This window comes from Sprattus sprattus, assembly GCF_963457725.1.
Source record: "Sprattus sprattus genome assembly, chromosome: 2".
Classification (NCBI taxonomy): domain Eukaryota; kingdom Metazoa; phylum Chordata; class Actinopteri; order Clupeiformes; family Clupeidae; genus Sprattus; species Sprattus sprattus.
Window position 1 is genome coordinate 37,441,509 of NC_137921.1, and position 144,179 is coordinate 37,585,687.

General features: G+C 43.1%; 5 protein-coding genes across 7 annotated transcripts in view; 3 read left to right on the plus strand and 2 right to left on the minus strand.

Annotated features, from left to right (window-relative positions):
• Positions 1-878: 878 nt before the first annotated feature.
• cldn33b (claudin 33b) lies at positions 879-1,547 on the minus strand (the record flags this gene model as incomplete). Its single annotated transcript, XM_080833097.1, has 1 exon — positions 879-1,547. The coding sequence occupies one exon, from the start codon at positions 1,545-1,547 to the stop codon at positions 879-881; it is 669 nt and encodes a 222-aa protein (XP_080689223.1).
• Positions 1,548-6,524: 4,977 nt separating this feature from the next.
• Positions 6,525-54,770, plus strand: wwc3 (WWC family member 3). 2 transcript variants are annotated; one of them, XM_080860450.1, is made up of 23 exons: positions 6,525-6,895; positions 21,944-22,053; positions 24,384-24,587; positions 26,197-26,273; positions 27,253-27,332; positions 35,075-35,204; positions 36,610-36,759; positions 37,084-37,157; positions 39,688-39,930; positions 41,302-41,391; positions 41,762-42,351; positions 42,475-42,595; positions 43,004-43,087; positions 43,266-43,352; positions 43,784-43,979; positions 44,772-44,975; positions 47,121-47,242; positions 48,137-48,284; positions 51,865-52,029; positions 53,294-53,386; positions 53,544-53,780; positions 54,243-54,370; positions 54,536-54,770. In XM_080860450.1, exons 1-23 carry the CDS (start codon positions 6,750-6,752, stop codon positions 54,600-54,602), a joined length of 3,546 nt encoding a protein of 1,181 aa, XP_080716576.1. In that variant the 5' UTR covers positions 6,525-6,749; the 3' UTR covers positions 54,603-54,770. The 2 variants fall into 2 exon arrangements, with proteins under 2 accessions (XP_080716576.1, XP_080716577.1); XM_080860451.1 differs by having other exon boundaries at positions 43,007-43,087.
• Positions 54,771-79,076: 24,306 nt separating this feature from the next.
• Positions 79,077-114,600, minus strand: chd1l (chromodomain helicase DNA binding protein 1-like). Of its 2 annotated transcripts, XM_080833154.1 has the most exons (25): positions 114,476-114,600; positions 113,734-113,846; positions 113,306-113,412; positions 112,309-112,423; positions 112,000-112,031; positions 111,804-111,885; positions 111,048-111,210; positions 110,439-110,594; positions 110,212-110,304; positions 107,259-107,355; positions 106,817-106,890; positions 106,052-106,162; positions 104,821-104,935; positions 101,598-101,751; positions 93,323-93,500; positions 92,956-93,101; positions 91,064-91,227; positions 90,126-90,340; positions 89,636-89,734; positions 88,344-88,414; positions 87,961-88,075; positions 87,549-87,657; positions 86,995-87,298; positions 86,112-86,219; positions 79,077-79,510 (listed from the first exon to the last, which is right to left on the minus strand). In XM_080833154.1, the coding sequence occupies exons 1-25, from the start codon at positions 114,564-114,566 to the stop codon at positions 79,388-79,390; spliced, it is 3,135 nt and encodes a 1,044-aa protein (XP_080689280.1). In that variant the 5' UTR covers positions 114,567-114,600; the 3' UTR covers positions 79,077-79,387. The 2 variants fall into 2 exon arrangements, 1 of the variants encoding a protein (XP_080689280.1); XR_013968540.1 differs by lacking the exons at positions 79,077-79,510; positions 86,112-86,219; positions 111,804-111,885; positions 112,000-112,031 and adding an exon at positions 89,165-89,245 and having other exon boundaries at positions 87,264-87,298; positions 87,549-88,075.
• A 7,169-nt stretch (positions 114,601-121,769) lies between these two features.
• lpxn (leupaxin) lies at positions 121,770-124,249 on the plus strand (the record flags this gene model as incomplete). The annotated part of the gene is made up of 6 exons (XM_080860038.1): positions 121,770-121,847; positions 122,266-122,532; positions 122,717-122,890; positions 123,285-123,366; positions 123,480-123,628; positions 123,977-124,249. Exons 1-6 carry the CDS (start codon positions 121,779-121,781, stop codon positions 124,247-124,249), a joined length of 1,014 nt encoding a protein of 337 aa, XP_080716164.1. The 5' UTR covers positions 121,770-121,778.
• A 17,256-nt stretch (positions 124,250-141,505) lies between these two features.
• trabd2b (TraB domain containing 2B) overlaps positions 141,506-144,179 on the plus strand; it is a gene marked incomplete at its 3' end in the record, with an annotated part of 64,937 nt that continues 62,263 nt past the window's right edge. The window contains exons 1-2 of the mRNA XM_080832216.1: positions 141,506-141,632; positions 144,004-144,179. The exon at positions 144,004-144,179 is cut by the window's right edge and continues 394 nt beyond it. Of these exons, the coding sequence (XP_080688342.1) occupies positions 141,525-141,632; positions 144,004-144,179 (284 nt within the window). The 5' untranslated portion in view covers positions 141,506-141,524. The remainder of the gene's footprint in view (positions 141,633-144,003) is intronic.

Sequence of the window (144,179 nt, forward strand, 5' to 3'; positions counted from 1 at the left end):
ATACATCCATATACAGTACCATTCAAAAGTTTGGACACACCTTCTAATTTTCCGAGAAGTTTTTTCTTTACTTTTATTATTTTCTACATGGTAGATAAAACTATCTTTGTTAAGTACATCATTCCATATGTGTACTTTCGTAGTTCAAATGTCTTCAGTATAAATCTACAATGTAGAAAATAATAAAAGTAAAGAATTTTTTTTTTTAAATTAAAGGTGCGTCCAAACCTTTGACTGGTATATACAATGATCACACAATCATGATTTTTTTCTACAGATGTCTTAGTCTGATGTTCTTCACCGGTCATACAGTACAATCCAGTCAATTATATCAGTAATCAGTCATTCTGTCTCCTTTCATCAGATTGGATATCATATGGATTGGATATACTGTAGGATGTCTAAGAAAACATAAGTTCGTCATAAAACTCACACTTCGTAAGAATAAAGATCAAAATGTGAGGCTCTACATAGAGTAAATGAACCATTCACAGGCTTGGGATGGTGAGTAAACTACTAGCTTTATACTGACACTCATAATGGTAACATATTGTACATTATTATCTAAATGTGACTATTTACTAGATGAAATGCATGCAGAGTAGAAAAAAAGGAATATTACCTGACAGAAAAAAAAAATCAGTTTTCAGTCCTGGTGTCAGGTTTATACATTAACACTGATCCAAAAACAGAGGTGCTGTCCCCAGAAATACATCAGCAATCACTCCAATTTCTTTGGTTTAAGATAACAACTGTGATTTGAACTCATGTGAACTGATAATATGTAGTATTTCGTCTTTCAGTTCAATAAAAAAACTTTGTGCTGGATCTAGGCTTAAGAATCCCCCTCCTTGGAAAGGACTGGGAGCTGGAACGGCTCAGACATACTCGGAATGCTTTCTGGCCGGGCTGTGGATAGTCCTGACCTCTTGTCTGTGGTGGTGCTGTGTGAATCGCGCCTGTCCTCTGTGTGATCTAGGAATGGACGTGATGAGCAGGACCCCGGCGATCACATGCAGGAAGCCAGCCACCCAGCCGATGAAGATGGCGTCACCGAACTCCCAGCGCGGGATCACCTCGGGCACGCGTTCATCGAAGAACTTTAACACTGTGGTGTGTGCTGCCACAGACACGGGCACCAGCCCTAGGACGCCGGACACCACACACAGCACCCCTGCAATGATCTTCAGCGCTCGCTTGGCGCACTGGCCGTCCTCGCCCGGGCAGCTCTTGATCTGGCTGAGCCCCGGCACCGCCACCAGCAGCCCCAGCATGCTGGTGCTCAGGCACAGGCACATGAGGATACGCGCCATTTGGATCTCGGGCGTCAGACCCAGGATGCTGTCGTACGGCCGGCACTCCAGGCCCCCCATGTCCTGCACAACGCATGTCTCCCACAGGCCCTGCTCGAAGCTCTCCGTGGGCAACAGCTCGGTGGACAGCGTCAGCCACTGGGGCATGAGGGTGGTGGCCAGGGAACAGAACCAGGCCAGGGAGCCCACCAGCACGCCCAGAAGCTCCAGAGCACAGACGCACGGGTTGCCCATGGTCGCAGCGTGCCCTTCGGTGGATGACTTGCAGTGTTCCTGCTCGCCTGGGTAGCACCTCAAGAGCTCTCCTCTGGGCTTTGAAGAAGGGAAAGAACTGAGAGGGAAGGAGAGAAATGAAGAGAGAGAACAAAAAGGAAAAAGAGGCTCGTCTCAGTCCCTGACCCCAGTGCTCGCCTCAGCCCCTTCACTGTCTGTCTGTCAGTCGTCTCCAAGAGAGCAGCACTTCATCTTGAGTGGCAAGGAGGAGGAGGAAGAGGAGGAGGAAGAGGAGGAGGTAAGGGACACTTTGACATTTTACTCCCTGCCCTCTTATTGCTGACTCCTGGGGGAGGTGTGGGTGGAGAGGGGGGGGGGGGGGGGGGGATTGTTTAGCCAATCAGCGCTTTACTCACTCATATCCCCTCATAGCTGAACCTCTCCTAACAGAGGCGGCCACATGGGATGCCATTAAACTGCAGACAGGATGTTATTAAAATGCAGATTGTTGTCATTACAGGAGTCAGGGATTGTGTTTGGTTTACTACTCTTCCTTGTTTGCATATTTGTCCATTCTGTTCTCTGTCTCTTGTTAAAGGGGGTACATCACCAGTGAAAGGACAGAAGACACAGAATGAAGGAATCCATGGGTGAAGGAAACTACACTGAAGTTATATGCTTGTAGCACACTTGATTCGTAAAAGACAAAAGTGAGAGTGAGTGAGAGAGAGGTGGACAGAAAGAAATAGAGGGAGGGAGAGAGAGAGAAGGAGAGAGAGAGCTTTTCCAGTGACTGAGTGTAAAATAGGCCTCCTAAGGAGAGCATGCCAAATTTGCAATGTGCATCACACCAAGGAGTCTTTGATACTTTCTTACCACAGTGAAGCACGTGCTTTATTTGATTCAGTGGTTAATTCCAGCCAGAAATGCTTTGTAAAACTTCAGACTGGCAAAAACACCAACAGGCAGTCACTGTAATAATTTAAGAATTTTGTTCTCTTGCAGCAATCTTGCCATTACAATTACCACGTGCAAGTCTAATGCGATACTACTGAGACAAAGCAAAAATAAAAGAACAAATCTGCAAGAATCTTGCCCTGTACAACATAATTGTAAGACTGAAGTCCTGCACAACAGTGCCAACTACATACAAAACAGCACACTAACAGCTTGGGTTATTTGAGGGAATGTCCATCCTACCTTTCATGTGCAGTGGCAACAGTGCGTTGGGAATGGAGGCATTTGGAAGCATGTGATTGAGGAGCGTGTGTGTGTGTGTGTGTGTGTGTGTGTGTGTGTGTGTGTATGTGTTTGTGTGTGTGTGTGTGTAAACAAAAGTATGTATTGTGTATGCGAAATGCAATGTCTGGTAGTAGGAGGCTGGGGAAGAAATTAATGACATGAAAAAATGTCATCAAACATGCAAACTCTCCCTCCCTCTCCCACTCATTCCCTTGCTCTCTCTCTCTCTCTCTCTCTCTCTCTCACACACACACACACACACACACACACACACACACACACACACACACACACCCATCGTCATCATCGTTATCACATTTGTTCTCCTCACATTTATTCATACTTTTCTCACACAAACACGTCCATTAATTCAGTCTGTGCTTCTAACATAATATTTGCATTATGTCTAGTCATAATTCTGGAACCTTATAAGTGTATTTCAACAACTTTCTTCAAAAGATCTTCACTGTTATTACTCCATGGGTGAGTGCCATTACAAGAACAGTTATTTTATTTTGTTTCTCATACAGTCCAATTCTTGCACGCAGACTTACAAGCATTGCAGTGAATTACACTAAGCATTTCTTTGCGTGTCAACAAATCTCTAACATGTATGACCACCCTTCATTGGACTTACAAGAGATTACATTGGAACAATACAACCTGGTGTTACTGAGCAAAATGTGTACAAATTGGCACCTTTGAAATGTCACTGGTAAGGTCAGGAGATTAGCAATGGGTCACAAACATCCAACTTTCCTTGACTGAAGCTGCCTGGTATTTTGCTGTTTGAAAGGAAAACCTAAACAACTATGTTTAGTCATGATAGAACAGTTAACTTCACTTACTTTGAGGTCTGCTTTTTAACCCACAGAATCTGCTTTAATGAACGGTTTAACTGCAAGAGATTTACTGCAGCTCAATGATATTATAAGCTTACAGTAAGTGCTGGCACAAGGACTCCAATGTGCTGCTTTCAGATTCAATATGAGACTGAACTTCTCTATGATTTGACAAAGCTTGCTTTAATAAACTTTTACGAGAGAGAGAGGCCTAAGAGAAATTATTTAGGGAACATCAGGATTAATTTGTTTGTTTGTTTGTTTGTTACATGAATGAAGCATGGGTCAAGCTGACCAACATTCTTCTTTACGAATACATACATTAATTAACATACATGTATTCTGCATCACCTTATTACTGATTTACTGACTGAGTTTGAATTTCTACACTAAATTCGCAAAATGCACAGCTGCTGACACAGTGGTCCATGGTCAGTATCTCTTTGGAGCCAGATGGGGGCATTAGAGTGCATATGTCTCCCAAGTTGAACAGCTGGAAAAGAAGCAAGAGGTTATTAGTTTAACAACGTAACAGAGATATACTGAATGTACATTGCTGAATGAATAAATATTATATTGCATCCCCAGTTTAGTTTGGCAGTAGAGAGGCACAAGTCTAAAAAAAATAATTTGGGGGGACCGGTTTTGACTATAGCAAAACGTGTCTTCAGTAAGGACAAAACATTCTCATGGTTTTGTCCTCACTGTGGTATGCTATTTTCCTTAGACCGAATAAAATGTTGTGATATATAATTGCTCCAGTAATATAAAACTGCTACGACCCTTAATGATTTCCGTCCGGTTGCACTCACCCCCATCTTCGCCAAGTGCTTCGAGAGACTGGTTCTTCCAACTTTGGAATCCCCTCTCCCTGCTTCATTGGACCCACACCAGCTTGCCTACCGCCGCAAAAGGTCAATTCCATTCTACCCTGACTCACCTGGACAGTCACAACTCATGCGTCAGAATGCTGTTCATTGACTTCCACTCAGCATTTAACAATGTGGTCCCCTCCACCAGCCAGCTTGGTATCAGCACATCCTTCTGCAACTGGACTCTGGACTCTCTGACATCAGGTGAGTCACCCAGTCTGTTAAATCAGACAACACCTCCCTCGCCACCACCACCACCACCACCACCACCACCCTAAACTCCATCGTGCCACAAGGATGCGCACTGAGCCCTCTTCGGTATCATCTGCTCAGTCATAACTGTTTGCCTGGTTAAGGCGCTCCAACACGGTGGTAGGGCTGATTAGAGTTGACGACAAAACAGCCTATCAGGATAAGCTTCAGCACCTGACCGCGTGGTGTGCAGACAACAACCTGTCACTTAAGGTCATCGAAGATCATCATGGACTTCAGGCAGGCTAGACCGGGCACAAAGGCTGTCAGTCAAGCTTCAAGTACCTTGGCATCAACATCTCCGATTATCTTACCTAGTCCCTGAACTCCTCCATCCCGGTCATAAACGGCCAACAGCGCCTGTGAGCATTAGGGAAGATCACCTGTCTCCCAGGATAATGTTGGACTGTTGGATGCTGTACCATTGAGAGCTTGCGCACGAACAGCATCTCATTATGATATGGCAACTGCTCTGCATCAGACCGTAAAGCAGTCACGCAGGTGGTGAAAACTGTATAACGGATCACCGGCACCCAATTAAGTATGTCACCCACCCTAACCATGGACTCTCCCCTCCCATTTGGCAGGAGCTTTCGCTGCCGCACCAGCAGGCTCAGGAAGAGCTTCTTCCCAGAGGCTGTGGCCTCAACAACACCACTCCAATAGCATCATTGCACTCATTACTGCACTGTTTACAGTACTTTAATAAACATTTTATGTGCACTATTCATATTTTGCACAGACTGAACCACAAACACTGTTCAAACAATTTTACTGTACATATCGACAACTGTACACGTTGTTTACTCTACATACTTAACCTAATGTACATGCTGTTCTTACTGTACACACAACCCATTTTGTCTATATCTGTCCACTTCTCTGTACACGTTTTAAAAATATTTAAATATATAATATTTGCATATCGGACCTCCACTGTACATAATATAAAGTAGCAGTTATGCTATAGTACTAACCTTTCCTGTACTTATCTAATACCTTCTTTTTGGACTTCTGGTTAGATGCTTAACTGCATTTCATTGGCTTTGTACAATGACAATAAAGTTAGATCTAATCGAATACAGAAGAGGCAACAACAGAAACAGCGCAAACTTAGGTAGGCCAATAAATACAGTAGGCTACATTTTATGTAGCCTACTAGTCACCGGGGGGCGCTCCTATGTCAAATTCATTTTTATCTTCTGACATTAGTCTCAAAGACTAGTCACTACACTTACACTAGTCAGCCAGCAACAGCATATCTTAATTCATTGTGAGATCTATATAATTTATTCTTATTAATAGAACCTGTAGAAGCGTATTATAAACCATCATATTAAACCTGTTTAAGAACAAATGAGTCCAGGACCATATAAATTAATTTCAAGTTTCTGAATAGCATTATTTGTGCGGCATAAAATATAATGTGCTACCAGGTTAATGAAGGCAATAATTTTACCTTTTCCTACAAATTATATTTTTTAACAAAATACCACGTAAGCGTTCGAAACTCCGCATAGCCTACTCCATGTGTATCCAGAATGGATACTTTGTTTATGTCACGCCTCTACCTGACATTTCAATCTGCTATTGTTTTTAAATCACTGTAAACTAGTTACCTTTTCTTCTGCCACTAAAACGCCAAAATCATGCGACTAACTCTATTGGACCAGCGGGCTCGTTTTAATCCTACGTTCTGTCTCGTGGGCACCCCTTATGCAAATATCCTTTGCCCGAATATGGACACCACGGAATGAAGTAGCCTATGTTCGAAGAGGCAAACATGGAGGGCCGACGCTGAGAGTCATGAGAACGCCGCAAAACTTTTTGGATAGTGGATGCAGGCAAGCCTGTGTCGTTTACTTGCTGGTGTATTTTCCAGTTATTTAGTATTTTCGTCGTTTAAACCACGGAAAGAAAATGTTTGTAATGCAGTAAAGGGCTGATCGTTGTTTTTTTGGAGAAAACGCAGGGGGTCTGGCGCTGGCAATATCCCCCTCAACCATCCCAACGCTATGCCGTGGGTGAGCAGCAACAAGCGAAGAGAAAGCTCGGAGCTGCCGCTGCCCGCGGGCTGGGAGGAAGCACGGGATTACGATGGCAGAGTGTTTTACATTGACCACAACACTCGACAAACTTCTTGGATTGACCCGAGGGACAGGTAAATGTTCGCTGTGAGCAATAAATCTCCACTACTCTATCAGGGAAACCCCTCTGATTTCGCTGTCGATTAAAGTCGTTAAGCATTAATCAATCGCATCCAGAGTAGGCTAGGACGCGAGGGCGGGGGCTTGTGATGATGAGAAAGTAGCCTGATTGCTTGCCCAAATCCACAAATACTGTGACTGATAAGGACTGTTGCTCTGTTTTGCCAAATCCTTACATTTTGTGCGAAGTGGTAAGGGTTGAGGTAAACATGGAACACTAAAGCTCCCAACGGGGGATTTTCTCAAGTTGTGTTATTCTCTGGCTGCTAATGTTTTTATATAGTTTATAAACAATACACAGAGGTTAAATATGACCTAAGGAAATTATTCAGCGGAGAAAGGCACGTTGTGGCGACTGTTCGTAAGGGAACTCGTTCACTGTTGTTAGCGAGACATGTCAGTGCAGTTGATCTTAACTGTAACTGTTGACTGGAGACGGTGGGTGTTTTTTCACGGATTGTCCGGATAGCTTCGCAAAATCTGCAACTTGTGGTGCTCCCTTTCAACCACTCCTCACTTGCCCAGCACATCTTTACTAGGCTACTGCTGGTCAGTTGGTTATTTTTCCTAATGCTCATTCCTAAAACTAGTTTCCCTTATCGCCCCTTTGAATAATCCCTTAGAGGAAGACGAAGAGTCTTGAAGTTGTAGGCTAGCAGGATCATTCATGCTATTTGAAGACCTGGTATGAAAAAGCCCTCTGAATATACAGCTATAATATGGCCGAGTAGCCTAGGCCTATTTCAAGCACAGTGTCTCCTTTTCAGTAGCCTACCAGGAGAGATTTGCATTCGACTTCACATGATGACATTTCTATAAGCAACATGCTAGCATAATAGTATTTTGACATGGCCCAACGAGGAAGAAAACATCCTATCACAAAAGGGTTAATTCTTCCACCCGTACAATCAAACCAATGAAACATGAAAACACTTCACCTCAAAAAACACTTTAAAAACATCCGCTTGAACTACTAGCTATTACAAAACCATTTGGTCTTGATCAGTGTTTTTATTAATGTAGCCTTACTACTTCTCTCTTCACTGACACAGGATAACAGATTGTATTGTGTAAGTCTGTTCCATAATGTGGTTTGTGCTTATCTTAAACACTGACCTTAAATATGTAACATTGCAATGTAAGCTTGAGAGGGATTTCCTCTGTGTGTGTGTCTGTTGTTATACTTGCTGATTGGTGTGGTCATACAGATGTTGGCCTACTGTTGGCCGCTGTCTCCTGTCATCACTATGTACAAACAGAGTTTTGACATTATATCAATGAGACTAATGTATAGAGTTCAGCTGGAGGATAATGTATAAAAGTTAGTCACCATTATCTATGAATAGTTTTACTAGCCATCCAGATTTCCTGTTTGGCTGTTCACACACAGCCAAATGGTCGAGTCTTTTTCTATGATCAACAACTGAACTATTAATTTGAGGGGTATAAAAAGCCTATGGCCTGCTTTAAAAAAGAAAAAGAAAAAAAATGTTTTATATAGCAAAATGTTAATGCAAACAGAGGCCAAATGAATGGGAGAATTGAACTGCAGCTCCCAGAGTTCCATGTGCAAATATGTGAGGAATGCTAGTTGGGCCAGTGGGAAAGCCGTAAGGATGTGCTGTGTTTTCCCCAGCCTAGAAACGAGCTAAAACCAGGCTTTCAGCAAGAGCCATTTAAACACACCGCTTCTCACCAAGCCCCGGGCCTCTGCTCAATGGGAGGGATTTGCTGCCGCTGGCAAGGTCACAGCTCTCGTTCTTTTTTTCGAGCTGTGGTCATTGACTTAAAACAATGAGCAACAATTTCAGCACCTCTGAGTGAGTGAGTGAGCGAGCCTGGCCTCAGTAGGATGACGAGTCAGGAGTAGATTGAATGCTATTGTATCCAGAGGAAGAGGATTATCAGCTAGCTCGGTTTTCATCAAGCATGTCTGTTTGGGTTGCCTTTGAGCTATAACAGGGAGTTTTTTTTTTAATTGTGCCTCTACTGACAGTGAAGTTAAAAGGCAATACATTTATTGTTTTAATAAGAAGGACCTCTTTAGATTGACAGCTTGTGAAAAGATGTGTGAATGCCAGACACTGCTCTAGGGCCTGAGACCTTTTTTCCACTCGTTTCAAATTCTACAGGTTGTACTTTTATTTATATATACACGAATGTCACAAATATCAGTTTAACAAATAAGGTTTAGGACCTTAAGTGTATTACATTTATAACCTGCAGCCCAGAGCCAAGAAAACGGATTACAGTACCCTCTCTCAGCTGGTCGTTTACACCTCAGCATATCCATGTGTGATGAGAGTTATGGAAGGGTTCATCACAGAGACAGTAGGGGGTTGATGCTGTGACTACGTGCTGTAATGTCCTACAAAAGTGAAGGATGTTTTTGAAACTAATAGCTATTACCAGTAGTGTACCTTCATTTTAATTACTGAAATACCTGCACATGCTGAAATACCAGCACAATTTGGTGGGGAAAGAAAAAGTGTAGAGCTAAATTTGAAGACCTTTTTGAGTTGTACTTTAACCCAAATCTAAGGCCAATTCAAGTCTCACTAGATTTGTTTTTAGCATTACAGGTGAGTATTTGATCAATTCCACAGCTTCTTATTGCCCTGGCTGTTTTTGGCTGCATGCCAGATTGCTGATCCAGCTGTATAGATTATGTACATGGCAGTTTCCCCTGGAAGCGTCACTTGCGACATGTCATTTGAATGTCATGAAGACACTTATCTGTGTTTGTCCCGCTGACTTGAGACACGTAGGTTACATGCATTCCACCTACAGACAATTGATTGGTAAGTAACCTCTTAATGGGGCTTCTGTAATCCTTTTAAAGACTTGTTGAATGTCAAAGCAATATCTGGGTCACTTAGGCTATTGTCCTGACTTGCTGACATTTGAGCACTAGATACAGCTGTTTGACAAGTGTTTTATCACACAAGTTCAGTCAGTCTTCGTCACCTTGACAGTCAAGCACTGTTTTAGTCATGGTGTGAAAAGAGTGAGGTTGCGGTGACATTGAATAGCCCATGAGGTGTGGGCGATGTGTGATAGATGCGCTATGTGGTATCAATGGCCACGGGTTTGCAGCGAAATAGATAAGGAAAAATCTAAGACTCATGGGTCCTAATTTCATTGATGGCCAGCGAGCAAATTCTGCTTCACGTGGACCTAAGCTGATTAAATAACTTGGCAAAATCATTTTCTATAGCTGTAGTTCACGCACTATGGACTTTGCTTGTTACTTTGCTCATTGCCCGTCCGTTTCAGTGAGAAGCCGAAAGGATGGATAGAGACCAGGGTTGGACTGTGTTGAAAAAACTGAGCTGTTTCAGACAGTAGCATTGATCATTGATCATGATTGGAATGTGATGTGTGTCAGAAGACAGGACTCTAGGCTGAACATTTAACTGTAGTTCACAGAAGTAGAAAGACACTCTGGAGGATTGTCCTTAAAATCCTCTGAGAATAAAGAATTAGCCAGGAAGAATGAGTGAAGATAATCTGTGAAAAGGGATCATCACTACTTTTATGGGCTTTGTTATTACTCAGCTTGCCACCTTGCTTTTTCTTTTCTGACCCCATAAAAGTCCTCATTAGCACAGTGTTTCGTCTCATTTTTACACTCTTTCATTTTTTCCTGTGTTGGTGATTCTTATTCACATTTTCGAGTTAGGCATAACATACACAAATGCAACAAGGGAGAAATGAAACAATAGAGAAAGAAAATGAGAAAATGTCCTTAAAGAAGGAGGTGAGGTAAGGTATGAGGCATGGGTACACTGGAAGTTGTGGTCTTTTCATGGCATAATGCCTCTTTGGTACGTTGTACTCAAGTTTGATTGCAGAGTAATTAATGAGTTGAAGTCACAGCTCCCAAACCGGAATAACAGTTTATACCCCCCCCCCCCCCCACCACTGGACAGTTGTGGTGTTGGTTGCCTTCATTGTGATGCTGCTCCTAGCCTCCTTTCTCTTTTGTTTTTGTTTGGAAGGAACGGAGTAGCTGACTGGAATCTAGATAAGAAAAACCTGATCTACTCAACGACTTTACCCCGCCCCCCTCCTCCTCCTCCTCCACCCCCCCCCCCCCCCCCACTCCAACCCCCTAACCCAGAGTCATATGATTACCAGCCTTTGTTACTTGCGGCTGATAGGACTCTTGACAAAATCTCATGTTACCGCCGCAGCCTGGAAACCTAACTTGGCATAGTGGGGATGGAAGAGAGGGAGGCAGAGCCTGCTGAGGCGACCACTGTCAGTGCAAGCTGTCTGGGAGATATTGTATCTCTGGGTGGTTTAAAAGAGAGGACTGTGGTATCTGTTGACTATTTGCAAGTGTCTGGTGTTTCAAATATGTGGTGACCACAGTTTACCCTGGTCTGACGTCGGTTTTGCAAAACAACCCTCCATGTCAAACATGTGGTCCTGCTACTCTTGGTCATTTTACTTGTTTTCCAGTTGCCTTCCTGCGAATTCTCTTCTCACTAGAAAACGGTTATAAAGTACAGCGAGAGACCGTGTTTATTAGTCCTGGTGTTGCTATACTCGTTTTAGGCGTCATGGGACAGGTCTGCTGAGCTCTTGCCTTTGGGGCCTGCTTTTAGTCAACTGCTGAGTGTGAGGACAGGCTTTCAGTATTTATTTTGTTTGTTTGTTTTTCCCCCCCCTTCCTTTTCTTTGGTTGGTGGCTGCCACAGTCCGCTAGAGAATTGTCCAGCACTATTGTTTGTTGGTGTTATCCCCTGGATGGTCAGATGTGCTCTGTGGTCGCTGGTGTGACCGCGTCAGAGGTGGCATGTGCCGTAGGCCCCACGGTCGAGGGAGGATTTTATTAGGTGGCACTGGCTATGTGACGGCTTGTAGTGAAAAGTGGGATCTGCGTGTGAATTCACTACGCAGTCACCTGGGAAACCACTGAAGCTGTCCTGTGAAAGAGGACTTCGTTCCAGCATATAACGGTCCTCTCTATAACTCTATTTTTCATTTTCACTGTCTCAGAACAAAGTCACAAATACACACTTGCAGATATATACCTCAATACATAAACACACACACATACCTACATATATATGAACATATATAAATTTGCCATTTATGGCATGTGAATTTGCTTATATCTGTGTGGAATGTCAGGTATTCCTAACAACATGTTTCTTGTAGTAAACACTTCTTTTGGTGGAACATCCATCTATATCCTTGTGAAGGGAGTTTTGTATGTAGGTGAGATCTGGAGTCTAAACTAGATGTAGAATTCTTACTATTGTAGATGACCCCCCCCCCCCCCCCCCCCTCCACATACTTTGGCAATGTAAAGGCTAACCACCGACTAAGGTATCTCTCAGGCCAGGCTAACCTCCACACCACCACCACCACCACCAATCCCCTGCAGATAACATGTTTTGTGGGATGAGGGAGGGTTTTTGTCCCTGAGGAATGAGCACAATGTCAGGCATGCCTACACTAACGCCCGGGCTGGTTGTGGTGATGCTGGTGGTGGTGGTGGTGGGGGGGCTTCTGTCCGCCAGCGGCCCCAGACAAAGCTGCCCAACAGAGGCAGTTCCCACGTGGCTCTCCCCTCCCTTGCCCTCCCCTCCTGGCCCCTGCGTTCAGCTCAGCTCAGCTCCACTCTGCTCAGCCCAGCTCCGCTCCACTAGCGCTCTGCCTCGGCCGCCACCCTCCTTTATTAGCTCTGTTATGCAGCGGCCGCTGCCGGCCTGCCACTCCGCAAAGGGAGGCCTTTATACGTGATCACAAAGCACACCAAATTAAATTATTCTGGAAAGGGGTAGCCGGGTTGCCCCAGGCCTAAAGGTTATTCACAGGCACTCAAACGTCAACCCGCTCCAGCAGCTGTTTTGCTTCTCTAGGTGTTTTTGTTATTGGAGTGGGGATTTTTTTACCTCTCTTGTTTTCAGCTGGGTTGTGAAGCTGGCAAATATGCCATTGTCACATCCACTGTTATACGTTGTGAGTGTCGTAGTAGAAGTTTTAGCACCATACACATCATTGTAAGGGGTGAGGGGGTGTTGTTGTTGTTCCTGTTTTTATAAAATTTCTATTAATCTTTTATCTACACAACACTTAACCATACTGATCTCACATCTCTGGACTTGAATACACAACATGTTTTTAAATTCCACTTTTGATATTTCTACATGTATGCTGGCTTTGTAAATCCAGGAGAAGATCTAACAGGCAATTCTGCTATTATTTCACTCCGGTCTTCCCAAGGCCTCATTGTCCAGAATGTTCTCCCCTCCCTCTTCCCCTGCCTCCCTGCATTCTCTGCTGGATCCTGACACAGGAAGCTGGACAATTCCGAAACTCCTAAAAATGCCAAACTGCCGCAGTGTCAACAAACACAGGGTTGCTCCTTGCCGCTGCGTTCTTGAGTCTTCAGGTGATGAGTTTTATTTTTTTCTCTCCTCTTTAGCCTTGTCAAATTATGGGAACGTTCCAATGTTCAAAATGAATCACTTGTAAATCAGTTTTATTAGCTTCATTTTCCATGTACAACATTCAAAACCCAACCCCGTTTTACCTCCTACTTGCTCAAATAGATTTTTTTGGTTTCTGAGACATTACTGTCCAAGTGGCATGGGTCCCGTGTTCAAAGACGGGTCAGAATTCACAATTCTTCGGTTGATTTGTTGATTTGTTGATTCATACTTGTGGCTTAACCCCGCTTATTCCTCATTGTTGGAAATCAGTTTGGCTCCAGGCGTGTAATATTTGGCTCTGAAGTGCATCGATAATCGGAGCCCCTTTGCTGACGTGAGGAAGAACACCAACTGGGGGAGAGGGGGGTGGGGGGGTGGATTTCTGTTGTCATCTCAGTGAGCATGGCTGACACTGTGATCCAGAAAGTCAGATCCACCCAGGTTGGTATGTGTTAATTAACCCCGCTGGTCTGGCCCCCCTGGCTACCTACGTCTCACTCCGGTAGGCCTGCTCACGGGTAATGCCGATCATGCCAGGAATGCTAGCCGAGCAGGATGTGCCAAACCCGCTGTGCCAACTCTGTGTGGCTGTGCAGTCTGTTTGTCATGGCATTAGTTTTTCAAGAGTCCTCACACCATGGTGTCTGAGGAAAGAGGTGATGTTGGAGGTGAAGCGTGAAGAGGAATATTTACCTCCACCCCTCCTCCACCCCATGCTTTGCTTAGGTACACTCTTGCCTAGTTGGTGTGTCTGCGCACTTGTCTGTGTGTGTGTGTGTGTGTGTGTGTGTGTGTGTGTGTGTGTGTGTGTGTGTGTGTGGACACACGCTCCAGCTCAAACTCACCAATTTCCTACCAACATACCACCAATCTCACACATCTTGTCCCTGAGACGCTTTCAGAATGATTTCTGACCAGGGCTGGGTCTTAGCGTTAGTGTGTGGAGAGGGGAGAAGCGCCTGGCCAGAGCCTGCGGCCTGCTGGTTCCCATGCAGTAGCGATGGGGGATCTAAAAGTGTCTGGAGACAGAGATGCCGCGCTCCGTTAGGGGTGGCATGCTACTTATAGTAGGCCTATTTCCATAAGATGGTGAACATAATAGAAGGAGGGGAAGGGCTCGTCGTCTCTGTCTGCCTGACATGCTCAGCTGCCGGAGCTGCTTCCCTGCCCCTTCTGAGAGGGGGCTTGCATAAATGGCATTCCTCCCAAACTTGTTTTCGCATCTCTGCTTTTAAACCCAGAATGGAATTTTTAGACGGGGGCACTTGTGCACAGGAGGCTGAACTGAGCCATGTGTATTTCTGTGTGTGTGTGTGTGTGTGTGTGTGTGTTTTTGTGTGTGTGTGTGTGTGTGTGTGTCTGTCTCCTGGGCAGAAACAACAGAGGTAACAGTATTCGTCAGACTGGCCTGGCGTGGCATGACGTTATTTGCAGCGCGTATTGCAGCTTTGCGAAGAGTTAAAAATGGTGGCCGTTCGAGCATTTTCCAATATCAGCTCATGCCCATGTATGACCCGGCCTATCTTGGTGTACGGCACATTTGTTGTTTTTAGTGTCACGCATGTGATGCTCTTAATTCCCAGAGGTCAGGCCCAAGACTTTTTCTGGCCTGGGGGCCTCAGTTGTTAACGTTTTGGGCATGACAGCAATGTTAATGCCGCACATTAATAGCCAATAGCTGCGCTTTTTGTCACCGAAGCTTCACTACTGAACACGCTGTAGACAGATGGGAGGATGTGCCCACAGCTAATTCGGCCCCGTGATTGAATGCTGGGAATCCAGACCTCGGGGAATGTGTCCGGTGTGTGGATAGAGCTTTGTGTGTGTCTGTGTCTGTGTGTGTGTGTCTGTGTGTGTGTGTCTGTGTGTGTGTGTCTGTGTGTGTGTGTCGGTGTGTGTGTGTCAGTGTATGTGTGTGTGTGCGTGTGTGTCTGTACGTGTGTGTATCGGTGCCTGTGTGTCTGTGTGTGTGTGTGTGTGTGTGTGTCTGTACGTGTGTGTGTGTGTGTGTGTGTGTGTGTGTGTGTGTATATGCATGCCCCTAGGCTGTCTCACCCCTGGTGCATCTGTAGCCATGTGAATGTTGGTCGATCTGCCCCTGTTTGCCTCAGCTGAGACAATGGCATGACATCAGTACCACACGCGCCCCCTTTTATAAAAACATCCCACAGCAGCGAGACTGCAAGTTGCCACAGCAACAGGTTGTGCGAATGAGGGCAGCGGGTTAATTAACCCAGTAAAAGCAGACCCATAATATTATACGGAGCTGATCAAACCGCATGAAGGGGCTGTGGCTGGGCAGATGGCGTGCCAATTTATTAAAGTCTCCCCAGCAAAACCACACTGCTGACAATCGCCAGGCCTTGTATGCTACTGGGTTCGCCATCCACGAAGAGCAGAGGAGGGCGAAGCGAGTCCAAAAGCATTAAAACACAGCCTCCGGGGCGACTATAATTAAGTTTAACTAGGGGAATATTATTTTTAGGGAAAGCATTCTCGACGAGGAATGCAGAGGGCTGTTGTTTTGGAGCATCTTAATTTGCAGGCGGAATGTCACTCCCGCCTTTGTTGTCGGCCGGAGGCCTGAGCGGGACGAGTAGCACGGCATGGCGCGGCGGAGGGGCCAGGCCAGGCCAGACCAGGCCAGGCAAGGGCTCCCAGTGCCACGGGCCGAGGAGGGCCCACGCTCCAGTTTCACATGGCACACATTCACAGGCAGCACCAGGGTCGCCCACCCAGGATAGAAATACCCACAGTTGGGGGGCAGGGGTTATGGGGTTAGAGAGAGCAACTGAACAAAATGCACATCTTCTAAGTAAAGTGCGTTTGGAACATCGTGCTATTCGTATTTTGTCCTGACCTCACCCTCACTGTGGTATTTTCCATATGTGCTTCGACCAAAAGAAGAATGAACAGCAGTCTTCCCTCCACTAGAATGTTTTGGAGACAATCAACACTCTTTAAAATTGGAAGAAGTGGACCTCTTGACAGTGACAGCTGATGGATTTTCAAGTGCCCAGACACTTGCTGCGTAGACATTTTTTGTTTACAGTTTCAGCGTACAGGATTTATAGGGATTCTTTGTCTCTCCAAAGAAGTCAGTAGCAAAGTATTTCTCTCTTTTTTTCCCTCAACAGAACATTTGTTTGTGTAGTCCCACAGTCCATGCCAGGGAGTTACTTCAATGCACTAGATGTTAATTCAGCGTTTTCAGTTAGCATTTTTTTCTGATAAATCTTTGAGAAATTCCCAAGACTTACAATAACCTTGGGCCAGTAACCTTTTTCCTTCTGCTGATGGCGGCATTTGGGAGTTATGCACGCTAAACACTGTGAGATTTCTCCTTCTGGCTACACTGGTTTCCTTTCTGGCAGAGAGGCGTGGTATGAGAATATTAACTCTCTCGGCGCAGCCAAAGGTCTTGGAGGGAAAAAAGCTCCCAAAGAACAGCCTCTTTGAACCATAGAGTGATTTACTGTACAAAGGTGAGACTTCAAGCTTGCACCAAATCTGGTTGGTGTACGTCTGAGGTTGTTTGTCGAAGTAAATAATGTCACACTCTTTTGGCACCTTTGGACCAGAACCTAAAAGGTAGTTCATGCAACTAGCATTACTTCTCTTGTAGGGTAATGTTTTGAGATTGCAAGGCTGATATTAAATCACTCAAATAATATCACTTTCTGGTTGGTTTATGTTTCCAGACGAGGTCTAATAATTTCCAGTTCTGATTGTGAGGCCCAGATAGCATGGTACTTACAGATGCAGTGGCAAGGGTAGATGAAATACACCATAATTGATCATATAGTGTAGCGATGTAAAATCACTGACTGGTTGTTGACATTGGTGTCTGTTTACGAATGCACTGCCTCTTGTGATCGTCGGAATAAGGGAGGAAAACCCTGAGAGCTATGAGTGCCCATACCTGATTTCCTGTGTGAGTCCGTCAGAATTCCTAACAGACTACTTTTATAGCTCACCAGCTTTGCGCACTTGGTGATGTAAGCGATTTGGTTACTATTCTCAAAGGCCAGTCGGTTCATCGTTATTATAAATCAACGGAACTTCTACTAGAATCCATGCTTATTGTCGTAATTGTCAATTAGTTCACGAATAACTATTGACCAATAAATTAGAAACATAAAATGATCCATCAACAGAATGTTGGACTGATGGACATCTATTAGCAGTGAGAAGAGCCCACGCCAGAATGTGTTTTTGTGGGGTGTTTATTCAAGCGGCCTGGCTAGCCCCATTGCCTTTCCTTCTCGCTGTTTCCTTCTCGTTACCAACTCTCCTGTGACACCACTTGGCAGGGACTGGTCCACTGTCACAAGACTGCGCAACAAACCAAACATTCAGGGCCTCTTTCCTCCTCTTTGCTCACATCTGACAGAGAGAGAGAAAGGAAGAGAGAGAGACTAGGGGTTTCTCTTCTTCTTCTCTCCCATCCCCAGGGGGACTGAAGGGCAGCTCAATGATGCTCTGTTCCTCTCGCTCTGACGTCACCAGTCTTCCCAAAGTCTCGCTTGTTTCATGCACCGCTGTTGTATAATTTTCTTTTCTTACTTGACTCTCTAAGTGGGTGTGATTCAACTCGAACTGTCTCTGAGGAGTGAAAAGTTCTCAGCAAGATAAACATGCCTGTTCTTAAAGTTCATAAACTCTACTCCCAGCTATAATTATATAATGTGTGTGTGTATATATATATAATTACATACATTGCTGAAGCTTTAGAACAGGCTTGACACAATGCATGTCCTTTAATGCCAAAACGATCCCATGTACTGTGTCGTCTCTGAGATTAACTGTGATCATTTAACCCTAAACTGACACTCCTTCAGGAAGTGTCAAGGTATGTAATGTTTATCTGAAAGATTTCATTGTTACTCTGCCTTAATATGTGATGACAGGCATCTATCCTAATGTTTTGTGTGTTTTTGTGATGAGCATTTGATCCAGTACATTCCTGTCCTATTTCTGTCTAACACACAGGTCTTCGTTCTGTTGTTTGGGTGAACTGCGCAGTTCAAATGTATCCCCATCAGGACAGTGGTGCAAATGGAAATATATAGTTGTCTTTGAGTTTCATGATGCTCTGAGTGGCCCTCATCTGCGTCAATCACACACACACACACACACACACACACACACACACACACACACACACACACACACACACACACACAGAGGTCACAAACCGGGCAGGTTCCTACACGGCGTCTGCATAGCAAGCATACCATGGCAGGATGGCCCAGCGTTGCCGTCTCTTGTGTAGAGAGAGATTGATGGTCATCTGTGAGCCGGCAGGTACTAGGGCTGTCAGCGCAATTTTTAGTGGCATGACGGCAGATTAGGCTGCAGCTCACTCACTCGCTCACTCACTCACTCGCTCACACACACACACACACACACACACACACACACACACACACTCACTCACTCACTCACTCACTCACTCACTCACTCACTCACTCACTCACTCACTCACTCACTCACTCACTCACTCACTCACTCACTCACTCACTCACTCACTTACACACACTCACACTCTCACTCACACACTGCATGGTTGAAACCGAATATAATCATTTGCCTTGACTGACAGAACTCTTTAAGGTTGAGTGATCCTCCCGTACTACGACCTCAGCAACTGTCAGCCAGAACTTGCCTCTAAGTGTAATCCCAGCGTAATGACTTTTAGCCTGACTGAAACACCTGCTGGAGAATCAAAGGCCTGGTCCATCACTTGTCAAGAGCACTCTTTCAAAAGGTGTTCCACAAAGCGTCTGCTTTTGTTGTTTTTACACAAACCCAAGCCTGTACTGCTGATGTTATATCTTATACTTGACTGTAACTGGTATGAACCCTGTGGGGCAGATGTATGTACATTAGAGAGCACAGCTTAAACAGCCAACTGACCAGTCCGCAGACACTGCGTGCCTTTTCATTTGACACTGAATGTACTAAACCTGCTGCTGATCACGTGATCGCTGCATGTCGCGGCCCTCTAAGTGTAATTTGCGACGGCCGCAACTGAACAGCATCATTCAATTATGGGTGCGATTCAATGGAATCATGGAACTGTAATCAGTCCCTTATTTCAGTCTCCTCCCATAATTTTGCCCAAAACGCCCACTTTTCCCACGCCCCGAGCATGCTTGCACATGTCAATAGAGTGCAACTTGACATTCTGCACTCCGCTATCAGACAGAATGCGGTTTTAGCCATGTGGGGTCTGTACATACCATACCATGCCATGTTCTTAGCTGCAGGTTTTGACAAAATTACACCGTAAATGGGTGCATGTTAGTACATCTTCCCCTGTGTGTGTGTGTGTGTTGGGGGGGGGGGGGGGAGGTGTATGTATGTTAAGGTTCACCAGTGGCTGATGTCATTGTCAAGGCATGTCTGCTCTTTTTCTGAGAAATGCTTGTCAGTCCTTGCTTGTTAAATCGGTCGCCTGGGTGCGAGCAGCACGCTGGCAGGCGACTCCCAAAAGTCTTGCGCTGCACCTCAGGCCGCCAGAGCCTCCTCCTCCTCCTCCTCCTCCTCCTCCTCCTCCTCTGCCGCTCACCACTACTGCTGCTCAGGTTACTGCATAGCAGCGACGCGACCAGATCGACTGGCTGCTTCTGTTCATTTATTAGACAAACAAGGACATGCGCTTCCTCCGGGGCCTCAGCAGCTTAATGTTACAACACCGTGTGGATGGGTTTGGGAAGGGAGTTTTACACGAAGAGCAAGTGACTCATAGTGTCTTTGAACAGCTGTTGCTCAAGTCATTATGTTGAAATGTGTGTGTGTGTGAGTGTCTGTCTGTCTGTGTGTGTGTCTGTCTGTCTGTCTGTCTGTCTGTCCGTCTGTCCGTCTGTCCGTCTGTCCGTCTCTCTGTCTGTCTGTCTGTCTCTGTGAGGCATTAAGATCACTGTCATTTCCCCAAAAATGTATTGATATTTCTTTTTTATAAAGATCTTGAAAACTCCACTTTGCTCCCTGGGTCTCTTGGATATATCTCTTCTTGAGGGTACACCAAGTCTAATCTGTTCCAGTTCTTCCGTCACTGTGGTGGATGGCCCTTTAAATTTGATAACCCTGGGATGCTTGAGGACGCGCTGAATCAACACCATGCTTTCGCGAGTGCTTTACATCAGTTCTCTGGCTGGCTTGTGGCTGAAGTGGTTTGCTCAAGCACACAGGCTTTGGTGGCTTTTCACCCCCACCTCCCCAAGAAGAAAAAACCACAAACACCCAAAGTACAAAGCCATCAATCAATGTTCTCCACTTGAAGAGCCACGAGGACAGAAAAAAAGAGAGAAGAGCGAAGAGGCAAAGTGAACCGGCACACCAAAAATTGATTTACGGGGAGCGAGAGAGAATGGGGTTTGTTCTGGGGTGTAGAGGACAGGCCAAACCGAGGCGAACATCTCCATGAATAGTCCTTGGTGGGTGCGCAGAAACCACACCATCTTCATTTGATGTGAAAATGGAACATCTTCTATCAAGGTTTATTGGACACTTACATGTCATTGGATCCTGTCCAAAGTTTTTTGGAAGTGAGGCTTGTGAAATTTGTCTGACATTTTTTTTGTGAATGTCTCCATTTCATAACAAATGTCGTATTTAAAGATACAGTATTTTCAGCATTTAAATGAGGTGGGTTTGTTGTTGTTGTTGTTTGTTGTTGCTGTTATATTTTTTCTAATTTGTAATTGTGTACAATACATGGAAGTGCCCTTTCAATCGAGTCACAGATGTTGACATGATGATAAATGTCAAAATGACATGGAAAAAGAAACTAGACGTTTTATAATTTCACACAATTCTCATGACTTGTGTTCAGATGTCCAAACAAGATCAACTCTTTTTCTTAGCATCAGCCATTTCCATTGTTGTCTGCAGGTTCAGATACACACATTATATCATTTTATCAGTTCATTTGAAAGCCCAGGGAAAAAGAGAAAAAAGGTTTCAAAAGGTCTTACTGCCTTGCCAGTTGACTTTCAGAAAACTAAGCAAAATTAGCACAAAGGAACTTAAAAAAAAAAAAAAAAAGTCATCTTTGTACTGGTCGCTGTCTTCCACAGTTTGCAGTAGTCTACTCTCCTCCAGCATTCCCTCCTTGGCCCGTGTATGAATGTGTTTACGGGCCCTTTTCTCGTCAGTGTCTCTACTTCCCTCATTTCCCACCCCAGAGGTTGGATCAGCAGATGCTTAGCGTCTGAACACGCGTCCATTTATTTATTTATTTTCTCAAGGAATGCTGGGCATTTTTCACATGCCACTTGTTGTTGTTATTGTTCCTGCGCTGTGGCTCGCTACTTCAGGCTAGTCGTGAACTGTTGACATAAGGTTTTGAAAATGAAGCAGTCCAAATGGATGAAAACACATGGTGTATTTGGCAAAAATAGAACGTTACACACCACAAGAATGCGTTTGACATGCCTCGTCTTATACTAGCCTTGCGCGTTTTGTAACCCAAAGTGTGTGTGTGTGTGTGTGTGTGTGTGTGTGTGTGTATGTGTGTGTGTGTATGTGTGTGTGTGTTCTGTGCAGGATAACCAAACCCCTGACCTTTGCTGACTGCGTGGGAGATGAGCTTCCCCTGGGCTGGGAGGTGGTGTTGGATCAGCAGGTGGGAGTCTACTACATCGACCACATCAACAGTAAGTCCACCCCTGTGGGAGGTCCTCCCCAGGCCGACCAGACCCATAGCTTTGTCCCGTAGGTGTAGAGCCAGAGAAGTGAGTTTTAATGTCCCCCAGCAGAATCAGCAGAAACTATGAAAACAATGTTGACTGAACCTGTTTTGATTTGAATTGTTGGACAGACAATTATAGACAAATACCTGAAATAACTTTGAATCCAGCTATTGTTTTCATAATTTCTCTTTTCTATTGTCATCGTCCTCCACTCTGTAAGCCCTTTGGTTTAGCTGAGCTGTTAAGCCTACTCGTATTGACGTCCTTTTGCCAATAAAGATGAAACAAATGATGGACGTAAACACAGCCTTATCTGTTTTGTCATGAGCAGGTTTACAAGTTATCTTATCAAGGTTTTCAACTGGATGTTTAGGAACTAGCATATGTTTGTGTGTGTGTGTGTGTGTGTGTTTGTGTGTCACTTTATTTTACACATTTCGATGCCTGCCATGTCGCACCATGTCTGACAAACCCCCCCCCCCCCCCCCCCCCAGCATGTGACGCACTGTCTGCTGTCCACTCCCGGTGCTGAGTCACCTCTGTTTCGAGTGTGGTTTTATCCTCTGATGTCACAGGGACGTGTGTGTGTGTGTGTGTGTGTGTGTGTGTGTGTGTGTGTGTCTGATGTCACAGGGACCTCCCATCCTTCACCTCTGCCTCTTGCACTCTGACTCAGTATGCAGGCAGAAGATCTGGATGCCTGAGAGGGTGGATGTCATGCATGCATGGCCCTCTTGAGTGTACCCCCTGTCATGCTGTTCTTTCAAACACTCATTGTGTGTGTGTGTGTGTGCTGCTGTCTTGCTTTTTCTGGTGGTAAGGCTTTGTGTATGGCAGTGGTTCGGTCCTGCAATGGGTGGGAAAAACATCCAGAGGAAGTGGACGGCCCCGTACCATCCTGTTCATGGGGTCACTGAGACGTGTGGAGATGATATGTATGTGAGCATGTGTGAGGCCTGGCTGCAGGGCCGGTGTCCGTCCTCTCCGCTTCTCACAGAGTCCATCCTCTCAGCTAGTCCAGGCTGCCGCAGTCGTTTGGGAATGCTGGGCGTTGCGTCGGAACTGTTTCCATGCGTAATTCGGAATTCTGCAGCTTACGACTGCAGCATTTCCATGAAGTCTTGGGAATAGTGGGAAAGATGTTGGAATAATATTGGTGTTGGAAGTTGAGGATACTTGGAGTAAAATGAGTTTTCCTTATGGTTGGTTGGTTTGGTTTGGTTAAGGAAAGAACGATTTGGTTGGCCAGTTATGACAGGCTCATTCATCAATGACTCAAGAAGAGTTATTGTCAGTTTGTTATGGTGATAGGCTCGGTTTATTTAAGAAAACAAGTTGGTTGGAGTTCTTATAATTGGGGGGCCACGATAGCCGAAAAGCCCCCCATTTACGGGCTTCACGGGGACACAGGTTCAAATCTGGCCTGCTGTCGTTCTCCCGATCCTCTCCCCACGTCTTCTCCGCCTTGCTTCCTGTCCACAACTCTTCACTGTCCGGTCCAAATAAAGGCAAAAAAGCCCAAAAATAAATCTTATAAAGTAAAGATGAGTCGTTGTCTGCATCTATACGATTAGAAGTTACCTCATAGATCTGTGGATGACAGACCATGTATCAGTCTGAGAACGGCATGTTGATTAGGTGCAACAGAGGTGGTTACGAAAGTGCAGACAGAGAATGAAGGAAATAATCAGCATTCTGCCACCATGTCTGAAATATGTTATCATGAGAGGACTTTTGGAGTCTTGGTGTTATCGGCCATTTCCGAGTCTGAGATGTCTTTGGAATTAATTAATGAATAAATGAGAACTAACAGGAGCACTGAGGAGTCTGAGTTTTTCACACCCGTCGAAAACGGTGGCCACCAGTTCCTACCTATTTCAACCACTAATTTAAGAAGCACATATTTATCAGGAGCGATCGAATACCTTTTTATCCCTGTGTAAATGTGGTTATGCTATTTGGATAGTCTTGTTTCTGGATAGCCTGGATCTGTAAAGAATGAAATAGTTGTCTACTATGCAAATGTACTCTGCCTGTCAAATATCAATTACTCGTAACTTGACCCTAACTTTAATTCTCTACCAACACAAACCCCAAACCTAACTAGCACCAAACCTAACTAGCAATTTTTACTATTATTATTTACTATAAGTCGAGTCTGTAGAAAAATGGTCTCACGACTGTAATGGAACTGTGGGCTACTGTGTCCCCATCATTGCTCTGCTGGTCATGTCTGAGGGATGGTATGGGAACGAGTGGCATTGAGATCTACCATTTTCCCCACGCCCGCACAGAGACCACCCAGATCGAGAACCCGCGGGCACAATGTCGTCAGGAGCAGGAGCGCATGCTGAAGGAGTACCTGGTGGTGGCACAGGAGGCGCTCATCGCCAAGAAGGAGATGTACCTGGTCAAGCAGCAGCGGCTGGAGCTGGCCCAGCAGGAGATGCTGCTCTTCCACCAGCTCTCACAGGAGGACACACACTCCGTCACCAGCTGTGAGACACACACACACACACACATATATTTATTTTTCTAAATATATATATATATATAGTTTATATATATATATATGTACATATCTAAACATCTATATATCTATATCTCTTTATCTCTATCACACACACAGTTACATACACACACTCACATATAGATTCACCTACACACACAGAAAGTGTTTAAACCCTCCTGTCGACACTTAGACAATTAACACATGCCAGTGCTTTTTGATCTCACTCACATGCTTACTGATTTGTACTCGTGCTTGATGTTCACACACCTCCTAACAATCTTGCAAGCCATCAGATACCCTGCCCTCACACTCAGATTCACAATGCAGAAATGTAGGAGCTTATTTAGATACACACAGGCACACACAAACATTATCTATACAAATGATTCATTTATTTACATAAGCACATACTGTGCTGATGGCAATCTGAATCTGTTATTATATATCAGAAAGACTGTTTTGATGCACAGAGAGAAAATACTGCTGTTGTGTCTCTTGTAAGGGGAAATCCTGTTGGCATGCCCTCATATACAAACAACCATGTAAATATAAACAGGCATATACACATGCACACCCACACACACACACATACACACACTCGGGATAAACACACGCAACATCCGCTGACTTGCTAAGAACTTTTAATCACAGGCTTCTGGCGCATGCTCTATAAATATAGTATGGCACAGTTTCACAAGAAAAGCCCAGCACCATCTTAACCTCTCTGGGAGGCAGAGTCAAGGGCTTTCTAGTCCAAGCAAGAGGCCAAAGTCATCCATCTGTGTGTCATTCACAGGGAAAGCCTTCCCTATTTATTCACCATCAACTTCACCCATCTGTTTCCACATCACTTTCCTTTTTTTCTGAGTAATACTCTCTCTCTCTCCCTTTACCCCTGCCTTTTTCCTCTCTGTCTCTGTCTCTCTCATTTTCTCTCTTTTTTTCTCTCCCGCTCTCTCTCTGTACCCCTCTTTTTTCATTTTCTCTTTTCTCTCTCTCTCTCCCCCATCTCTCTCATTCTCTCTCTTTTGTCTCTCTCTCTCTGTCCCCCTCTTTCTCATTCTCTCTCTTTTTGTTCTCTCTCATTCTCTCTCTCCCTCTCTCTCTCACACTCCCTCTGGGCCTTTGTTCACCTTCTTCCTGCTTCGATGTACCGCTGTTCTCCTCTTACACCCTCCCCTCCTTTTCCCGTTTTACCTTCCCTTTCCTGCCTCCTTCCTCCTTTTTTTCTCTCTCCATTCACCTCTTCCTGCTTCACTCCCAGCCTCTATACCTCTTCTTTTTTCCCCGAAAGGAACCCCACCCTAACTTGCCCCCACCCCAGAACATCCAGACAGATCCAGTCCCTCTCACACATAGATAGAGATAGAGAAAAAGAGAGAGAGAGAGAGAGAGAGAGAGAGAGAAGAACGAAGCGAAGTATCGCACACAAAAGGCCCTCTATCAAAGGATACACGATCTCTCACCTCAACTTGTGTTGTGGTTCTGTCTGTCAGAGTGGCGGAGTTTTGTTTCAGCATTTTACTGACCCTCTTCCTCCCCCTCTTCTCTCTTTCTCTAATTTTTCTCTCTCTCTCCCTCTCCCTCATATACAGCACACTCTGGCTCTTCTTCAAATGCTAAATACGACCCTGACCAAATAAAAGTGGAAATTGCCTGTAGGCGGGAGCGGGTAAGTCATTATCGCCGGAGAACAATACCTCGTATGTCAGGTCTTCTGACGACTTTGCCCCCCTCCCCCCCCCCCACCTCTCACCACCTCCACCACCCCAGCCTAATGCCCCATCCTCCCTCCACCCCAACCTAATGCCCCATCTTCCCTCCATCTCAGCCACCTCCATGGGCCCCTCTCCCATGAGTAAGTGGAGAGGGGTCCAGCCCATGGCCCCCACGCCACACACCACCCCCTACCTCCACCACCCCCACCCCCTCCTCAGGGCAGCCTCCAGTACTGTGTGATCAGGAGAGTGAGTCAGCAAGCCGCAGGGATTCTTACTGTGTTTTACAAGGTGGTGTTTGAGGGCGAGTGGCCCCCAGTCAGATCATTACACAGAAATATGAAAATAACTCCTCACACATACACATGCAGGCACTTAAACGCACACACACCTCAGGGAACATTTTAAAGTGTCTGTCAGTGTTGGGGTTTTTTCTCAGTGTCTCTGTCAGAGTACCAGCAGATTTAGGTCATTGTAGTGCTGTCAGGGTGTCACTGGGCTTCCTGAAGGAAAGGTTGGTGCAGAGAGTGGTCAGGGCTAGGGTGGGTGCCACTGGTGGAATAGGCCTTAACCACATTCCTTTTCAGTGTTTTTGCAACTGTGTAAGGGTCAGGCTTCCGTGTGTGTGTGTGTGTGTGTGTGTGTGTGTGTGTGTATGCGAGCGAGTAGCGCCTCTCTGGGCTGATTCAGCGTTTCTAGGCCATCGGTGCTGAGGGAAACCCATTGTCTGAAGCATAGTGACCCATGGCTCGGCCTTGTGTCCACAGCCCACCTAGTTCCACCAGGAAGTGTGTGTGTGTGTGTGTGTGTGTGTGTGTGTGTGTTAGAATGTGTGTGTGTTAGAATGTGTGTGTGCCCATACACATACTGTATGTGTCAACATGTGTGTATGTGTAAACCAGAACACTGACCCCTGGCTCTTTGCGTTCACAGCTCTCCAGACTTAAACTGGAGCTGGCCCAGGTGAAGCAGGAGCTTCAGTACAAGGAAATGGGAGTGGAGACCCTGCAAGAGTGAGTCCCTCAGAAACACCCTTCCTCCTTCCCTACACACACATCCACACATGCATACACCCTTCCATACATAAACACACACACACACACACACACACACTTCCACCGGCTCTGGCCTCGCAAGAACCTACTACACTGCGTAAACCTTCCTACTACTATACCTACTCCTCTGCATGTACTCTCATGTTCTTCTGAATTGTGTGTTCTAGAACTTTCCTTCTGTTTGTGTCTATCTGTAACCAAGGGCTTCTATCCTCTATGCCTGAACCTACGGTAACAGCCTGCCCATTTCACTGTCTTTTGGCAGATTCTGTCCATTAAGTGTGCTGTTGACATAGTGTGGGTGGGTGCTATATGTTAATTATAGATCCATGTCAGAAACTTGCAAAAGAAGTTAAATAGACATTAGCGTGGTTTTCCGTGTAGCCTTTCAGAAGATTATGAGGAGATAATGAATATGTCACAGCAGCGTGCACACTGAATGGGTCAATGTTTATGTTGGGGCCACTACCACTTCTGTTGTAATTCAAGGCTCCAATGCTTGACCACGCACATCCTAAAACAGTTCTGCCTGGCTTGGGCAAATTCAGGCTGTCGTCTGAGAATGACTTTTAAACTTTTTTCCATATATATACCGCTCCCCAAAATGAGAGGAAAAAAAAATCACAATATGATTTATACCAGCCTTGTGGTGAATGTCTGTCTCTGTTTCAATTTGGAGTAATTTAATTACGTAATTTAGGTATTATACAGTTCAGTGGAGCTTCAAAACCAAACACTGACCACGTACCCTCCTTGTGTCTGAAAGCTACGGCAGCAGTAAGACGTTGTTTGTGTCGGTCTCACAGGCGGCCTTAAAATAGCCCGTGCGGCCACCCCGCTGAAACTGTGCGCACTCTCAGGCCTTTGTGAGGCACGCCAAGTTTTTAGGTTTTTTTTGTTGTTTTTGTTTTTTTTGTTGTGTGCTGTGCTCTTGTCTGTGGTGTTTTGGTGTGTGTGTGTTTTAGCGAGTGCGTGAGTGAGTGTTTATGTGAGGGAGAGAGAGAGAGAGAGAGAGAATATGTATGAATATGTTTGCGTGGGAGAAAAGAATAATAGGGGGGAGAGAGAATAAGCGCGAGAGAATTTGAGAGGCTTTCATGAATCTGTGTGTACTTTCTGGAAAAGGAGACTCCACCTCAGGAAGAGGATGCACCAGTGGAGTGCAGGGAGCCAAGGCTCAGTTCGGACAGGAAAAGCTCCATGAGGATAGAGAGGGAGGGAGGGAGGGAGAGAGAGAGAGAGAGAGAGAGAGACAGAGATGGGAGAGAGGGAGAAAGAGGGAGAGCAACCAGTGAGAGAAGGGAATGGTGTGTGTGAGAGAGAGAGAAAAGTGCTTGAAAGCAGTTTGAAAAACACAGAGATATCTGGCAGCAAATTCCTGCGCATTTCCTGCATCCCGGCAAGAGGTGGCTTATCTCTTAGATAGAACACAACTCGAGTGGCTCCCAGAATAGCACCCAGAATCCACCGCTCCCTGAGAACACGGAGCCTGTTGCCGCATGGGATGGGCTTGCTCCTTCTTTTTTTTTTTTTTTTTTTTTTTTTTTTACTTCACTTTTCCTTACTTTCTTGCCCTCTTTTCTGTGTCTTTTGAACATACAACAAACACACTTTACCCATAAGGCCTTCTGGTACCTTAGGCCACAGGGCCGCTCTAGTTCAAAATCGGTGCCTTTGGCAGCGGCAGGTCGAGGGCAAATTAGCCATGGAACCACATCTCAAGTAGCCAAACAAATAAACAAGCGCTGATATGGAAATCCCCCCTCTGTGTGCTGCTGATGTCACAATGAGGGGAGGACTGTCTTTGGAGGGGACATCAGTGAAACAAGATGGTGGTTTGGTCAGCTTGGGCCTGGTGAGGTTCAGTGGAGAAACAGACACAGGAAAAGTGATCCAGAAAATGCTGAGATGGAACGAGAGAAAGGTGATTAAATGCAGAGAGAAGCCACAAGAGCAGGGATTAAAATTAACGTCGTCCCATCGTCCCGGGGCCGTATTCAATTGTCATTGGGACGATCAACATTTTAATTTGGGACGACGTCGGGACGACGAGAATTTCAGCCCGCTTTTTATTGCACTTGCAACTCATTTAAACGGAAAAGAAACGCAATTTCAATGTCCTTGAATGAAGACATTAGACACTGACAATAAATCTGACTTGACTTGAAATGGACTCGCGCCTCACGTTTGTGTTCTATTAGTGACAACAGTGGCGGTCCGTGCATTTCACGACTAGGCCTTCAGTGATGTCCTACACGATGTTAAACTGAGTGAATCCACCTCTTAATACCATCATTATGACGCCATGGCTCTCAAACCATATATTTATACAGAAAGGCAGTATAAAAGTGAGCATTGCATCACCTTAACATAGTCGAGTACAACAGACTTAATTAATATTTCCGGAGCATTTAAAATCAATACACCCGTATTAACAATACATTAAGAGTAGTAAACTCTCAGTTATATGATCGCTTGGATATTACTGTCACAACTTAAAAATAAAAGGCGATTTTCAGGGATTAGTCTACAAAGTTTTATTCAGTCCACCGAAAGTAGCCTATGTGAGCTTTAACAAGTTTGTCCACTAAACATCGCATTGTCCCACCTGCAAAGCAGTTTCATTAAACGTCCTATCCTCACGATTATGGAGGACCAAACCTCCTCCTAAATTCTAGCCCTTTGAGTTTAAGGGGACCACCAACTAACTGACACCTGTTAATGTAATGAAATTGCAAAGTTCACAAGACCTTCTTCCTAAGTTAGAGTGTAATGGTCATGAGACCTTAATCAGTTCTCCAGTTACAAAAAAAAAAAAAAAACCCTACCCTCCATCCCCAATCCTCAAAGACAAAAAAATAAATAATAATTCATAATTATTACTTTACCCTTAGTCTTCTAATCGGCATGTTTAACTTTTGTTTTCCACCCTCCACCCCCACCCCACAAAAAAAAAGCATAAAAACCTTACAAAAAGGTCAGTTCCGCCTGGCCACGTGTTTACGTCACACGTGGGGTGGGCGTGGTTACGTCACACATGACGTCATGACGCAATCTAGCGACTTCTGGCGACTTTTCAGTGAACCAATAGCGACTTCTTGTGATTTTTTTTTGCCAACACTGGCCAGGCTGGCCGATCTCGTTGAAAACTAAAATGTATATCCAATCATACCTAGCAACCGCTTCTAAGAAAAGAAGGTCCGACAACTTTGATGTCTGGGTAGCATGGCGAAAGTGTGCCTACGGGACTTGTAGATCTGATACAAGGTACCCTGAGAGATTAGAGGGACACATCGTTTTTGTTCACATTTCTAAAGCCCAAAACATAGGAGGAAAGTTGCCAGCTGTGGATTAAACAGTGTGTGAGACCCCACTCCCAACTCAATACATCGCAAAATACACATATGTCTGCTCCAAATCAAATTAAGCTGCTTGCCGTTAGCTAGCTTTCTATCTAGCAAACTGCGCTTTCGCTAGTTTTGATGACTAACTATCTAGTTGAGAGAACATCGCATTACAACGCATTGAAAATGATTAGCCAATGGTGTGTCAAATACCGCCTACCTATTTTTGATTGACACATCTCATTAACATATTGAGAAGAAGAAATAGGAATAGGAGTAGGAATAGGAATAGGAATAGGAATAGGAATAGGAATAGGAATAGGAATAGAAAAAGAAATAGGAAAAGGAATAGGAATAGGAATTGCATGGATGTGGCCATTTATTTATTTATTCATTCATTCATTTGCAAATATGGCAGGTTTGGTCCTCCATACACGATATCCAGTTTTTCTTGAAAGTTCCGTCTTGAAAATGGCGTTGTAATTGTATCAAAAACTGGAATTATCAAGTTGGTGTAAACTAGTTTATTTGAGTTGGTTAATGTAATTATATTTAGTCTTACCAATTGAAACAACTAGCATAATAAGCATTGCAACCGATGTACGTCGTTTTACATTAGCCAACTAAACTGAGCACTGAAGCACTGCACCGGTCTGCCTCAGTATCCAATCAAAGGACGTTTACGTGTCACGTTCAATTCTGAAGGCCTCGATTTCTATTCTCGGGGAAGATTCTTGGAGCCTGGCAACACATGATAGCTGAAATATGATTGGATGAAAGCTCTAACATAAATAAACAACGCTGAAAGCTATGAAATCAAGAGAATGGACTATGGGGAATAATTTAATACATATTTATGAAAAGGAAATATTAAAATTAAATTAAATTAAAATGGAAGTTCCTTCCTGAGTGGAAAAAGACATATTCTTGTATTAAATGGGATGCAGGAATAGGAATGTCATCTCAGTTTTAAGAAATGACCCAAACCAATTGAGAGAGTTTTAATAAACAGTTTTGGATTTTAAATCTATTGCCAGCAGCAGTTTTTATTCTTGTATAATCTTAATGGAATTCATTGTTTGAATTAATTTGCACCGAATTTAGTTTTTTTTTTCTCATAAAATTCGGGACGGTTCCGGGACGTTTCGGGGCGGTTGAAAATGATTTTCGGGACAGTTCCGGGACGGTGGTGAAAAAAGTTAATTTTAATCCCTGCACAAGAGGAAAGACAGAAGGAGATAGAAGCCTTTCCTTGTGTTGTCTTGTTGTCCCTCAGTGCTGTGTGCAGGGGCGGCCTTTCCTACAGGCGGGTTAGGCGGCCGCTTAGAGCGCCATCTAGAGAGGGAGCGCCAAATAATGCGCCCGAAAAAAATATATATATATATTTAGCGCCAGGAGTGGAGCTCGCCTAGAGCGCCAAATGTGCTAGGGCCGCCCCTGGCTGTGTGAACAGAGGCTTCGGCTCTTATCGTCCATTTCTGTGTGGTTTTGTTTTGAGACACACCGGCCTATAGAGAAGCGCAGGACCAAAGCATGTAGATATTACTTGTAGTATAATAGAAATATAATACTTATTTCCCCTTCTGCCACTTTCTGAAGCTTAATGATTCCTCCATACAAATTCGACTCAAATAGCTTTTCCCCTATGATTGTGGCCCCTGCTAAAGTTCTATAGCTGCTAGTAAGTGGACCTTCACAGCTAAAGCTGCTAGTTAGTTGGTTATCACTGCTAAAGCTGCTAGTTAGGGGACTATCACTGCTAGTTAGTGGACTATCACTGCTATAGCTGCTAGTTAGTGGAATATCACTGCTATAGCTGCTAGTTAGTGTACTATCACAGCTATAGCTGCTAATAAGAGGACTATCACTGCTAAAGCTGCTAGTTAGTGGACTATCACTGCTATAACTGCTAGTTAGTGGAATATCACTGCTAAAGCTGCTAGTTAGTTGACTATCACTGCTAAAGCTGCTAGTTAGTTGACTATCACTGCTAAAGCTGCTAGTGAATGCAGCACAGCAGTCCAGCACAGCCCTTCAGTACAGTAGGTAGCTGAATAGAGTTGTGTGTTACTGTTTGAGTGTGGTGAGTGCAGGGAGTGGTAGTGGTGGTGTTTGGGGGGGGGGGGGGGGGGGGGGGGGAGGTTGTGTGGTGGGGTGTTGGCCGCTGGGGAGGCTTGCAGGGCTGGGGTTGGGAATAGGAGGTGGGTGGGGGGCGTTTGGAGGGTGGAGGGGGACAAAGGCGGGTTTGTGTGGGGAGGAAGAGGCAGGCGGCACGAGCCAACAGTACCTGCTGTTGAAGGAGCGGAGCGGGGCCGAGAGGAAGCGCGGCGCAGCCAGAGCTGCGGGCCCAGTGCCAGCGCCCGGTGATGTAAAAGGCAGGCAGCTGCCGACACATCACTCTCCCTCACGCCGCTCCCGCTCTCTGTGTCAGGCAGGCAGCCGTGCGTCAGCCAACGTCTCGCTTTCTCTCTTTGTCACCTTTGTGCTGTTCTCCCTGGCGTACTTACATAGGAATAGGCTTAAATACTTATGGTCTTACTCTGTCATGTTTACAGTCAGCCGATTTCCTGGTCCATTACTGCATCTCCTTTCGTTAACAGTACATATTTAAGCGATCAGTTATCAGCTCAAGTAGTTAAACACGGTAGAACGGCAATATCTGCCGACCAACATGTTTTTAAAAGGAAAAAAATTATAATAAATTGCCATTTTGAAAAGATACATACATCCTCTTTCAGGTATGAGGAAATGTTATATGAAGACTTAAGATGTCATTTCACATCTGCCCAGCTGTTAAAAAATTCTTGTTTCTCACTCCCTCCCTTTCGCTCTCTCTCTCTTTGCCATATTGGAATGGCATTCTGTCCCTTTTTCTCTCTGTCTGTCTCTTGTCTTTGTGACCTGCATTGCAAGCATAACACAGTAGATTTATGTCTTGAGTCGTGGTGCTTTGAAAAGGCAGACATTCCCCGACAGGCGGCTTTAAGTGTGGCGGGCTCCAGTTTCCCTCGCCTAATTATGATGCCTTGGAGACTGGGAGCTGGTAGAAGTTAAAACAATATTATTCTAGCATGGCTAAACAGTTAACAGGTCAGACAGACATGCCTATGAGTGGCCATTAAGGTTTCAATAAATCCCCCTTACCTCTTCCCACCCCACCTCCTGGTCCGCCCCACCCCCAGCAACCATCATTAGATACCGCTTTGTCTCCTGTGTTTGAACTGCTCTTCTGATACAGTTTAACGGTTTATACAATATTATACTATTTGAAACGGACAACGCGCATCCGGTTCCTTCCAACGAAACCTAGTTATCCAGCGTCACGTTTTTCTTCTTTTTTTTTTCTTCTGCTAAACAGTTCAAACAGGCTCTGGGTTATTGTCAGGCTAATTCATTTCCTCAGTGCAGAGACATGAGTGTGGTTAACAGCCTCTCCCTCTGAGAAGCTAATGAGGACTTCAGGCGTGATATTAAAATAACCCTCGCGTCTAGGAACACCCCGATTCATTTAAGGAGCAAGTGATGTCATGCCCAATTTAATTCTTTATAATTAGGTGTGTGAAGGAAGGCAGCAAGGGATGCACACTTATGTAAACTATATTTAGGTAGGTGTTTGTGTGTGCGCTTGTGTGTGTGTATGTGTGCATATGTATGTGTGCACGTGTGTGTGTGTGTGCGTGTGTGTGTGCGTGTGTGTGTGCGTGTGTGTGTGTGTGTGTGTGTGTCTTTGTGTGTGTGTGAATGTGTGGAACCATGGTGAGCTGCTACTGCTGATACCAGTAGGTAGTTAAGTGCACACTGTGTTGCTGACTCTGCTTACCCAGTCAGCACAGCGCTCTGTGGAACAGAAACACGGCAGTAAAGCTGGAAGAGGATGGAGGCTGTTTCTGTGACGATGGGACGTTACACTCTCAGCAAGAAATGTTCTAAAGCGTATTGTCATTATAGAGCCATGAAATTCTTTGGCTAACAGAAAAACTGTTCGGTTCCAAATAGCATTGTAAGGATTCAAAATAGATCAGTCAAAGCACTTTTCATTCTGCCTCAGATTTCCTATGACAAGTTGAAAAACATTCAAAGTTCCCCGGTTGCATCCGTCATCTGTCATGTAAGATTGTAGATGCTAGTTAAAGCCTCATTCAAATGTCTCACAGACTGTCCCTCTTAATTGTGTGTCCCTATGTGTCTCCTGAGTCTTCAGCCCAGCTCTGCTTCACAATGACCCTCTGTGTGTTCACTATTCAGTCCATGTCTGTCTTTTTTAATCTAAGTGTTCTAGTCCTACAAAAGACCAGTGCTTGCAGTACGCCGTAGCTACATCTTACGTTTGTGTCTTTTGCTGTTGGGTGTTGACAGGATTGACAGGAAGATGTCCAACACTCAGACAAACTACAAGCTGGACGAGGCCCAGGCCATCTTCACCGAGCTGCGCAGCATCAAGAAGGCCATCACATCAGGCGAGAAGGAGAGGCAGGACCTCATCCAGGTGAGTCCAGACAGACCGTGTCGCTAGTGTCTCACCTTGCAATTATAGCGGTTACATTCCTGCACTTATTTTTTTATATATATATATGTCTTATGTAAAGCAGTATTTATTGTTACACCAGGTTCTATTGCTCGTAGCTTGACTGTCCTCTCCCTTGTATGTCCCTTTGGACAAAAGTGTCTGATAAATGACTAAATGTAAATTTAATGTCTTACCTCCTCACCACAAAGGGATGCGTTTTAGGGAGCCTGATGAGCAACAACCATCATTAAACCATCTACTGTCTAAGGTTTTTAACATTCTTAGGAACCGTGGTTGCTGCATAATGCGCAGTGGCTTTTTGGAGGTGTGTCCCTTGATTCGTTTTCCCACCGCTAAAATCTGTTGATGTTCAAAGCTAAACAGTGGTACTTATCACCCACCGTACGTGCCGAAGCAGGCAGTTGTTGGAGCACATGTCGACCCAAAACCTCGCTAGTCAACCTGAGCTGATTTAAAAAAAAAAAACATGACATTAAAGAAACAGTGAATGAATCTGTTTGTATATATGATATGATCAAATGCGTACAAGTTATGGCCAGTCATCACAATTGTTCAAATTCGGAGTGGAATGCTGATAACCAGGCCCCATTTTTTCACATGTCTAACAAAACCTCAAGTCTGAGCTGATAAAGAAACTTGACACTAAAGATATGTGTATATATATGATGGTTTTTCAAATGCATTTAGCTTTTAGTTGCATGTACAGTGCATGTCATCACATTTGTTCAAATGGTCAAATTGGGAGTGGAATGCTAATAAAATATGTTTAACCAAGCCCCATCTTTTCTTTCTGCCTTCAAGTGATTGATTGGTGTTCTCACATTCTGTGCAACTTCAGTATTCTGAGAATGTTTGAAATCATTTGAGGTTTTTTTTATTTTTGCATACTTTTACATATCTTTTGAATACTTTATGCATACTCTCTTGGTCTATGGTTTGCGGTTTTGGATGATGTCTGTGGCTTTTTTTTTTTATAATTGTTGTTTGCTTGGTTACCTAAGTGCCCCAAAGAAGTAAATCATTGGAAAACAAAAAAACTTTTCCAAGCCTCTACTGAAGTGCTTGCCTTGTTTGCAAACTTTTCACTGCCATATTTCTTTTCTCTTTGGACAGCTGTTTTTAGTGTTTTGTAGCGCCACCCAGTGGTTGTCATGCACAGAAACAGATAATCATTAATTCACACTTAAGAGACCAGAAATTGGTGCCAGGGGAGGCCAGGAGAACTCTTCTGTTGTCAGAGCTTTGTGCGTGTCTGCGTCTGCGTCTGCGTCTGCGTCTGCGTCTGTGTTTATGTGTTTATGTGTTTATGTATAGTTTGTGTATGTTAATCATTCACTCCTGGCTTTCTGTCCTTCCTCTCCAGAGCCTGGCGAAGCTCACCGCCAACTATCACAGCACCTTGTCCACAGGCGACTCGATAAATGAGGTGGCCAACAGCAGCACTACCCTGGGTGACTCGTGCCTTTTGCAGCAGTACTGTGAGACTGGCTGTCAGACTGAGATCACAGGAGAGGTACTCATGCATATGCATTGTTTTACTTGTGTTTGTTACTACTAGAATCATACCAAATGCTACAACATGTATGTGAAATTGTTGTTTCAATTGGGTATGGGTTATGTATATCTAATGTAACATACTGCACTAGCTTCACTTTGCACTTAAGTTTTGCCACTTAAAGTGGTATGTAAGGAAGTTTATGTAACCTCTGCAAAAAATGATTTCCTGCCAGGAATATTCTCTAAATTATTCTGTATTATAAAGGCAGATATTATTTAAGAAAAAAAAGAGTTTACCATGACTAAAGGACGAGTGTCATATTATTTCATATTATTTCAGTTTGGCTCCCAGGATTTCTCTCCAGTGGTGGACAAAGAGAGACTTAACTGGCAGTATGAAGAATCTAAGAAACGGTAAGTGTGAAATGTACTCTTATGCCTTCCACATATGCAGCCATTGAAATGTACATGCATGCCACTTGTCAAGTAGTCTAAATTGTCATTATTATGTGTCAGTAAGGACCTCAGTCTTCTGATGCAGGGTTCAAGCGCACATACCCAGATCTGTGCGGTATGAAAACTATCATAACAAAGTCCTGATCTTATGGAATGGAATGGAAATGAGCCCTAGTGACTGTTTACGGCAGAGATAGTGACACACACACTCTGAATTTTATCTCTGCATTTTACCCATCCAGGGTAGTGATACACACAGTGATACACACAGTGAAGCACACTAACCCGGAGCAGTGAGCTGCTTTTGAGCGCCCGGGGAGCAGTGATTGGAGCTAGGTGCCTTGCTCAAGGGAGAGCAGTGCTCTACCACTTCCCCTGCCCACATTTTTCCTACTGGTCGGGGATCGAACCAGCCACTAGGGGTGGGAATCTCTTGGCACCTCACGATTCGATTCGAAATCGATTCAGAGGTCAACGATTCTACTTTAAATCGATTATCGATTTTAAATCGATTTTGTAATAAAAAAAAAACTTTTTTGTTGAAATGCAAGCTGCATCGACTATTGCATTGCTCATAGAAAGTCAAAATTGTGACCATTAAAAGCTTTTTCTCTAATAAAGCAAATAGAGAAGGGAATTCAGCTGTTGATTTTCTTTAATTATCAAACACAAAGTAGGAAGTGATTTTAGACTCTGAGTTGCAAACTCAAATGATTCAATAGTTGAAATGCATCGATAATCGTTTTATCGGTTTCGAATTGATAATCGATAATCAATCGATAATTGCATATCAACATAAAATGGATGTGTAAAAAAAAACGATTATCAATTCTAAACCGATAAAACGATTATAAATCCATTTCGACTTTTAAAACATTCGAGTTTGCTACTCAGAGTCTTTGCTACACTTCCTACTTTGTGTTTGATAATTAAAGAAAATCAGATGAATAACCTTCTCTATTTTTTATTAGAGAATTTTTTTTTCCTTGTCACAATTTTGACTTTCTATGAACAATCCAATAATCGATGCAGCTTGCATTTCAACATAAAATGGATGTGTTTTTAAATTGCAAAATCGATTATGAACTTTTCTGAATCGAGAGATAATCGTTTTAGAGAGAATCGAGAAAAATCGAATAATCGATTTTTACCCCCACCCCTGCCGGCCACCCTCCGGTTGCCAGCCCGAAACCCTAACCAGTAGGCCACAGCTGCCCATTAAATCATGGCAGATGTGATACTGTGGCGGCTTACCAACATGCGGCCGAGAATGTTAATGATTATTACCGATATTGGTAACATGACGTTGTAAAATCAGTGGACTAATGATGATTCTGGTGATGCTTATTGTTACATTTATCCATTCCAATTCAAGTGAGTTTTTATGTTACCAAGGAAAGGTACATTTGAACAATGCGTTATTAATTGTTCATGTATAAACAGATCAGCCATGACCTTCTTACAGTCCCACTTCCTTTGGTTTCATGCATACTGACTGTAAGAGTAGGGTATCTCTGCAGCTGTAGCAGCGGTAGCGGTGGCTTCATGATTACCCAGGCTTCTAGCAGCCCTTTTTTTTTATGAGACACTTGTTGCCACAGTGACGCGCGGCCACAGCGCCAGCCATGACATCAGAGAAGAGCTGAGCGAGTGAGTGAGTAAGCGAGTAGAAGGAGGGAGGGAGACCTGTGGAAACTTGCATGCTCCCTTGCTGAGTCACACAACGTCTCAACTGCAAAACACATAAACACAGTTATTTCACTTTAACCATAACTCTCTTGACTCCCCTCTCCTCCTGTTCCTCCTCCACCACCACCTCCTCCTCCACCTCCTTTGTCTCCTCCCTCAAAGCGTTACAACCTCAGCTCCACAAACACACCTTTGCACCCCTGTTTTCAGTGGGACACATTTCATTTGAAGGAAAGTGTAAACAAACGGCCGCTGCTAATTTCACGTTTGAGAGGGGTAACCATTTCCATTCCATGCAGTCCGTGTGCTTGTGCTGGTTAGTCAGATGTAAACAGATCTCAGAGCAGTCAGTGTGCTTGTGCTGGTTAGTCAGATGTAAACAGATCTCAGAGCAGTCAATGTGCTTGTGCTGGTTAGTCAGATGTAAACAGATCTCAGAGCAGTCAGTGTGCTTGTGCTGGTAAGTCAGATGTAAACAGATCTCAGATTATTCTCCAGATGCACCTGAGGTCTATGGTGTCCTTAGGTTAGGCACAGAGGATGGTTCATTGGTTCTGCATTTCACTTCCAGTCTTTTCCTTTTTCCCATCTCACTCACTCACTCACTCTCGTTCTCTCTCTCTCTCTCTCTCCCTCTCTCACGTACACTCTCTCTTTCCTTCTCTCCATCTCACTCACCCACTCTCGTTCTCTGTCTCTGTCTCTGTCTCTCTCTCTCTCTCTCTCTCTCTCTCTCTCTCTCTCTCCCTCACGTACCCTCTCTCTTTCCTTCTCTCCACGGCTGTCCTTCCATCTCCAGAGTGTCCAGCATCCAGCACCAGCTGGCCCAGTTGGACAGCGAGAGCTGGTGTGGCCGGGCCGAGGTGGATCGGGACAGCCTGCAGCTGCTGCGCGAGAAGGAGGCCCTGCTGCAGGAGATCACGCTGCTCAGCCAGCAGCAGCGCCCCCCGGAGGCCTTCCTGCAGCTGGAGGAGGAGCGCCGGCGCCTCGATGAGGAGGTGCAGAGGGCCCGCAGCCTGCAGAGCCAGGGAGCCAACCAGAGGTCAGAACACCCCCCCCCCCCCAACCCCCTTCTCTTCCCCTCTCTCTCTGTATCTCTCTCTTACTCTCTCTCTTTCTCTCTCTGTCTCGCTCCCTCACTCTCTGTCTTTCTCTCTGACTGTAAAGCCAAGTAGCCAACCAGAGGTTTCTCTCCCTTCCTCCCTCTATCACTCTCTACCTCTTTCCCTCCCTCCCTCTCTCTCTCTCTTTCTCTCTCTCCCTTTCTCCCCACCTCTCTCTCCCTTGCTCTCTCTCCCTCCCTTCCTCCCTCCCTCTCTCTTGCTGTATTTTTCTCTCTCTCTATACCTTCTTCCATCTCTCTCTCCCTCTCTCACTGACTGCTCATTAATAACACTGAGTCCTGTGCAAACAGCTAATTCCAAAACCAACACGATTCGCTTTCGCAGATGTGATGTAAACACTGTTACCTGGGCTAGCCGGCTGATGCCTTATTGCTCCACCATGTAGAATATGGACTTTATTTTTCAAAATGTTTTCAGCTTAACCGAATGAGGCTACGCTTTCTGTAAACAATGTTTATGACCGATCCCTTAAAGAGGCATGACGAGCCACACAGATGAAATGTAACTTTTCCCAAAAGACATGCCATGCCATGAGGGCTACATGCCAGTATGGCGGGAAGATCAGTCTGATTACACTTGCAGATTCCTTTTCCCAGCACGGGATGGCATTGTGTGTGTGTGGCAGAGCTCTGCACGTGTGTGTGTGGCCCGTGTGTGTGTGGCCTGCTGCTGGTGTAGATGCTGAAGGCGGAGTTCAAGGGAGTGTGGGGGCGCCCTCAGCCCCTCATGCAGCGGGAGCAATGCCGTCTGTGCCCACTCAGATAGTGGAAGAATGCCCACAGACAGATTGAGGATTTTCGTTGTTGTTGTTTGTGCTCAATCTGGCCACACAAGTTGCTCTTCATTCAAAGATTTCTTTCCTTGTTTCTTTCTTTCTTTTTCTCCCTCTTTCTACCCTTCCCTCCCTTGCTCCCTTCCTGCATGTCTCTCTACCTCTTTCTCTGCCTCGATGACTATCTTTTTCATCTTTTTTTCTTTCTTTTTCTGTCCGTCTTTTTTCCTCAGTGATGGTAATTGCAAAAATCAACAAATGGTCCAAAGTACTGTTAGTGCAAAATAGCTTTCCCTACATCTTCAAAGCTGCTTTTTATTATATGCACATATAAGAACACATTACGGATGATACCAACATACTGCATCACCATTGAGAAAAAAGTACTGTGCCATCAGTCAGGCTGCATTGAAAGTGTTTAGTGGGATCCCGCAGCTGCTAAAGTCTGTGTGTGTGTGTGTGTGTGTGTGTGTGTGTGTGTGTGTGTGTGTGTGTGTGTGTGTGTGTGTGTGTGCAGGATCCTGCAGCAGGAGAAGAGAAATGTGCTGCTTCGACAGCTGGAGGAGGCCACACGCATCACGACCTACCTCCACTCGCAGCTCAAGAGGTACTGGAGTCTCTCCTCAAGGCCACCCGTGGAAACCACTCCAGCCAGCCCACTGCCCTTGCCACCCCTCCTTCTGACTGCACACTCTCTTAGGCACACAGGGGCCTGAGTTTACAGCCACCCTACAGCATGTTCAACACTGAGAAAGAATGCACAATCCTTTATGGAAAATGGCACAGAAAAAAAAATCATGATGATGGTTATGATTAACATTTTCCATCAGTGTAACCTAATCTAAAATACTCTTGAATTGAGATTACAACATTACTGTAATGATGTCTAGTTTAAGGATTCATTTGCAATCTGAAATTTTCTGAAATGTGTTGAATTTTGAAGGCGCCCATCTGATGGTTTTGATTCTGTCCTCCAGTCTCTCTGCCAGCAACCTGACCATGTCGTCCAGCAGCAGCCGGGGCTCTTTGGCCTCCAGCCGCGGCTCCCTGGCGTCGAGTCGGGGCTCGCTCAGCTCCATCAGCTTCACCGACATCTACGGCCTGCCCCAGTACGAGCGCGTCGAGGCCCCGCTGGATCCGGCAGATCCCCACCTGCGCTACCTGCTGCCCCTGGAGGCCCCTGGCATGGGCACCGGTGGGCTCGGCGTCGGCGGCTACAACTCGGACCTGCTGAGTCTGGGCAAGCCCAAGCGCTCGCACGACACGCCGCAGTCGCTGGCCTCGCTCTCGTCCCGCTCGTCCCTCTCCTCGCTGTCCCCGCCCAGCTCGCCCATGGACACGCCCTACCACTCAGCGCCCCAGGACTGCCCCCTCGCCCAGATGACGGAGGAGTACTTAGACGTGGCGGGCCGTGGCATCCTGGAGAGCCTCAGGAGCCAAAACCCTGCGCTTCTGCCGGCTGAGGCCGAGGTGGGTGGCGGCGGAGGTGGAGGCTCGGCCTCCACTCACCTGCTGGAGGCCAAGGGTCACAGAGAGGGGGGGCCTCAGGGGTCATTTAATCCAACAGGTGAATCCAAGCTAAATCTTACCTTAGACCGTGATCAAGATTTAAATTTGTTTGCCTGGTTAAGTCTTCCTTTAACATGTGTTTAATGTGTGTGTTTCTTTTGTCTGTGTGTGTGCTGTGTAGGAGTGACCCTGCGATGCAACAGCAGTACCAGGAACAGCAGGAGAGCCAGGAGGACTTCTACGGGGGTGTCTGAGGAGGCTCTGGCCACAGACAGCGGGGTGTTTGAAGCCTGGAGCAGAAGGTAAGCCTGCCAGAGCTGGAGGACAACCTGGGGGGCAGTCACAGATATCCTTACTGCAGATGTGTGGATTAGATGCTCATTTCATTTCAGAATTTGAACCTTTTCTAACATTTGAATGGAACTGTCACATAAATGCATGAGGAGTTGGGGGTATTTGCCCTGTGTGTAGAAACCAATTAGCCCCTGGCCCCATCTAGTGCCCAGAAACTGAAACTGTTTTAGATTGACATGAACTCAGTCTATTTAGTAGGTTCTAAAGCTGCTCCGTCATTGTATTTGGTCTCCACTCCACTTGGTTGCTAAGTACCTTGTGTGTTCATTCAGTAGCAGCATTTGTTAAATTGAGTTAATCCACCCAAATGCTCAATGTTTTCATTCCTGTTGAAATCCCTGTGTGTTTGTCCCCAGCAGAACAGACGAATCCGAGGAGATTCTATACAGCAGAGATTCTGTTACCACAGCTGAAGCACCTCAGATTCAGTTAGGACTTCTGTAAGTCACACGCACACACACACACACACACACACACACACACACACACAAACACACACACACACCTTTAAACACTGCCCATTTACATTGATGTGTTTTTAATTGGAAAAATGTTGACTTTCAATAGCTCAGATGTGATAATTGTGTGTAAAAGTGCTCTCTTGTCATGCCTTCTCAGCTATGATGCAAACTCTCAGTGCCTTGTGCTGCACATCCTGCAGATGAGGAATTTACACAAAGCTGCAGTGAGGGAAGGCTATAGAGTGTAAGTTAAAACCTCTGTATAAATATGATTTATTTTTTTCCTTCAAAGCTTTGCACCTGTCTGGTGCCCATGTACACACACACACACACACACACACACACACACACACACACACACACACACACACACACACACACACACACACACACACACACACACACACACACAAACAAATAAACACACAAAACGTAATCAGACTCACACACCCTCCATACGTTTTTGAAAATAGTTTCAACACAAATCATGAGTGGTTCTAAAATAAATACACCTAATTCACTGTCAATGGAACCCTTTTTCTTCCCTCCCTTTCTCTCCTCTCATTCTTTACCCTCTCTCTGTGCTCTTCTCTCTTCCCCTATTACCTTCTCTCTCCCTCCCTCCCTCTTTCTCCCTCTCTCCTTCTGTCTTCCCCTCTCTATCTGTCCCTGTAGCTACGTGAAAGTGCACATGCTACCCGTGGACCCAAGCCGGCCGTGCCCCTACTACTGCTGCCGGCCCCAGGAGCTGCGTTCGCCGCTCAACTTCAACGAGGGCTTCCACGTCCCACTGGCTGCAGACAGTCTGGCCTTGCACAGCCTGCAGCTCAGCGTCTGCGCAGTCGGCATGCAAGCACAGGAGGAACAGCTGGTGAGGGTCATGACCTGTCGGGCGTGAGGACACGAGAGTGTGGGCATAATATGTAATATGTAATAATATGTGAATTCAATCTGTCGCTATTTCGTGTTGTTTTCTGTTAATGCTGAAAGACTGAGAAGGGGTCAGAATAATTGAATAATGTAGCTATATGATGAAAAGCTAAGTAGAAAGACAGTGATTGATGTAACAGCGTTACTGGCATCCCGGGCTTAGAATTGTTATTAAAATACTCCACTAGAAACTTAATTATGCCTGAGTATTAACACTATGAAGAAAAAAAAAGGTTTTGGTGTTTTAAAATCACTGTTTGCGCAGTGAAATATAATAAAACTTAAATTAAAATCAAATTTAAATTGCAGAATAAGGTCACTGCTGCACATGTATTCTTTATTCCTAAAAGTAATAAAAAGAAAAGGTTGATGCTAAAGGCAATGCTCAAAACTGTTACCTCATTTACGTTGTCTATTATCTAACAGAGAATTATCAGTTGGCACTCAGTCTGAGCCCTAGTGGGCGCTCTTGTGCTTTTGTGCGTCCTCTGTTCATAGTCTTACACACACCTAGGTATAGTCTGGATGCATATAACTTCATCTGTCAGGCCTCATTTGAGGGTTAATTTTAATAGAAAAGGTTTTCCATGAGTTGTGAAATTCAAGTGCCGACTACTCAAGTGCAACTGAAATAATGATCGTGCGGAGTTGGTATGCATGACCTTCTCAGTGCAATTACAAAGGGTGTGTGTTCTGCTGTTGATGTGGTTCATGCACTCCATTCCCAACACAGGGCACGGCTCGGGTTGTCCTGGCCGATTGGGAGAACAGCTCCGAGATGACGGTAGCCTGGCACAGGATCCACCTTACCTTCACCAAGGAGTTCCAGCGGAACGAAGTGGTCAGCCGGAGCGGACGGACCGGGCACCGCGTGGAGGAAGAGGTGGATGAGGGCGAGGAGAGGGAGCGGTGTGCAGAAGAGCAATCCCGGTCAAAGGTGAGCAAAGGGTGATGGGATGCTAGCTTAACCCTCCTATTGTCTTAAAAAGAAAAACAGTGTGTTGTCTACCGCAGTGGTCACAACAACAAAGATCAGCCACAAATCAGTCTCTCATTTACATTACCATTTAGTCATTAAGCAGACGCTTTTGTCCAAAGTGACGTACAAGGGAGACAACAGTCAAGCTATGAGCAATAGAACCTGGTGTAACAATAAATACTACCTTACATGTAGACTTATTAAAAAAAAAAAGAAGAAGAAGAAGTGCGGGAATGTTGCAAGTTAAGCGCTAGTCGAGGTGCCAGTTAGGACAGGAGGTGCTCTCTGAAGAGTTGGGTCTTCAAGAGCTTCTTAAAGGTAGAGAGGGACGCCCCTGCTCTGGTACATGTGTGTGCACGTTCGTGAATGACATAGCATACAAATGAACCAGTGTCATCTATTCATTAGGGTTATTGGTCCAAGTGTTGGACAGTGGTGATTGAATGCGATTTAGAATTTTAGGCTTTCCTCAACAAATAGTAGGCTGACTGGCTATTCATGAGTTCAGGAATTCATGCTTCTGGGCCATTAGTACTGAATATGGCCCCCTACTGCTTCAAGTGGTTATATGCCTATTATGACGCTGATGATAGACATGGCACTTACGCTCAGTGTCCTTACGAGGCCTTTTGTCACCCCCCTTTAGTTTGTTGTGAGGGGGATCGTTTGAGGTAGTAGGTTTCGGCGACCCTTTGGAGTTTTAGCAGAAAGGCTCAGTTGTTTTCCCTCTTTCTTCAGAAGTGACCACAGTTTCCCAAGCCAGCTGTGTCATCTTTCTGAGGGGTTACCTTGACGCATCATGGGGGAAACGTGAGGGGGCACACATGGCTGCAGGTTGTGTGCAAGAACAGAGACTTGAAGGTGGAGCTTTATTCAAAGCCGGGTGCTCCTGGAAAGTAAGGTCAAGTAACCTTGAGAAACCTCACCCTAGGGTGTCACAACAGGAGTGTTATATTTGGATGGCTGTTAGTCAGTTAGATTGTGGTCCACTTCCTAACACAACAATGGGACTGGCTTTTGTAATACAGGACAGGACTTCAAGTTACAAATATAATAAAAGATATTCAATTAATATGTTTTTTTGGATCACTTTAGGAATCTAGATGGTCCATCCATTATCACCATTATCTATAATTTTGTAGCATTTGAAACAAGCTCTGAAACAAGGAAAATAAAGATGTCTGCCCAACCCACTGGAACCATTAAGTTGTTGTTGTGTGCGAAGAGGCATTATACCTGTAGGCAGTAATACCTTCTATGTGTTAAAATTGGGCCTAATTAAAGGCCCAATATGCAACAATTATGCTCCAGGATTAGGGTTAGGATAAGCAGTTTGACCTTAAAATAACAGCTTAAAAAAAATTGGGGCGCTACAATGACTTTTAATATGGAGAATTGCGCCCGTGCCAAAGGCATAGCAGGGTCGATAGGCATATAACTGCCTTCTGTAGTTTTGCCTGCCGATGCCCGCCGACCTGACTTTGATTACCTTCTGCCGATCTAGTAAGTAGCTTATTTGCCGTCTTGCTTAGTCTTGTGTTGCACATGATTGATGTTTGACTGTGTAAGGACAGTCGTTGAGTAATTAGTTTGTCATAATGTCAAAGTCAGCACATTTCAAGAGATTTCGTTAGTTTTAGCTGCTAGCATACCTTTAGCGAAGAGCTATTAATCCTTAATGCACCTTTAAAAGGCACTTGTATGAAGGTGTGACTGAACGCGTGTGGATAATCTGAGCTTGTCATTTCTGTAACGGCTCTCATGCTTACTCTACAACCAAACCCTACTCTTCGTGACAGAAAGGAGGTACTAGCTGGCTAGCTTTCAAGTTCATTTCCCCCCAATGTGCCTGTGAATTATGTAAAACAAAACAGATACAAAATAGAAGTCCAGCATCAATCCCCCATGGCTCACAAATCCCATCTCATGCGAAGACCAACCTGGGTTCAGCATCTCTCTCCATCCCCGCCTTCTCCTTTTTCTCTCTCCCTTACCGTTTGGTTTCTCCTCAGAATGATGGCCACATGATCAGTCTGTGCAATAATACCGCTTTTAGAGATGATCAACAGAAATACTGACCCCCCCACCCCTACCCCATCTTAGGTATCAGGCTCGGCTCTGTTGGCTCGCGTCACCACCCAGTTGGAGGAGGTGGGAAGAGAGCTGGACCTAAGTGAGGAGGAGCTGGAGAGGAAGGAGGAGCAGGGAGAGGCGGTATCTGAGAGGTGAACAAACACACATATACACATACACCAGCCCACTCCCACACACTCACTCCCTCTCCACATCCCCCCTTTACACACACACACACAAACACACACGAAACACACACACACACACTCATAGAGAAACAATCAAATCTATATGTAATTCTATTCCAGTTGCTAACATGACAAGAAACTCATGATGGATGTGCTCAGTATATGCTTATGTATATGCATATGTTTTCCTTTTTGAATTTGCTACAGACATATATTGAACACAATCACAAGTGAACATAATCAGTTATATTTTCTAATCACATTCTAATCTCTTTTTTTCCGTTTTCCTGTTTTATTCAGAAGATAAGAAATGTTCAAATTGGTGTTGGTACTCCAATTATTTAATATTGTAGTAGATTGTTTCCTGAGTTCCGCCTAGGTGACAAGGAAGTGCTGCCTGATAGGCTTGCTGTTGTGTGGTGGTGTCTGTTTACTGTAGCTTATGAGAGGTAGAAAGCATAAGTTCTTTGAAAAATACCAAACTCTTCTGTGTTTGTGTCAAGTGTAAACCATAATGATTATGGTGAATAAACTGCAACCGATGGTGGATACAGTTTAATATCTCCAATTTGATTTAGTCAATATTGAAAAAATGACAACTTTGAACTCATTATTTATTTATTTTTTTCCAAATGTTCGTTTGTGATCAGAAAATTGAACTGATAATCGCTCCACGGACCCAGTCAAGCATAAATGTCTACCTGTTGAGCTTCCAAATGATGTTGTTAACACACTGATTCTGTATAGAAACCAGAGCAGATGCATTTTTTGATGTAAAATTGATTAAGCAGATAGGCAGCTAAACCTAAAACTAATTGCATGTGTTTTTTTCTGTTGGCTTGTTCTCCCTTCTTTCAGGAGCTGGCAGGCTGAGTCGGTGGACAGCGGCTGTAGCAACAGCACTGCGTTCGCCACGCCCTGTGTGGAGGGGCTCTGTGCTGAAGGCATCTGCATGACCAGCGGGGGGCGTTGTGTGCAGCCCAGCGACAGAGGCCTTGTTGTCAGGGTAACTGCTTGTCTCTGTATATCCTGGCTCCTACATAATGGACATTTGTCAGCGATTACCACAAGATATGTCACATTATACTGCATACTTATTTAAGAAGTATTTGATGTCGATTGCATTTGAAAATTGGTTCCAGTTTCAGTTCAAAAAGAAATTCTGTCTACTGATCATGTTGTTTTGTGAAGATGTCACCTGGATGACTGAGGTTTATATGTGTCCTATCTGAGTCAGTAAATCACCTTGATGTTGAGTGGAGGTCATAGTTCTGCCTGATTGGCTGTTTGTAGATGGATGAGTCAGAGTGATGAGTTGATGAAAGAAGCCTCTTTCATCACAGCCTTTTTAAAGGTCAGATCTTTGACAGGATGATCGGTGATGTGGCCGAGTCTTCACTCTGAGTTCCCACGGCTAACAACTCCCCACCATTAAAGCACAGAGTGCTGCAAAACATGCATCACAATACAGATTTGGTGGGGAGAAACATAGATAAAGGCTAGATGTCTCGTCCAACGGAGTCGAACGTCCACACATGGTGGCCATCTTGCCCCAGTCAGCTCGCTCACCCATGACATTGTGTTGGTAGTGGTATGTACTTTTATGTACTTTTTACATGAGTGAGTGAGCTGACTGGGGAAAGATGGCCGCCATGTGCAGACGTTCGACTCCGTTGGCCTGCAACGTGGACAAGACATCTAGTCTTTATATATATCTATGGGGAGAAAAGTATTTTTCTCTGACTTTTTGGGTCATGAATGGAATACCCACGCAACAAAACCCGTGCTGATGTTTTTCTACACTTATTAATGCGGCTGAATTGCTCTGCTTTGTGCACCGTAGAGCCCCTAACATTGTTTTGGGGCTATAATAAATAAAATGAAATTGAATTGGATCAATGTCCATATTCATGTTTTAAGACAACATGTGAGGCTAACATGTGGCACGGTTTCTCTTCACATACAGGAAAAACATTTTCTTCCTCAGAAATATGGGTCACTCAAACCTTTTATGCTATTTGCATTTCTTGTGGCGCCACTGGCATCTTTCATCATGTGAGAGTCCTAAAAAACTTAAATGGGATGGATTCTCTTTTTTGTAGAATGGTGTCAAACATATTTGGGCACTGTCAAGTTGTACGGTTTTGTTTTGGTTTTTGGTGAGTTTTTCAGTTTTGTTTGGTTGGTTTTAAGCACTGTGTTTTTTCCCCAACTCGAAAAGGATGTGACACTGAAGGAGTTCTGAAGGCACTGGGTTTCACTCAAGGATTGGACAGACAACAGTTGTTTCCGTTTTTGGTCTTTCCTCTTTTTTTTCTTTTTATTTAGAATACAGAGCACAAGTCCATAGGGTTGCAATGGTTAACAGTTAGCACCAGGAACCACTTTTTTTTGTCCTCTTAGTCCTATTAGTTTCTAGGCCCTTAGGTGAAAAACCTAAGGTAAACAGACATGAAGATAGACAGAGCAGTAGTTAGTTGCCACTTAAATAAATGTGCAAAATGCAAATACATGGATGAAATGTGCAAATATGCTATAATCCTGTGCAAATACATGAATGAAATGTGCAAATATGCCTCCAATAAATATTTGCCATGTTACAACACTAGGAAAAATAAATATTAGCAATATTGCATTTAGGATTTGTAGAAAAATAGTAATCTGTACAAAGTGAGTATACATTAAATTGACCAAAAACTACCCAAATTCAATGAACATGAGCAACCCCACTATAAAATATGAAGCGCCCATGCCCAACTGGAGATGCGTGGTTAAAAGAGTTACAGTCGTTGCGCTAAAACCACAATTAATAGACTGCAAAGTCTCAGATGCAATGTGCCCAGGCCATTAAGCTTTTAGTTCCGTTTTTAACCAACATTAAAACACTACAATGGTGACAATCAGTGCAAACGCCAACCTCCAAACATGCCGACCGTATGCGCCACAATTTAAATCAAACGAGACAAGCGCGACAGGCACACATACACAAGTGGTACGTGTGGTTGCTATTGCAACCTGCGTTGTGTAGACAAGCACAGTCCCGTACTGGATTCAGCAGCGATCAGTCTTTATTCCAGTAAAGTGCCATGGCGAAGCACATTGGAACGTACTCCAGTTTCAGTAGTGTAGATCTGAACAACAAGCATCTCCAACTCTAGCCATTTGTAATGTTTACAACACGTCTGATTTTTAATGTAAATGAGCTAGGTCTCTCATGCAAACAGGTCTGGCAACCTTTTGTTGTTATGTATGACAATGGGGTTTCTCGGACCCGCTTACTGAGATGTTACTCAATGGCTTACCCCCTTTCCCATACTATAATTGGTTACAGTCACTCACACCTCAGTTTGCCACCTGAACCCAGATGTCTGAGCAATATCAGTTTTGAAACATTTCCTTTGTTACCATGATTACCACTTTGGAGATTATGCTGGCCAAGTTTTGGGGGTCACAGCATTTGCTTTATCATGAATCTCATGTTCTCACACAGGATAAACTGTAATTTCTTACACTGCAAAGCACTGTACCCGCTGGCTTCCATTACGCACGTTGTAGGTGTGTTATCTACATAAAGGCAAATGCAGATCTTTTCTCACAAGCATTGCTAAATGCTATGTGCGCATGTCATCTTTATTCTTTTGCCACCTGTCATGTCAGTTGCAAATCTTTTTTTCAGCAATTTTACCTTAGGGGAACTACTTTAGAGGAATGTTGGCCCCAGCGAAAATATTGTTTTCTTTTCCCACACCCCTTCAAAGCAGTACATGCCATTGATGTTTCATGTGATGAGAGAACACCTGCCTACCAGAGGGAACTGTCAATACACAGTGGAACCAGTATTCCCATTCCACAGTGTGCCTTACGGCTCAGATACACATGCGCGTCTTTTTTCAGGCAGAAACGCTTCAGTAACGCCTTGGCAAAGTGCGGCGGCCAAAACAGAAGCGGTGCGCTTCCCTGCATTGCGCTGGAAAGTTGAGAATAGTTCAACTTTTAAGCGCACCTAAAAAACGCTTCAAAGACGCAACGCGTGGTGGAGAAGGGGCGCATGCTTTAAACGCGCCGTACCATAGGAATCAATGCATTTGTATGTGTATCTGAGCCCTTAGTGTGGTAGTGTTTTTGTGCTCGGAAAAACTGCATGAAACATGTAGCATTGGGACTCAAGCATGTGCATAGGATAATCTCAAACATAACTATTTGAAATTTAAGAAAATATATTAGTGAATAATTTATGAAACTCTCTGTTATCAAACAAGTGCCAAGTGCCAAGTCATGAGCTCTATCTGCAGAGAATGAGCCCCAATGGCCTTTAAACGTTGAAAATGTGTTGAATCTTGTTGAGGTAGTCAACTTAATGGGCACTCTGAAGTGGTTGTTTAAGGGACGCCAGTGCATTGCATAAACCTCACTCCGTGGCACTTGAGGTGACATGCTGGCAACAGGTGCTAGCACCAAGAGGCTAGCCTCACTGCTAGCATGCCTCTTGTTGGAGGCGTTACACCCTTCCCCAAGGGCAGTAAGCCCACACTGAGGAGAGGGTGACACCAGGACGTGACTGACAGCTGCTTCTGTCTCTCCCATAGGTGGATAAAGCTACAAACACAGAGGTGGTCTTCCCTGAGCCAATGAGGGTGCGGCCCAAGGAGCGTGGGGGGCGCTGGGGACACGCCTCCCCCTTCATGCGAGGCAGTGCCATTGTGCGCTCGCAGACTTTCTCCCCGGGAGCACGCAGTCAGTATGTGTGCAGGGTGAGTTCTCAGTTCAAAGACACAGAGACACACAACCACACACACACACACACACACACACACACACACACACACACACACACACACACACACACACACACACACACACACACACACACGATGAGCGTGGGCATGTGGCCACACCAATCATACTTTATCTCATTTTACAGCAGTCAGTCTGATTTAAAACATTTGAAAATGTAAAAGTTCATTATTGATGATAGATGAAGATTTTTTTTTTTTTACAATGTGATCTTTGTTTGTATCCATTATAACTAAAAAGAATATTAATGAATTATAATATGAATTAATACGGAATGTAATCATAAGGACACGTCTGCAAATGTAAGCATAGGCTAAACAAGGTAGTTGTCCATAAATGCCCTTGATAATTTGGGAGGGAGGGAAGTTTAAGGGGTAGCCTACCCAGGGGAAGCTAGGCTTCCTCCAAATGAAATGGCTTGAGACGTGAATATCTCTATAAGAAATACACATTCTGTTCCAAAACAAGTAAGCTAACTACCTAAAAGGCATGCAAAAACCTTGCAAACACCACCAACAGCCAAGACACTGATCGCCAACACATTAAAAGGTGTCTTTTGGCAATTAAACTGGCAATGTCATGCGTGTGAAAGCTTTTATTCCATTATTGCACAGTGTACCAGCCCGTTACACAGAACTAAATAGGGCATATCCTGGATGTTAATCTGTCCTTCATATCATATGCTATCAAGCTGAATTTGAAGATGGTACCTAAACTAGTTGCCTATAAAACCATCTCAAAAAGTCTGCAAAAATTGTTGCATAGGGTTACTTTAAGTTTCATTGTGTGCACTATATTTTACCTGTGACTGTCGACAACTTTTCAATGTCAATTAAGCTTCTGGCTTTACAGTATGCTTGCACAACGTACATCACTGCTGTCGAGAGGAAGTTAAACTAAGGCCACACAGGTGTACTTTCCCTTGAGAAGGTACTTATTTCTCCCCCAAAAACAGCCCTAGAAGATGCCCTATAGGGGCAGTTCCTGAGGTCGTAACACTCTCAAGGACCCAAGAGTTCCTGCAGTGAAAAACAAGCCTATAAAAAAAATATTTTTTTGCCATGTCAGTCCCTTGGAGAGATGGGTGATTTATTATGACATTGAAAGCTATAAGACATCTCTATATGATTCGTTCTCACCTGTCTCTCTTCTCTCTATCACTTTGTGTGTGTGTTTTATATGAATATCTTTGTAATGTATGTTTGTGTGTGTCTGGTTTAGTTGTACCGAAGTGACAGCGACAGCTCCACGCTACCAAAGAAGTCCCCCTTCATCAGAAACACTCTGGAGAGACGGACTCTGCGTTACAAACAGGTACAAATCAGTTCTGGTAAAAGTGACCGGTCCGAGCACCTCAAAGTCTGCATCTGTCCAATTCTTCAGAAGTTGGAGTAAAGAACTCACCTTAGTGTGTGTGTGTGTGTGTGTGTGTATGGGGCACGCATGATCCTTGGGGTTTGTGTGTGCACAGCAGCAGCAGTCGTACCGCTCGTCCCTGGCAGAGCCGCCCACGCGCACCTCCCTGGACCTGGAGCTGGACCTCCAGGCGTGCCGCACGCGGCAGCGGCAGCTCAATGACGAGCTGAACACACTGCGGGAGCTCAAGCTGCGGCTGGAGGAGCCACAGACGCGCGACACCCCCGACCCCCCCCTCTGGGCCCTACGTGACGAGCGCTTCCGCTGCCTGTTACGTGAGGCCAACAGACAGGTACGCTGATCCCACCCCAGATGCACGTCATTTTCAACAGCACTTTTTTATAACTGTTGCTGCTGAGAAAAGGCAATGACGACATTCCTTCATTATAAATATTGTCAGTGACTGGGTTTTGAAGGCGAGGGTCGTGTGGACAGGACACACGTTATCCAGAATAGCTCAGTATAGAACAAAGAGTGTCCATAGTATAATTAACCACTAGTGACAAGAATGAACATGGAATAGGTAGATTAGATGCGACCAACTCATGCACGGAAATGTAATAAAATCCAACACATGTAAACCTTAACAATATAAGCTCTAGATCCTTACCAGCTCAGGCCAGAGTATACCTCAGGGATGAAGTGTGTAGGCCAAACTATACCTGGGGGTGTTAAACAGCCACAAGAAATAGAGGCCTTGTGCTTCCATGCCATTAACTAGCTCTTCTAAAGCTAACCCCCCCACCTCCACCAGGCCAAGCAGAGCCGGCAAGAGCAGAGGCAGGAGGAGGCGGCTGACCGGAGGTTGAGGAAGGCCTCCAAAGAGGTGTTGCAGATGAGGGGCCAGAGTCAGAAGGAGCCCTTGCCTGTTCAGACGTTCAGGTAACCCAGACCTGTCAATCTCTAAAATAGTCTGAGAATTACTAGATTAGAATTACATAAATTACAGCCTCATGGTATGCACTTGGCAGTTGCTGGAAGAATTGTCTGAACCAACTTCTAGGAAAATCCAAGAAGTTGCTAAACTTGCTGTCCTATGTCCCACAGAGAGAAGATGGCATTCTTCACTAAACCAAGGTTCCACATACCTCCTCTGCCAGCAGACGATGTATGAGTGCAAGACTCTATACTACATGATCTAATATGAAGTATCTGTCAGTTTTATTTTGTTCTCTGTTCATTATTTTGTGTATTTGTATGCAAAATCCCATGAAGTCATTCGAACAAATTGTAGTTATTTCAACAGATTGAAATGATGTAAGAAAGTATACAAAGTAAACAAAAAAGCTTTACCAAAAGGAGTGTTTGTGTGTGTGGGGGGGGGGGGGGGGGGGGGAGGGGTGAACTAACACAGACACAAATTCACACACACATTTTTGTAATTATTGACAACAGGTATTTTTTAGAGGGAAAAAATGGGTCTACTTATTTTATAACAGAAAAAAAGTATCATTTTACATCTGTACGATTTAATGATTTACCACAAATGAATCTTTTTTTTTTTTCTTTTGCTTTTGTAAGGCTGGAAGACGGGAACAAAGTCAGTTTAGACTAATTCACTGTACTGTAACTTATTTTATAGTACTTTTCCTTGAAGGAAATAAAAATGCTATGCGCTTGTAGGTGTATTTTATAAAGCTTAAGACAAATAGCACTTCAGTGTTTGACGTACAGTAGAATGAAACTTCCGGCTGATTTTGTTTCTGTTACCTGACTCTTTAAAGTTCTTTGCATAAAATGTCACTTTTTTTAATCCACTTTTATTACAGTTGTCATTGTCTTCTTTGCTGTTATTATATTAAAATTATTAATATTAATAAATGTTTTGTGTTTCGTGGTGTATAGGGAAGAGCAGGGCATGTTGTCACTCTCAATATATGGTAATGGTGAAAGGTCCTGGTCACATTGTTTGTTGTAGCCTAGGAAGAGAACGGTCACTCCACCCGGCCTCAAACCCAGGTCTATGGGGTCCCAAACCTGCACCTTTGCCCCAGGGGATAAGTCGTCACATTGGATTATTAAACAAATAAGAACATTATTTGTTGAATTCATAATTCAAAACATAAATTGCCTGTCCAGAGGTAGCCTACATGCAGCATAGGCCAATCGCATAGGGATCTCATACATTGAATCCAAGTCTTTTTCTTAGACTGTTCCGCACAAACAAGACCAGTTACATCTTCAATCGATGGTGTAACAGTTCACAGACACACAGCTAAATCATTGTTTGACACAGAACACCTTGGGGTCGTTGATTTTGACTAATTGGTGTCATTTGCTAGGTCGAGACTTAGAAGTAGAGGATGCAGCATTTGCACCCACAAGAAAAGGAAAAGGCCACGGACCAAGAAACAAACAACTAAATAATATGCGAAATAACAAACTGAAAGAGTGGGTGTTTGATTTATCTCTGCTCCATAGAACGGTCAATTCAAGAAATGGAAAACTTTAGTAGCAGCACGACTAATGTCTGAAATTAGGGCACAAGGTGAAAGGTCCTGGTCACATTGTTTGTTGTAGTATGTACAACCTTCAACGGCAGATAACATTCACCAGATAGGCTGTTTATAGTGTGAAACGTTTAGGTGCAATGTGAGAATGCAGAATTGTCACTGAACTCAAAATGGGGGAGGGAGTCTGCTATGCATCAGTTTAAAAACTGATCTGTGATCACTAATGATAAGGCAATTTCTTCTGTGTTTTCTTCAGCACAACAGTCCTCTGCATGAGGAGGTCCCCCTTGGTTCAGGCCCCTTACCTGCAACTTATACCTACACATCCCTGTTGCTATGTTACATAAAGCTGTGGACATCAGTCCTCTAGCTACCTCTAGGTATTAGCGTCTGTCCTGTCCGCCCTGCTGGCTACATAGACTGAGGACAGCAGGACAGGCTCTGTCTCATACACAAAGCAGTATTCCCATGACGGTTTAAAAGAAGAAAAGTGGAAAAACAAGCAATGACAGCTGATTTGCCCAACATACTGTATGCACGCACTGAGAGTGTTTCTCCTGTGTAAGCCTAGGGGCATCATAAATACATCATAAAGTTTGTGTGTGAAAACCTATGTAGAGACTGTCCTGAACAGGCTAATTACAGAGCCAGAGCCAGAGCCTGTTCAGACGTTCAGGTAACCCAGACCTGTCAATTTCTTAAATATTCTGAGAATTACTAGATTATAATTACATCAATTACAGCCTCATGGTATGCACTAGGCAGTTGCTGGAAGAATTGTCTGAACCAACTTCTAGGAAAATCCAAGAAGTTGCTAAACTTGCTGTCCTACTGTATGTCCCACAGAGAGAAGATGGCATTCTTCACTCGACCAAGGTTCTACAAACCTCCTCTGCCAGCAGACGATGTTTGAGTGCAAGACTCTATACTACATTATCTAATATGAAGTATCTGTCTATTTTATTTTGTTCTCTGTTCATTATTTTGTATGCAAAATCCCATGAAGTCATTCGAACAAATTGTAGTTATTTCAACAGATTGAAATGATGTAAGAAAGTATACAAAGTGAACAAAAAAGCTTTACCAAAAGGAGTGTTTGTGTGTGTGTGTGGAGGGGGAGGGTGAACTAACACAGACACAAATTCACACACATATTTTGTGTATTTGAATGCAAAACATTTTTTTTTAAGTTTTTAGAACAAATTGTAGTTATTTCAACAGATTGAAATGATTGAAATAAAAATACTATGCGCTTGTAGGTGTTTTTTGACGTACAGTAGAATGAAACTTCGGGCTGATTTTGTTTTGTTACCTGACTCTTTAAAGTTCTCCACACAGACAAGACCAGTTACATCTCCAATCCAGGGTGTAACAGTTCACAGACTCACAGCTAAATCATTGTTTGACACAGAACACCTTGGGGTCGTTGATTTTGAGTGTGTGTGTGTGTGTGTGTGTGTTTCTGTGTGTGTGTGTGTTTGTGTATGCACATTGCTCGTTTACACCATTGGACAACTAAGGTTAGTTCAGATCAAATGATTTGTGTGCGTGTATGTGTAAATCAGTGATTGCTGAGGGTGGAGAAGACAATGATCCTATACTGCTATCCATCATGGACTTTATGATGAGCAAGCCTGTTAAGTCATCATTCCGAAACCCATTGAAGAGCTTTCTCATGTCAGTTCAATAGGTTTGAAATGTGTGGCATGTCTAATTGGTGTCATCTGCTAGGTCAGGACTAAGAAGCAGAGGCTGCAGCATTTGCACCCACAAGAAAAGGGAAAGGCACTAGACCAGGAAACAAACAACTAAATAATACGCAGAATAACCAAGTCCGATAATTACTAGGTTATAATTACATAAATTACAGCCTCATGGTATGCACTTATTTTATAAGAGAAAAAAACGTTTTACACAATTTGTACACAATGAAGTTTGAGTGTGAAAGCCTACACTGTAAAAAAAAAAAATCGTAAAAAAACGTTTTTTTTTCTGGCAGCTGGGGTGCCAGAAAAATACTGTGAAATAACAGAAAATTACTGTACCGTAAAAATACGGTTATTTCCCGTAATTAAAATACAGTTTTTAGTTGTAATTTTACCAAGATTTTCCCTTATTTTCAGGTTTTTTAACATTAAATAACATAATTTTCAAAATTTTAAAACAATTAAATGACCTAGAAAAATGGTAAATAACCATTGTATTACGAACATTATTCGTAATACAACATTTATTTTTCATTTTTTTAGGTCATTTAATTGTTTTAAAATGTGAAAATGTTGTAATTTAATGTCATTTTACGGTATTTTTTCTGGCGCCCCAGCTGCCACAAAATTACCGTTTATTATAATTTTTAGTGTATAGTCACTTACCTGATCTTTCAGCCTTTGAGAATATGCCTCTCTCTATCACTTGTTCACACACTAAATCCATTTATTGGTCTCATAATTACAGAAATGTGCTGTTAAATTAAATTACCCATGAAGATGGTAGATTAACATTGTTATACGAGTAATAATGCTTACATTTACAGAAATGTGCTGTTATTAGTTGGTTTTAAAGGCATTATTTGTTTAAAAATCCTGTATATAATTTTTTATGAGATGTAATATAATAGTATACAACAATAATTTGATTAATCTTTAAAAACAAGTTTTAAAAAATGAATATTTAAAGCACTTTCAACTTTAAAAAAAAAAAACTATACTCACCTAATAAAACCATAATTATTTTAAGTTTAAATGGTTTAAACCAGTTTTTGGCCAGTCGGAAAAGGGCTTAAATGAATTGTGTTTGAACAAGACTAAGCTGAACAAGAACAACTGCAATTTCCCGTTCTCTGTATTTTTATTCTGTATATATAAAAAAAATAACTAACAGGTAACCATACAGCAACTGGTTCTGAAACAAACAAAAACAAATTCAACTGAATTGGAAATGAAAGAAAAAAAGTAAAAAAAAAACTAAACAAAAATCCACAGACTCTTGATATCTTCTAATATCATTTCCAACTCGACTGCAAATGTAAATGTTTTTTTCAATAAGGCCCAATACATCAGCCCTTCATCTCCAAGTGGCATAGCAATCTTGTCACTTCTTGCGACGATCAGATACTGCTGGGCAGCTCCGCTTGGGTGTCCAATGCACACAATGCTAGGCTGGTGGCCTCTCGATGAATCAGGATTCTCAAGCAATGATGAAATGCTCGTTCTAGGCTGTAACACAAAACGTTTGAATTACTACATTATTAAACCAGCATGGGGAGGAGACCACAACACAACATCAGGAGGTTCAGTGATGCAACCAATAAGTCATAAGTAACAAACATACTTGCACAAAGTCCATGAGGTAGGAAATGGCTGATTTAACACTGCAGCGACTCCATCCAGCCCCTCGTCCTGATGGCATTGGTGGAAGAAGGTGTGTGAGCATCTGAAGTGCTTTGAAGCAAAGCATGTCTACATGAAAATATTAGAATCCAAACTAGAATGCGTTTCGTGAACGAACTGCGAGAGTGTGCTTGCTCTGTTTTTCTCTCATGTTTGCTCGTTTATTGTGACAGGGTCTAGTGTGTTCGTTGGCATTAAAAGTTAGTCTTCTCTTATAAGCCTAGTTAGTACATCTGATTAGAGCTAGCAACCATGAATTGCAGATTAAGGGGTCCCCTATCAGTGTTTATTTTGGCAGCTATTTTAGATTCAGTCTTAAGACAAAAATGCATATTAGTTTGTCACATTTAGTCATAGTTATCCTTCTTAGTTTAAGTCTAGTTTTCGAAAACTGAGCACACTACAATAGCTACGCTGTGTCCAGGTTAGGGGTGTGCCAAATAATCGTCATGACGATGCATCGCGATTCTAATTTTCACGATCTACTGCATCGATTGTTGACGCCAAGTATCGATTATTAATTAAAAAAATAAAAAAAAATTTTTTTTTTTTTTTTTTAAAGGTACCGTATGCAACAATAGCTATTCGCTAAAGGTATGCTAGCAGCTAAAACTAACGAAATCTCTTGAAATGTGCTGACTTTGTCATTATGACAAACTAGTTACTCAACGACTGTCCTTACACAGTCAACAACATCAAGCAAGTGCAACACAAGACTAAGCAAGACGGCAAATAAGCTACTTACTAGATCGGCAGAAGGTAAACAAGTCAGGTCGGCGGGCATCGGCAGGTAAAACTACATAACGCAGTTATATGCCTATCGACCCTGCTATGCCAATGGCAACGACGCGATTCTCCATATTAAATGTCATTGTAGCGCCCCAATTTTTTTTAAGCTGTTATTTTAAGGTTAAACTGCTTATCCCAGTGGCGGTCCGTGCATTTCACGACTAGGCCTTCAGCGATGTCCTACACGATGTTAAACTGAGTGAATCCACCTCCTAATACCATCATTATGACGCCATGGCTCTCGAACCAGTATATTTTATACAGAAAGGCAGTATAAGTGAGCATTGCATCACCTTAACATAGTCGAGTACAACAGACTTTATTAATATTTCCGGAGCATTTCAAATCAATACACCCGTATTAACAATACATTAAGAGTAGTAAACTCTAAGTTATATGATCGCTTGGATATTACTGTCACAACTTAAAAATAAAAGGCGATTTTCAGGGATTAGTCTACAAAGTTTTATTAAGTCCACCAAAAGTAGCCTATGTGACTCAATGTGAGGTTTAACAAGTTTAACAAGTAACATCGCATTGTCCCACCTGCAAAGCAGTTTCATTAAACTTCCCATACTCACGATATCCAGTTTTTCTTGAAAGTTCCGTCTTGAAAATGGCGTTGTAATTGTATCAAAAACTGGAATTATCAAGTTTGTGTAAACTAATTTATTTGAGTTGGTTAATGTAATTATATTTAGTCTTACCAATTGAAACAACTAGAAGAATAAGCATTGAAACCGATGTACGTCGTTTTAGCCAGCTAAACTGAGCACTGAAGCACTGCACCGGTCTGCCTCAGTATCCAATCAAAGGACGTTTACGTGTCACGTTCAACACGAGGAAAGAAATCTTCCGGGCCTTCTAGAAGGCCCAGTGTCGCCAACTCGAAATCTGATTGGTTGTCACAACTGTCTGTTTTAGTTCATTCAACTTAAATGAACTGAAACAGCAAGTTGTGATAGCCAATCAGATGTACACGGGCCTTCAATGTGAATTCTGAAGGCCTCAGGGAAGATTTCTGTTCTCTGGGAAGATTTAAAGGAGCGTGGCAACACATGATAGCGGAAATATGATTGGATGAAAGCTCTAACATAAATGAACAACGCTGGAAGCATGAAATGAAGATAATGGACTATGGGGAATCATTTAATACATATTTATGAAAAGAAAATATTAAAATTAAATTTATTTTATTACATTTATTTTCTGATGATGTTTAGGCCAGCAGAGAAGGCCTTGAAGGCCCTGACGGACCGCCACTGGCTTATCCTAACCCTAATCCTGAAGCATAATTGTTGCATACGGTGCCTTTAAATTGCATGAATGGTTGGCGAACATCAAGCATTTCTGGCCGCGCGATACTGCGACAAGTCATTCATAAACAAAACATGCAGTGTATCCAGTAATAATAATATTTGTGTTAAGTAACCTCCAAAAGTCGTTTAAATAAATACAGCTATGTATGAACTGAGTTGCTTTGAGTTATCAATTGAACACACTATCCAGATCATACACAGCCAGTCAGCCACTGGTAATGCCTTCATTTTTTTCTAACAGTGTTCAGTGAAAATTCGCAATGCATCGCAATGCATCGCAATGCATCGCAATGCATCGCAATAATTCAAGTATCGCGATGCATCGTGATAGAATCGCATCGTGGCATGTGAATCGTGATACGAATCGAATCGTGACTTCTTTGGCAATACCCACCCCTAGTCCAGGTATCCTCAAACGTTTTTCAGGTAACCTAATGGTTCAAGGTCTCTCATGAATCATTACTCCCAGGACACGGGTTAATGTTAACTCACGCTATCGGTCCTCTCCAACCACATTAGCAACAAAATAAACTGGTGAGCTAACAAGTTAACCATTCTTTCAGTATAAGCTACTTTTGCATATCTACAACGTATAGGTCTAGGTAGCTTACGTTTAGCCCCGTACTCAGATATTACAGCTGCTTAACACAGCTAGGATAGCTAACGTTACCGTAGTAGGAATACAAGCCTTAACCCACTATATCCACACAACTAAATTCATGAATTACTTCAAAGGTTTACTTCACAACTTGAATTAAGGAAAATTATCCCCTGTTACGGCTAGCTGAAACTGCCAGTGGATACTCCCATGGATGGGAGACGTTAGCTGCTACGGCTAACTAACACTATCAGTTTCCATAAAAATTTCAGTCAGTACACTGAAAATGCTGCCATTCAACTCACCTTAACGAAGTGGAAATACGGTAGCTAGGTTAGAAACTGTAGTTACTCTTATTCTTTCTCAAAGTTGAATTGAGAGGGACAGAGAAATACGGTTCCTCTTATTCTTTTTCAAAGTTGAATTGAGAGGGACAGAGAAAATGCGGTTCCTTGGATTGGCGGAGGTGTCAGTGAGAAGCACAGGTGCAAGCCAGTTTAATGAGCCTATTATGATGTCATAATGCACAGAGTTCTGCCATGCAAGTCTATGGAGAAAAAAGGGGATGAAAAAGAGGAATAAAAAAGGAGTGGCAAGGTGTACCGCCACGAAAAGTCATAGCAACCTGCACCGGATCGGGCCGGACGTTTTGGTGTTTGAATGGCGTCTCTAGCTCAATCGGGCGAGGAGTAGTTAGCTGCAAGAAAAACGGGGAGAATAAATAAAGAAAACTTGACGATAACAATACTGTGCTTCCCTTCGGGCAAGCACACTAATTAGATATCTACCATTACACAAGGTTAAAGTGCATATGACACCTAAAAAAAAAAGGTAAACGGCATATAATTATCAAGACTATACATAAAACATAGTACTTTGAAGTCATGTGTAAACCCGATGATTGAAAAATTAAGTTTGTACACGATTTCAAAGTGTGGTTTTCGCGACGCTCTTCGACAAGCAGTGCCGGCATACCTGAAACCTGAAGTCTGTGGCAGAAAATTGCTCAAAATTGCTGAATTCTTCACCCTCCATCGATAGCTGTGTGGTGTGGGAACGAATGAAGTCTACCGCCACTGACATCACAGGGTCACCTGGCGGTAGACTTCATTCGTTCCAACGCCACACAACTAGCGATGGAGGGTGAAGAATTCAGCAATTTTGAGCAATTTTCTGCAACAGACTCAAGCAGAGATGAGATTGAGGAAGACTTCGATCCGGATCAGTTTGTAAAGGTGATTGTGAGCATTGAGCCGTATCTGGAAGACGAGCCAGCAGAAGAGCCGAGTTCTGACAGTGATGACATAGTAGCTAGCTAGCCTCGCTGCTATAAGTATAACGCCCCCCTCATTGAGGCAGATGTACTGTTTGCCTCCAGTCTCTTAGCTCTTTCACAGCTGTTGTTTGTTAGGTCAGCCATTCTAAATAGGTTCTACACATATGTGAAATACATTCCCTATTTAATGGATAGAGAGCAATGCTCCCAGCATTACTTCACAGCAAATTACTTTAGTTGTCATTTCAAGCTTGCTGGAGAAGGCACTCTTGTGCGACACACATTCTGCACCCACTTCTCGCGTACTTCCTCGTCTTTTGGAAATTTGAAAAGGCTAAAAGAATGGGAACTGACGTTCGAGCAATATGCTGCAACACACCGTGAAGGCATATTTACAACTGATCCTTAAGAAATAGCCGGTGGCTCCCTGAGAAAATGTGTTTTCTGTCAGGAAAAATGGCGACCAAGTGCAACAGAGTACCTCCGTTTACGTAATTTAAGTTTTTTAACGCAGGGTGGAAGTGAGTCGCTTGGGAAGTCGGTAGCTCAGTGGCGCTGCATTCAAATGATGATTTTAGTCAAATGTGTATATTTTTCCTCAACATATATATATCGATTGTGAAATACCACCTTCGTTCTATTTATTAAAAAAAAATAGTATTGAGGTGTCATAAGCACTTTAAGTCATCTTGAACAATTAAACTGGCTTCAGTTATTATCCATTGCATAAAAGTTATAAGTGCATTTTCCCCCCTATCTTTCTGAATGCGAACCAACATACCATCACTGTTGTTCCTGGTGGTTGAAGGATTTTCCAGATCCTCAGACAACTCCAACGCAGCAACCTTCATTAGCTTAGGGATGATGTTCATCTGCCATTTGCGAAGGAAAAGATCAGCTTTCCCCTCAAACTGGCTGGGGGGTGGGGGGGGGGCTTCAAAGGACAGATTCACCGTAGCTAAAAATGAATGAATCCGCTGTGTGAGGCTGGATCAAAGTAGTGTTCCTTTTCATGGGTTGAAGGTAGAGAGTGGACATGAGGCATCAGTCAATAATACCAACAATACAATGGCCCTTATTTCTGAAACAATAAACATTTGGTACATCAGTAAAATGTGGGGTGGGAAGGTAAACATCATTTTTTTTCACTTACATATCCCTCATTGTGTTCCTGGATTTTGACACTCAATTTAGGAAACGTGGTGACGCACCTTGTCATCACTGGATGGGTAACTGAAAATAACAGACAGCATCAACCAAACCATTTCTAAACACACATTGAAGAGTTCAGAAGTCCACCTGACCTTTTTTGTGGTAAATTGGAAAAAACACAGCTGGCATGATTATCGTATAGTAGGCACTGAGAATATTTCCCTTTATATCATACCTACATTTTCACAGAAGTGGTTTTTGCACCTGAACTCTTCAATTAGAAACATGTATTGCCATCAGTTATACTCACACTTCACATGTATTGACTAAAATATTAATTTTAAGTATGAGATATATAAGAACAAATTTCACTCCACTGTCAATACTTTTGAATCTCACACTTTGACAGTGTCGTCAACTTACAATCCTCATCTCTCCTCAAGATTGCTGACAGCAACCCTCACAAGTAGCACCCTGTTTTTTGTGCATATGGTACCAGATTTCTCATATTCTGTGAGTATGTTTGGAGCTATTGATTGAATTAGTACTTTGAGTGCCTCCAATCCACTGTCGTCCAGCCTGTCATGGGAAGGTAGAAAATGTGTCTGTCTTGGCAGGGGAGGAGGCTGGAGAAAAACACAAACCAAAGCAAAAATGTATGAGCCATTGGTGCAGTTTAAAATCCCTAAACAAACATTTAAAACACATATTTTCAACAGGACTGCACAATTACTTAAAAAATTAGCAACAACTATTCAACCAAAGTTTTCTTATCTTACAGCCTTACCGGACATATCAGTTGAATTTCTGCGTTCGCTAGCTCAGAACCCGTCCAGAAAAAAATAACTGAAATGTATCAAGTTCGTTGATGTCTGTGTTACGATCTGTATCAATAAACTCATTGAAGTCGGCATTATACATGAGAAATCAATCTATATATACACTTCAGAAGGTAGGCCATCTTGAGATTTTCATTCATCAAGTAATTCCTTCGCATTTCTTAGGTGGTAACTATCTTGCAGATCTCTCTGCCATCTAGGTAGATAGATGCCAGTATTTTTTTTAAAAAGCTAGCCTCCATTTGCTGATAAAGAGAAGAAAAACAAGGTTTTAGTCATTATTCACTACAGTAAAAAAAAAAAAAAAAACCTTACCGAACTGTGTTTTATTTGAACCGTTCAAGGCTGGTTACTCTGTTGTAGAATTGAACAGAAAAAGAAAATGTAGCAGGTCAGGAACAGACAATACAATGACCAATACTCAAGCTATGAATTCAAGTTCACAGGAGATTGCTCCCGATTCCATTGTGCCTTGTCTGTGGGGGGGGAACTCGAACAAACTAAACTTAAAAGGCATTTCACAACCAAACAACACAATAACATGTAATGCTGGTGTGCCGTGAGACTTTTTCCCCCATAGAATACATAGATTGTGCTTCGAGAGAAAAGGGTTTGGGGAAAACTGATTTCCACCACTGGCGTTGCCCCTGCTCTATGGTTATAATATAAAATGGCGCAAACTAGCCAACACGATATGCTAAATAGCTAGCCTTAAAGCTATGGCAAAAGAGTATCTATGATATGTGCTTAAAAGAGCCTTCGTCATTAGAAAACGCAATATGTTACTAGCCAGGTTTCTACTTTCTCTCACTCTGCATGTTTTCAATAGCAAATACAAAATGCCAACCCATTTTACAGATTAAATTATCCAGGTTGGCTAGCTAGCTAACTTGAACTGTTAATGTTACCTTAGCTAGCTACTATGGCTTACATTACCTAACGACTACGAACTGAAGGTTGTCAGTGCAAGCTAGCTAGTCAAAGTTAGCCAGAGCCTCATATGGTGTTGGCTACACTCACATTACGGCCCCCATTCAGCACACCAGCATGACAGCACGACAACCTATACACAATGAGCCTTTCATCATCAAATACAATGCCAGGGTATTAAGCTTTTTATTTTTGAGAACTCAATTAAAGTACAAAGACATTTACCTTTAGTCTTCTGCTGTCGTGTCAGTGTTGAAACTCCGTGGTAACCAGTGCAAGAATGTTCTATTTGGGCGCGCGCAGACCCTACATCGGCCTCAATGCGGGAGGCGTATGAGAGCATAGACATAATACATGTATGAGAGCATAATCTGTATGCTAACGGTATACTTTTAGCAGAGAGGCTAGCTAGCTTAAACTACTATGTGTCTTAATGGAGTTTTGGTCTACGCGAAATCAGCAACCTAAAATAATATTTGAGAGCTTCAGTTAAGACCACCAATACCAAGCACCATCCGTGTAGCACATAAACAACTAACCGAGTCAATGTAGACGTATAAAAAGTCGTGTAGATAGCTTAATTCACATAAAATATTTCCCACTAACAGGCTACACGCCGCCATCTTTGTTCAGTTTCGATATTTTTGAGTGACTCACTCTCAACCAATCAGAATGCTTGATTTCATCTACCCGTGTTACAACAGTAAATAAACGTATTTCTAATGGGTTTTTTCTGTGTAAAACAACAGAAGTATTGTGTTTTCACAGTTACAGTGATTTCATGCTATTTTACATTTGTCATGTAAAATCACAGTCTCTTTTTGTAAATTGAATGGTATTTTAAAAATACAGAAAAAATCTGTAAAATAAACAGTGAAATTCTGTTTTATTACATTTTTTTTTTTTACAGTGTATGTAGAGACTGTCCCAAACAGGCTAATTATGGATGGTATGTGCAGAAAGTTATTACATAATGCATTCTGTCTTCTGTAACACTTTACACAAGTCATTAAACTAGGATATTTTATTACATTTTTAAAACATTATGTACACACGTACATCATGTACAATCTTTCCATTCCTAAAGATGTGTGTAAAACAACAGTCAAACAAAATGCACGCTTATGTATGTAGGGAAACCTGTTAGATCACCATGGCTTGTGGCCATCTTAGGTAGCCTTAAGGGTACGGCAGCTTTGAAAGTGAAGGGGAAAGATTACACATGTTAAACCGGTTCATCTCTAATGGCAGTAAAATCATGCAAGCACTGAGCTTCCTTTGCAAGTGTCATCACACATCAGATCACTAGTGGTTAACCAGTCCATCAGTACTCAGTTGAGATGATGCTGCTCCAACTTAATTCGATGTAGTATTGGTAAGTGTTTATGAAAGGCCACTGTTGGTATGGCCGACTGCAGAGTGTCCCCTAAACTCCAGGCCTATAGAGGGAGCTAGATGGGGACCGAGACGATGGTGGGAAGAGGGCCGATGGGTGGGGGGGTGTACTTCTCCACACGCATCAGCCGCCGCAGGATGTCATCTCGGTCCCTGGGCCAGCTGTAAATGTGCGTGTTCTGAAGCCATCCGGGGACATGACACTGTTAAGACATTGGCCATTACTCAAATCGCCTCAGTCAAGCGTGATTGGCTGAGCAGGTTGAAACAGGTGGAAAATGAACAGCAATAAGTGCATGGAATGATAATTGGAGAGGCAAACTCGATGGATGTGTAAAAACCTGTTCTGAGATCTGGCCAGAGCCATTGCAAAGACAAACACTATTGGTGCTATTGATTACTAGGAAAAATACCCAATGATGATCAATAGTCTTGCCTCCCTGAGCCAAAACATTACCATTCTGCTAGCCTGACGATGTCATACTCATAATTCTAGTCAGAATATGAGTCTGATACTGCTACATTGAGCTGTGATTATGGGGCGTGTTTTAATGAACCAGGAAAAAATATGCCTTTTCGCTTAATTGGATACCTAGAACCAATCAGAGCAACGTAGTATGACCATCTGTTATACTTATTAGCAGTGATGCTAGCTAGCTACTATGTGTTTCGATGGATTTTTGGTCTAAGGGTTAGCAGTAACCTACAAATAATGGTCTAGAGAGTTTCAGTTAAAGGCACCCAGTGCAACTTTCGAGGCTTAAAAATAAACATTCAATTTCTAGTCTTTTTCACACGTAGTAAGTTTCAATAACTCCATACGATTACATATCGACATTCAAGGAGCAAAGATGAGACGTCGTTGTGTGGTGAGAACTGTTGGAAAATCGATAACAACAACAATCGCCGCCATTTTCTTTATTTTTTGTAACCTACAATAAATACAGCAGGATTCCAGTCAATGGAAAATGGCCTCTCCCCACCGGCGATTGTTGTTGTTTACGATTTTCTATCAGTTCTCACCACACAACGACGTCTCATCTTTGCTCCTTGAATGACGATATGTAATGGTATGGAGTTATTGAAACTTACTACGTGTAAAAAAGACTAGAAATTGAATGTTTATTTTTCATTGAATGTTTACATAAAGTTGCACTGGGTGCCTTTAAGACCTACAATTCTCTGCAACATTCGTGTAGCACATAAACAACTAACCGAGTCAATGTCTACATCAAAAAGTCGTGTAGATAGCTTAATTCACATAAAATATCTCCCACTAACAGGCTCCCGAGACGCCGCCATCTTGGTACGATTTTGAATCTACCGTTAATTCAACTCAAGCTTTGGTGACGTAGTTCATTACGTTATGGTCGATCATCTGTCCATCAACGTATAAAGCCCGCCCTGACAATTTGATTGGCTGTCATGTTTTCGACCGGGAATAATTTCTCCCCAACGGAGCAGTGCCAGACCGAACTTCCAGACTAAAACATTTTGTGGGCAGGGTTCGGTCTGGTATCCAGGCTACCATTCTGCTGTTACACATAAACAGATTAAGCATTTTAGTTCAATTGCTGTTTTATCGCTCTGAAATCCATCTCTACAGTAACAGTCCACTACGGAGTTTAACAGATTCCAACTGAGATCGCTCCTGCTTGGGGGAGATTGATGGCTTGCTACAGTTGACCAATTATTGGAGAATCTAGGCTGACTGCTGTCCTGTCCTTAAAACTGCCCTGCTAGGCGGTTATGGTCGTCTCTATCTCCTAACAAGGCAACAACCATTTCTTCCACAGATTCCTCATTTTCCTTATCACGAAAAAGGTTTCCACTTGTAGTTCCATTTGGTTATGGCTGTGTCTTCTGTTTAATGCTTGTGAACTGTGTAATTTTCCATCAATTTAATCCAACCAATTGATTGACTTTTCATATATTGCAACATGAAAACAAGCATGAGCACTCATAACATTTTACAAACATACACAAACATAAACAATTATATGAACATTAATATGCTATTAACATTGTTGGTAACATGTTTGAAAGCTGCATGATTGAGGCTCACCTTTCTAGCTCCTGGAAACAGAATAGGTATAAACCTGAAATTTTTGCAGCCATTCTGAATAAATTCATTCTGAAGCTAAAAAAACACAAAAACAACAAAACAACAAAGAAACATTAGTGGTAAAACAAAGAAAGAACTACATTGGGACTACATGGTATTTTGAAATAATTAGAAAAGTTACTCAAAGTATTTACATGATAAATAAGTAAATTTCTATGTCAATATGTTTAGCTGACACAATGTGAAAACCCTAAAGGAATAAGAACGTATTGTAGTCCACCTGCTTATGGATGTAAACAGTGTTCAAGGTCTCATCATCTTCCACGTAGTCTTTTGTGTTTGTCACTGTGGTGTAGTACTTTGGACTGATAACAATAATAATCAAATAGTCTTTCTGAAATCACATCAAGGCAAATGGGTAGAAAGGTTTAGTAATAGATAAAGTGTAATTTTACATACAAATAAGGCAGCCTGCAGTAATCAGATCAAATCAAACCAAACTTAATATATACAGCGCATTTCATACCAAGAGGCAATACACAATGTGCTTCACAGAAGAAAATGGGGAGGGGGGGGATACAAGTACTAATTTGTATTCTAAAATGTTTGATACTAATTTTCAGAGGGATAGAAAAAAAACATTTAATGAGAAGTACAAACATATTACAAAGCACGCACATACACATGTTCTTCCGAGCCACTACAGACCACTGAGAACAGATTAATATCACAGCAAATAATAGGGGAGATTAAAGAGGTACGTCTTAAGATCTCACTTAAAGGTTTCTACAGTTTCAGCCATTCTTTGGTCCCCTGGCAGAGTATCCCAAAGGCTGGGAGCATAGAAACTAAAAGCTGCCTCTACATGTCTCTTGGTCCTGGCTTTTTGAACTGTTAAGAGTTCAGTGCTAGAGGACCTCAGGGATCTACTGGGTGTGTATCGTGAGAGCATGCCTGACATATATTCAGGTGCATGACTATGGAGCGATTTATAGACTGGTAAAAAAAATGTGCTCCAGGGGCCGTATTCACAAAGCCTTTTATCTTACCACTAGGAGTGATCCTGACTCGCGCTAAAACCTTTTACGTAGGAGTAATTTCTTAAAAGTGATTCACAACGGCTCTGAGACCTACTCATACTAAGGATAATACCAACTCCTAAGCTTAAGATAAAAACTCCGTTGCTATGGATGAAGTCGCTTCTCATGCACGAGTTTAGAAGGGGTGAGGACGGTGATTGGTTGTTGACAGGCTCTCTCATTAAAAACTCATTCGTGACGTCTCTCTAACAATCCCACTATATCGACTGAAAATAAGAGAATAACCTAGGCTTCAAATTAAGTCATATTAAATAGTTATGGACAGTGCAGTTAGCAGAATGCACACGCATGATGACAAGTTTGTGCATCCAACGGGAATGACACTTTGCACGTTAAGAGAAATATACAGCGATCAATATAAAATATGGCAATTGCATGTAATCAAGGCAGTAATAATTAAAGCACCCAGCAAACTGTAAGGCTATTATATTTCCAGCCCTTGACCACTTCAAATATCAGCACATGCGGCCCTTTAAGCCCTCCAATCTTAATTGATCAAAGCGAAACGAACGTGAAACGTATAGCCTAAGCGAAAGCCTACTGGTCCCAGGACCAATAGCCACTGTCACCCCAGCGGCATCCAGCTGGTAAGTTCTCAAAAACCTGCTGCAGACCGCTCTGCGTTGAAATGCACAAGTCATCGGTACATCCAACTGTTGGATGATGTGGGGTCTACAGTGCGTTGATAGTTTGATGAATTAAACGGCTGAATGATGATCCCCAGTGTCGTCATTTGCGTTTTCCGCGAAGCCAAATAGCCTATCTTTATGTTTCCAAACATTTCACTTCGGGACACATCGTTGTTTAAAGGCGTCATTGCATCCCGCGCTAATTCTACGACAATATTAATACCTTCACGGTTTAAGCAATGTCTTTTATCAATTCCAAGTCGGCTGCAGCCATCTTACGATTTTTTGTGAATAGGTCTTAGTGACTTAGGAGTCCTCATGAGGAGTTTTAAGCTGTCCTAGACTTAGGTGCTACTTTTAGGGATAAAATATTTTGTGAATTGCTCTTAGTAGAAAAAATTAGGAGTCCTACATTTAAGACTGACACGCCCATTATTTTTAGGAGTTTCTCCTAAATTCGCCACTTATGAGCTACTTTTAGCCCTAAGATTCTTTGTGAATACGGCCCCAGGTTTCTATGAATTATCTCATTGCATGCGATCTAACAATACATGTATAATAAATATAATACAATTGGTATTATATCACAGCATTACTATATGCCTTTATGAAATCAGATGCCCATTATGTTTCCTTGATCATTAACACAGTGACTGGGAAATTGGGGCTGCACTGACAGAGTAAGGAGATTGCGTTCGCTAGAGGAGATGAGAAGAACAAAGGTGTGAACCAACATATGCTGGTGGTGGTAGTGATGACTGTTAAGGACTTTCAATCAACCCTGTCATGCAGAGAATGTGTTGCTAAGTGTGCGTAGCTTTACCTCGCTGATGTAACGCTCCATGAAGTCGATCTTGTTGATGCTTCTGTATTGCTGCTCAAACACGTCAATCTGTGGAAAGATCATACGAACACGTCAGATCTGACACATAACCCTAGAGGGTGCAGAGCACAAACAGCCAATAAAACATACTTCATTTCTTTGTTTAAAAAAAAAAAAAAACTGTTGACAAAATAGAAGAATTGGCACATGATATAATTTTTGTTATAAAAATAGAAGAATTGGCACATGGTATCATTTTTGTTATAAACACGTCAGATCTGACACGTAACCCCAGAGTGTGCAGAGCACAAACAGCCAATAAAACATACTTAATTTCTTTGTTTAAAAAAAAAACCAAACTGTTGACAAAATAGAAGAATTGGCACATGATATCATTTTTGTTATAAAAATAGAAGAATTGGCACATTATATCATTTTTGTTATAAACTAAAGGCAATCTTCTAGTATATTACAAGAATGGTATGATGAGTAATCTGATACAATTTAATCGAATTCAATGTGACTTATATATTCACAGAGTTGAAGCACGTGACTTTTATGGTTGAATTGTATTGAATATATAATACGTTAGTATAGAAGACTGTGCCAGACCAACATAGCATTGCACTATAGTATGCCAAACTATTGTATATGTTACTGTCTTACATGTGTGAAGAAGCCATTGTGCCTCAGCAATGCCACAAACTTGATGACCTCCTTCTTATGTTCGTCATTATCTGTCACATATGTGACAAACACCTTTCCTATATTTATCAACGAGATATGAAAAGAAAACAAACAAACAAAACATAACAAACTTAAAAATTCCATTCGGCCCAAGAGTCAATCTGTGCCACAAGACACACACTTCATATAAAGTCATGATATAATTTCTGTAAGGTGCAGTTACTGACTGAATTCATCCACAGTGACAGTAATATTTCTATCTGTGATATCTATGGTTATTTCAAATCTTTCAGCAGCCACAACAACACCCTGGTAGGAACAGTAAACACATGACTCTGAACATTTGAAAGACACATTCTAACCAAGTACAGACTGACCTTTTACTGTAAGATATATTCTATATGTGCTACAGTGAGGCTTTACATACCAAGGTCTAAATCATCTAATGTATACTATATGTGCTACAATGGGGCTATACAGACCAAGGTCTAAATCATCTAATGTATACTATATGTGCTACAATGGGGCTATACAGACCATGGTCTAAATCATCTAATGTATACATTATATATGTACTACAATGGGGCTATACAGATCATGGTCTAAATAATCTAATGTATATGTACATCTAATGTAGCCTGGTGACACCAGCCTACATATTTCCGCCTGAATTGATTTCAAGCTCATACTCAGTCTGGCCTAACCCCGTTGACAATCGTCTCCAGGGCTCAAAATTTTGTAGGACCAATCAGCGAACAGTTCAGAGCTGTGACGCAAAACTCGCCTTGGAGGAAAAGACACGAAAAGCTATCGGAAAAGTTGTCTCAACTCTCGAGAACATCAGAAAATTAAAAGGAGAACAAGAGTATTTTCTTGTAAGTTTTATGATTGGAAAGGACGTCGTAGCTCTTCTCCCAACTGGCTTTGGGAAGAGTTTAATCTACCGAATGCTTACTAAACGTTGCTGATTGGTTAAGGGAACTCCAATGATTTTAAACCTCAAGATAAGCACCCGCCCATCTCGGAAACCAAAATGCATTGGGTTGGCCCAGACTGAAAGACGGAATGAAATGGAGTCACAGGCTGGTAATGGCCAGGCTACATCTAATGCCCTGCGCAGTGTAACTTTGTAAATATATCACCACATACTTTCTTCAGTTCTAACTGTTTGATGTAGCATTGCATACACACTTTGTTCGAATGAGAGCTTGGCTGTGTCCGACTTCAGTCCAGGGTTCACAGGAGTGTGGTCTCTACAAACAAGTCAAAAGCAGATATCGCTGTTATCAAGGACAACTGCCATGCCTAACACATGCAAGTATAAGTATAAAATAATAACTTTATATCATAATCATACCTCTTCGCTTAACTCTCATTCATGTAACTCACTGCTTCAAGCCAAGAAGCTCAAAGTATGTTAAAAACAGATGAAATTAAAAGGTAAACCAAATACATTTAAATGAATTAGCAGGTTATATACTGCTTTTCAGAAAGAGAAGAAAAAATCCAGAACATAAAAATCACCTATGAATGCAGTTTCTGTGTAAAGGTCTGATTCCATTAGTGCCTGAGAGAGAGAGAGACAGAGAGAGGGAGAGAAAGAGAGAGAGAGAATGGTTGGAGCAGGTAGGGGAAGAACATAAGTTACATAAGTGCTCATCTTCATTGCTGGTGGGTGTAATTATGGGCTGTGCTTGCAAAAAGTGTGAAAACCTGAGATTGGACCAGCTAGTATCCTGTTGAATGCTGGCACAATATATACAATATATACACCACCTACAGTCCATCCCAAACATCCCACCAAGATACCTCAGTGACATCACACTCAAAGCACTGACTGCTCGTTGCCAGGCAAAAGTGGTCTGTGATTATTGCTCTTTATCAAGCTGCTATATGTCAAACAGTCAGTTGTTAACTGTAATAATGACTAGTTTGTGTTATCAAGGTATTCACTGTTATTGTCAGAGGTTGCTATTAGTATAGGTCACATATGAAGGTGGGCAACTGCCAAAAGGTTAGGGACAACCCCTCTCCCACACACCATCCCACCTCTGCCGTGTGTAATGGAGGAAAAAAACAAAAAAACAACCCCCCCCCCCCCCCCAAAAAAAAGCCCAGCAGCATGTAAACGGTCTGACATACTTTTGTCTTGCATGTCGTAACTGCATAAATGTCTTAACTGCATAAATGGTGTCAATAAAAAATGTATCACAAAAAAAGAAGCCCAGCAGCACCACATACGCTAGCCACCTCTGCTAATTGTTCTCCTTAAGCTGGGTGCGGTAACTGATTTGATCCGAAAATCATCAATCATGACCATTTTACAGACATTTTCAAATAAGAGAGGTTTGAATCTGTTGCATTTTACACGTATAAACACACACGCACACACACACACACACACACACACACACACACACACACATATACCACATAACAACTTACAGAAGGGCCTGTAGGGTCTGTGGTTCCCAGGACCCTCATGGGGTTTCGGGTCTATCACCAGCACTTCCACAGGGCACGAGGGACGGCAGGCTGGGGGTACAGGTGATGGGGGGTACAGGTGATGGTTGTGTGGCATGGGGAGGGAGTGGAGGGAGTGCGGCTGCTCCAGGCTGTCCTGCTCGTGGCTGCACCTCCCTGGGAGAGGCAGGGAGCTGCAGTGGGGCAGGGAGTAGCTCCTCTCCGACGGGTAAGTGGAGGGACCTCCAGAGACCATGAAGGAATGCAGAGCTCCAACTGAGTAGCCATTCACAGAGACGTCACTGGCGGGCGTTGGGTGGCGCCAGACGCCTTTGTGCGAGTCGAAGGTACTCAGGGACGCCTCCATCCGGCTTGGGAACGGCGTCGGCTGGCTGTAGCCTGTTGGGAGTCCAAGCGGCTGCTGGTACGGGACATAGCTGGACTTTACGTGGCAGCAGTTTGTGCCAGAGTTTCTGCTGAAGTTACTGGTAAAAGAAAGGTTGGAGGCACCACGCTGTCTCCTGGAAGGCTGCACTGTGGCATGTGGGAATTCATAGAGAAAGCTGTTAGAGGATAGACTGTGCTGTTTTGACTGATGGCTGGCCAAGGCACTATCCACTGTACCATATATGCTCAGAGTCTCATCGTCCTCTTGGGGGTAGTTGATAGACTGTGGCTGAGGACTGCAGCTGGGAAGATGGGAAATGACCAGTGAGTTTGTGGTGTTTTTACCATATTAAAGGAAAAAAAATGGACACTGCATCTAGTGGATATACACACTTAGTAAACAACTAATGCATTAAATATAACAGAGCCATAAAGGGACACACAATAACCTCATGAACCTTATTTGTGTATCACAGGCCATTTACATCTTTTCAAAATATGTGAAACCTAGTGTCAGAATTGGAAAAGAGATGATATAAGGACAGGTCTTAAAGGCTAACTAACTAGCCCCTGTCATACATTGGACAAGTGTCAAAGTTGTGTCATATAGGGAGAGGAAATGACCTATTTGGAATGGTACTCTGCTTGACAACAATGCCTGTTACTTCTCATATTAAAACGTTACCTGTAGTTACATGGTTCCCCTTAACTATATATAATTATCTGATAGATTATATATTGAAACACCAGATGAAACTACAATGGTTGTACACATAATATCATCACAAATAACAGACTTATCTTTGATACACAGATGGGTTGTAAACTGTTTTCAAAGGAAATGACAAACCATACTTTTAAAACCAGGCGAGCATTAAAATGAGACAAATGACAATGATGGTGATGTTGAGGATGATAATGTTAGTATTACTGTTATTACACATGTTATTGTACAGTATGGAAGAGGAAGAGTAGTTAAATTATATACAGTAGTAGAAGTAGAAAGGTAATTGGATACTGGACTGAGGAAGGTTAATGAAACATTTTAGAAGATAATCATCATAAAAAGTTATTTTGTTTTCCTGTGAAAACAACTGGGGCAGCAATTTTTCTGTCGGAAAATGATGCAATGGCAGCAAGAGCTAAGGTCAAAACTAGGGGAAGCCACCGGAACAACCACAGAGTGAGTGACGCCAGAGGAAATTAACCAAAAAATTACCCAGATAAACAGTGTGAACCAACTCCGTGCATTGCATAAGCAGCTATAAAAACCACTCATTGTAAAGAGAGATTCAACACGTTGTCATGAGCGGTTCGGCAATCAATTATTTTCCCAAAATAGCAAATGACTAGATTTTTATAAATAATCTACAACATAATATGCGATATACAATTATAATAGCGAAACAATATGATTTTATCCTTACATTAGGCCTATGTAAATATATTTATAAATACAGTAGATGTGTGCGCGTATTATATGTGTGTGTAGCCTATATGTCTGTGAGTGTGTGTGGGTGAGAGAGAGAGAGAGAGAGAGAGAGAGAGAGAGAGAGAGAGAGAGACATACGTGCGTTTTAAATGTTTGTCGTTTGGCCTACATGGCCATATAATGTGTTCGTATAGCAAAGTTATATAGCCTACATAAAATGGGCAAAGTATCTTAAAGCCATCGATAGAAAAGTGATGACTCCGTCTTGTTTAACAGAAAACAGTCAAACTTTCCACACTCCTCTTTGATTTCACCTGCGTCTCAAAGTAGCCTTCTAGGTCCGTAAAAAGTGAAAGAAGCGTTCCTTGCTTCTTTCAACAACTACACACTATCAAGACTTGCGCGTTTCCTGTCAACGAGCACTTGATTATATCAGTAAGCGATGAGGATGTTTGGCCTGTCTCTAATAAACTGTATTTGTATAGCACCTTTCTTACAAAAACAATGCAGCTCAAAGTGCTCTTCTTGACTCTGTTAAACATGAACACAAATATTATTGATTCAAACTTTAATCCATGTATTTCATAGAAGTTAACCATGTTAGACTACTTGCAAATGTATTCTAAGTTCAAAGTGAAGTTCCCCGGTAGGCTATACGCGATGTAATAGCCTATTATTATAAACTCAAACGTTTTCCCTATAATATTATAACAATATTCTTCCCTATTGTAAATAAAACGCACTAAACACAATACACCATTAGTTATCACAACATTTGACAGAGAAAGGCCCAGTGAACAGAGAATGAAAGTTGGAAGCAGCAATTTGATGCAATTCCAATAATGCAGGTAGAAAAAATGAATGCGATTCCATTTATAAAACACTTACCTCATTCTGTAACGTATAACTGTTAGACCGGTGGTTAGTCGGTCCAAACATGCCACAATAACTGATATTGAATTATTTGAGTGATCCTTTGTTTCGTTCAGTGTACAGTTCCTCTACAGTCGCAAGTCAACACTCACTCGCTCATCTGAAGTTGTGCGCAGCTCTGATGGATGATCAGACCGCCTGTGGAAAGGGTTTGACTTCCGGCGAAGGTAGCCTACTTCATCATTGTCTATTTGCAGACAGTGTTTCACCTTTTCCTTTGATTTGATGGCAGATGTAGGTTACACAAGACTAACTGCTTTCAAAAGTACTTTTATACTTCTGAAAACGTTATGTGCTTTAACATAGATATTTTAATAATCAAAGTGAGGTAACGGTAGGTTAGGAGTACCTAAGATGTCTTTGTTAGCTATATTTAGGCATGAAAGTGCCCCATACATGTACAAATTATAGCTTGGATCTTTCATGATACGCACAGTTGCAGAATTAAACATAACTAATGCCACATTGCTTGGTATTCTAGGACTTGACATATCAAAAAAGAAACGTCATTATTAATTTAATCATTTCTTGTGGGAGTGGTGTTTAGCCTTCAACTGTATTCCATGTTAAATGTTTGTACTTCTACACTAAGCTTAAACCGTACCCGAATGTCACAGCTTCAGTTGTCCACCAGAGGGCCCTAGTGGTAACACCCTGAAACCTCCAGATAACTTCCATCCTCATCACTGGACACTAATCATGTCTTGCCTGTATCATGGACCCTGTTGTGCCTAGCATGCAAGCCTTGATCTGCTCTCAGGACTGAAATCAAGACCCATTATCTCTGATCACCAGTGATAGGCTCTGCAATGTGTTAGCTTACACACTTTTATAGAAAACAGCAACATATAATAATAATGGATTTTATTTATAAAGCACTTTAAAATACAAAGAAGTCTCAAGGTGCTTTACAGGTTAAATAATTAATCACAGTACATGTAAGTAACACATCACCACCATATTTGTTAACTAAGTAGCGCGAGACGGCTCCATTACCTGACACTGTTCTACTGGCTTGCATCCTTTATACATTATGTCCACATCTGGCAATCACTGTATCTTTTCAGTTACGCTCCTATGACATAGCTTTTGACACAGTGTGACACACTTTCAGTGACAAATAAGTCTAAGATGTATATCAATACAAGTATAATTTTATTTCCATTTCATGAAGCCTAACTTCATCCATACCACTGCAATTTGATTTCATTCAACCATAAATAAGCTGGGGGGTCAAGGATCACTGTAGCTTATGCAGGAAAGAGGAGGTGTTGACCCTCTTCTGTTTGGACAAACAGGACTCCAGCCAGGTCTTCTGCACAGGTAAGGCCTGAGGGTACTGCTGCACAAGCTCCCGCAGCTCCTGAGAGGAGAGACACATGATTTATAGGAAGCACACCCGGGAGCTGTTCCAGTAATACAATCTGATCGGGCGCCTAGCAAATCTTTCCACTCAGGGTTCCCACGCTTGCCTTGAAAAAAAATTCCATGCTACCTCCTGATTTTCCAGGTACCATATAAAGTGATGATCTATAGGCCCCTGAAGCGCCCCCCTTCCCTCACACACACAACCCCCTAGAACACCTGACTACTTACTTGATTTAAAAGATGTGTCAGTCAAGTCTACATTGTAAATGCTTAGAGATTATGTCTTTTTTATAATATTCATGCATGAAATAATGCAACAAGCTGTAGATGAACAATCAACTGTGAGGTTGACCTATGCTAGAAGTTGGCTAGAAGTCTCTCTCTCTCCCTACACCGATCCCCTGCCTCTCTCTCTCTCTCTCTCCACCGATCACCTGTCTCTCTCTCTCTCTCTCTCCCTCCCTCCACCGATCCCCTGTCTCTCTCTCCCTTCACCGATCCCGTTACTCTCACCCCAGTGTGCTGGTGTACGGCCCTCAGAAAGCAGTGTGCTGGTGTAAGGCCCTTAGGGACACGTTTCTAACCCAGCTCCCACGGCCCTCTCTTCCTCCCGTCCCTGCTGAGACCTGCATGTGCTTGCTAACCATCATTAATGAATCCACATTCAAAACAAACTCCCCTAAATGTGGTGAATTACACGGTTTTAGGAAAAGTCAATGAGTAAAACTGCATATGGGGATCAAACATAGTTCTAGTATTTTAAAAGCAAGGTAAAAATCAGCAAGTTGCAGCCAGCTAGTTAGCAAGATTGCACTGCTTACTACCTAACATTGATAAACCCAGGTTTACCGCACAGTTAAAACAACTAGAAAATGCATTTCCTGAAGGAAATACCAGTGCATGAAATGCAAAAGTTAGGAAAGGAAGAAGAAAAGAAAGAAGAGTGAAAGAAGGAAAGAAGAAAGGAAAGAAGAGTGGAAGAAGGAAAGAAGAGTGAAGAAAGGAGAGAAGAGAGGAAGAAGGAAAGAAGAGTGAAAGAAGGAAAGAAGAAAAGAAAGAAGAGTGAGGAAAGGAAAGAAGAGTGGAAGAAGAAAAGAAAGAAGAGTGAAAGAAGGAAATCATAGTTGAAGAAGGAAAGAAGAAAGGAAAGAAGAGTGAAAGAAGGAAAGAAGAAAGGCGAGTGAAGAAAGGAAAGAAAAGTGAAAGAAGGAAAGAAGAGTGGAAGAAGGAAAGAAGAGTGAACAAGAGTGAAAGAGAAAAAGAGAGTGAAAATATTGAAAAAAGGAGATAAAAATGGAGTGAAGAAGAGAGATTGAGTGTGAGAGAAAGTAGACTGAGAGGGATAGAGAGAAAGATGGAGAGATGGAGAGAGAAAAAAGTAGAGAATGGAAGGTGTCTTAATGTTCCTAGTTACAGTTAAATTGAGAGGGACAGAGAAAAGGTTCCTTGGATTTGGCGCAGGTGTCAGTGGAGCACAGGTGCAAGCCAGTTTAAAGACCCTATTATGATGTCATAATGGCCCAATGTAAGTCAATGGGAAAATTTAGATTCGTTTTTATTTAATATCTTAAAAAGTATAAAGTTTAGAAAAGTGAAAAATACATAGCATAAGTGTCCTTTACAAGACCTACGCGACAAAGTTTGAATGAAGTTTCTACGTTAAACGGTTCGGGCTGAATTAATCGCAGAAAAAGGTAAGAAGAAGAAGAAGAAGAAGAAGAAAATGCCTAGGAATAACAATACAGGGCATTTCATGCACTGTAATAACCCTAACTTGCGTAAGATGTTTCACTGTAGATGTCAAGGCTCCCATGTTGGCTGGGAAATGTATGTATTTGACCCTTCTATTTAGATCGCGAGTAACGTTTCTTGGCTATATTCCCGAAGTCCACCAATCCGAAACTATACTTTTAAAGTCCATTTCACCAGGTTGCCTGCATCAAATTCCAACATCCAATATACCGGAAAGGATGCCAAGAGCATGCTCTACATCTACAACATGGGATCATCCATTTCTATCAACAGTAAAAGCTGCTCACATGTAATAATAATAATAATAATAATACATTTTATTTGTATTGCACTTTACATCATACAGATCTCAAAGTGCTACATATTCACAACACAAAAACAACAACAACAATGAACATAATTAGCAGAAAGCTTTTGAAAAAAGATAGGTTTTTAGGCCTTTTTTAAAAACGTCAGTAGACTGTGGGGCCCTGAGATGGTCAGGGAGGGCATTCCACAGCCTTGGGGCAGCAGAGGAGAAAGCCCGGTCACCCATGGTGCAGAGCTTAGTTCTGGTGGCTTGAAGGGTGTTTGCAGATGCAGAACGGAGGGAGCGTGAGGAGGTCTGGGGGGAGAGGAGTTCCCTGAGGTAGGGGGGAGCATGTCCGTATAGGCATTTGTGGGTGAGGAGGGAGACCTTGAACTCAATTCTGAGTGGGACTGGGAGCCAGTGAAGTGCTTTCAGGGTGGGGGTGATGTGGTCGTGTTTACGCACCCTCATCAGGATCCTGGCAGCGCTGTTCTGGATGTATTGCAGTCTCTGTATGCTCTTGCCAGGGATCCCAATGAGGAGTGCGTTACAGTAATCAAGTCTGGAGGAGACAAAGGCGTGGACAAGCTTCTCTGCATCTGCCAGGGTGAGTGATGGACGGAGTTTGGCAATGTTCCTGAGGTGATGAAATGAAACCTTGCAGAGGTGTTTGATGTGGGTGTCATAAGTCAATTCAGCATCCATTTTTACACCCAGGTTGGTAATTGATTTGGAGAGAGAGATGTTTTGGCCAGAGAAGGTAATGTTAGTGATGGAGGAAGAGCGGAGCTGATGTGGTGTGCCGACTAGTATGGCTTCCGTTTTCGAACTGTTCAGCTGTAGAAAGTTTACCTTCATCCACGCCTCAATCTCCTCCAAGCAGGTGGTCAGAGTAGATGTTGGCAGAGGTGCAGCAGAAGTGGGTGTTGTCCTAATGTAGAGCTGTGTGTCATCAGCATAGCAATGGTAGGAAATCCCATGCTTGCTGATGACATTACCCAGGGGGAGCAGGTAGAGGGAGAAGAGGGTGGGGCCTAGCACAGAGCCTTGAGGGACGCCGCAGGTGACGTTGTGGGTGTAAGATTTGTTTTTGCCCAAGGCGACGTGCTCAGTTCTGTTGGTTAGGTAGGAGGTGAACCAGTTTAGCACATTGCCTGAGAGCCCAATGGTGTATTGTAGGCGGTGGAGGAGGATGTTGTGATCCACTGTGTCGAAAGCAGCTGTTAGGTCCAGGAGGATGAGGAGAGATGGGGAGCCAGTGTCTGCTGCCATCAGGAGGTCATTGGTGACTCTGACCAAGGCTGTCTCTGTACTATGGCCAGTACGAAAACCTGACTGCAACTTCTCAAAAAGATTATTAAGTTTGAGGTGATCTTGGAGTTGTGCTGCAACAGTTTTTTCCAGAACCTTTGATAGGAAAGGAAGATTGGAGATGGGCCTGTAGTTGGAGAGGACTTCAGGATCCAGAGAGGGTTTTTTCAACAGTGGTCTGATGACAGCAGTTTTTAACAAGTTAGGGATATGGCCGGCCAGGAGGGAGATGTTAATGATCCTGGTGATGAGTGGAGAGATGGCAGAGATGTTGGTTTTCAGCAGGGTTGAAGGGAGAGGGTCCAAGGCACAGGTGGACAGCTTCATTTTTCTGATGATAGCCTCCACCTCTTCCTGCGTGACATCAGAGAAGAAGCAGAGGGGCGGGACAGACTTTAACAGTGGGTTGGCAGTTGTGAGAGGCATGGCAGAAGTGGTGGAGAGGTGTGAGCGGATGTTCTCAACTTTTTGTCTGAAGAAAGTCATGTGCAAGTTGCACCTCTCTTCAGTGACCTCAGAAAAGGATGGTGAAGGGGGTTTGAGAAGGTGATTTATTGTGGAGAAAAGTTGTTTGGAGCTACCAGGGCTGTTGTTGATGATGGTAGAGTAGTACTTGGACCGTGCATCCCTCAGAGCATCTGCATATGCCCTCCTGTGTTCCCTGTAAGCTTGATTATGAACAGTCAGTCCAGAGGCCTTGAGCCGCCTTTCAAGGACACACCCAGCCGTCTTCATCTTCCGCAGCTCGCAGGTGTACCAGGGTGCCGAGCGCAAAAATGAAACTGACCTAGATTTTAAAGGGGCATGATGATCCAGAAGACTGCTCATAGACTGGTTGTAGTGATCTACTGAGTCAGCAACACAGAGGAAGTCAGTAGAGCCCGAGGAGAGAAGTTGAAGGTCCAGGGCCAGGGCATCCACGTTGATGTTTTTTAGGTTTCTGAAGTGGATCTGCCGCTTGGGTTTTGAGAGGGGGGAAGGAAAAGACAGCTCCATTGACACAACCTTGTGATCGGAGACACCAAGATCATAAACCTGTAAGTTTCTGAGGGGGGCGGAGTTAGAGATGACCAGGTCAAGTGTGTGTCCCCTGGAATGTGTGGGAACATCAACATGTTGTTGTAGGTCAAGAGAGTCCAACAGTTGAAGAAAGTCAGCAGCTGAGTGGCATGAAGGGGTGTCAACATGAATATTTAGATCTCCCAGGATTATGATGTTGGCAGAGGTAGTACAGAGTGTTGTGAGGAGATCGGACATTTCTGGGATGAAAGCAGAGTTGGGTTTTGGAGGCCGGTAGATGAGGATAACAGTCATGGGAAAAGGGGGCTTACATTTAAAAGCAAGACACTCACAGGAGGATGTTGTAGGCAGTGGGATGGGGAACAACTCCAGGTCCTGTCGATGGATGACAGCGAGGCCACCACCACGGCCAGTGCTGCGAGCTGCCTCCAAGTAACTGTAACCTGGGGGACAGGCTTCATTTAGGGCAGAGTAAACCCCTGGCTGGTGCCAGGTTTCTGTCAAACACATAAAGTCATGTCCTTTTTCCCTGATATGTTCTTCAATGAGGGTGGATTTATTGTTGATGGATTGGATGTTCAACAGTTCGAATTTGATCAATGACTGTGGGATGAATCTCTGTACAGGACGTAAAACATTTAAATCCACTCCACGCAGACTAGAATCCACTCCACGAAATCCATTCAGCAGAGGGTGCGGGGATCTCGCGGTGCTTCCCACGTTGGAGTGCAGAGATCTCACGATGTTACCTGTGTTGTTGTTGGCAGAGGCTACGGCTATGTAAAGGTTTTTATAAACGCATCTTAATTCTGTGTTCAATTGTACTATTTTTCACATCATCCAATCAAATTTTCCAGGACAACTGTTTCAATTTCCATGTAAGTGTTCACTTTTGCCCAGTTTCCATGACTTTTCCAAACCTGGAAAATGAAAAAATAAATTCCATGTTTTCCATGGTTTCCAGGTACCGTGGGAACCCTGCCACTGCACAGCCGAGCCTCAACACATGACACTCTTGGCACAGGGCACAGAAATCAATTTCCATACACTCTAGCACTTGATTGGCATAATGTGAGGCCCTAATACATTGACTTTAAAGCAGGTCTCGGTACTTAACAAATGTGAGAACTTGCTTTCAACTGCCCAACAAAAGCAACCTTCTTTTCTTTCTTTTTTTTAAAAGACTGCTTGAGGCAAGTAGGACTGCCTGGCACATTTCTAAATGCTTCAAGAAAGCATGCAGAATGTTTTAAATAAAAGCTATAATTTAATTATTCTGTCAGGATTGATTCACTTCAACCAACAAAAACATTTTCCCCACGTAAAGGCATCATTAGTCTATGACCCATACGTTTGAAACACAACTGTACGATGTTTTATTTACCTAAAACCGGCTTAACCATCATAATACATACAGTACTGCGCAAAAGTTTTAGGCAGGTGTGAAAAAATGCTGTAAACTAAGAATGCTTTCAAAAATGGAAGTGTTAACAGTTTATTTTCAACCTCTACCATGCTTCACTGTTGCCTGCAGACTCTCATTATTGTACCTCTCTCCAGCCTCCAGCGAACAAACTGCCTTCTTCTACAGCCAAATATTTCTAATTTTGACTCATCAGTCCAGAGCACCTTCTGCATGTTTCTGCACCCTAGTTTCTATGTTTACGTGCTTAGTTCAGTCACTTGGCCTTGTTTCCTTGTCGGGGTAGAGCTTTTTGGCTGCAACTCTTCCATGAAGACCACTTCTGGCCAGACTTCCCCGGACAGTAAATGTCTGTACCTGGGTACCACTGGTTTCTGCCAGTTCTGAGCTGATGCCACTGCTTGAAATCTTCCGATTTCAAAGGTAAATAAGCTTGATGTGTTTTTCATCAGCTGCATTAAGTTTCCTTGGCTGAACCCTGCGTCTACGATCCTCAACGTCTTCTTCAAAAGAGCTGGAACTGCACATTTTGAAACCCCTGTCTGCTTTGAAATCTTTGTCTGGGAGAGACCCTGCTGATGCAGTATAACTACGTTGTGTCTTGTTGCTGTGCTCAGTCTTACCATGTAAATGGATACAAAATAAACATTTATTGTTTACATTTTTCAAAGCATTCTTAGTTCATAGCATTTTTTCACACCTGCCTAAAACTTAGCAGGAACCTTGAATGAAAATGAACTCATGTGAATGAACAGTCTTGCGCTGTGCTATGCGAGGCATGGGGTGAGCAGGTGTGGGTACCTGGGTATGAACAGGACTATCCACTTCAGCCACAACATGAGTGACACGTGCGCTCATCAGGTCCTCCTCATGACCATCATATGTGCAGTTACGGTTAAGGCAAACAAGCTGGACCCCTTCTAACCTTCCAACCTTCCAACGTACTTAAAAAAATCGATAAAGTGTAATAACGCAATTTTGTTCAGCATTATATTATTATATATCGATATACTGTATAGGAGCAAAGTGTCGTGGTATTTATTTATTTATTTAATATTACGATTCGAATTCTATTTTTGCACATATACCTACTCTGATAGCATTGATTCTGAAGGCTTTTTTTTTATTTTCTTGCGTCACCGTGGAAATTGGAAAGTAAGTCACATTCACTAACAAATGTACCATGCTAATTGGGCCTGCAGAGACTACCAGTAAAAGTAACGTGATATATAAAAAAAAAGGACCAGATTGCAATACTTACCACCACTGTGCCAATTCCCAGCCCTACCTCTACGACATTCCTTAACATTTGCCATTTGGTCTTAAACAACTAAACCTTGAGGATGTGTTGACACTTGGAATTGTAAACACACAGTAATTACAGCTTATCAATTTGATAGATGTGTTTTGCCAGATGATCTTAACCACAGGTTTCTGGTGTACTCGTTTTCTTGGTTTCATCGGGTTGTTATAAATGGTAATGTCTTGCCTGATTGGGAAGATACAAAGTCTGCCTTGCCTCTTTCCTGGTTCTCCAAAACAAAAAATCCAATATCTCTTTGTTCAATTCAGTCTCCTCTACCTCTAAATCACTCTACGTGACACCCGAGTGGCCATCGTGTGAACTACCTGCTTTATCTGCCGCACAAATGTGTTAGACCTAGCATCTGAAAGGATATGTGATGAGGTAGCGTGACAGTCTCTTCCTGTCCGAGGCAGCCATGTTGAAGAAGAAGACATGAACGCCGCACATGAAGTCAGACAGGCTAAACGTAGCCGGGCTGCAACTGGACCCGGCTGGCTCCTCAGAACTGTCTCCCATCACCGCTCCCTCGGGACTTGAGGAGTGTTGGGAGACAGGTGATGACGGGAGTTCTCTCCGAGCCGGTGGCGAGACAGCCCGATCACAGGCTGAATGATGTGCGGAGGTGGACGGTGCAGAGTTGGACGCTGTGGTGTTGACAGAGGCAGTCCTGCGGTAGTAGTATCTAGACAACATTAAGGACTTGACACTGGAAACAGGACCACTGACCTATCCGCTCTATATTTACTCAGCTACAGTTAACTTTCTATAACTATTGCCACGTCATTCCCAAACACGCACACACTTTCAAACACAAAACTTGATGATGTCTTCTACTTGCGATGCAGTGCAGCATCTCTAAAGCACAACTAATGTTTAGATGGGTGTGTGGGCTGTGAAAAGGAAACACTTTCCTCTGGAGGTGAGATGGATACATGGATGTCTGGATGCCCCTTGTGACCAGGTGTTTCCTAATGAGCCTCTCGGTGCCATACCAGTTGAAGGCTTTGGTGGAGTGTCCGATGCGTGGTAGATGGACACTCGCTGGAAGAGACAAACAAGGAGTAGAATGTTGACTTCAGTCTGAAATGGCAGTTAATTAAGGGAAGAAATGCAGAATCAATTAATTAGTTGGATGGATGGATAGATCAGTAGATAGATAGATCGGCAGATACTTAATTTGGGCCCAAAAGAAATGTAGACATCCAGTTTTAAATTAGAAATGACTCTTGTCTAAAATATGTTTTCCCTAACTGATCTTGCTTTCACTCTTCTGATGTGAACTACGTGCACCACTACACATCCCGCCATGGATTCCCCCTCCGGCTACCACCGAACTAAGAGTACCGCTCATCCCCTTGGCCACGCTGGAGATCTTCCTTAGGCCTTCCTCCAAGGCGCTGAGCAGGATGCCAGAGAGATTGTTTGCCTTGTCTCGAGTCTGGGCCACGATCAGTGCCAGCTGCAAGAAACCAGTAGGTCATTGGCACCAGACGATCAACAAAAACAAGACGTCAATCGTCAGTGTGTAATTATCCCTGACAAATGGTGCCTTGCTTCATTGAATACATAAATAAAGACGGCATCAAACAAAGTGTGCAGAGATGAATAACAACATTGGTTTTCTTTTCTAATACTCTTGCTGGGTGTTTACAGTCCTGAGGTTAAATTCCATCGCAGCCTTCACTCAAACAGCACAGGCCCTAAAGCCTCGAATGACGTTCACTTACATGATCTTTCCCATCCAGTCTGGACTGCTTATCATTGATAGGGAAGAACAGCACATGCCCCAGCTCCAAGTCTAAACACAGGCATGAATATTATTAGATCAACAAGAAACTAGTGACAATTGCTCAGTATGTGTTTTGTGAACTATGAGGGTCCAATAAAGCTTATATACACTCAAGCATATGCAAAATTGCCTGTGTGTAAACATGGAGGACAGTGTGTAGTAGGGGTGGGTATTGCCAAAGAAGTCACGATTCGATTCGTATCACGATTCACATGCCACGATGCGATTCTATCACGATGCATCGCGATACTTGAATTATTGCGATGCATTGCGATGCATTGCGAATTTTCACTGAACACTGTTTGAAAAAAATTAAGCCATTACCAGTGGCTGACTGGCTGTGTATGATCTGGATAGTGTGTTCAATTGATAACTCAAAGCAACTCAGTTCATACATAGCTGTATTTATTTAAACGACTTTTGGAGGTTACTTAACACAAATATTATTATTACTGGATATACTGCATGTTTTGTTTATGAATGACTTGTCGCAGTATCGCGCGGCTGGAAATGCTTGATGTTCGCCAACCGTTCATGCAATTTAAAAAAAAAAAAAAAAAAAAAAATTTTTTTTTTTTTTTTTAATTAATAATCGATACTTGGCGTCAACAATCGATGCAGTAGATCGTGAAAATTAGAATCGCGATGCATCGTCATGACGATTATTTGGCACACCCCTAGTGTGTAGCCAGCAATCAAAGTCTTGGTCATAATATGACAACTCTAGAAGCAGTAAACAACATGCAGTAAACAACATACTGCATTTGAAATGAATCATCTGGTTCTGGTGAATGTGAGGGGTGGAGGGGAGGAGTGTGTGAAGACTGTTGTGCTGCAGTACTGGAGACATACGTTTTATGGAGTTTTATTTTCTTATGCTATGCATTTTATGCATTACATTTTAAATATTTTAATAATTTAATGAAAATATTAAACATTTTAATAATTATTATCATCATTTTAATGAAAATATTAAACATTTTAATAATTATTATCATAATTTTAATGAAAATATTAAACATTTTAATAATTATTATCATAATTTAATTTTTTTTTGCACTATATCTGAGTTTTTATGTTGATTTGATGTCTATTTTTATGTGCATGTAATTTCTTTGTGCACGTTATGAATTTGCTGTAAAGCACTTTGAGCTGCATTCTTTTGCATGAAAGTTGCTATATAAATAAAAGTGATTATTATTATAAGCAGAGGTGCAGCATGTGGGACACCTTTCATTTCCCCAGCCAGCTCATATTGCTTGCGGGGCTCGTCTGACCGAAGCTCCAGTGCGGTGAACAGACCCCCTCTGCCCCAGCGGCCACAGTCATCTGTACACACACACACACACACACACACACACACACACACACACACACACACACACACACACACACACACACACACACACACACACACACACACACACACACACACACACACACACGACAAAAAGGAGATTCAACATACAGTATATATTATATGTGTTATTTAACATGGACATACAGAAACACCAACATGTATTGGTTTGGTGTGTGTGTGTGTATGAGATATGTGTAAATACTTACACATATCTCATACACACACACAAACACACACCTCAAAAAAAAGACATGGGCCTACCTACACATGTCAAAGGGAGTGCCTATGCCAACATATTTTATATCTCTGTACATGGCCAGTTGAAGCCTACAGGTGCGTGGTGAGAGGAGACATGCTTACCAACGCAGTGAACAACGATGGCGTCCTCCTTGGCAGTGTGCGGGTGCGTGACGTCGCCCAGCACGTAGCGTATGGCCATGTGCTCAGAGTCAGTGGAGCAGGCGCTAGCAGCATCTTCGTCTCCATCATGCTCTTCCTCTTCATCGTCATCACCCTCCGAGTCCAGAGCAGGTAAACACATGGATGTGTACCCGCATGACTCCCACCAGGCCCTCCTACTCGTATCACACACACACACACACACACACACACACACACACTGATTAGGGCGTATCTATTTCACATAAGGCCACTGCATGCCGGGCAAGCTCTTGGCCATCATGGGCAATGTTAATCACCCCCTCCACCATGTCCTGGCAGGACAGTCCAGCAGCCTCCGTAGCGGGCGGCTCAACACGATACGATCAAGGACTGAGCGACATAGGAGGTAATTTGTCCTAGCTGCCATTAAACTTTAATTATTATGCACTTTACACCATACATCCTTCATCCTACACTGTACATAACTGAATTGGATTGTTTGTATTGTATCATATTGTCTGTATATATTGTTTGTATTATTGTAAATATGAGAGAGCTACAAGATCCCAGAATTTCCCCACAGGATTAATAAAGTATTTATCTATCTATCTATCTATCTATCTATCTATCTATCTATCTATCTATCTGCATTTCACATGATATGATGTAGGAGTCACACTAAAATCTGTCTGTTTTGTACTACACTCGCTCTAGCAAATAATAAGTAAATAATTTAAGCCTATAAAATCAGTACAAATGTTTCACTACATTTCTATTTCCAGTATAACACTACTTAAGACTATTTTCACACTACATACATAGGCTGTTTGTATACATTTCCCCAGTCTTTCCCCACTGATGTCAGTGCTCTCCCATCATGTCCCTGATAGTGTGGTGTGGCTCTGGGCTTCTCTCACTTCTTGAACTGCCTCTGCTCCTCCTGCCTCTTCTTGCGCTCATCCATCAGCTTGGCCCTTTTGGCGGCGGCCTCCTGCCTCCCCTGCCTCCGCTGCTCCAGCTCGTCCGTGGTCAGGGGCCGCTTCAGCCTCACGGGGCTCCGCAAGGGCCCCGCCAGAGATGCCTGTGTGAGAACACACACACACACACGCATACATAAATACACATAAATACATGACTCTAATGTAACGCATACATACAGTGGGGAAAATAGTATTTGGACCCCTACCGATTTCGCAAGTTTGGCCACTTGCAAAGAAATGTGTGATCTAGAATTGTATTGGTAGGTGTATTTTAACAGTGAGAAACAGAATATCAACAAAGAAATTCAGAAAACTGCATTTTATAACATTTATGACTTATTTGCATTTGATGCAAAAAATAAGTATTTGAACCCCCAAGCAAACAGCAAGAATTCTGGCTCACAATGACCAGTTATGTGCCCAAGAAGCACACAGATTAGTCCTCATTAGGTCTAACAAGGTACACCTGATCTCAACTGGTGACGTTTATAAAAGAAACCTGTCCAAAGAATCATACTTCACACCTTCAACCTCACCAACATGGGCAAGACCAAAGAGTTGTCCAAGGACGTCAGAGATAAGATTGTAGACCTGCACAAGGCTGGAATGGGCTACAAAACCATTGGAAAGCAGCTTGGTGAGAAGCAGACAACTATTGGTGCGATTATTCGTAAATGGAAGCAACACCAAACAAATTTTAATCGCTCTAGGTCTGGGGCTCCATGCAAGATATCCCCTTGTGCGGTATCAGTGATCATTCAAAAGGTGCAGAATAACCCCAGAACTACACAGGGGGAGCTTGTGAATGATCTCAAGGCAGCTGGGACCACAGTCACCAAGAAAACCATTGGCAACACACCACGCCGTAATTTCTTGAAGTACTGCAGCACTCGCAAGGTCCCCCTGCTCAAGGAAGCGCATTTACAGGGCCATCTGAAGTTTGCCATTGCACACTTGAATGATTCTGATTCTTGAATGATGAAGGATTGGGAGACAGAATGTGGTCAGATGATACCAAAATCAAGCTCTTTGGCATCAACTCGACTTGCCGTGTTTGACAGGGGGGGATGCTGAATATGACCCCAAGAGTACATCATACCCACCATCAAGCATGGAGGTGAAAACATTATGCTTTGGGGCTGTTTCTCTGCCAAGGGTACAGGACGACTCCACCGCATCAAGGGGACTATGGATGGGGCCATGTAACGTGGAATATTGGGTTTGAACCTCATTCCCTCCCATTGAAAACGCAACCTTAAAGATTTGGAGAGGATCTGCAAAGAGGAGTGGACCAAAATCCCTCCTGGTGACCAACTACAAGAAACGTCTGACGTCTGTGCTTGCCAACAAGGGTTATTCCACCAATAATAATAACAATAACCCACCATTTTTGTCAGTCAGTTTTGCTAGGGGTTCAAATACTTATTTTTTGCATCAAATACAAAAAAAGCCATAAATGTTATAAAATGCATTTTTTTGTTGATATTCTGTTTCTCACTGTTAATATACACCTACCATTACAATTTTAGATCACACATTTCTTTGCAAGTGGCCAAACTTGTGAAATCGCCAGGGGTTCAAATACTTATTTTCCCCACTCTAAATACACATAAATACATGACTCTAATGTAATGACGCCCAAGAGACATACAGAGTGTGTGTTCTCAAACAGGGATTCTCTGAGAAATACTTGGCTTGCCGCAGTAATAAAGTATGGTGGGTTTGTGTGTGCAAGTGGTGAGTGCATGCTTAAATGCGTGTGTGTGTGTGTGTGTGTGTGTGTGTGTGTGTGTGTGTGTGTATGTGTGTGTGTGTGTGTGTGTCCTCACTCCAGTTGTACAACGCAGAGCCCGTCCCTCGTTGCCCGCCCCCTGCTGCTGGGTCAGCTGCTCCTGCAGCAGGGAGGTGAAGGCCTCCTGGTCCTCAGTGCTGGGGTCCCGTGAGTAGTCCCTCCCCTCAAAGTAGTACATGTGGTCTGGGGGAGAGAGGAGAGGCAGCACGGGATCATTCAAGAGATTCTCTTCACCACCATCATAGTCTGTCATTGTCCTTACTGTGTTTCTGAGGTGGGGATCATATTATAGTTAAAATGCTAAACATGAAACTGATATTTAGTTTTTTATAAGCTACATTTCATATTTTTAAATGACCCTATCATGAAGGAGACTGAAGTCTACAAGGCACTCCAAATCTCACTCTGGCCATCGGTGTCAGATTCTGCCTCTTCATCCTCCAAGGGGATGACAGGATCGTCCTCAGTTAGCCACTGGCCGTTGCGAGACTGACCCAGGATCAGTCCCAGGTCCACATCCTGAACGGAGCTCTCCTCCGACGCTAGTAGCTTATCCACCCCAAACTTCAGGATGTCACTCAGCTGCAGCGGAGAGCAAGGAAAGATGGAAAGAATGATTTCAGGAAGAAAGAAGAGTGAAGAAAATTAGTGACTCGAGATGAAATTAGTGACTCGAGATTAAATCGGTCATCACAACTCACTCCCCGTCTTTGGTTGTCTGCATGGGTGCTTGTCTGGGCATGAGTCGTGAGGAGTTAACCGTGGCAGTGGCGGAGTGGCAGTTGTCATTAGCATTCATGGCTATCGGCACTGCAGCCACACCCAGCAGGCCCTGGGTTACTAGTAGGGGTGGGAATTGCCCCAGAGACAGGGATTGACTACCATCATGATATTTCGGCCATGATGCAATATTATTGTGATTCTTTACATGTTGCGATACAGCAGGTATTGCGATTTCATTTTTGTGATACATTGCCGTTTGTTTTTCCCATGTATTAAGTTCTATTTCGTTTCTACTGACCGCCAGAGGCGGTGCTTTAAACACTGGATGTCATTCACGTTTACGTGTAGTTCGAGTATTTGTATCAACAAAATCACCTGTGACCTGGGTGACGTATACCTTCGCCCCTGTACTAAAGGCATGATCCCCCAGGTCACGACCCTTAATTCTTCTCGCGTCAGGTGAGTAGGTGAGTATGTTCACTCCACAGGTGAGTGTAATCATGCTAATCGTTGGGAGTCTTGCAACCTTCGGGTAGAGCTGCGAATTCTCGCCCTCTTAAGACTACGATTAGCATCAAAAATCAACATTTGCAGTGGGCTACAGTACAGGTGTTTCTAGCCTTAAAACTGGTAGTTAAACCCACTCGCGGATAATCCGGGAAAACGGATAATCCGGAAAAAAGGTGAGTTGCCTCTTCTATTGTTTTACCGTGTGTAGTAGTCACGCTCGGGTAATGGTTTGAGGCAGTGGCCTATCGGAAGTGTGTTTCTCGTTTTACGAACCGATAGTTGAACCCACTTGTTAAGCGAGTTATGCTAATACAGCCTATTATGCCGTTTATCGTGCTCACGCTGTATACTGCAGGAGCCTAATAAGTAAAGAGGCATGGGTATCAGCAGTTTATAGGTGTTTCTCGCCTTACAACTGATAATTAAACCCACTTGTTGCACGAGTGAGTTCCTCGCATAATAGTTCCCTACTATTGTCAGTCACGATGAGATACGGCAGTCAGTATAGGTGTTCTCGCCTCACGACTGATAATTAAAACCACTTGTTAAGCGAGATGGAAACCCTCGGCCCCTGTCGGCTTCGTGTCACACTATCTTCAGGCTTCAGGTGTTTCTCGCCTTAAATCTGATAATTAGAACTACTTGTTAAGCGAGCTGGAGCCCTCGCATAGTTTGGTTTGTACCGTTGTTGTTTTGAAGATGCAAGCGGCGTTCTAGCCTACTTGCCCCTGTCGGCTTTGTGTCACGCTATCAGAAGGCTACAGGTGTTTCTCGGCTTATAGCTGATAATTAAAACTACTTGTTAAGCGAGATGGAAATCCTCGCATAGTTGGTTTTGTACCGTTGTTATGATGAAGATGCAAGCGGCGTTCTCGCCATAAGCATTCAATTAAGAAGGCTAAACAAACAGGATTTACTCCTGTCGCTACCTACTGTTTGGGTAACTGTTAAAGCTACGTTCTACGCCCCGAAATGTCAGTTCTAAAAGCAGGTATGTTTGCGGAACTGTTAACTATGGTGTTAAAAGCGAGTGTGTCCGCTCTTAAACAGGACAGGATTTCTGCTCCTGTCGGCTTGGTGTTAAACGTTATAAGCAGGCTACGTTTACCTACTGATGGGTGACTGACGGGCTATGCCCGCAATATCAGTTTTTTAATCCATCTATCTTGGTAGCTGGGAGCGAGTGTCCACTCTTAAACAGGACAGGGTTTTTACTCCTGTTGGCTTGTGTTAAACGCTATAGGCAGGCTGCGTTTACCTACGGACAAGTAACTGACGGGCTATGCCCGCAATTTCAGTTCTAAACCATCTATATTGGTAACTGGTAATGGGCGTGTCCGCTCTTGAACAGGACAGGTTTTTACTCCTGTCGGCTTTGTGGTAAATGCTATAAGCAGGCTACGTCTACCTACTGATTGGTGACTGACGTGTTACACCCGCAATTTCAGCTCTAAAAGCATCTCATTTGGATAACTATTAACGAGTGTGTTCGCTCTTAAATGGAAGCCTACCTTACATAACGTAGGAGTCATTGCCGCGATCAAGTTTAATTCGCGTGGTAAATATTGAGGCTTGGTCCATAATAAACTGCCTAGTTTGAGTGGGTGATTGTTCTCCGCCCCGCAAACTTCAGTTGTTCAGCATTTATTATTTGGTTCAGATGACTGTAGAGTGGGTCCGCTCTAAAGCAGTACATGATTTACGCCAATCGGCTTTGTGTTAAACACTATAAGCAGGCTACGTTTACCTACTGATCAAGGACTGAATGGGCTATGCCCGCAATTTCAGTTCTAAAGCATCCAAATTTGGTAATTGTTAACCGTTGGGTCCGCTTTTAAATGGAAGCCTACCTTACGTAACGTAAGAGGAATCATTAACACGATCAGGTGTAATGCGCTTGGTTAATATTGAGGCTTGGTCCATAATAAACTGCAAACCTCAGTTGTTCAGCATTTATTATTTGTTTCAGATGGCTGTAGAGGAGTGGGTTCACACTTAAACAGTAACCTATCTGAACAGGGCCTGGTGTTATTCGCTAAGGCTGCTGGTAAAATATCACTCATATACTGTACATATATATATATATATATATATATATATATATAAAGAAAAATAAATACATCTATGTATAGATATTGCAACATGTTCATTACATGCACTGTTGCCAGGCCCCTCTTGGGCCAGAGGACGAGCCAGAACCGCCTCCGGCGCTAGGTCTCCTAAGCAATGCAAACGCCAGAGGCCTGATTCCCGGGAAGCCTCTGGTAGGGGCAAATGCAGGAAAAGGTATCCGCTTGCCCAGAAGGTAGACACTTCGACTTAGGAGTTCGCAGAAATAAGACTCTGCTTCTAAAGCTACAACAACCTGCTGCACAGCGTGCTAGTGCTTTCACTACAGCGGCTTCACAGTCTCCTTTGGAGGTGCTCCCTCTACAACGGTCACCAGCTTTGAGATCCTCAAGGAGGATATTCTCTCCACCAGGGCTTCAGAGAGGCCCCTATTACTCTCATCCCAGTTCCCTGGGTACGAGCGACACTACACTGAAGGGCTCCGAAAGAAGCCAAAACATCAGTTAGACCCACATTTAAGATGGCAATGACACGTCTAGGGTTGGATATTATACCCATACAGAGCTCTCCTCAGAGTGCCTTTAAAAAAGGCATCTCCATCTTCAGCTTTTAATGTTCCGCCCTCGCCCCCATATATCGAGGAGCGGCAGAGATGCTGGGCAGATCCCAGACGGTTCTCTCATCTCCCAGGAGACTAGAGCCCTAGCCAACATGCAAGATGCATCTGCCCAGGGCCTTGCTAGCATGCCCAATATTGAACCAGCCGTTGCTACCCGGGTGCTGACACCGGGTTAAGCACTCCGGCCTGATGCTCGCTGCCCCGGCCACAGTGCTGTTTGACAGACGACTACATGGTGAAATCCTGCTACGCAGCACCGCGTATTGCACGTCTTGGGTATTCAATGTCACACCTGGTACTAGCCCTGTCCCAGACATTGCAGACTTCTGGGGATGACTCCTCTGCAGAGTCGGAGTGACACCTCCCTGCAGGCGTTTGACTACATGACCAGGGAGTTGGGTAGGCAGTGGCCTAGTTAACCCAGACCCAACGCCGGATATGGTTGGCCCAGTCTCCACTCTTGGAGCCGAGCAGGAAAGCCCGATTGTCTCTTCCTCCTGTCATTCCTGGACAGATGTTTGTCCTGCCGCGCAGTAAGCTCTGGAGTGCAGCCTACAGGTTACACAGTCCAGACAACAGTTGCCAGTCTGAGCCGTGAGGCTCCTGGCAGACAGAGGCCCCCTAGGGTTCGGACCCCGACCACAGAGGTTCCATGGGGTCAAAATGACCATCGTCATAGACCCAAACAGGGCTCTGGCTCTACGTCAGGAGATCTTGGATCTCTTGAGAAAGGCGCCATCAAGCCATTAGACAGGCTGGCACAAAACAGTGGATGCTACTCCGCTTATTTTATCATGCCAAAGAAGGGCGACGGCCTTCGGCCTATACTAGACTTGAGACGGTTAAACACACATCTCAAGGTTAAGATCCCACATGCTGTGTGCAGCGGATGTGCTGCAAGGTATCAAGCAAGGAGATTGGTTTACAACCATCGACCTAAAGGATGCATACTTCCACGTCCCTATCACACCTCGAAACGGACAGATTCTTCGTTTTGCATTCGAGGGCAGAGCTCACCAGTTCTATGTGCTCCCTTTTCGGGATCTCACTGGCACCACGGGTCTTCACCAGATGTGTGGCAGCGGCACTGTCCCTACTGCATCATCAGTCATTTCAGGAAAGTAGGGCTCTGGCCCTCAAGATCATTTCTGAGACTGCTGAGTATGCTCACAGCGGCCACGTAGGTGTTCCCTTGGGCCTTCTGTCTTTGCAGCCTCTTTAAAATTGGCTGAACGATCTTGGCTTGCACCCCACTTATCACAGGCACAAGCTGGTCAGAGTCACTTCCAGTTGCCTTACAAAGCTATGGCTGTGTAGGGAAGATACATAATCTCACCCAGAGGGTTCCCTTTGGGCCCATACATTCTTACAGAGGAGCGGTGGCCACCGATGCCTCTATGGCAGGGGGGGAGCTGTATGACAATGCAGGACTTTCAGAGGTCTCTGGAGTCCTTGGAGGGAACACCACATAGATGTATTGGAGCTGCAGGTTGTCCTGCTGACGCTCAAACATTTTCTTCCAGTAGTGGTAGAAAACTGTCCTGGTAAGAGCAGACCACACGTCAGGGGTCTACCAGGTAAACCACCAGGGGAGCACTAGGCCCAGACAATCCTGGAGGCTGCCCCAACAGCTGTGGCTGGGGGCCTATCTACTCTTTCTGAGCCTGAGGGCAATGCATTTAACAGGCATTCAGAACACGGCTGTGGATGTGCTATCCCAGCAGCACCCACCTCCTGGGGAATTGAACCTCTAGAGAGGGTGGGATTGAAATAACTGTCTATGAAGACCGTTTTTCTCTTGGCCAGGGCATCGGCTAAACAAAAGCCAAGCCAAGAATGGCTATATTGGAACCCTGGAGGCACAGGGATAACTTTGTGGGTGAATCCGGCCTTTCTTCCAAAGGCGATTCATCATCCTACTGAAACCAGCCGCTCAGGCTGGCTGCTTTGAGCCCCAGCTCAGGATGACGAGCAGGGATATAGCCCCTACCTGTTGTGCCCAGTGAGAGCACTTAGGGCTTAGATTGATATGACTGTGGAATTCCGCCAGTCTGATTTACTGTTCCTCTGTCATGTTGGACAGAGGGGAGGGCACAGCTTATCCAAACAACGACTATCACGTTGGATTGTGGATACTATTATTTGTGCCTATAGGAGCAGTAGTCTCCCGGTCCCTCAGGTCCGAGGTCACTCAACTAGGAGTGTACGTACATTGCAGGCGGCCCTAAGAGGTGTCCCCCTTCAGATATCTAAACAGCTGCGTTATGGGCATCAACCTGCACATTTGTGAGGTTTTATAGGGTTAACGTGGTCCCTCATAACCCAGTGGCAGCTGGTGTTCTTCCTACTTCCTTACAGCGGGAGTAAGGTAAGACTTCCTCGTGACTTGGTTGGTATTAGTCATCCAGTGCTTAAAGCACCGCCTCTGGCGGTCAGTACAAACGAAATAGAACGCTAGGTTACGTATGTAACCATGGTTCTATGAGTTTCGGATGACCGCCAGAGCTTGGCAGTCACTCGGAATATTCGCGAGAAGATTGTCAAGGGTTGTGACCTGGGGGATCATGCCTTTAGTACAGGGGCGAAGGCATACGTCACCCAGGTCACAGGTGATTTTGTTGATACAAATACTCGAACTACACGTAAACGTGAATGACATCCAGTGCCGTAACCTAGCGTTTTGTTTACTGGGAGTCTGTTACTGAACAGGGTCTTGCGCCATATTGGGGACTTCAGAAGCAATGTTTTCAAAGTAGACATAGTCATGGACAAAAATATTGTCACCCCTGCACTTCTGTCAGATAGTGCACCACTACTCCCAGAAAAGTGTTGCAATTACAAATGCTTTTGTATTCACATGTTTATTAATTTAGTTTGCATAGGAAAATCTGAGAAATAATGTCAAATCTGACTTTATTCCACACAAAACTCCAAAAATGGACTGGACAACATTATTGGCACCCTCAACTTAATTATGGGTAGAACACCCTTAAAAATAAAGAAATACAAATATCTGAAATCAATTGCTTCCTGTAACCATGAATGAGGTGTCTTACACCTCTCTACTGGAATTTAAGACCACTCTTCTTTTGCCATCTGCTCCAGGTCTCTCACATTTGAAGGGTACCTTCTCCCAACTACTGATTTGAGATCATGCCCCAGTTGTGCCATGGGATTATGATCTGGACTCTTCAGAACTCTCCAGTGCTTTGTCTTAACCATTTCTGAGTGCTTTTTGTGTGTTTGTAGTGTGCTATGGGTCATTGTCCTGCTGGAAGACCCATGTCCTCTAACGGAGACCCAGCTTTCTGACACTGGGCCCTACATTGCGCCCAAAAATGATTTGGTAGTTCTCAGATTTCCTGATGCCATGCACACAGTCAAGACATCGGGTTCCAGAAGCAGCAAAGTAACCCCAAAACATCGGTCCAGCTCCACCATATTTGCCTGTAGGGACCATGCTCTTTTCTTTGAAGGCCTCATTTCGTTGTCTGTAAACTGCTTTACCAAAAGCTCTCCTTTGGTACATTCTTCCAGAATGATTTTGGCTTCCCCAGGAAGGTTTAGGCAAACTCCAGTCTGGCTTTTTTATGTCTCTGTGTCAGCAGTGGGGACCTCCCGGATCTCCTACCATAGCATCCAATTTCATTCAAAAGGCGACGGATAGTTCAAGCTGATACCGCTGTACCCTGTGTCTGCAGGGTAGCTTGAATTTATTTGGAAGTTGTTCTAGGTTTTTTATCCACCATTCAAACAATCTTTTGTTGCATTCTTTCATCAATTTATCTCTTCCTTCCACATCCAGGGATGTTAGTGACAATGCCATGGGCTGTAAACTTCTTGATGACACTGCTCACAGTGGACACAGGAGCATTAAGATCTCTGGAGATGGACCTGTAGCCTTGAGATTCTCCATGCTTTTCTACAATTTTGGTTCTCAAATCCTCAGACAATTCTTTGCTCTTCCTTCTTTTCTCCATGCTCAGTGCGGTATACACAGACAAACATCACAAAGGTACAAAAGGAGTCAACTTTGCTCCATTTTAACTGGTTGCAAATGTGATTTCTATATTACCAGCATCTGTAGCTTGCCACAGTTGAGTTTAAATAAAGATTAAAGGAGCATTACATGCTTGAAATACAATTATTTCATTCAATTTTGAAAGGGTGCCAATCATTTTGTCCAGTCCACTCTTGGCGATTTGTGTGGAATAATGTCAGATTTGGCTTTTCTTCTCTGCTTTTTTTGCGTTGTTGCAATGCAAACAATAGAAATCAACATGTGAATACCAATTTGTATAAGCATTTGTAATTCCGTTTTTTTCCGGGGAGAATTGGTACATTATCTGACAGAACTGCAGGGGTGCCAATATTGTTTGTCCATGACTTTATATACCAAAATTAAATTAATATCATATAAAACACAAACACACACACACACACACACTCTCACACACACACACACACACACACACACACACAAAAATACAAACACACATCGCATCACATTCACACACGCAAATAGAAACACATCGCATCACATTCACACACAAACTAATACACACACACACACACACACAGTCAGTGTCACATTTACCAACACACGCACGTACGCACGCACACACGCACGCACACACGTACACACACACGTACACACACACACACACACACACACACACACACACACAGTCAGTGTCACATTCACACACACACACAGTCAGTGTCACATTCACACACACAAATCTATGGCCCCTCACTTTAAGTCCGGCGGCAGCAGACTGGGCCTGGTCGAGCAGCGAGAAGCGCCCGTCCTCGATCACGGTGTTAGTGAGCTGCAGTTTGCTGATGGCGCGCCTGTAGACGATCTCCTCCACTGTGTCCCGGCCCACCAGCCTAATCACCTTTACCGCCCTGCACAGCACAAACCAAATGTTTCGGAATGCCAAACCAAACAAGATGTTACTTATTTCACCATCACACTAGAAGAATATTTGTGGTTTTCATTTACTTTCAGCTCATATGCATTGCACCCCCACAAGAATGCATCACATTCACGCCACCTTCATTAACATGGAAATGGCAAGACCCTCCCTGTCGGCTGACATTCACATCTTTCAAATATACAGTGGGGAAAATAAGTATTTGAGCCCCTGGTGATTTCACAAGTTTGGTCACTTGCAAAGAAATGTGTGATCTATAATTGTAATGGTAGGTGTATGTGTATATTAAAAGTGAGAAACAGAATATCAACAAAAAAATCCAGAAAAATGCATTTTATAACATTTATGACTTTATTTGCATTTGATGCAAAAAATAAGTATTTGAACCCCTAGCAAAACTGACTGACAAAAATGACCTGAGTACTTGGTGGAATAACCCTTGTTGGCAAGCACAGACGTCAGACGTTTCTTGTAATTGGTCACCAGGTTTACACACATCTCAGGAGGGATTTTGGTCCATTCCTCTTTGCAGATCCTCTCCAAATCTTTAAGGTTGCGTTTTCAATGGGAGGGAATGAGGGAATGAGGTTCAAGCCCAATATTCCATGTTACATGGCCCCATCCATAGTCCCCTTGATCCTGTACCCTTGGCAGAGAAACAGCCCCAAAGCATAATGTTTCCACCTCCATGCTCTTGGGGTCATATTCAGCATTCCCCCCGTCAAATACGGCAAGTCGAGTTGATGCCAAAGAGCTTGATTTTGGTATCATCTGACCACATTCTGTCTCCCAATCCTCCTAAGACTCATTCAGGTGTGCAATGGCAAACTTCAGATGGCCCTGTACATGCGCTTCCTTGAGCAGGGGGACCTTGCGAGTGCTGCAGTACTTAAAAAAATGATGGCGTGGTGTGTTGCCAATGGTTTTCTTGGTGACTCTGGTCAGCTGCTTTGAGATCATTCACAAGCTCCCCCTGTGTAGTTCTGGGGTTATTCTGCACCTTTCGAATGATCACTGATACCGCACGAGGGGATATCTTGCATGGAGCCCCAGACCTAGAGCGATTAACATTTGTTTGGGGTTGCTTCCATTTACGAATAATCGCACCAATAGTTGTCTGCTTCTCACCAAGCTGTTTGCAAATGGTTTTGTAGCCAATTCCAGCCTTGTGCAGGTCTACAATCTTATCTCTGACGTCCTTGGACAACTCTTTGGTCTTGCCCATGGTGGTGAGGTTGAAGGTGTGAAGTATGATTCTTTGGACAGGTTTTTTTAATAAACGTCACCAGTTGAGATCAGGTGTACCTTGTTAGACCTAATGAGGACTAATCTGTGTGCTTCTTGGGCACATAACTGGTCATTGTGAGCCAGAATTCTTGCTGTTTGCTTGGGGGTTCAAATACTTATTTTTTGCATCAAATGCAAATAATGTTATAAATGTTATAAAATGCAGTTTTCTGTTTTTTGGTTGATAATCTGTTTCTCACTGTTAAAATACACCTACCAATACAATTCTAGATCACACATTTCTTTGCAAGTGGCCAAACTTGCGAAATCGGTAGGGGTTCAAATACTTATTTTCCCCACTGTAGGTAGACCCCATACTGCTCCCCCATCCTATCACGCCCCCACCTCACACCTTGAATCAGACCCCCAGACACACCCATTATGCTAAGTTGTGTATTCTTATAACTAAAACGGAACATGTATAGTACATTGCGTTGGAGAAAGAACATTTTACGAAACACAGAGGACTTAGGTTCTGCTGTGGGTTGACATGAGAAGACGCCAACCACTACATGTTGTGAGACAACAGAGCAAGGAGCATTGAGGAGACACCTCATCTTGATCTTTATGCTGAGAGAGAGCTAGCGACAGGTGTCCACTGATCCACACACCTCCCCAGGTAATCAGCCAATCAACAATGGCTCATCGTCCCCACTGTTGCCTGCAGGCCATGCATGGCCACTACAACGTCTGCAGGGGCGCTGAAGGTTATTATTAACACTCTCCATTGTAGCGCGTTGTGTGTGCTTCTGGTCTGTTACGGAGAATAAATCCAACTACATCATAGTATAACAGTGGTGTTATCAAGTCAAGTCTTTTATAGTCAAGTCAAGTCAAGTCTTTTATTGTCAGATACACAGAACAACAGAGTCGGACTGAGCACTGAAATTCTTAGGACAGGACACCGTACCACACTACCATAACATAACAAGACATAACATAACATAACATATAAGTACTCCAACATGATATAACATAACTTAACAATAAGTACTGAACATAAGATATACATATGAAAAGAAAAAGTAGTAGACCTACTAGATAAACAATAAATATACAATATAGATACTAAACATAAATACACATACTAAACAGATACACATACCTACATGAGCTATACTGAACATATTATACACATAACAACCTGAACTAACATGAGACCTATACTTACCATGGAACACAGAGACATAGACACTTCAAGTATGTGGGTGGTGCAATATTGCAAGTTATCACAGGATATCTGTCAGAACACGCCAATCTTCCAGTTGCGGGTTTCCAACAGGCCCAACACATTTCACCCTCAAGTCAAAGGAATAATCACATATAATCACATTTACCCAATGAGTACTTGCAGATTGAGAGTGTTGAACGCAAATCCGTTCTACTGACAACTGACAACATACGCATGACAATGGGATGCCAAGTCTAACACCCCTAGGTCTCAGGCTCTATGGCATGGAAGCAACACAGCAGCAAGGGTGAGGACAACAGAGTTCGTGTGTGAAAGTGTACGTGTGTGAAAGTGGGTGTGCGTGTGTGTGTGTGTGTTTGTGTTTTCAGTGACAGAATAATGAATGACATTAATTGGGATGCCAAGTCTAACATCCCTAGGTATTTGGCTCTATGGCATGGAAGCAACACAGCAGCAAGGCTGAGGTCAACAGAGTTTGTGTGTGAAAGTGTACGTGTGTGAAAGTGGGTGAGTACGTGTGTGTGTGTGTGTGTGTGTGTGTGTGTGTGTGTGTAAGAGAACCTTGTCTGGCCAATCCGGTGGGCTCGGGCAGCAGCCTGGAGGTCATTCTGCGGGTTGAAGTCACTGTCAACAAATATGACTGTATCAGCAGCCGTGAGGTTTAAGCCTACACCACCTGTGGCACAGAGAGAGGGGGAGAGAGAGTGTGTGAGAGAGAGAGAGGGGGAGAGAGGGGGGAGAGAGAGTGTGTGAGAGAGAGGGGGAGACAGAGTGTGAGAGAGAGAGAGGGGGAGACAGAGTGTAAGAGAGGGAGAGATAGAGAGAGAGAGAGAGAGAGAGAGAGAGAGAGAGAGAGAGAGAGAGAGAGAGCGAGAGAGAGAGAGAGAGGAGAGCCAGTACACCCCGGGCTTGCCTGTCCGCCTGTCTGCTTCTGCTAGTCTCTATGATGCTGTTTCAAAATTCAATTTTGACTTGACAAATGATTTATTTACTTACAAGCCAGACAAATTCTACTACTTGTCAAAATGAATCCCAGGCCAAATGGCTGACACACAAACTATACTCTCCTTCCAATCCTCCGGCGGCCAGAAACAGTATTGTGCTATGCACGTTCAGATTCAGACACACAAATATAGTATTGTGTGCATGTAATTGGATCACAAAACTGGTATAAAAAGTTGTGGTTCCTAAACATTTTAAGGTGTTGTCCCCCTTTGACAGTGAGAAAAAAACAGCCAGAGATTGACACTCTCATAAAGCCTATTAGATATTAACAAAAAAAAACAGATGGCTGTAAGCAGTTTCATAATTTTTCTTTGACATTGTTTCTACATTTGAACAGTTACACATTTCCAATGCCATTTCATGAATCAGTTAAACTCAAATATTTGATTTGATCAAAGCTCTTGTTTGAAAAAGGATCTAATCTTGCCTGATCAAATACGTTTACATGATAGTTCCATTTTCTGGATCAGTTCTTGTAAGGCATATGTCTGTTGTACTAATGATTAGGCTAGCTTTCCCTTCTACCAAGTAGGCCCCACGGTAGGCCCTGACCCTATTATATAAGTGCAAACTAGGCTATGAACACATCACCTGGCTACTGGGCTGTAAGAGCACTGTCATCCTTAATTTGACCCCTAGTTGGTTCTCCTTCTGTGTTTCCACCCTGGACTTGCGCCACCCCTGCTGTTACTCCATGGTCTCCTTAGGGCCCCCCTGAGAATCACTGCTTTATAGCATATAGGCGCAGGAAAGTGGAGAGCATTGGGTGATAATACAGGACACCCACCAGCCTTGGTGCTGAGGAGGAAAACAAAGACATCCTTGGTGCTGAAGTTCTTGATCGCTAGGTTACGCTCCTCCCCACGTACGGAGCCGTCCAGACGCTCATAGCTGTAACCTGCAAGCACAGCAAAGTCAGCATAAATGTGTTTGGAAGTTTTCTGAAACACATGCACACACGTGCACACAGGAAACAGACATGTGCATTTCCTGTGTGTGTTCGAGGCGGTGGAAGGGAAAGAGCGGGGCGCTTGGGCGGTGAAAGGAGCATCTTTCCTACGCAGCCATCAAGGTCAAAACCCCCACAAACACCGCAAGCTTTCGAACAGGAAGGACTTCAGCTCAGCAGCCCTGCAGCTACACACGCAAACTTGGCAGGCGACAGTAAAAGCACTATTACATGAACTAACACGATGTTCTTATCAGTTTCTTTTCTATGCTCACATAACATACTGGTCTCATCAGTTTATTTCACATGGCATAGCACCATCTGGCTTCAACTATATGTAATGGAAATCAACGGTATAAAAGGTAAAAGCATTAACAGGCATAATGATGTGTTTCAATCTCAAGGATGGCATTAGATCACTATTGACTGAAAAGAAAGACTTTTAACAACACAAGTCTGTTTTTGGGCCTACCAACTCAGAGTCAGGGGCCATGGCCAATCATTTCAAGGAAAAAAATAATGGGTTTTGATTTGTCCAACAGGCATATTGGGGGAGTAGTGATTTAAAGCACACTGATGTAGTAGGACTGAAGTCCTCTGTACCTCTGTATTCCAAATAGTCCTGGAGGATGTCCAGCACTCTGGTCATCTGTGAAAACAGCAAAACACGATGCCCCCTGGTTGTATACACACAGTAACACATGCACACACACACACACACAAACAAGAAATTAGTGGGGGGTTATCAAACCAACTGTTATGAACTACACAGAAAAACACATTTCCATGTTAGAATATCTTTATGGCTGATAATACTGGATTACACTGTATATTCAAGGGGCACATTTCTCCATTTTCATGCAATGAAAAATACATTGCTGGATACAGAACCACATTTCAGAAGACATGAGTTTTGGGCAGGTTTGATTTATTGATTGAAGGTTTTTCTGTTTGAAATATAAAACCATGCAAGTCCTGTCAATAAAAGCCATCCTTAATATTAGACATTGAGAATCATGTCATAGGTCAAGAGGCTGTGACTCACTCTTTGCGCAGATATGCTAAAATACTGTCCAGTAGAACAAGTTTGCCACTGGCCTCCACCAGATGTTCACCCATCTCAAAGGGCTCTGGCTCCACACCTGCCAGAAAGACAGTGATGAAAAGGAAACGAGACAGACAGACAGACAGACAGACAGACAGACAGACAGACAGACAGACAAATCATTTGGAGTATAGTGCCTAGCGGGCCATAATATGGCTGTTGCACAAAGTGAGAGAAGGAACACGGACTGATTATGAAATCTCGTCCCCTGGATACGAAAGGCATGCTGGGCCCTCCAACTCCCATATGCGCACGGCGAGAAGCAACTGACGGTCCAATCACCCTGTGTTTGCATGACATATTCAATACCTGGAGATGGCTTACAGCAGTCACACCACATCAACACATGATGCAATGGAAAATCTGTCAGGGGGCCCCTGAATTCCTAGCAGAGCCCCTTTCCCGGACACACCTACACGCTAGACATTCACGGGGATATACATATGGTGTAAAACATACATTTAAAGCAGTACATGTCTATAAAGCTCAGACTAGCTCTAGAGCACTTGCATTAAGGCTGGGGGCCCATGTAGGTCTTTGTGTATTGCTACGGTCCTTAAGGGCCAACCCAGCTGGGGTTACTTGACGCAGGTTTTAAGGGACCCTGTGCCCGACAGGTCTGTGTGGTGATCCTGGCCTGAGAAGGAATAAAATATAACCCGTTCCAAGAAAAGTGTGTGATCTGAATGATAACGACTCTGGCAAACAGTAAAATAAAGGTTTATTGCATGGCTATTACTAACTACTTACTGGCCGAGAGTGAGGTCATGCAGGTAAATATCAGACAGAGGCCGTAACGTATCGACCGAGCGATAGCGAGGTTGATGCGGCGGGGCCGAAGTCTGATATACCAGCGTGACCGAACGGTCGAGGTTAGTAAGTTGTTTATTATATGGCATTTAAGCTCTTTTCATTTTGAAAATAAATGGTAATTGTAAATAGAAAACATGTCGTTTTGTTCAGCTCTCAAGTCTTCTCACGACACAGTGTTTCAGGTGTTGCCTAGCAAACAATGACTTGCTAACTTCAAGTTACAATGATCAATAGAAAACGGACAACAGGGCTCAGCTTAAATGGCTTTAATTTACAGTTAAACACAAGGTTTTCAAACTATAGTAGTCAAGTCTTCATCATCACTTTCAATAACACATTTTCGCTGCTTCTGAATTGTACTGACCTGTACTAAGTCCTATAAAGTATTACCCGATGTCAAAATGTTCGCGAATTCTTGAGTCTTTATTCTTCAACTGTCATCAACTGTCATGTTACTTACCACGACATTCAACTGGTTTCCTGTTCTCAGATAATTTCATAATAGGAGTCCTGATTCTATCAATACATGCTCATGGCTGTTGATATATCGCTATTTTTTAAGGATGTAATGTTTAGTACTTGGTACCTGGTATCACTCATTTTTAAGATTGATGGGGTGTGCAAAAACATTACTTATCTCCCTCTGGAACGAAATACTGTTTTCTGATTGGCTAATGGGGTGTACAATAAGTTTGTATAGATGGACACCTTGGACGTAGTCCCAGTAGAAAAGTTAAATCGCCGTTCCATATCAATGCTCTTGAATGGTTACCATTGACAACCAACGTAACGTTTATTTTTTGACAGCTAGGATAATTCGAACAAAGATGGCGGCGTGTTGGGAGAAGTTAGTGGGAAATGTTTTATGTGAATTAAGCTATCTACACGACTTTTTATAGGTCTAAATTGACTCGGTTAGTTGTTTATGTGCTACACGAATGTTGCAGAGTATTGTAAGTCTTAACTGAAAGTCTCGAATATTATTTGTAGGCGGCTGCTAGCGCTTAGACCAAAATACCATTGAAACAGATAGTAGCTAACACGGCTAACTCACCGGCTCGATTGTGAGCCTTCGACCAAAATTACCAAACTTGACCTCCCTGTTGCTCTGTCCAACTTCACCATCAACGGAAACGTGGAGTTCAACTTTAAATAGTAAAACCTTATGCACAACACCTGTGTCCTTGTGTCCGTTTACAGAGGTGAGCTCATGAGTGTCACTTTGCAGCAATGCCCGGGGAAACTAAAGGTCATGATAAGACCAGTTCCACGCACTACTTTCTCTAACGGGAGCACTAGGCTTCAAATCAAGAATTCATCAGGTTATTATGCATATTAAGTTTCCTAAAGATAAAGGAAATTCTAAATTATAATATTAATAATAATAAAAACATTTTTGGATGTTGTAAACGGGAGATAAGCGGGATAACGGCCTCCGAGCTGTGCAGTTCTACAAAGTAAATGGACTTCACGTCGTGGAGTTCTTTGCCCCGCAGCGTCCATTAACTTTGTAGAACTGCACAGCTCGTCGGCCGTTATCCCTTACTTATCAGACCGCAGACCGGCTAGAACGTCAATACGCGGCTGGCATGACTACCCATTAGCCAATCAGAATGCTCGTACTGTCGTTGCCATATAATAATATAACTTACTATAACTATAGTTTGTGGATGTGGCGGCTGTACACAGTGAGTTATGTTTCTTTTCCAAACTGTCTAGTGAATATGAGGCGTGAGTGTGACTTTGTAACAAATATGTTCTTGTGTTTAAAAGGAACAAAATGTGTACAGTAGATAAGGAACAATACAACAATTATTTGTATAAATGTAGAGTATCTACATTCAAAGCATTCAAAGAGTGTGGTAGTGATACAGCGTGGCTAAAATCATACTAAGTTGCATGTGAGTTGTTGAAGTATATAATGTCGTCAAACTAATATTGTTTGAGGTTTAAGCTAAACTCTATCAATACCAGTCATCTGTCCAAACTCTCCCTAGTTTCTGGTGGACATTTGAGACACAATGGAAGACTTGGGCTATTAGTCATAACCCAGCTAGTTGTTTCATTATCAGGGTCTCACCATCAAATAGGTAAGGGTGGTCCACACATTTCCTCAGCTGCATGAGAATGTTCAGTAGTCTGGTCTTGCCGGCCTGTTCGGCCCCAAAGGCATCTGCAATTAGAGGATTGCAGTCAAGTCAGAAATAGACACACCACCATCTCACACATCCACACACAAAACATGCATCCAAACACACACACACACAGGAAGAGAGCAACGGTGATGTGAAAAAAACTGCCTCTCACCCAGGTCCTTCATGAGGATGGCCTTGTAATATTTCTTCTGCAGGGCCGACATGCCGTGAAACATCACCAGCTCCGTCTTCTTGGGCAGCTCGGCCGCCACCTCGGCCTTGACCCTTCGTAGCAGGAAGGGCTGCAGGACGCGGTGGAGCTCGGCCGCTGTGGGTCGTGAGGTTAGAGTGGCTTACACATACAGGATTACATTGAAACAGAACACCCTCTGCAGGACAATAACTTCCAGAGGCTCCGTGTCACTAGCTTGGTATTTCTCATTAGAGATTCCATATCGTTTGACAGAGAATAAGAGAATAACAGAGCAAACATACCTGTGTTAAATGCCCTCAGGAGATCATGTACAATTAGTACTGGCCTTGTTAAGACTACCACACAAATCGAATGGATTACCACGATGTGAAATGTTCATAAGCCCCGGGATGTGATCTTATCACATGCAACATTCAACAACATGCAAATTGGTCCAAGTTCCAGTACAGTTCCAGTTCCAGCTAAGAAGATAATTTCTCAAGAAAGAGAAATTATCTTCTTAGCTGGAACTGTACAGGTTTCAAACATGTCTAATGATCTCTCCGGGGCTGGGAGAGAATACTGTACCCAGGGCTGGGCAGGTCTGGACATCTGCATAGGTGCTGATGAAGCTCTCAACCTGGTCAGCAGGAAAAAGGCTGGGCTGGATGAAGCTGAGCAGCGAGTAGACCTCCTGCAGGTTGTTCTGGATGGGCGTGCCAGTGAGCAGTACCCTAAAGCCAAACGAGAACTGAGGGACAGGGAGAGGAGACGACAGTTAAAACAAGGAACCTCACAAGTTAATCACACAATGACAAGTTACGACTTCTGATCGAGCAACGAAGAAACATGATCTCAACACAGTGTAATACTCAATACAGTGTAAATGTTTTTTCGGTTTTTTTGCAGGGCCCTGAGGTGATGACATGTCATGAGGATGACATGACACAAGGGTTTCAAGAACATTAACAAGAAATTGGCACCTTACCAGTTTATTACAGTGTCTGTTCCATCAGAAGCCACAGTACAGTTCATTATAATACATATTACAGTCATGCCCAAGCATGAACTACGTTTTCATGGACAGACTTATTATGCTTAGACCAACAAGATCCAAATGAAAATCAGCCAAGAAGTTTTTGTGTAATCCTGCTGATGAACGAACAGAGAAACAAACGGCACCAAAAACCATAACCTCCTTGGCGGAGGTAAATAAGACGATGCACCAGTGCTATGAAATGGGTTTTTTTCCGGATTCCAAGTGGTCAAAGAAGAAGGGAATAAAACTAAAAATAGACTGAGAGAAAGATGAGAAGTATGATGAAAAAGGGAGAGAGTATACACCTGGTTTAGTGTCTGGTGTAACAAAGAGTTCTGATTCTTCAACCTGTGTGCCTCATCCACTACCAAGATATTCCACTTCCACCTAGAAAAACCACAAACAAGCTGAACATGTCTGGATACAACATTTTAGGGTTTCACCATTGTGTTCTGTCCTTGCGGACTTGTGAATTATCTCATTAAGAAAAGAAAAATGTACCTTCTTAAAAACGAAGCATCTCTAAGGCACATCTGTCAAAAAACAGGGAAATACTGAGTAAACCAAATGACAAAGTGTCTATAGTATTACTCATATATTAACCTGTACACCTACAGCTTTCATAAAAAAAATTAAGATATTTCCATGTTATTGCACTACCAACAGGGACTCTACTTTCACTGTCTTGTTTCATAGGCTTGACATTGCATCTGATGTCAAAAGATGAAGTACCCCTCATTACAACTTGGGCACCACCAGGTGGCTCAGGTTTTCAGCGAAACCGTAAATGACTTAAACACTCAGTCTCACCTCATAGGTAGTGAGTAAGACATGAAAGTGTCCATCATCCAGCAGCTCCCTCTGTAGCTCCGCCCTCCTCTCCTTGTCTCCAAGGTAACACACCACCGAGAGGCTGGGGGAGAAGCTGAGAGACACAATGGCGACTTTACGAACGCCTCTGTTCATGCAGAGGGCAGTAACCATTCCCACCCCGTGGAAAAAATTATATCTGAACAGACATCTCGCACAATTAATAGTAGCAAGGGTAGTGTCTCACTGAATATAGATCATAGACTCCCACTAGAGGTGTACTGATGTTTGGTAAACCACTCTTTCATGAAGGAAGTTGAAAACCAACCATTCATTTACATGGAGATGTAATTTTGTTGGCCAAAATGTCAAAATGAACAAGCTTACAAGACCTTGAAATGTCACAAAAATCCTGCCTTCCAAAAGCCTCTTACATCATTTCCTCCTGACCTTTTGACTCCTACAACCCTCCTACACAGAAATATGAGCAACACTCCAGACCCAACCTGTTATTCTCTGTTCAGGGCACATGAGAGAAGTGAGAGGGGAAGTGGGAGTGCTGTGTATTAATACTGAGAGAGACAGACACCCATCCACCCACTGAAGATATGAGAACATGGGAACAGCCTCACACAAGTAAGGCTGATCACTTAAAAGGGACTGTTTGACACGTGCAGTGATGACAATTGAGTATATTTTTTAAATACATTTTTTTATGTCTGCAATACTGCACCCTTAACGAAAGATTCCAGGTCTGAGGTTAATCTAACAATTACAAATCCAAACTAAATAACAAGATGGAAATGATTCAAAGATAAAGAGATTGACTTATCTACCCCATAATCGGATGACTTAAAACATCGAGAGCAAGTTCTGAGAAGGTATGCAGATATATGTAAACAGTGCATTAAGAGAAGATGCAGCAGATGGTGCAAGACCAAAGTCCACATTGGATCTGCTCTCTTTAAAGCCCAGAGCTTAAGTTCAGCTTCCTTACCGTTGCATCTCCTGTCTCCAGTTCTCCAGCACAGACAGTGGACTCAGCACCAGAAAGGGCCCTGCTTCACCCAGAGCTCCTTTGGTGTAAACTAACAAGGATATTGTCTGAAGAAGGCAGACAGAAATCGTTAAAGAAAGTTGACTGATCAGCCAGGTTAAGGCTAGGTGGACACACCGGCAATTCTAGAACTATTAGTCCATTCAATGACACACTGAAATATTAGCCTACCGGTTACAATGACTGATCATAATGAAGCAGTTAATATAAAAATAATTTCTAAAAGAAAACAAATTACAACTCACTGCATCAAGGCTATATCAAAAACAGGTCTATAAAATAATTCAGATAAAATAAGATATTTTGGCAAGAAATTACTGGTCTGTTATCTGTTACTTACAGACAGATATTGCTGGATAAGGACTAACCTGGCATGTCTTACCAAGGCCCATCTCATCCCCTAAAATACAACCTTCCTGATGTTTCAGGCACTGAGTCAGCCACCTCACACCATCCAACTGATAAGACCTCAGCTGAATGCCTGTCAGATACAACCACAGAAGAAAACCAGTTATCATGTTTACCATATAACTAGTTTTTAATGTGGAAACTCTGGCTGTTATAACGAAAGACAACATTTGCAGTCATTATTTTAAAGAGCAGTTGACATATTGTGATTTATATAATCCAAGAGTGTTAGTAAGGGGGGAAGGCCTTAAATGAACCATGTTTTTTAGCACTTAAAAAATCAGTTTAACAGAATGAATTCACAAGCAACCAGAAACTCTGGGTAAAACTGAGAACGTAGCACTGCTGAATAGTTTTGACCACGTTACAGACAGCTGCACTTAGAATTTAACTATATTCTTCAACATTATCCAACCCTTAGTGAGAGTGCTGATGATAATAATAGAATGGATCTGGGGCATGTACTGGCATGCTCAAAACAAGACACACATTCTGGTCCAGGTTACAAGGTTCTTCCTTAGTAAGAAAAATGCCGAGCCTTAATTACATTTCTGGAGAAGCTGTCTAAAGTCACGCATTAAGAGACTTGTACACTACAAATGAGTTAACAAAGACAGCTCGAAGCTATTGATAACTTAACAAAGATCTGGATAGTTAGCCAGCTAACTACCTAGCTGACTTTTAACGGTAGTTACCACCCACCTATCAACCCCCAGCGTTTTAGATCATTTTCCGACAGATCTGAGAGATCTATATCTGGTATCTTAGACGCTTTTTGAACAAAAGTAGACATGATTTGTCAGCTAATGTAAACACTTCACTGCAGGTAAAGTTCCAAAACAGGACAGTGAAGTGCGCCACTTTGACGTAGTTGCCACAATTTCCTTGAAGAGGCGGAGTTTCGGTTCAAGCTATGCTACCATTGGACGGTACTAGCCGTCAGAGAGCTCCTGTAACAATATGGCGGCGACGCGTTTCGCCGAGGCAGCGGCGTCTACCTATACATGTCTATGGCATAGACATGTATAGATAGACACCGCCTCCACTGCTTCAGCCCGTTGCCTCGGCGAAACGCGTCGCCGCCATTTTGGGAAAGGAGCTCTCTGCCGTCAGAGGTCTGTCAGACGTGTCAAACAAGCGCAAGTTGCCAGGAGCTGCGGTTTTTCTGGATAAAAATCACGATAACCTTTTACATTTCGCAACCAATTTCATGCAGTATTCAAAGGTTTATGCTCTACGTGAAGTGTGTGAAAAAGATTTGCCTCTACGTTACTTTGAATCTCGCTAGTCAAATCGCCAGTCATACATGTGCATGGGTCTATGATAAACGCTCACTTTTCTTTCAAAACTCGTGCATTTTGAAAATACTGAGAAGATCTATAAACTATCGAAATAGTGCTTCTTTAGTTACTAGTATTGAGCATCATTAAGAGAAAGAGCATACATCAAATAGTGAGAAACTGGCAGTCAGTGTGTTTTTCATAGTTTAATTCCTTTTCAAGTATGTGCATTAAGAAACCTTGAACAGTGCAATTGGCAATACACAGTTATTTCACAATTATATATTGTGTCAATTGCACTGCATAGATCTGAAAATGTTAAGAGCATGATTGTATATTATGTCAAATTGTACAAATGTACATATATATATATATATATATATATATATATATATATATATATATATATATATATTATAATATTAATATATACTTATACTTAAAATATATTATATTGTATCACATATTATATATATCATATGTTATTCCATTGCACATTATACTGAGTCATTATATTATATTGTATTATATATATGCTGTTATTTATATTACAGTTCAACTATTGAGATGTGTAGGCTATGTATATATTGAGATGTGTATATTTTTACTGCTATAGAAATATATAGATTTTTTTTGTAGCCTAATGTTGATTTGTGAAATAACTGTGTATTGCCAATTGCACTGTTCAAGGTTTCTTAATGCACATACTTGAAAAGGAACTATTAAACTATGAAAAACACACTGACTGCCAGTTTCTCACTATTTGATGTATGCTCTTTCTCTTAATGATGGTCAATACGTAGTAACTAAAGAAGCACTATTTCGATAGTTTATAGATCTTCTCAGTATTTTCAAAATGCACGAGCGTTTATTATAGACCCATGCACATGTATGACTGGCGATTAAACTAGGTACTAGCCATAGACATGTATAGGTAGACGCCGCCTCCACTGCTTCTCGGCGAAACGCGTCGCCGCCATATTGTTACAGGAGCTCTCTGACGTCAGAGGTCTGTCAAACATGTCAAACAACCGCAAGTTGCCAGGAGCTGCGGTTTATCTGGATACAAATCACGATAACCTTTTACATTTCGCAACCAATTTCATGGAGTATTCAAGGGTTTATGCTCTACGTGAAGTGTGTGAAAAAGATTTGCCTCTACATTACTTTGAATCTCGCTAGTTAAATCGCCAGTCATTCATGTGCATGGGTCTATGATAAACGCGCACCTTTCTTGCACAGCTCGTGCACTTTGAAAATACTGAGAAGATCTATAAACTATCGAAATAGTGCTTCTTTAGTTACTACGTATTGACCATCATTAAGAGAAAGAGCATACATCAAATAGTGAGAAACTGGCAGTCAGTGTGTTTTTCATAGTTTAATAGTTCCTTTTCAAGTATGTGCATTAAGAAACCTTGAACAGTGCAATTGGCAATACACAGTTATTTCACAAATCAACATTACAAAAAAAGCTATATATTTCTATAGCAGTAAAAATATACACATCTCAATATATACATACACATCTCAATAGTTGAACTGTAATATAAATAACATAGCATATATATACAGCCGCGGAAAAAATTAAGAGACCACTTCAAAATTATCAGTTTCTCTGGTTTTACTATTTATTGGTATGTGTTAAAGTAAAATGTACATTTTTGTTTTATTCTATAACCTACTGGCAACATTCCTACCAAATTTCAAATAAAAATATTGTCATTTAGATCATTTATTTGCAGAAAAATGACAATTGGTCAAAATAGCAAAAAAGATGCAGTGTCTTCAGATCTCGAATAATGCAAAGAAAACAAGCTCATATTCATTTTTAAACTACACAATACTAATGCTTTAACTTAGGAAGAGTTCAGAAATCAATATTTGGTGGAATAACCTTGATTTAAAATCACAACTTTCATGTGACTTGGCATGCTCTCCACCAGTCTTTCACATTGCCGTTGGGTGACTTTATGCTACTCCTGGCGCAAGAATTCAAGCAGCTCGGCTTCTTTTCATGGCTTGTGACCATCCATCTTCCTCTTGATCACATTTCAGAGTTTTTTTTATGGGATTCAGGTCTCGAAATTGGGCTGGCCATGACAGGGTCCTGATCTGGTGATACTCCATCCACACCTTTACTGGCCTGGCTGTGTGGCATGGATCATTGCCCTGCTGGAAAAAACACTTCTCAGAGTTGGGGAACATTGTCAGAGCAAAAGGAAGCAAGTTTTTCTTCCGGGACAACATTGTACTTTGCCTGGCTGAGGTTTGTAAAAGACCATAAGGATTGAACCAAAGCCGACTGGAGTGTCTCCTAGTTCGTCTTCTCTGATGAGTCCAATTTCACAGTAGGTGCAAGACTCTGTGGCTTGTAGGCCTCTCCAGGTCTCCGTCTAACCATCAGACGACCATGTGTTGGGCAAAGCTGAAAATTGGACTCATCAGAGAAGACGAACTTAGGGACCTCCAGTCAGCTTTGGTTCAATCCTTATGGTCTTTTACAAACCTCAGCCAGGCTGGTCATTCCAAGGGTATAAATACCATAAGGTACTTCATCGTTTATCAGTTAGCCATTTGACGCGGGTGTGTTTACAGAAAATTGTCTACCCTTACATACTCGCAGTCATGACATTTTGTGAAGCACCCGACGAGGCAAAATCCCGGACGATTTGGGAATCCCTGCCGGATGCATTTTTTAGGTCTCAAAAAGAGGACATGTCCGAAAAAAAGCACGTCTGGTCACCCTACCATATGAACAGAAAAACAGTATTTCATGAAGCAGAAAACAAGGAATTACGAAGGTTTTGACAAGACCCCAGTCAAATCAATGGGGAACCTGCCTCTAAAAATATCCTTCGTGAAGTCAAACGGTGTAAAATAAACGTGTTATTATTGCATTTCTAGTGAGAAATCAATGTCAAAATTGAACAATATAACAGAAAAACAGAGTTTCATGAAGCAGAAAATACGTAATCACAAACATTTTGGTACCATTGAGGAAGCGCTCAATCCAATATGGCGGACAAAGACGGATTGAGCGCTTCAGAGTTCAGAGTTTTGTATATATATTCAGACTTCGTTTTGTATATATATATTCAGACTTCGTTTTGTATATATATTCAGAGTTTTGTATATATATTCAGACTTTTGTACATATATTCAGACTTTTGTATATATATATTCAGAGTTTTGTATATATATTCAGACTTTTGTATATATATTCAGACTTCTGTATATATATTCAGAGTTTTGTATATATATTCAGACTTTTGTATATATATATCCAGACTTTTGTATATATATTCAGAGTTTTGTATATATATTCAGAGTTTTGTATATATATATTCAAATGTTAATTTCCTGAACGGCATGCCATAATATTCATATTATATAATATTTATATATATATATATATATATATATATTTGTACATTTGTACAATTTGACATATACAATCATGCTCATAACATTTTCAGATCTATGCAGTGCAATTGACACAATATAGAATTTCACACAATATATGATATAATATAATAATTTAATCTACGCTAGAACCCTTTAAAAAGTATCGTCTTGCTGAGCTTTTTTCGACTGTTGCCAGTCTGTAATTGCAGCGTGCTCAGTTTTGCAATGTGGTGCAGCCTGATTTTGTGGAATATGAATATATACCTATACTTAAAATATATTATATAATCAAAGCTGGACTTCTTTGCATTACTCCACTGGAATGCTCCAACACAGAACTGCTAAAAGAGGAAGCCTGGCATGACAGCAGATGTGTGGAGTAATGCAAAGAAGTTCTGCTGAAGTGAGAAAGGAAGCGACTGCTGCAATGAGATCACAATGGTTTAGTCATGTGGCCTCTGTTGGCAAATCATATCATCATAGCTGCAAAGTGCATACTCACGTAGTGAACGGATACACAATCAACATAGTAACCCTCAAATACCCTCTCAACATGGATGAGTTAGGTGAGTGTGCTATGTCTTCTCTAAACTGTTCTACATTTTTCAAGTTTGACATGGATTGGAAACATTCCTGAGACATTTAAGTGTAAATTGAGCTTTGAATGATGATCATCGCTGAGCCTGATGGGATGCTTGTGTGCTGTGAGCATGAAATGTGAGGGGTGGTGAGGTGACTTCTGTTTCCAGAGAATTTTACTCTGAGGGGATTGGATACCTGTTTGTCTGTTTTTTCAGAACACATGTTAATGTCTGATTTCCACACAGTGATTTCTACCATTTACAAAAATAATTTGTGCGAAACACAATACACTCTCTATTTCATTTTGTTCTACTTTATTTACCAACACTGATCATTGACCATTGATCATCATTTATAAAATCACCATTGTGTTTAATGAAGTACCATCAGACGAACAATATCAAGTTCATTGGTCAGATGCCCAGATTGTGTTCATACTGATAAAATGTAAACCTGAGCTGTTTTGATAGAGGTGGTGCTCACAAATTGAACTCAAAGGGCGCCAAGGCGAACAAGCCCTTTCTCGCACCGTTCGATCGAAATTGAAATGGGTCCATTTCAAAGATGAATGGGTTCTTCCTTTGCTCGAGCTTCACGCCTCTGTTTATTTCCATGAAAATCAGCCCATGGTATGTGTGTAATCCTGCTGACGGGCAGACAGTTGGAGAAAGAAACAATAATGAAAACATAACCTCCTTGGCAGAGCCAACTACTATGATGTTATTCATTATATTACACCTGTGGCTTCATTTCTACATGCAAAACCATGGGTGTTTTCTACTTTTTAACTTAATACCTAGCTACTTAATTACTTAATAACTAAGTCATTTCTCAGGAAGGGTGTGAGGGTGCGTCACCAACTTTTGGTGGCCTTAATTCTAACTCATCTGTTGTCAGCTCTCAGGGCTGTGGAGGGCGTGTGGCTGTGAATTTCTGCTCGTAAGCTTGTTTGTCACCCATTTTTGCTCCTTCGCTTCCGTTTGTGTAATAACTGACTTCCTCAGGAAACAAAGCCGCTTACAAACACACCGCTGTTTTCACCTTGCAAAACACAAAGATGAAAGTGACAAATGTGTGCTCTGTCTATAGCTATATTTAAGTTGATGGAAATGTACATATAAATATATACACACGTGTCTATCTTTAAAGGTGTACATATTTACCTAAGTGACGAGAACAACTGCCATAAAGTTAACCCTACAGCAGGTACCATCACACCAGTCTGTCAGATAGATATTCGGTTTGAATATACTGTAAAAATGTGCACCTGAACTCATGGATGTATTGTGAAACCATGGGCCCCTAGGCCTGGACGTGTAACCCACAACCCCCCCCCCCCCTCGGCGCGCATGTGCCCGCAAAAATGTGTTGTGCGCTCGCAAAACATGACTTAATGTCATGACATTTTTTTTCAACAGCACAATAACTAAATTCACCTGTACCTAAACAGTATTTAGAGCGCACATACACATTTTCTAACATAGATCAGTTACACTCAAATAAGCCTCTTAATCTCTTTGACCTTTTTCAGCCACAAATAAAAGATACATTTAAGCCACCTCTAATATTGACTATGTGAGAAGAAATGCAAAGTTAATAACAGTGACCTCACACAGAGGCTCTGGCTTAGGGGCCCCCTGAACTCATGGGCCCCTGGGCCTGGGCCAGGGAGGCCTGTTCGGTAATCCATCCCTGACTGTACCTTAAGTTGCTTACGTATGTGTATGTGTCTGGAAAATACAGGAATTGAATCAAATTCTTTTTTTCACAGTGTACAGTGCCCAAATGCATGTGTCTGTACATATTTTTCAGATTTACTCCTTGAAGAATTGTCTCAAACCCCCAACAGAAGTGCAATCGCCCCTGGAACAGTTGTCAAGACGACAGTGGTGACTGAGCACAGAGAAACCAGGAACAGTGGATATGAGGTAGGGCTTTAAGTGTACAAGTTTTTAATCTATTCTTTTTTACAATTACATAAAGTAACTATTTCAACATCAAACTGCAGCCACAAATCTTTACAGCGTTACTATCTGTTTCTAACAGTTTCCAAAATCAGATCTCACAAGAACAGGGCATCTGTCTGCCAGCAGTGTTTACAGGTAGGCCCTATATCAAACCCCTTTTATTTCATATGATTGTCCTCCAATCCTTCCATTCTCTAATAATGTCTTGAGCACCGGCAGACAAACAGTGATTCAATGCTATTGCTCACATGGTTCTGTGCAAATTTGATGCAAGGTGTGATATGTGAAATTCACCCTAGTTATCTCATGACTCCGGTGCTGCATATAAGTATATTTATTAGACAGACAACAATTGCAATCGGGCTCACTCCCAGCACAAGGCTAAAAGTGAAGCCATGATATCGCAGAAGGTTTATATAGAAAGAAGATTTTTGTAAGGTCAGAAGAAGCTTATTACCTCTGATCTAAACATTCTCTTGTAGATATGCAGACTAAGTGGCACCTAATATTCAAAGTTACACACACGCAGAAACACAGAAAAGCCATGTTCCTGCTAACATAAGTACATGATTCATATAAGGTGTATATTAATACAAGGCACTTGATTATTATATTCTTAAGTCATTAACAGTGTTTAGAAATTATCTCCATCAAGGTATTACTCAGGTGTCTGTTACATGTACGTGGAGGAATGCATTAATGTTAGAATGCGATGAATTATTCCTGCTCCCTTTCTTCATTAGTAAACCACTGGCTAAAGGGGATCCAATGAGTCCTACCACGGCCACCAGGGAGTTGGATTCCATCATGAATGAATTGCTGGGTTTGGACCTGGAGGTAAGATCTGAAGCTCACACTCTCCCCCTTCCCCTTCATATCAACCCTGGCTGTTCCACTCTGTCTGGTAGTTCCTCAACTCTGTCAGCAGGGGGCAGTATATACCTCCTTAATGGTTCTTTATACAACGCATGATGTATGCATGTTTGCAGTTTATGGACATCAGTCGATAACAGGAGCAGTATCATGCTGCTAACTCTAATGTTGAATGAAATAAATAGTTTATTTAGTGTTTGAAATAAAATGTCCAAGTTTCAGATGAGAATTTAACAAAGAGCATCCAAATATAAAACAAATGCAAAACCCAAACCCAAAGTGGATTATTTGCTTAAAAATCATGATGTGTGGACTGCAGGAAAGATAGCTTACCAATTTTAGCCTATTTCATATAAGGTTGACTACGATTATTTCCCAATAGGTTCCAGAAACAGGCTGTGATCCAACCCCACCGCCTCTTGCTCGAAAAGAGAGACAGAGCATGAAAGACAAAAAAGGCAGGACCGAGGACGAAGTGCCAGAGGGCAAGCCAAAGACACCTCCATCCAATATGGACATGGAAAAGCTGAAGAAGACAGATATGATCGACGATCTTCTGGGAGGCCTCACCTCTGACATGGAGAAGATGGGTGTTAACACCGTCGCCAAGGGCCACTGTGCTGCCTGTGGCAAGTGTATTGCTGGAAAGGTAAAGATTGTGATGGGTATCTCTACTTTAATGTACAGATAGAGTGAAGAAGCTGATAACAAACCTGTGAATAACTTTTTTCAGGAGTGTTTCGAACAATGTATTCCCTGACAGTTTCCACAAGTTTTGATCTCAACTGCCTTTGAGATGCCTCTTTTCCCCCTCTCCTTTGGTGCACATGCAGATGATCACAGCCCTGGGGCAGGTGTGGCACCCTGAGCACTTTGTGTGCTTTGAGTGTAAGCAGGAGCTGAGTACCTCCGGCTTCTTTGAGAGAGACGGCAGACCCTACTGTGAGAAAGACTACCAGGAGCTTTACTCACCCAAGTGTGCATACTGCAAAGGCCCTATCCTGCATGTAAAGTGGCATCCTGTTACTACTGCATACTGTTCAAGAATATATTATTACTACTGCATAAACATATTATTACAAACCAAGTACATTTTAAATGGGCAATGAAGAGATATTCACTGAAATAATTGATCTAGGGGAGTATTTAGTATCTATAGAACAGCTTGACAATATGCTGTAAGATATAAATGTATAAAAGCTATAGGTTTCAAGTTATTTCATTAAAGAAGCCACTGTGTATTTTTTGTACAACTATTTCAGTATTCATTCAATCCCTATCTCCCTGGCGTCTGATATTACACCCAAACATTGCCACTTTAAATTAAGTGTAGATTAACTGGCTTATTTTCCAGTCGAGCAGCCAGCAACTGCGGTATTTGCTTTTCTATATTAAATCCAGAACATTCTGACGGCTATGGATCGAACTTGGCACCCAGAACACTTCTTCTGTACCCACTGTGGAGAGTTGTTTGGACCAGACGGTAAAGTACCCTCAGTGCAGAACAGAACAAGGTGTTAGAAAATGTCACTTGTTAAGATGTGGTTGCATCAGTAACCAGACAGTTTCTCAAAAGTGACTCTCTGCTCTTCACAGGGTTCATGGAGAAAGAGGGGAAGCCGTACTGCAGCAAAGACTTTTATCAGCTCTTTGCACCTAAGTGCTCTGGATGTAACCTCCCTGTGAAGGAGAACTACCTGACCGCCACCAATGGTGTGTGGCACCCGGACTGTTTTGTCTGTGCCGTAAGTAGCTTGGTCCAAATCCCTGCAGAATAAGTCAAATGGTTTTATGTGGTCATGTAGTCATCAGTGTTAAAAAGTAATTCAAAAGGCTGGCAGTTTCATATTGTATTTCAGGCATTTACAATGACCATTAATCGTCATCATCAAATCAATGAAACTGGTTATTGTTTGCACTTTTGCCGATTTCATTCACAGCAAGAGTTGTGTCAGTACAACAAAAGTATGTTTCAGAGGCGATTCAGTTTAGCTCAAGGCAGTTCATTCTTCTGTTACTGTTTTGCCTTGGTGTCCTCCTATGGACTTACGCTCTCAGTCCACATGTTCATCCATCCCTCCATACTTCTCCAGGATTGCTTGCAGCCTTTCCGTGACGGAGGTTTCATTGAGATGGACGGGCGCCCCTTGTGCTCCCAGGATTACCACAAGCGGCAGGGGACGCTGTGTGGCAGCTGTGGCGCCCCCATCACCGGCCGCTGCATCGCAGCCATGGGCACCAAGTTCCACCCCGAGCACTTTGTCTGCGCCTTCTGCCTGCGGCAGCTCAGCCAGGGGGTGTTCCAGGAGCAGGATGGGAAACCATACTGCAAGGTTTGCCATGGGAGGCTATTCCTGACGAAATGACACTGTGTTGTTTTTAGAACAGGAGGACGTTTGTTTCATTCTTCATGTATTTTTAATAGTACTGATATCAAAGGGAGATGATTTGAATTCTGCAATACTCTTTTAAGTTCTTTAAATGACTGAATTCTAATATGCTTTTTTAATACTAGCCACTGTAAAACTAAATACATTAATACACTAGATAAACTGCTTGTTCCGTAAGGTATACATTAATATACACAATGCTAAAACCACCAGGGGACACTGTTAGGTTTGCATGGCAGTCTAGTAATCATTAAATGTAATAAAGATTTCTTACACTACTTTTATTCATTTCCCTTTAATGTTTTTCATGATTTAAGCATTATTAACTTTGAAAAGGGCTATATAAATGTGACGTATTATCATTATTATTATTGGTATTATTGACTATGGTCACTTCAGCCCATTGTGCTTTGTTAGACCAATGGGGAGGAGGAAAGAAAAGCCCAACCAGGGCTCATGGCTGTCCCCTTCGGCTCCCACTGTTGCTGTGGCTATCACTACTTCTACTTCACTACTTATTATTATTATTATTATTATTATTATTATTATTATTATTATTATTATTATTATTATATTATTATTATTATTATTATTAGTAGTAGTAGTATTATTATTATTATTATTATTATTATTATTATTATTATTATCAGTATTATATTGTTATTATTGTTATTATTATTATTATTATTATTACTCCCTTTTATAAACAGGTTCAATGCTGTCCCCCTCAGCCACCACTGCCTCTGGGGATACCACTACTTCTACTTCACTACTTCACTATAATTATTTCTGCTACCACAGTCACTACTACATTTTACAAGCGAGAGAGAGAGAGAGGGGAAAAAAGAAATAATAGCATTGATTTCATGACAACTAGATTGCCTTCAGATGTCCTATGCCTGCTCAGTTTGTTCACTTGGCATAGAGAGTCCCGGCACTCCAACTGCAGTTTATCATGAGCCTGCTGTATGGTCCTGACAGCTTTCTCCGGCGCTCAGTGACATGTAATCCACCAGGCCAAGCGGGGTCTTGAGTGCTGGACTAACCACCCCATCAAGATGACAGCAGGAATTATGGGCAATTTGCCTCTGCACTTTCAATTATCTAGTCCGGCGGACAAATTTCATGGTGCCGGAGATGAGGCCAAACGCGAAAATGGCAATCAGGAAAGGCCTGCAGGTGTTTTGATTAAACACATTTAATGATGCCGAGACACTTAAGTGTGAGCTATTGTTTCCTCTCCATGCTGGACTAAACTGAAATACTTCCCAAAAGATTGTCGGAACATGTTCTTTTTTTCTGATACCATGAACTGAGGCCAAACACCTGTGAGCATTTCTGCCTGCTGGTTCCCTGGCTGAAATGTGAGTGTTTTTTTTGGGGGGGGGGGGGGGGGGGGGGTAAAACTGTAAAAGTTTGGCAAACATTGACGAATATTTCTCGGCTCTGCGAAAGAGCTTACAACTGCAAATTAGCTATCAGCCAATCGCTAATCAAATGGGCACTCTTTAGCCATTTCACAGCATACAGAAATCTGTATTTCATTTTAACCATGATCACATCTGCCAGGTATACACGTTTTTGGCATATTAAAAAATCTTGACTCGATATAAAATATTTTGGACGCACTTTTCAAACAGGTTCAATGGTGTCGCCCAACATCATAATTGCACAAACTTTTTAATACTTTCCAGAACTCATTTGCCATTTGAAGTTGTTTTAACTTCAAATGCTGTAATTTTCAAACAAATAAACTAGTCATTCACAAGAGTTCTTATTTTGTTTTCAGCCTTCCTTAATGAAGCATTTCTGAGGACAGTTTGATCGCCTGATTCCTGTTTGGGGTGTTAGGCGCTGCATGGAGAAAGGCACAGCAGGCAGTATAGAAGGCAGCGCCTGAGCAGATAAAGGGGGTGCGAAAGGATAAATCATGTTGTCACCAGCGCATTAGAAGACACTTTGGACAGCGTTCTCTGGATTAAAACAAGCCGTTGTCACAACACTGCACTGCGCGTCTGGCTGGGAACTTCGCCTTTGTCTCTCCCTCTACAAACCCACTGCTCACATAACTGGAAAGCCTCTTTCTAATAGAAGGTTTCCTGCAGGCTTGGCTCTGCGTTTGTATGACAACAACCCAGCCTGGAAATGGAGCCGAACAGCACAGACATTTTAAGTTCTGACACTAATCCTGTCAAAATGTATACCGTCAGTCCGGATGGCCGTTGAGGGATACTGCAGTCTGCTACACTAATTGAGACCCAGCCAGAGAATAACAAACAGGAGAATCCCAAGGCATGCTGTAAACTGGAGAGAGGGATAGGTAAATCGGGAGAGAAAGCAAGAGAGAGAGAGAGACCAATGCATGGGTAGAAGTATGAAATGTGAGTTTAGGAATTACAAAATGGCCCCTGAAATAAAAGGCCATCTGTGGGGATTTGTGTGAGAACCCAGGTGGCATTTACAGCTGAGTAAGGGGGTAAGAGAAAACTGTGTGTATGCACTGGTGCATGGCTATCAGAGCGGTAGGTTTCTGGATGGGGGGGGGGGGGGACTGCTGAGCTGAGAGGTGCCCCAGTGTGACACTGAAACACTACTCGGCTTCTAAACTGCCCGTGGCCCCCCTTTGACAGATATAGGCCCACTGAGGGTGACAGACCCTGCAAGAATGGCCTTCACTGGCAGGGCGAGAGCACATGACCTCTCGGAACCACAGCAAGGGCCAGTAACTGTCCAACGCGGTGGAGGCAACCACTGCCAAGTTTATCAGCTCAACTGCCCACACACACACACACACACACAAACACACACACACACACAAACACGCACGCGCGCACACACACACACACACACACACACACACACACACACACACACACACACATACACACACACATACACTCTTGACCTGACCTGTGGGGGTTTGGTTCCCAAAAAAGTGTACATGGTTAAAATGAAACATAGCCTATAAAAACTGAGTGGAAACAAGACGCAAGGTGGGGCAAAGAGGTCATGAAATCCATAAGATATGTCCACGGACAAAGGAGCCAGTTGTGCTATGTGTGCAAAAAAGTGTTTCACTGTGTGAGAAAATATGTTTTAACTTGTATTAAACCTAGGCTGGTAAGCTGGATGATGGAACAAAAACGTTCTTTGCTCAGCTGACTACAGACACAAAATGCTGCTGACAATTATTGGCTGCACCGCCGTGTAAATGCTATTAAAGTGAAAATAGAAACCGCTTGTCAAACAAAGTCATGATTAATTTGCGAGTATAAAAGAACTATTTGTGGCCAACCACAACATGGGCTATGATATGGCATTTCCACCACACACATACCAGTGCCCATGCTTTCCCTGGTTAGCGTCGCTGCGTTTGCTAAATTACCATCGCTCTGACACAAGTTCGACTGTTCCTGTAACCTAACTCCAGCAGGTAATACTGTGTAATGTGTTTTTGTAACTGACCTCACAGAGGAACCATCCGGTTTCAACGTATACACTTCTGACAAAACCAGCACACAGTAGAAACGATTTAACTGAAGTGTGTGCATGTGTGTGTGTGTGTGTGTGTGTGTGTGTTTTTTCCCCCCCTCAAAACTTCAAAGCTCCTTTTTCAATTGCAGAACTATCTCAAAATGGAGTTTGACAGAAGCCAGTGAGCATATTAAAGGATATAGATTTTTAAGGCTGGTCAGTCTCAAGATGAATGCCACACTTATGCGCAGCAGCACATCAATACACTCAGAGTTACTGTTTCCAGGCCAGAATAGATGTGCTCTTTAAGTGGCGGGGAAACGTGACAGCTTCAGCAACCCCCTAATTACTTCCCTGTGACAGTGAGCAGCGAAATTAATTAGAGTTGCACATTCATGGCTGAGCGCCGGCCGGCCCACCCTCACCTGTGTTTGTCTTGGCCTGGCAGTGGCAGGCCGCAGGTATCACACCTGATTAATGACTGGCTCCTCTGTACTGGAGGACCTCCTGTTGTCCTTGGCCAAGGACCTGCCTGCCAACACCATATACGCACACACTTAGAGACACAGACACACACACGCACACACAAACACATACAGTATATATATATACAGACACACACACGCACACACACAGACATACATTATATATATATACAGACACACACACACACACACACACACACACACACACACACACACACACACACACACACACACACACAGACAGACACATATACACACACACACACATTCAGCATGCACACACACACTCAGAGAATCACACGCATTGGCATGGTCTCAACATGTGGACACATACTTATACATATATAATCTCATATCAACAGCTTTGGCTTTTCATACTCTCCACTCAAAGTGGTTTCTTATTTGAGCGCAGGCCGCTGCACAGTCCAACAAAACTATATGGAACTACAAGGACCATGGGCAATCTCCAGTGATTACAGGCAGCTCCTCTTCAACTGCGTTCCTGCAGTGTCAACACAAAAGAACGCTGCTTACCGACGTTTGAAAAAGGAGAATTAATCCTGCTCATTAATCCTAATTATCACACATGAACATATGGTTGGACCCTTTGGTTTAACGAGAAAGGAATGCAAACACGCCACTTTTTCCACCTTGAAAACATCATATTGACAATATATCAGTGTTTTATAAATACCAGGGTTTCAGTGCTCTCAAATGAAAAGAACACTCATCCTATGTTGCCCAGTGTAGTCCGGTAAAAAAAATAAAAAATAAAAAAATACACAAGCTCACACACCACTGTGCGTGCAGAGCAGTCAATGTGCTTTCCATTGTCTCTTCTGTTTCTCCATCTCTCCTCCCTGAGCCAACCACGCCTGGTTAGAAGCCTCATCCTGCATGTGTTCTTTATCAGATGTTTATATATCGGATTTTAGTCAGGGCTTAACACATGATTTGGCTGGACATAGTTCCCTTTTCCCTTTCCTTCAGGCTACACGAATTAATTCATCTGTCCATCTTGATGTCAGCTGTGTCTCAAGGGGATTCCAGCCAAGAGCCGTGTCTGATGGAGTTAGACATGCATCAGGAAAACAGTGATTCGTGCGACAAGGCACATGCAGCACCGTGAAAACAAAACATCCATCTAATTGCACCGACAGACTCATCTATTGTCCAGAGGGTCAACCCTTCTGTGCTGTCCCGGATGTCCACTGACCACAGACTACAAGAACAATTCTGAGCGTTCTTGCCTTGTGGCTCTCTCAAAGTGACTCATAAGTCTTTCACAGCCTCGTACACAAATAAGTGTCCACTGCATATCTAACGTACGACTTTAGCTTTACACACTCATATATATCACACAGCCCCCATAGGCCCCACAGACACTAGCCAAATAACGCAGACACACTGTGCATCAAAGTTAGAGGCCAGATTTATGGCTGCTTGTGTTGGGGAATGTGAGGGGATGTAGTTACAGTAGGAATATGTGAAGGTCTTTGCACGAGTGTATATATGTGTGTGTGTTTATGTCCGTTTGTGTGTGAGTATGTGGAACTGCATGTGTGTGTGTCTGTGCTGGTTGTCTGGTTGGCTGTGTGAGTATATGCTGGTTGAATGTGTGTGTGTGTGTATATTTGTGTGTGTGTTACCATGCCCACACGTGTGTATGGATTTGGAGCTACAGCCCTGGTGGGCCATAACGCTGAAGGAGAGCAGAGCAGAGTGGAGAGGAGAGGAGAGGAGAGGAGAGGAGAGGAGAGGAGAAGAGAGGAGAGGAGAGGAGAGGAGAGGAGAGGAGAGGAGAGGAGAAGAGGAGAGAGGAGAGGAGAAGTGGGGAGCGTAGTGGAGAGGAGAGGTGAGGAGAGGAGAGGAGAAGAGGGGAGCGGAGTGGAGCGGAGAGGAGTAGAGGGGAGATGAGTGGAGAGAAGAGGAGAGGAGGGGAGAGGAGAGGAGAAGAGAGGAGAAGAGGGGGGAGGAGCAGAGTGGAGTGGAGTGGAGAGGAGTAGAGGGGAGATGAGTGGAGAGAAGAGGAGAGGAGGGGAAAGGAGCGGAGAAGAGAGGAGAAGAGGGGAGAGGAGAGAAGAGGAGAGGAAAGGAGAGGAGAGGATAAGAGAGGAGAAGAGGGGAGAGGAGAGGAGAAGAGGGGAGAAGAGGGGAGAGGAGAGGAGAGGAGAAGAGAGGAGAGGAGAGGAGAGGAGAGGAGAGGAAAGGAGAGGAGAGGAGAGGAGAGGAGAGGAGAGGCGAGGCAGTGAGCTCAGACCCAGATCATTACGAGATTTGTTTTAAGGAGGAACGGTTAACCGCATAATGACTGCTGAAGGAGAGCTGAATGGCCTCCTGGGCCGTCCGGGCACTGGCCATGGTGAGGCAGACTTCTGGGTGATAAATCACAGACACTGCATGGGTTGGGGGCATGGGGTGGGGTGGTGGCGGGTGGTGGATGTGGAGAAGGAGACGGGGGGGGGGGGGGGGGGGGGGGGGTACACTCCCTAAACAGAGAACCCTTACGCGAACCCCCAGCACCACATGGAAAACACTCTCACTCTCACAGTAGACAGCAAGAGGCACTTCCACATCTTCTCCTCCCTCTCTCTCTCACTCTCTCTTTCTCTTCCTCTGTTATTACTGTAATTTCATTAAACATCCATCTGGAGTCCATGAAACCTCTTGACTTGGGGTTGATTCATCTTCGACTTACCCGGCGCTGATGGAAGAGGCATGTTATTTCACCCCAGACAGTTGTCTGATTAAAAGATTCCCCCTGCATCCTAGCAGGGGAGGCAGCGCCAGTGTGCTGAACTCAAACCCGCTCCTGTAAATAAGAGCATATATCATCTCAGTATAAAAAAAGAGGTCCAGATGATGTATTTCTGATGAAAAGAGCTCAGTCATTAATTTCTGGATGCGTGATAACCCTCTGATATGATTCCAAGCCCTTCTCCCGTTGATGGGAGGCATGTGAGGATAGGCGCTTTTAATCTTTATTAATCGGCTCAAGCCCTTTGTGAGCCCAAACTGTTCAGTGTGTGGAGCATTTAATGCTTTCAGTGGTCTGTTGACATAACGTATATTCAAGAGATTGCGTTCTGTGTTTCTGGAGCTTCTCACCATTAGAATGACATTTTGTACATTGCTGGTTTAGAATGAATCATTCCTGTCGTTCTCACAATTGCAGGTTGCCTGTTGGTTCAGATGTTTCCATTCATCAAACTGTTCTCTTTTCACACACCTGAAATGGATTCCCTCCGTCAACCCACAAGTGCTCTCTCTCTTTCAGGACTGACGCAGTCAGATGCAACAAAGGCAAAGCAGGACTGCTGTAATGTTGGCTTTTGTCCATCTCGGTCAACATTTCACTCTCTCTCTCTCTGGGTGGAGGTTGGTGGTTTCGACAGGAAAATGTTTCCACTAAAGAGCAAAACTCTCCGCCAGAGGCTCAGCGAAAGATTATCTCTTACAGTAAATTACAAATGCTGCACTTCATTTAGCTGACGAGTCCAGTCAGTCTCATGACAGAAATGAAAGCAGGGGCATGCATGGCTGACACAGTATTACTGAACAAATTACTTTATGAGGAAACACCAGTCCTCCAAAAGAGGCAAAAGCTCTATGCTGACCTCAATAACTGACAGAGAAGAAAATGTAAAAGTTCTGCTGCTCAGATCCCAAAAATCAGCACAACCGAACACCCTGTCCTTCCTTGTATACCTCCACTTACTTGCTGAATAATGTGAATCTTTTATTTCCTTAATTTCATTTAACCTCCATTTATTGAAATGAAACCAGACACACAGGTCTCGCACCACAGAAAGTTCAAGGTATGTATTTTTTAGACACTAGGGTAAACAGTGTATAGGCCTATTTCCTCTTTTCCGCATTAAAAGAGGAACATATTTCATGTGAAAAAGCACGTACACAGCGAGGATAACGAGTCAAACGAGGATACATGAATGAGGATACACAAGGATACATGAATAACCTTAAATAATTGCACAATCTTTGCACAATAGGTCACATTCGTTTTCAAAGAACAGAAATGATCGGACAAAACAACAAAACAAGGTAGAAATATCTGATGACTCATCATCTGATGAACCACACCACCACTCTGCGTCATTTAATTCAGTTTCACATGAACTTCACATGAGACACCATTGTAACCGTTCACATCGCTGTCAGCTCCAGCTCTGATACACTAATAATGCAAGGCTCATTGTCCGTGCCAACAGCCCGTGACAATAAGCATCTCCCCTTGCTGCTATGCTGGTGTCATGGAGGAGCATTCTTCATTGCCAAGCCCTATCAGCGCACACAGCCTGAGTCCTAGCCCGAGCCTGCATGCACAGCAGCCAACCATGGCCCATTTAAAGCCTGTCGATGGGTGATAAGCTGCAAAGCCATCACTGGCGCTGGCTGCGACTTGTCCGAGGCATCAGGCGCGGCAAGAGAGAGCTAGTTAAGAGATTGTTGGGCTGGCGAGAGGTTTGTTTATTATGTCTGCGCTCCAAGGACACATCCAAATGAAATCTTACACTCCAGTTTTGACAGGGGATGGGGGTGGGGGTGGGGGGGGGGGGGGGGGGGGGGGGGGGGGGTTGAGGGCTGAGGAGGAATTCAGTGCAGCAGATGAACAGCAGAAAACATTCTCATGATTTAAAGTAGAAAATATGAAGTTGGGAAAAATGTGGGAGGAAAAAAAAACCCAGCTCAGAGATCCGAGTGCCGTTCTCGAACCACAGTGGTTTCAGCACAAGCCAGCCTTATGCCATAAATCAAGTTGCCAGCCTGCTGATGTTTGCAGTATTTTTAACCTCCTGGTGTGAAGTGTGTGTTCTAACCCTCCGTGGTCCTTCCCACTAACCGGTGCCGTTAAAACAGAGCCTGTTCGCATCACCGTGGGCGTTTCAGACAGACAGATACCCGCTGCGGAGAGACTTTCACCTCTCACCAGCGCAGCCACCCCTCTCATAAGGAGCCATTGATGGGATGGGTGCCTGTCAGGGCCCTTGCTAGAGGCTCACAACCTTTCCAGAACATTCCAGCCTGAAGCCTCATTGCTGTGCATATCACTGCAGGGGCTCAGGCCAGCTCTGCTTGGGGACCAGGTTTGGGAGAGGCCGGCCACGGTTGCAGCAGCTAAATCTCTTCTCGGGTGTGGCCGCGGCTTGGGGACCAATGACTGTCATCACTGGTGTTATTGATGTGCGTGCTGATCCGCAGACACTGGACTGGGGGGGTATGGGGGGGGGGGGGGGGGGAGGTTGGACCTCCTCATGGAGGCACATCAGTCTCCCTCTTAGGAGGAACGCTGAGATTACACACAACAAGGCTTTCAGTGCAGCGCCTTCTACAGATTTCATGGCAATATCGAACTTATTACACACATGAATTATATATATGTAGACAGTGGTGTAGTCCAGGGTATACGCAGGTATACGGAGTATACCCACTTATTTTTCAGTATTGCGTATACCCACTTCTCAAAACAGGGCGAAAGGATCGATATATCATCTAAATGATTAAGGGGACTTTTGGAAAACCTCCAATTACGGATTTGTGTACAGTCTATGAAAACAGGACAGTTAAAGTTTCCCAATATTGTACTATAATCCTCTGTATCATCTATAATGGAAGCAAATGCGCTGTATGGTAAAAGTGAGTAAAGTATGGCAAAGGGACCCAGGCATTCAGCTTGAACATGAAGTCTGGGAGAATACTGTTCATAACATGGGTCAGCCATTAGGGTTATTAGGGGTAAAATCATTCATAAATATTATTGGACCCCAGTCAGACTTAAAAAGCTTGGTCTTATTCAAAGCAATGAGTGCTGGAAATGTAAGAGTGGTTGGAGTGACTGAGGAGTGGTTGGACCAAGCCCATCACGTTTTTGTCTTCTTGGAAACAAATCTGTTCTATCAGCTGGACTCACAAAGGCACCATTTGGGTAAAACCTTGCATACTTCCTAAATGCTGCTAGGGTTAACTGTAAAAATACAAGCATTCTTTTTTTTATATATATATTTTATTTTATTTCTTGTTATGGACTGAACATATTTACAAAACAGTCATCACGATCATGAATATAATAAAATGTATATCAATACAGAGTATATAAAATAAAAAAGAAACATCCAAAAGAAAACATTGATCAGGTTTACAATATTAGAAGTCAGTCATGGCCCTTCATGTACAGCAGTAGAGGGTCCCAGATCTTATTATAGAAAATACAAGCATCAAAAGACTGGATCGAACTAATGACGAGCACAGCCTCATACGAAGGAAAGCTAGCCAAACTGAAAAATTCTGTATCTAAATACACTGAAACAAAGGGTAGCTTACTGAGATTTGACAATGGGTCAATAGTGTTCCTCATTTGAAAAGCGATATATTATAGAAAGCTTTAGTGTATGTCATGTGGGGTATTTTGTGTTGTGGGGAGGGGGAGATGCTGTGACCTATCATGTTGTTGTCTGTTTTTTTGTCTGTGTTTTGGTACTTTACGTATTACCTATAGACAACCATGTGAATAGCATCTTTGTAATGTTGCAATATGTTTGAAAAAAGTATATATATTATTATTATGAGAACAATATTCTCAAGTGCTGTAATAAATGCACAGTGGACATAAAAAGGAAGCATAAATGGACAGAATGTCCTCAGTAAAAGCACAGGCACAGATATTCCTTCATGTGTTTAGCCATGTCCATATCAAGCAGACACATGGGCATGTCTGTGGAGAGCGCACATGTTACCCCTGGCTAGCTAATAAATAAATGGAGAAATGAAGGGAGATGGTGTGGCATGTTTTTTTTCGCAGCATACAGTAGATCACAGTTCAGACCACTGACACATGTTGAAGATCAGCAGCAGAGGTACAAAATTACCTCTGCTCTTTTCCAAGAACATGCTCTGTTTGTGTGTGTGTGTGTGTGTGTGTGTGTGTGTGTGTGTGTGTGTGTGTGTGTGTGTGATTGAGCTGTGTATACTTTTGTTTTGCCTATGTGCATCTGAGTGTGCTTATTTAAATGTGTTTCTGCTTGTCTGTGCGCATCACTATGTGTGTGCGTGCGTCTGAGTGTGTGCATTTCTGTGCGCGGGAGAGACAGAGGGAGAGAAAGGGGAAGAAAGAGAGAGGGAGAAAGAGCAGGAAAGAAAGAGCAGGAGGTAAAGAAAGAAGGAAAGAAAGACTGTCTGTATATGTGTGTGAGAGAGAGGTTAGCCTGTATGTATTCATAAAGCCCTATTTCATGCTCTCCCCTGTGTTTGCTGGAGGGTGGGAGACGCCCAGGACTTCCTGACAGACCAAGTTGACAGCCCCCTGGCCCTTCTGCTTAGAGTCAAGAGTGAGATCGGCAAAACTGCAGTTAGACGCAGTGAAGGGTCAGACATTTTTTTTAAGGATCTAAATGGAATGACTTATCCTGGTGTCTGCATGGAAAACTAATTTCCTTAAGGGTGCATTTTTTTTTTTTTTACATCTAATATCTTTCTCAAAAATCAGTTGCCTCATTAAACTGCATCGATGTTCATGACTTCTAAACATGTCAGTCCATAAAGAGGGCTAGTTACAAAGCCACAAGATATTAAGTTACAAAAAACACACATAGCATGTGAATAGACAATGCATATTCTTGTGTTGCAGTGCTTATGAGAACACATTATCATTTTATACACATACAGTCAACATAGACGTGCGCACGCAGACACAAAGATGCCTGGGACCCTTTGAATAAGTGGACTGCTCCATAAGACCCAGCCAAACTTAGGAACAGTGCTAGATTTATAGCTGTGATTAAGGGTGTGAAGTCTTGTAGGGTGTGGGATCCCAATCCTTCGCCTTCATCACATACAGTTCAGACAAGGAGTCTGAAATAACATAACAAAAAAGAAATATGCACAACAACAAGAGGATGAAACAGTCAGTAGATGGGTTATGATCCTAGGTCATCACTCCTCTACACTGAAACTCGCTCCGATGAGCCTCGCAGCAACTCTGAGAATTCGAAGAAAAGTCATCTGTCTCCCACACAGCCTCTGGGTTCGCCGGGGTGTCTCTCTGGCTGCTGCCATTAATCACAGAGAACTATCTCCACAGCACTATCTGCTCACCCGGCCCCTATCCCACGCTATCAGACAAGGCGTCCGAGTTAACAAGTTTGCCCTCTCGCTCCTATCTCTGCGTGGAGTTGGGGATTGGATTACAGGCTGGTGGCATGACAACCACCCCCACCCCCTTGTTGAAAATGGACCTGAGTTGACCTAAGAGTGCAGACATTATGGATGTTGAACTCGCTGCCGTCCTCCCACCCAACCCAACCCCACCCCACCTCACCCCGCCTCTGATGCTTTTAGCCATTCCAAACTCTGTCATGGATGTTCTCACATGCATGAACAATGCACAAGCCCTGACTGCCTGAAAGACTGAAAGGCCAGAATGTAAAGAAGAACAAGAAGAAGAAAGAAAAAAAAACAAGAAAGCAGACCCTGGGACTGCCAAAGCCAATCCCAGTGAGATGATTGAGTCGTGGCAGAACAGAGTGTGGGAGCTTACAAGCACAATCAATTAACCCTGAACGAACACAGCCATGCGAAGAATTCTCCCAGAGCCCCTGACTGGTCCGGAGCCGCACCCGACACAGGCTGGCCTTTGTCTCCTCGGGGCCCTTCATCTTCACAACAGCCTCTGGTGTTTATTAGGAAGACAAAACTAACAAGACTACACACAGCATGACTGACCAACATGACATGACAGACCCATGTGTGAAGAATGTCTCTTGATATTGCCATTGTGTTGAGGAGAAATGAGCTATACTTCATCATATTCAGGTAGGAAGTATTCAGGCTTGAGCCAGCGTGCATTTGGATCCATTTATTCAAGGGGGGGGGGGGGGGAGAAAGAATATCTCCCAAGTGGACATCTCCATTTGGCTGAGTCTTATCTGTTGGGCTGGCTTGACCGTCATCTTAAGCAACAAGCTGGAGGCACCTTCGAGGATTACTGCATCCAAGCAAACAAAACTGTTGACTGCAAATAATGTTGTGGCTGTTTTATTACCTCCCAACAACACTACTACATTATTATGGCCACACCAAAACCTCTTTGTTTGGCACCGAAGCTTTTTAAGCCGGGGTACAATAGACATCACGGTGCTCCTGCGAGGACGAGTGCGTTGTGAGCACAGTTTTCATTTTCCGATTCTTTTTACAATTCTAATGTGACCAGATTTAGTTAGCAGCAGGACCCGACTGTGGCCATTTCCCCCTTCCTGCCACAAAGGAAGACAGAGGATGGGGGACATGATAGCAGGGGTCCCCTGTGAAGCGGGACAAAATTATTCATGGGGGCCTCTGATCAAGGAGGAGGTCACAACGGCATCAGGGGGATGACTTTCTGAGCCAAACCTTTGATGTGATTATGCTGTTTGTGTGTGGTAATATTATGTTTGTGGCCTCCCTCTCACACTCTCTCATTTACACACACACACACACACACACACTCACAAACACACACACACACACACACACACAAACACACACACACACACACACACACACACACACACACACACACACACACACACACACACACACACACACATACATACACACACACACACACAAACACAGACACACACACATATACACACACATAATACACACATACACAAACACACACGCATTCTATTACATTTATTTTCATAATTTATTTAATATTGCTTTTTAAATTAGTAATAATAAAATGATAAAGAATTTATATTTTTTTGAGGGTAACTCAAATGCAGTCATGTCACATTGACCTTGCTTATTATTGGCTGACGATGTGTTCTGTTCCCTTAATATAATTCCATTCAATTGTTGTAAGAGGCCAAAAGTGTCTTATTTTCTTAAGTCAGACCTCCTTACGGTTGTACTGTGCAACAGTCCCCTCATATCATCTACCCCTCCCTGCTAATCCCCTTCTCCTCCACCCTTCTTCTGGCTGCCTGTTGGCCGTGTTGTTGTGATGGAGAGATAGCCAGCGCATCGCAGACAGCCTGTGTTTACATGCCATTGTGGGCTTTGTCCTGCACAGGCTCACTGATGACGTTTAAAACAGGGAGTGTGATGGCTCAGGGTTCCTTTGCCGTTGTCCCCAAACATCTATCTTCAACTCTCCTCTCCTCTCCCCCTTCTTTCCCTCTTATTTCCCTCTTCTGTCCTCTCCCCCCTCTTCTCCTCTCTCCTCTCTTCTCCTCTCCTCTGTTTCTCCTCAGTGCCACCTAGGACTCTTTTATCAGCCAGACACGAAAAATGGCAGCAGGAGAAGACTATGAGTAAAAATAAAACAGCTCTGACTAGGACAGCTCTCAGCGCTCTCTCTTATCTGTTCTTATCTGTCACGGTACGAGGAGAGCACTGCGCATGTCCAAGTGGTAAACTCAAGACAGAGGGGTCCTTCTGGTGAGGTTGACCCTTCAACGACGACCCCCCCACCTCCCCACACTCTAAAAACCAACGTAGCCTTTTACCCCCTTCTATCTCAGGATATCCGGAACAGAGCAACCTCAACAATATTTTTGCCACACTGACTCCAGGTCAGTATGATTCAAGTCAAAAGAGGCAGGGAGAGATTACGGTCGAGGGCTCGCTAGAAACCGTTGCCAAGTGTGTGCTGGACAAGGCTATGGTTCATCTCACTTTGCCTTGTCTTTGTAGTTTGGCCACCAAAAAGAAAAGCCTGAAAGCTTTTTACTCGCTAAAGATGAATCAATCTATCTTTCACTCTGGTTTTGCTGCTTTGCTGTGATCTTCCCAGCATTTGTGTCTGCTTTAATTTCCTTTGAGGCGCTGTCAAATTGTCTCATTTGTGGTGCAACACTTCTTGCAGGCCAACAATGCTGCTTTTTATGACCAGTAGGGGGCCCTCTACACATATTCAGTCAGCCGAGAATGGGAACCACTACCAAAATACTGCACGTTGCAAAACTGCAAGTTATTTGTGAGAAGACATTTTCATGATCAAGAGACCAAAACACAGCAGTGTAGAAGGAATGCATGAATTTTCTGTCTGGAGGAGTTGAACGTGATTTTAACATTTTTATGTAAAATGGGCTTGGAAAGGTTTGGTTGCCTTGGCTTACTGTGAGCACCTTTGTGTGCCCCTGCATCTGCCAGGTGAGGAAGCGGTTCCAGACAAGATTCCCAAGCGTTGAATGTGCATTGGTTCTGCTTGAGATCAGCCTCATTTATCCTCATTAAATTCTTCTGAGCAACTGTCCTCTGTGATATATGGAACCAGTCTACAGGAACAGACGGAAAAAGAAACGATGTACTCAACACCACTTAACAGCTATCAGACGGCTTCAGACACAGTCACAAATAAATGGATCGGTATGGAAAAAATGCTTTGATCTGCGCCTGTTTGACCACATGCACATTCACTTTTATCTTTCATTCCCTCTTTCCCTTGGACTCAGACAGACTCACTGTCCAAGCTTACATGCCCCAAGACACCCATTCAGTGGAAAGGGTTTTCTGTGGTTTGCAAACAGAACATTAATTTTTAAGTCCTTCCCCCCCTAGTCTGGCCCTTGTGCGTGTATACGTACCATAACCCCCTGGCCTGGCTCCAAGAACCTCCGGCAGCCGCAACTATAAGCCAACATTCCTAGTGGTCAGGAATGCTAAAATTGCTGTCCCATCGACGGCTTTTCACAAGGTGAGCTTTAAACAGGTAACTGTGTCTGCAGGTGCTCATATTAAACCAGCTGACATGGAAAGTCAAACAGGGCCTGGCACACACATGAGCTCAAGCACAGTGGGATGGCAGTGCAAGCAGCCCACTGACAGGAAGGCTGCCAAGACCCAGTCCAAAATCACTCTCATATCTGCGGTCATCTGTGGAATGTGTGACATTTTTTTCAAAGCTCATCCAGTGGCTGGACAGTCATCCAACTAATAGGACGAAATATGTTGTAAAGGTGACAAACTTAGACGATCAATATCATGTGTTTTTTTTACAGAGGCAGATGCAAAGAGAGAATGGAGACGGAGACAGAGCCCCATGTGAAAGCAGTGAGGATAATGGGATTAAAATAAAACATTAACACGACAGTCTGGAAACTCACTTCATGACCTGGAGGGAAAAGGCCACACACACACACACACACACACACACACTCAGATGGAGAAAGAGAGTGGTGAGAATGGAACAAGATGGAACACAAAGGAACACTTGTCCCCTGTCTGTCCTGTTGTCAACTTTGAGGGTTGGGGGGTTGACGGAATGTGTGGCACTTGTTTGAAGGTTTCAGATGATTAATTGCCCACTACTTGAGTCTGTCATTCTGCCTGCCACTCGGACAATAACATGGGTCGTGGCAATGCATCGATGTTGGCAGCCTGACCTAAGGAGAGGCTGGCAACATACTTTCAGTGCGTTCATTCATCTTAACGCATGCTTCTGCGCACTCAAAAAAGACGTTTATTGACCTTTTATTTACTTTAAATAAATCAAAGCCAGTTGTGCAGCCATCATTAGCGGAGATATTTTTTAAATGCATTAATCATTCATGTTTTGATAATATGTAAAATCACGATTTGAAATTAAATGAATGTTTTATCCTCCATACTACATTGTCATACCACGACATTGCTAATTTGGACCATGTCAACTACTAAGCGACCATTAGCTTCGTCTATTAATTGCTGTTGCAAATGTATGCATGATTTATCTCCTGTCAATGTCAGTGGTCATTTACGTCAAACTACATTCCTTAAAAGCTTATGAAGATAAATCACTCATTGGCACTTAGATTACTGAAGTTCCATCCAAACTTATTTCACGTACTCACCCACACACACAATATATATACATATATATATATATATATATATGTAACTATTTTAAGGACAACCTGCTATACCCTCCTCTCTTAAAATTAGTGGTCGGGGTGGGGGGGGCACTCAAGGCGTTCCACCTCCTCACGGCAGCAAAACATTAGTCAACTAAAAACTTCAAGAGCGCGCAGCGAAAGTTCCCCCTGCAACGACTGAACGGCCAGAGGATAGTGCCGAGAGAAGACAGACAGAACAGACCGATCCTTCGAGAGTTGGAGTGCGAGAATGGCGGAGAGTAGGCATGATTCCTGCATACTTTCAAATTGGCACATGTAGATTTAGTTCAATAGCAGCTCTGGCGCAATTAACTTTTCCTCAAACAAACGAAACGGAATAGCGTGATAGAAAAGGACAGTGGAGGAGTTGGACGCTTCGAGGACACCGTATTGTCTACTCTCCCCCCTCATCTCGAGATGAGCTGTCAACGGGGATTGCGGTGGTTGCTCTTATTCGCTGTCTTGCAAGTGGGTTTACCCCGGGAGACCCGAGAGAAGTCGCGGCATTGTGACAAGCCGAAATCGGTGAGTGTAGTTCTCGATCTCTAGCTTAAAGTTACCTGTTCAGGTTTATGTTTTGCCTGCAAACAATGTAAGTTACACTGAAACTGTTGGCTCACTTGAGAATTTACTGGAAAGAATATATATATAAAAAATGCATATTCGCCACATATATTTTGTATATCATTCAGTATATTGCACGGTTAGATGTCACAATCCACTGGTCCAAAAGGTCACACAACAAGAAGGATAAGGCTCTTACTAATGTATAGTTATTACAAGTTATTACAATTATTATTAATATTTGGTAACTGAAATTGATGCGCTATTTCATCCAACCCGAAATTAGACAGATTATCAAAATTACATGTCCATTTATTTTGTTCTCTCCAAAAAAAATGATGTGTAAACGCACAGGCCTACCAATGTAACAGACACAGGTATATTATATTAGCCAATATTATTTACATATATGTATATTATATGATATATGTTGTATTATATGATATTATACTATAATATATTATATTGTATAAATAACATGGAAACATCCACATGTGCTGTTCATAGACACCTGACATATCTTTGCGTCTTTGGTCAAGCATTAGGAATAACTGAAAAAGTATTTCCTTTATAGGCCTTCCAACTCATAAGAACTATGGAACACCCATGGTTGAATGGACTTCAAATGCATTTATTTGGAAAACATTTCACTGACCTTTGAAAACCGATCACATTTCAATGAAACACGGCCTCGTAAAAAAAAAAGTTATCGACCTTATTTGCCAAATTCTGAATTGGCTTGTTCTCGCAGAGCCCACCGAGCGCTCGAATGCAATTAATCTAAAAGTCCTATGATCTTGCCGACCCCGTGTACAAGTTCCCGTCTGTCGGTCGCAGTGAAAAATGATTGCTAGTCACAGGGATAGTCGAGAGCTTAATTAGAATCGCTTACCGGGACAGTAAGGGAGTGGACGCTTGACTAACACACGAATTCCGAAGGGCAAACGCAATGCTATTAAACACAGAAATGTACATTCATGGCAACCTTGGGCGATTCAGTTTCCATTAAGTTTATTGTTCTATCGCTATTAAAGTGTTTTACCACAACCAAAAACTAATCGCTAATGCTCAAGGAGATAGAAAGGAGTAGTTCCATCTTCTGCAGGCTACGTGGCCTCATAAGACTTTTTCATTTTTTATTTTCGATTAGTTTTAATCAGTCAATCATATTCGCATTTATGTTGTGTGCGCCCAGTTTTTTGAAAGATCTAACCTATTCATTTTCCTGTGTGTAATTTGTAATAGGCCACGTCAGTTCAGGCCTGTCTGTTTTCTGTTAGAAGTAATTACCCAATAAAATGGAGCAGTGAGAGTCAGTGTTCCAGCTTAGCCGAGGAGTGAGTAGAGAGAGAAGGCCCTACACATCTCAGTCTAATGACCGACCTTCAACGACTCGATTATTTCATGTTTGATGAAACACGAAAATACATACATTTAAGGATGTCTGGCTGTCTGTAAGCCTTTAAATTACACTTAAGTAATAACATAGGCTTATACAGCAGTAGGATAAGACGGTGTTATGAATGAAGCACACACCATTAATAACCACATAACTACCACTTTTCAGTTAGTGATACTATAATGTTAATAATAATAATGCCAATAATATTATGAATCTAAAAGAGGTATTTTTTTTAGCTTCTTGAAGTTTGATATTGTCTGTATTTTCTGTGACACATTGCAATTTTACATGCCACCTAATAAATCTATATGTGTGTGTCTGTGTGTTATTTCACCATTTGCACAGGAAGAAGTGCTTAAATCACATATCACCATCTTTTTATGGAGGGAAGCCTGTGTTTTTGCTGAATTAATTAATGTTGAAATTTCACATATATTTTCAAGGATAAGGTGTCATTGTTTGGCCTGTGGCAGGTAGCAGCTCTGCGCTGTGTGCTTCAAGTGTGCAGACAGTTCAGCATTTTCTCACCAGAGTCTGGAGCTGCTGAGATATTCAGTCGGACAATGTCCACGGCTCCTTTTACTTGGAAAAGAGAAACCATAAACTCAGTGCTGCTGAGTTAAAGTATATAGCTCAAAAATGTGATTTAACAACTGTCCCTCGCTTTTTAATTTTATGAGAGCATTAAAACAAGTCCAGTTTTTTTGATATTCTGTCTTCAGCACATAACTTAAGGGGGTTCAAAACGTGTTGAAATGAGAGGTTTGTGTTCGCTTTTTTATTAGTGTTGTGGCTGTTGAGGATGTGCTTATATAGTAGGCTAATTGTGTAATTTGGTGAGGTGATGAAAAATAAACACATTAAGTTTGACCATCAATCATGATATTTTCTTTCTTCTGATGGACCTGTTCTTTCTTGGTTGACTTGCAGCAGAGCGACATGAACTCCTTCCTGTGGACGGTGAAGCGCGACCCTCCCTCTCCCCCCTCCTACCTATTTGGGACCATCCACGTGCCTTACACCCGCGTGTGGGACTTCATCCCGGAGAGCTCCAGGCAGGCCTTCCAGACCAGCTCCAATGTCTTTTTTGAGCTGGACCTGACCGA

Bases quoted from the DNA above. Each gene is read 5' to 3' on its own strand.
- wwc3 (XM_080860450.1), top strand. From the start codon at position 6,750: ATGCCGTGGGTGAGCAGCAACAAGCGAAGAGAAAGCTCGGAGCTGCCG. The intron at 42,352-42,474 runs GTGAATCCAAGC...TGTGCTGTGTAG, and splicing joins GGGGTCATTTAATCCAACAG to GAGTGACCCTGCGATGCAAC. The intron at 43,088-43,265 runs GTAAGTCACACG...ATGCCTTCTCAG, and splicing joins CAGATTCAGTTAGGACTTCT to CTATGATGCAAACTCTCAGT.
- chd1l (XM_080833154.1), bottom strand. From the start codon at position 114,566: ATGTCTACTTTTGTTCAAAAAGCGTCTAAGATACCAGATATAGATCTC. The intron at 112,424-113,305 runs GTAAGGAAGCTG...TGTGTCTCTCAG, and splicing joins TGGAGACAGGAGATGCAACG to CTTCTCCCCCAGCCTCTCGG. The intron at 88,076-88,343 runs GTAAGTGAACGT...GGTTTCTTGCAG, and splicing joins GACTGGATGGGAAAGATCAT to CTGGCACTGATCGTGGCCCA.